This window comes from Thamnophis elegans, chromosome 15, assembly GCF_009769535.1.
Source record: "Thamnophis elegans isolate rThaEle1 chromosome 15, rThaEle1.pri, whole genome shotgun sequence".
In the NCBI taxonomy this organism is placed as follows: domain Eukaryota; kingdom Metazoa; phylum Chordata; class Lepidosauria; order Squamata; family Colubridae; genus Thamnophis; species Thamnophis elegans.
Window position 1 is genome coordinate 46,391,382 of NC_045555.1, and position 144,179 is coordinate 46,535,560.

The window sequence follows — 144,179 nt, forward strand, 5'->3', positions numbered from 1 at the left end:
CTCACCTCCAAATCTTGTAAAGTGTCAAGAAATCACACCGAGGGCCTAAGCTGTTGTTGAGATAACTGGCTTCCATTAGCAAGCATGTGATTGGCAGGACGATAACGTTTTTTTCTCTCTCACAGGTCAGCTACTTTTTAAAAAGAGGGCAATCCTGCTGATCCATCTTTTAGCTATTGCAACGTCCCAATTCTCTTGCCTTTTAGCTTTGATATGGTTCAAGCTTTCCCCTTTGAATCAGCCCCCCTACCTGTCATCAGCCCCTCTGCACCAAACAGCAAATATCGGGAGCGTGACCTCAGGGCAAAATCCGGGTGGGCAGGTAAAACCTGACCACTGGACTTAACTTCCTTATCTTTCATATCCTCCGATTCACGAAACAGTATCAAATTCAAACTGAAGAACAGAAGCCCTGACCCCTTATAAAGGACCCTCTGAAACGCTTCTGTTGCTTTTCTAAGTATTCTTGAAAAGAACTGTCATCTGCCCTATCAGGAGAGAAATGAATCATAAACAGAGGAGACGGGAAGGGTGTTAAAATCCTTCATGTCATCATTAAATATCATCAACACGGGTTGTGAGTTAGGCCGAAAATAAAATAAACGGGCGGGCAATTTAACTCGAATTTTGCATTCAAAAGCAGAAAAAAAGAATGTAGACAATTGACTGCAATAATTGTTGCATAAATACTTGAGATAATAATATACTGTGTATATTTATAGTTATACACACAAACACACACACACATATTTTGTATGTATGTATGTATGTATGTATGTATGTATGTATGTATTGATTTAATTTTGATTTATTGGATTTCTATGCCGCCCTATTCCCAGAGGTAGGTAGGTAGGTAGGTAGGTAGGTAGGTAGGTAGGTAGGTAGGTATGTAAGTATGTATGTATGTATGTATGTATGTATGTATGGTGTCACAACCCCTGGTATGCCCAAATATTATTTATCAGCACAAATGCAACACACACACACACACACACACACACACACGTTGTATTTGTGCTGATAAATAAATAAAGAGAGACTAGTATAGATCTATTTCAAGCTATTTAGCTCTCATCAGCTAGCCATACCCTTACTGGGATTCGAACCTGTGCTAAATAGCTTGAAATAGATCTATACTAGTCTCCCTTTATTTATTTATCAGCACAAATACAACACAAATTGTAACAAAGGCAACAGTAAAAATATTGGGTTTCTGTCTGGATGGTCTCTTGTGACGAGCCGATGGACAGAGAATGGAAGTAGTGAACTTCCTCCCATATTTGGGCATACCGGGGGTTATAACTTTAAATATATATAAAAGATATATATAAAAATAAAATATGGATTTTGTAGTCTACTGCCCAGGAGATGCGTGAAAAAAAAAAAACTAGGCTAGCAAAGAAAGCTTGTAAAGTGACTGATTGATTAGCTGTGTAAAGGGAAAAAAAATTAAAACAATATTTTTCTAATATGCGATAGGATTAACCTATATCCCAGGTCAAAGGAACAAAGATGTTCATATTCCTCCTGTTTCAGTTTTAGAGCTGTAGAATAACCCTATCCTAGAATAAATATTTTTGAATATAATTTCTGTTTGTAAAGATAATATTGTAATAAAATGTTTCCAGTTATGCTGATCTCTAAAATCAAATACATTTTAAAGAAAACACATTAAACTTAATTTACCTTTTTTTAAAAAACTTATAGCCATATAACCCCCTATAGAAATAAGGCAGTCTGCTAGCATATATTTAAAACGTAATTTCATTAAAACGTACAACTGGGTAAATATATTAGAATTCAGCCTTATGTATCGATCATTTAATTTATGATCTTAATATATAACCTTTTGCTAGTTGGACTGTTCTCATCTAAAATGATGAAATTTTCTATAACAAATGAATTGCCAGGAAAATCCTTAATCTCATTTTTGGTAAGAATGACAAAATCTTCCTGTTATGATAACTAATAACATTTGTTGCAAAATTAAAATGGTATTTGATTAATTCATGGAATTGATCATGAACATTTCAGGAACATAAATTTTCATCCATTACTTTGCTGGATCAGAATAAGTTTTCAACCAAAGATAAAGTTAATGGCTATTTCTGCTGTTCAGAGGCCTACCCTTCATCTTGCACTAATGAATCGCAGAAATTAATTAACCAGTATATGAAGAAGAGTTTCCTTCTCCATATTCCTTAATCACCAGGAAATCTCAATTTCTTTTCCTGCTCTCAATATTACAATTGCATGAACCTAAATAATGCCATCTTTTTTTCATCTTTGATTGTGTGTTAACTCTATTTCTTCAAAAATGTGTTACCTTTCATGAAGCACTTATAAACATTACCAAAATACAGTGATAATAACCTTCCTGTTATTGTTATTCAAGAGACCCAAGTTACAAAATGTTACAAAGCTCAGAGAATACAGAATCTGAAATTGGGAAGATAGGAGAAATCATCAATGTAAGAACAAAGAATAGATGAAGTAGCAATAGCAATAGCAATAGCAGTTAGACTTATATACCGCTTCATAGGGCTTTCAGCCCTCTCTAAGCGATGTACAGAGTCAGGATATCTCCCCCAACAATCCGGGTCCTCATTTCACCCACCTCGGAAGGATGGAAGGCTGAGTCAACCTTGAGCCGGTGAGATTAGAACCGCTGAACTGCAGATAACAGTCAGCTGAAGTGGCCTGCACCCTAACCACTGCGTCACCTCGGCTCTAAGCAAACACCTACCCCAGTAACACAACAAACCCACCATCAGGGCTAACATATAGTTTCCAACTCATCTAGTTCCATACTGAATTTTTACTCTAGTTCTAAGACACTTGGTGACCAATATTTTGAGTGAACAAGAGAGCCAAACGCAGAGAACAAATCTGCTGGCAACTCTACTTCATGCTTTAGCCGCGGGATACCAAGTTTCTTACTCAAGTTGCAGATCTACTGTTAAGATTCTGGGCTGCTAAACCTCAAACGTCTTGGTCCTCCCATTCCAAATTAGTACATCCATATTTTAAAACTGAACTTGTAACCTCACACTTGTTAAATTAGTAGAAATTCGTCTGGTGAGTTATTATCTTTTGCTTCAATACGCCAAGTGAATTACAATTAAAGTGAGCGTATACATAAATCTGCTTTCCCTCTAGTCCAGTCAACCCATTATTGTTGCAAGGCATTGATATCTGCCCGAATCCTGACCTTATCATGCGGATTGCACAAGTAGTATATTTAAGCAGAAATAATGAAGTTATGCTTATCCAAAATATTAAAAATAGAACAAATTCAGGAAATTTATGTAATCTTATGTGCTCTTATGCAGTCCATCTTGAGATATCATTAACCAAAACCTGAAATATATTCTTTCTAGTTGTGCAGTACTGTACTCCCTCCCTCTATCTCCCCTTCACACACACACACTCACTCACACACATCTTTGCACTGGTCATCATCCAGTTGATTCATTGGAGTTGCTTTTTAATAGGAAAATGTAAACAATCACCAGTAATTTTTGACAGGTACAAATACTACATCTAAATGTAATGAAACAGAATGGTATGGAAATATGGTGCATTGGCCTAGGACCTGGATATCTATGAGACCGTCTTCTGCCGCATACCTCCCTAAGACCGATAAGATCGCATAGGATGGGCCTTCTCCAGGTGCCATCAGCTGGACAATGCCGGCTGGCGACGCCTCGGAGTAGGGTTTTCTCTGTTGCCGCTCCGGCCCTATGGAATGAGCTACCCCCAGAGATCCGGACCCTACCCACTCTCATGGCCTTCCGTAAAGCTATCAAAACCTGGTTTTTCCAGCAGGCCTGGGGCTGTTGACCTCTTGATTGAGGTCCAGCCCCGCTTAGACTGGGTGTATGTTGTGTTTCTTTAATTTGTTGTGTCTTATTTGTTTTAATCCTTTTTAATATTTCTTATTTCTGTAAGCTACCCGGAGTCCTCCAGGATTGGGCGGCCTATAAATTCAATAAATGGAAATGGAAACATTTCCTAGTAATCCCCAACTCTGCTCTCTGTAATGTCTTGTGTAAAGGAATAAGAGGCTGCCTTTGGGTCTACTTTAGAATTATGGTAGAACACTCAGCAGCTATAGCAATAGCAGTTATACTTATATACCGCTTCATAGGGCTTTCAGCCCTCTCTAAGCGGTTTACAGAGTCAGCATATCGCCCCCAACAACAATCCGGGTCCTCATTTTACCCACCTCGGAAGGATGGAAGGCTGAGTCAACCTTGAGCCGGTGAGATTTGAACCGCCGAACTGCAACTAGCAGTCAGCTGAAGTAGCCTGCAGTGCTGCACTCTAACCACTGCGCTACCTTGGCTCAGCTAGACTGGTTCCTGCCCAAACTCAAAGAGACAACATTATATTTGTATTAAAAACCTTACCCCGGTTGCCAATTTGTTCCTAGAAGAATGACTATGTGCTGTTCGTTAACTTGTACATTTGGATCTAGGCTATCTGAGACAAGACATTCCAATTTGATCCCTCTCTATATCCCCTCACGGCTGCCTACTAAGTCATCCATGGAGGTCTGTTGATGGTTGCCAAGGTTCACCTGCTGGCATCTCAGAATTGATCTTTTTCTATGAGCACCCGGGACAGATGGAATGCATTCCTTATTGGATTAAGAGATCTAATCAATTTGTTAGTTTTTTTTAAAAAAAAGAAAGACAACAATCACATATTTTAAAAATAGTTAAATTTAAGGGTATGAATGGTTGGTTTAATTCTTTTTTTTTATTTAATATTTCAGGATTAATTTCTGTTATCTTTTAAAGTTGGACTACCAAGTATGATAAGCGAACAAATGAAAATTGAAAATTGAAACCCTGATAAAAGTGTCAACAATGATAGCAGTAGTTGACAAAATTAGATTATCTGACGTCACAACATTTCATTTTCACATAACAGCTTTGCTGGGGAAATACAAATAAGCATTATATAGACAATTTCGAACTGAATTGACTTGAAACAACTGGAATTAGTTGGGTGTTCTTAAAAGGAGCCAAATAAAATAAAATAAAATAAAATAAATAGCTTCTTACTTGTCTGAGGTCGATGAATGCTAATTGCAAAGTTTCTCCGTGGAATCCAGGTACAGGCTCAGAACTTGCAAACACTGAAAAGGAACAAGAGTTTGTGAAAGAAATGTCAGGAATAGATTTGATGCATTCTATGATTCTTATTGAGACTGTGTGTGTGAGAGAGAGCAGGCGGGGGCACATAATTGTCTTAATTTCTTAGGAAAACAGAATAAATATGAAATCTTACTTTATTTATATCGGATTTAAGGATGATAAATTATCAATTAATTGATAATTACTTTGCATTCCTCATTAATAGGAAGAATTAGCCAGATTTACACAGAATGGTAAATCAGCATTTGGGGGTGGGGGGTGGGTGGGGGAAATCTTGGTTTACTGGAATTGGGCTACATGAAACAACATTTTCTTCCAGGGAATTACATATTCATGAAGACCGTTTCAAAGAAAGAATATATACTATATAAACATTTTATTGAATGAATGCTTTATTATATTCAATGATGTCTGCTAGCTAAAAAGCCTAGTTTTACTTCAACCATTTCTGGAGCTTTGGGGGGGGGGGATCTATCAAACAGGAAATCAGGTATATAAGGATGCAGAAAAATGATGCAGTAAGAGCAGAGTTACATGAAGGGGCTAATGAGACTGGGAAGGATTCAGATCGTGGCACGACAAAACCGCGGTCCACTAAAGCGCGCCCGATTAAAGCGCGTACCTGACGTCATCAGCAGCGCGACAAATATGACCGCGGAGAAAAAAGGGCGCTTTAAAAAGCGCTTTTAAAGCAAGCCGATTCACGTAAAGGTAAGGGTTAGGTTTAGGGTTAGGGTTAGGGTTAGGATAAGGGTTAGGGTTAGGTTTAGGGTTACGTTAAGCGTTAGGGTTAGGTTTAGGGTTAGGTTTAGGGTTAGGTTAAGGGTTAGCGTTAGGTTTAGGGTTAGGTTAAGGGTTAGGTTTAGGGTTAGGTTTAGGGTTAGGTTTAGGGTTAGGTTTGAGGGGGTTAGGGTAAGGTTTTCGCATTAATTTTAACTTTACCGCTCACAGCGTGATGTTTTCGTCGCGCTGTGATGACGTCAGGTACGCGCTTTCGTCGAGCGCGCTTTAGTCTACCGCGGTTTTGTGGTGGAACCGATTCAGATAAGCAACTAACCCAGAATTCTTGCAAGACAGAATATATTCAGTACCTAACCATCTATAACACATGTTCAGTTCTTAGGTTCGTGTTTCATAAAGGGAATATAAAGAGAATGTCAAAGAAAAAAAAGAAGCTGACAATCAATTATTAAAAGAATTTAAGCAATTATAGGTAATCCTAATTTAGTGACCATGAAGGTGAAGACAAATAACTTCATGGCCATTCCTTGAATTTATGACTTGTGCAGATATGTATCAGCTGACTATCTGAAGAAATTTTGAACGTGAAATTGAATATCAGTCTTCTGCATTCAAAAATATAAAGGAGAAAATGAATCAAGTTCATAAATCCCATTACAGTATATTTAAGAATGTATATATTTATGTTTGGGAAGAATTCTTGCAACCCATCATTGTGATTCAACAAGATGAAAACAATTGAGCAATTTTCTGTCAAGAGTTAATTTCCAAAGGATTTGGCCCTTTTTTTGCAGCACAGAAATATTAAAAAAGATTTTGAGTATTTAAAAGTCCAAAACGTATCAAAATTACAGAATTTAATTTCTTTAAATACACTACTGCACTAATAATTAAAAGCAACATTTTTCTTTTGTTATAATAAATGTTCAGGTTGCCAGCAGAGGGAGACAGAAAGAAAGTTTGGCTCAAATCAATTTAATAAAATATACTCATCTGAAATACGTGACATGTAACAAATATTTGGATATTTGTCTTATTTTTACCAATTAAGAGCTTCCATTTGGCTCATGTACAATTCTGTTCAAAGTTAGAATCATTACTAAGACAAAAGTGTTAATGAGTTCAATTAAATAACAAACATAATGTCACGCTCTTAATTTCTCAGAATCGTCCTTAGAAAGCTCCTCTATCCTAGCAAATAAAATTCTAGGAAAGTCCCAACAATGGTAGCTAATCATCAGAGCCAATAGTCTTTTACAAGATCCGCAGGGAAAAAAAACCCAAAATGCAGCATCACAGATATCGTTTATCGTTCATTTATCGTTTATTTAAACTTGTATGGCGTCCTATTCCCGGAGGGACTCAGGGCGGCTAACAAACCAAAGGAATGGGGAACAATATAAAGAAAAGAAAACAAGACAGAAAACAAAATATGTAGTTAGATATGTAGTTAGTTCAGTGGTGGGTTTCAAAAATTGTTCGAACCTACTCTGTGGGTGTGGCCTCCTTAGTGGGAGTGGCTTGCCGCCCATGTGACTGGAAGGGAGTGGCTTGCCGCCCATGTGACGGGATATGAAGATGCCGACGACACTTGTCAGGACCACCTTAAATTACCTCACACACAGCACTGGCATGCATAAGAATAGGATGTAAACTTGTTTTTTAAAAGGCATCTTTGGTTTGCGTTAAAACAACTTCAACACACGCAATGTTCTGATTGCGCCACAAACGCAGTCGTCATCCTTACCTTTCACAGAGGCACTGAGTTTTATAAATAGGAGCATGATAGTGTAGAATAATCATATCCAAGGACCAGTGGTGGGTTTCAAAAAAGTTTGGAACCTCTTCTGTAGGTGTGGCCTGCTTTCCGGGTCCACTGGTGGAACCTCTTCTAACCGGTTCGGTAGATTTGACGAACCGGTTCTACCGAATAGGTGCGAACTGGTAGGAACCCACTTCTTAGTTAGTTCTTCTCAATCAAACCAGAACATCAAAAAAAGGGAGTCCAGATTCCACAATGTTTCGAATAACCGATTAGCCGGGTCTCGTGGATTTCTGGCTTCCATAGTTTATACATTCAAGGCATGCTTTTTATTCAGAATTTGCATACTTACATTCACACTGTATGACATCTAAATTAAATTGCTGAATAGCTCCCATGCTGATCTGTTTCAAGTCGCCATCCAACAGCATCTGCATCAGGGACGTTGAGAGATGTTGGCATGCCGACATACAGGCGGTCTGTGCTACTTTTCCCTATTAAAGAAAAGGCAATACATTACAGAAATAAACTGGCACCTCTTGTCACAAAGATCTCACCAATTCTCCCCCCCCCCCCAAGCATTAATTCAACTCAAGACAATCAGATAAGGAATGCTTGGCTTTGTTTCACAATAATAGTTTCCCTTGGATGCTTGAGCTGACATCCAAGAATTTCCAAATAGACAAAAATGGCTAAGGTATTATTATTATTTTTAGAAAAAACTTAGGGGACAAAAACGGTCTTGATATTTACAGGATATTACTACAGATGTCCCTGGAAGTTATATTATTTTCTGCCAAAACCCTCAGTTTTGCTTTCCTCCCGATCCAATAATTTTTTGTGTGTGTAAGTGGGAGGATTCTAAATATTTAAAAAAATGACCAACTTGCATGAAGCTCTCCATCGGTTCACGATATTCATAACTGTTCAAAGACATTTCATATTAACAGTTTTAAGTCCCATTGGCCAGTAGCTAATAAAAAAAAGTACAGAAGTGGTTGATGGGAGATAATACAAAAATTTTGGTGGGTGGGTGTGTTTCCAAGAAAGGAAGCTCCATTCATTTTAGTGAATTTATGGTTTTAGTAATTGACCAATTCAGACGTAAGCTAAAGAAACAGCGTGTCAAGTATTAGCAAACATTGCACTTTGCTAAATAACTAAGGTTCCTTCTCATTTCAAGATTTTAAAAAAGTCTTTTCTTTGCAACAACCACCACAATAGGCTTTATCAGTCACCTGGCCATATAACTAATCTATAAATTTAAGTTCTGTAGCCTTCCACAGTGAATTCTTGCGCATGTTTATTTAATACTAAATTGCATCACAATCCTTGACACATAATCCTTGGGAATAAGCACCACAGGATATTTGCATATGGATTTAGGTTGTGTTCTTGGATTGTTTTAGTTCAGAATGAATTCCGTATCAGGTCAATCCATGGAGATGACAGTGGCTGATCTCAAAAAGGTAAGACATATTAGTTGGATGAAAAAACATTGGAAAATCTTCAATTCAATTCAATTTATGAGATTTATAGGCCGCCCAATCCCGGAGGACTCCGGGCGGCTTAGAAAGAAAGAAAGAAAAATTAAAAGTTCCCCAACACGCATACGGTCTGATCGGGGCTGGACCCTACATGATAAGTTCAACAGCCCCAGGCCTGCCGGAACAGCCAGGTCTTAACAGCTTTTCTGAAGGCCATGAGGGTGTGTGAGGTCCGGACCTCTGGGGGTAGCTGGTTCCACAGGGTCGGAGCAGCCACAGAGAAGGCTCTCCTCCGGGGGCCCGCCAGCCGACACTGTCTGGCTGACGGCGTCCTAAGGAGGCCCACCCTGTGGGATCTTATTGGCCGTTGGGAGGTGTGTGGCAGTAGGCGGTCTTGCAAATACGCTGGTCCTGAAAATACCAGGGCGCTACACTAGATTGGGAAGTTGAGAAAATAACTTTGGTATCGGTACTGCTGCAGAGAAAGCTACATGAGTAATTCATGTGATCCCCAGAAATGAACATGACCAGTCTGTTTATTTTATCTTGTGATATGAAGCTTCCAGAGGGGGAAAAAATGGAATAATGTAAACACAAGGGTGTTTCTGGATATAATATTTATACTAGAGTAAGTAGTCCTCGATTTATGATCATAACTGAGCCTGCAATTATGGTCATAAGTCACTGTGGTTGTTAGGTTGGTCCATGCCCTATCTTACAACCTTCCTTGTGGTGGTCATTAAGCAAATACAATTGTCAAGAGAACACCAACTATCGTTAAGCAAAATTGTTTTATCCAATGGGAGGTTTTGCTGGAGACGAGAAGTAAATGCTAGAAACCGGCAAAAAAAAAATGTCAAAATTTGCCGTGTGACCACAGGACTCTCTAAATCAGTGTTTCTCAACGTTGGCGACTTGAAGTCCTGTGGACTTCAACTCCCAGAATCCCCCAGCCAGCACAGCTGTGCTGGCTGGGGGATTCTGGGAGTTGAAGTCCACAGGACTTCAAGTCGCCAACGTTGAGAAAACACTGCTCTAAATGGTTGACAAGAGTCCAGTTGGTTGTCAAGGACTACATGTAAATGCTGTGTCAAAAGACATTTCACAATTGTTCACATTTTTTTTTCAAATAAGTGGTTTTGTGAAAAGAGAATCCTCGAAGGAACCAATTTGAAGCGGAAAAATTCCCTCCAACGAGAAGGGATGATGGCAAAACCACAGCCTCCTTATGAAAACAATATACTAAAACGAATCAATATTTTCAAACCAATTTAGCATTTATATGTTCCCAACTATAACAAAATATTAAAAGTATATCTTTAGGAAATTCTACCTATTTTGCTCCTTGCTATTTATATGTGGGCAATATATATATATATATAGCATCACATAAGCCATAATGGCTATGTCACACTTCAAAAATTACTTGGAAAAACGTGCAGACATTTTGCGACTCTGCTCTTCATTAATATAATCCAGCCTTTTTCAGGCTTCCAGAACATACAGCTGCTTAGAGTTTAATGAGTGTCATCTTGTTATTCAGACTCCTGTCAAAGCTTCAAGAAAGTTGGGTTATTTTAATGAGTACCAGTAGTGTTGTGGGCACGCAAGATCCAAAGTACTCCTTCCGAATCATGTTTGAAGCATGTACCCGCTATAAATCTTCAGCAAGCTGCTTCTAAGGGGTCTTTTTGTTGCTCATTCAAAAATTGAAATTTTTTTTTTCTAAAACTATACAGCGACTGAAACAAGCCAACTACCGAAAGCCAACTATATCAATCAAACACATAAAAAAGTGAATACACAATCCGCATGCTTAAAAAACAGCTGCCAAAGTCACTCATAATTACACTAACAGACATGCAGTGCTATTCCCCCAAATGGAACCGTATCAATATGAATGAAAACCTTGAAGCCTTGAAAGGGAGGGATAGAAGGAAAGATAAGAATCAATAGGCTTAGCTGAATTATGAGATAACACATTTAAGATACAAATTGGAAGTCTTATTTCGATTGAATAAAACAACTGCACCTTTTGATGTAATGCAGGGCCCATGTTTTATGTAACAGATTAGCAATAGCAATAGTTAGACTTATATACCACTTCATAGGGCTTTCAGCCCTCTCTAAGCGGTTTACAGAGTCAGCATATTGCCCCCAACAACAATCCGGGTCCTCATTTTACCCACCTCGGAAGGAGGGAAGGCTGAGTCAACCTTGAGCCTGGTGGGATTTGAACAGCCGAACTGCTGAACTGCAGTCAGCTGAAGTAGCCTGCAGTGCTGCATTTAACCACTGCGCCACCTTAGCTCTAATGGCTTTGATGCCTTTTGTAGTATTTTATTTACTTGTATCCCGCCTTTATTATTTTTAGAAATAGCTCAAGGCAGCAAAACACATCCAAGATGTCTTCCTCCTCCTATTTTTCCCACAACAACAACCCTGTGAGGTGAGTTGGGCTGAGAGAGTGTGGCTGACCCAAAGTCACCCAGCTGGCTTTCATGGTTAAGGCGAGACTTGAACTCACCATCTCCTGCTTTCTAGCCTGTTGCCTTAACCACTAAACCAAACTGGCTTAGATATAAAACATATATCATGTTAACATATATAAAGAGTAAAATATCGCCGATCCCCAAACTAGCAACCAATTAAACCTCATTAAGGCTTGTTTGGAGGTTCTAGCAGGGGAACGCAGTTATGGTATACCCTTGACCGAAGATCGGTACACTCCTTCTATTTGGGATGGTCGTCCTCTTCCACCGAGCGCGTGGCTTCGGGAGGGACGCACATGGAGCGGTGAGGGAGGAAGGGGACACCCGCCTAGCCAGCCAGATCAGCCGAATCAACCCTGGCGATCAATGGGGTGACAGATGTCGCAGCCGGATCGCCCTCGCATCCCAAAAAAAACCTCATTAACATTTTATTGCTATATATTGATGTATTTATATTGGGTTTCCCATTTTGTCTTCCAACCTAGGCATTCAGAGTTTTCAAATCAATGTGTTAATAGTAGTGGAGCACAAAGTAATGGTTACAATGCATGATACAAGAGAAGCTACAAGGCTTTTTTTTTAAAGTCGAGTTTCATAAATGTACATCAAGTGCATGTTTTATGATGATAGACAAATGCTAACACCCTATTCAAAGATGCAACGGAACTGCCTTCAACTATGCACTCCAACTACAGGCTTATTGCTGTTATGGCATTAACAAACACATGCACAAAGGGGAAAAAAAGTTTGCATTATCTCTATTTGAGATAAGTAGGTTTTTATCCTGGCAAAAATGAAAAAAAAGCAAGCCCTAAAATTTAACCATAAGCTAGAAGTCTACATAATATACTCGAATAATTTTGTTGTGGGTCTGTGTACGTTTTATACATGTAAAATTACACTACACGTTGTTGTTTTTTTAAATATAACTCTTCCAAGTTGAAAATATAGCTGTTAAATACATTTATTTACGAAACTACGAATCCAAATTCACGTTGAAGAATTTAGCTCTCCGTACTTTATTGCTCAGGCTTATCACATATACGTTTGAAACGAACTAAAAACAAACTTATTTTATATAATGCAAATATGAATCCATTAATGTAATACTGCTTTTTGAATTTATTGTTAAGTTGCACCCAAATTATTTGTAACAATAAATACTAAATTTATCGGTGATGTTTCCTCAACACCAACTGTACTTTATTGCTCAGGCTTATCACATATATGTTTGAAACGAACTAAAAACAAACTTATTCTATATAATGCAGATATGAATCCATTAATGTAATATTGCTTTTTAAATTTATTGTTAAGTTGCACCCAAATTATTTGTAACAATAAATACTAAATTTATCGGTGATGTTTCCTCAACACCAACTGTACTTTATTGCTCAGGCTTATCACATATATGTTTGAAACGAACTAAAAACAAACTTATTCTATATAATGCAGATATGAATCCATTAATGTAATCTTGCTTTTTGAATTTATTGTTAAGTTGCACCCAAATTATTTGTAGCAATAAATACTAAAAATATCGGTGATGTTTCCTCAACGCTAACTGTGTAATGACTATTATCTCATCACTTCTAACATCTTTGCATTTATTTGTCGGTTTCAACTATCTCTATGTTTTGTTTTACCTTTGCAAAGCACAAGAAATAAGGCTTTCGACACGTTGAAAATAACACCTGCTACAAAATATAACACCTAGAATTCCCCCCTCTTCTTCTTCTTCACATCTGCTAAAGACCGCATTGGGAAAGAGAGGAAAATCCTTGGACAAACGTCTTATATTTCAAAGCTGCTTGTAAAAGAGAATCTGCTGACATGTTAAATCTTTTCTGTGCTGCCCCAAAGCTATTCTCTTAGGAACAATTGCGGTAAAGAAACATTCGGCCCTTAGGAAATTCCCAAAGGGTCAACCATATGCATCCTTCCATGGCACCTCGGCGGTGGGCGCTTCCTCGGCCTACGCTCGACGTCTCAAAAGCAGCTTTCATCCTTCGTTGGGGTGTCAGTCAATATGATTTATGGACTGCCTTCAACAAAGTCAGGGCATATAGAATGAGAAATATGACTACCATCTCCTAATTTGTTTTGTATTGAGCCACTTAGGAGTCAAAGAGCCGATGTCAGACGGAGACCAGCAACACAATTAACCAGCCGGTGACAGATTCATCCATCCTCCCTGCCAGGCTGTGCCAATCAAGGACAGCATGAAACGACATTTGGAAGGATCAGTAAGAAAGTCCTTTCTCTAAGTAGGCGATGTGGGGGCTTCTGATGGACAGTTTTTGACTATAGCTTGCAGAGGACTATCACACTTTACCCAATAGGCCCCCCGCTGCAAGCTGTGAAATAGGGCTTTTACTGCCAATCATAGAAACAATAAAACACAATCGCCAGGCAAAGAGCGAACAACAAGACTTGTCTGTTAGCTCCGGCAATCTAGCTTCATTGTTAATTTAACAATATTACATGACACGTTAAGGGGAAGCTGTCTTAAACACAAAATTCAAATTCAGATATTTAAGTGTGTATCTTAAAATGGATATTCTGGTGATGGGGAGAATTAAAATAGTTTGATCAATGATAACAAAAATGTGATGGGAGGTGGGGTGTTAGGGGGGAGGGTGGGGGGGAGGGGGGACATATACTATGTGTTAGATTTCAATGTAATGCGATTTCACATGTATACTGTTTCTCTTTAATTTCTCCGTAAAAATAGGACAAGCTGAATACATTGACATATAGTAGAAATACACCAAGGGGAGGAGTAGCGGGATAGAAGAAAGAGGGGGAGAGAGGGACGGGAGAGAGGATGGGAGGGAGGGTGAGAAGGAAGGGAGGAGGGGAAGTAGGGTAGAGGGGAATGATGGAGGGAAGAAAGAAAGTTGGAGGGGGCGGAAGAAAGAGGTGTATGGAGAGTGGAAGAGGTATATTGGGTTTCTATTTTGGGGGGTATTGTTGACAAGAGGAATTGCTGTGATTATTGTTTAATGTTGTATGGCCCCGGCTATGCACAGTATATATGTGACTATATGAAAATGAAAAATGGAAAATAAAAACATTTTAACCCAGGGGAAAAAAAATGTAACCTTCACTAATGAAGAATATGTTTGCCACTATGTTGGACAATAACTGATAAACACAGCGTCTGTTCTCTTGTACTAAATGAAGTTTAATAAGCACCTAAAGTTGATTGGCTAGCAAAAAATAATGAGGATGTATTTATATGAACGCATAACAAGGTAATATGTAGGCAGGCCTTTTTTAGATGCCCAGCTGGGATCTTTTGGACAAAGGACAGATTTCACCAAGAACAAGAATGCTTACTATTCAAATAAAGCAATCCTGAAAAAGACTGTTAACACAAACTAAATCTCCTTTATTTCCCCAATTTTTTACCAAACAAATGTTAAAGATTTATTTAAGAGGGAAAAAAATATCCATAATGTGTGAAGTCTTTCAGAATGATTCTAAACCACGAGAGAGGGAGAGAGGATGGGAGGGAGGGTGAGAAGGAAGGGAGGGAGTGGATCGGGAGAGAGGAGTGGTAGAGGGGGAGGGGAAGTAGGGTAGAGAGGGATGATGGAGGGAAGATAGAAAGTTGGAGGGGGTGGTGGAAGAAAGAGGTGTATGGAGAGGGGAAGAGGTATATTGGGTTTGTATTTTTGGGGGTATCGTTGACAAGAGGAATTGCTGCGATGATTGTTTAATGTTGTATGGCGCTGGCTATGCACAGTATATATGTGAGTGTATGAAAAGGAAAAAATGGAAAATTTAAAAAAAAAATGATTCTAAACCACATAAGAACTGATGATAGAATGTGTTTCCATAGCTACAAGCTTGCACATCAAAACATCTGTTGATCTTTATTTCTGAAGATCTACAATGTGAAGATAAATGTACCCTATAAAACACGTCGCAGTACCAACACCGGCCAAATAGACCACAAGCACTGATAACAATTCTGAAATAGAAAACCAATCAGCCCTTGCAAATTATCTTGGTTACAAGGTCTAGTCCAAGGAATATATAAATGAAGAGTTCTGTGGATTTACTTCTCCAACACATGAATGTCTCTTGTAATACTGAACAAATTGTTCAATTTCTTGCTGATTGGATAACAAACAATATTCCCCCATATTATAAGGTGTACATGGGGAACATGTTGCTTTTATAGAAGATCTGACACACAACCAAGAGCAGGAAGAAGTCCCTGCGGATTTTAGCCCGCTAGTCGTTGCTGACTTTAGGAGACAGTGTTCATCTCTATTTCTTTAATAGCAATAGCAATAGCAGTTAGACTTATATACCACTTCATAGGGCTTTCAACCCTCTCTAAGCGGTTTACATAGTCAGCATATCGCCCCCACAGTCTGGGTCCTCATTTCACCCACCTCGGAAGGATGGAAGGCTGAGTCAACCTTGAGCCGGTGAGATTTGAACTGCTGAACTGCAGATAACAGTCAGCTGAAGTGGCCTGCAGTACTAACCACTGCGCCACCTCGGCTCTTAAGCCATTGAGCCATTGATATTTCTGTGATCATGTGTCCAGCGTGACATCATGCCACAACGCAAGGCAACCAAGCCACATAATACATTGGAAACAATATTTCATATAAATATATAAAGCAGAGGTAGATTATATATCAATTGGGTTGAACATACGGATAAGTCAATGAGTGCAAAATGAAGTGACCACATATTAATTTTTTTAAAAAATGGCATCATCATATAACACCATTGTTGCAGAATCTGGGTTATTTATATGTTGGTGATCAGACTTAAAGTTCCAAATGGTTTGGGGCCTGGTCACCTTCAAGACCACTTGATCCAAAGGATGCCTGCAGGAAGTGCTTGGCGATAGTCCATGCCCTGTATGAAACATAATGACTCACAAGGGACCTTCAGATAAGTGTTCCTTGGAGAAGATCCCTCCCGGGGAATGTCCTTCAAACAGGCATAAGATCAACACCCTCACTCCTAGGAAGTTGTTTTTCAAACTGCTTTTTAAATATGCATTTGGGGACTGAAGTGAGAACAGGGGATATACCAAAACTGAGATGAATATGGAGATGAGTTGTAATTTTTTATTATTACAATAGTATTAATAAAATAGATAGATAGATAATGAAAAATTAATTAATTTGGATATATCTATTGGATCCAAAATATTCAATTAACAAAATTAGGGTGACCTAATACAATTTTTAAAACGCCTAAATATATTCTTCATAAAGTTCAAATTCAAATTAGAAATCATCTTTTAGTAAATTAAAGCATAATTCTCATAAATGTTTGCTATCAGAGCAAAATCTCAGGTCCGTAAATTGTCATAACAATCGACACTTATTTTGAATAAGTGTCAACTTTGAATTCGTTTAATGGGAAGCAAGAAACTTTATTCCTAAAGGAAATATATGTGCACTGAGCTAATAAGTATCTTTCTCTCTTGGAATAGATCATTAATCCATAAGTCTTGGTACAGATTTCCATTTATATAGGACAGTATAAAAATAACTGGGAAACGTTGAATCACAGAAACAATTGCAGCTTTAGCATCTGTAAATACAGAATTTACCTAAATACTTTAGTTTCATTATCTATATAAGGGGCATGTCAAAAAACTAAGAGCTATAGAATAAAATGCAGAAACTGATAAAGCTAGAAATAAAACAAAAGAAGTAACTGTTTCAGGTAATAACTTCTTTGATATTTCCAATTTTACAAGTATAATGCAAGCAAGATTTCAATTTAACGCTGGGATATGCCATTTCTCAAATTTAAAAGGCAAATATAAGCAGCTCTGTCTGAAATTCAAGCTGCTTATAAGAGCACATAAGTGCAAAATTTGGAAGTGCCCATGTTAAAACTGCAATGTAAATTAGTTCCTGAAATCGAATATATTTGTTAGAACGATAAAAAAAACTGGAAAAGCAGTCATTTTGCTGCATGGTCAAAATTCACTTATTATTGTGCAAACTTCCTCTACTTGCGCCTTCTAAATGTACTGGTCAAAAACTCTTCAAAACAAGCAGAATGGAATAAATTCCAAAGCATCTGAAAAGCAGCTAATTTAGGAATATGAGTATATAAAAGGATCTGTCAACTAGCACTCTCTGTTTCACATTATCCATTCCTTTATGACTATATATTCCGGTATATCTGCAGTTAATCTCATTACACGTTGCCTCATAATTATTGGCCAGTTCTTGTCTTGAATACATCAGTTTTCAGAATGGAAGAGTGAAAGGGATTATTTAATCTAGATTGGTAAATAGATCAGTTTTTCTGCTCTCCATTGATACCACTAACATTTGGTTCAAACGGTTAATTTTGTGGCTAATTTTCTGCTTATTTTTAAATGCATCAAATTAGATTTATTAAGCATTTACTAAAGATAGCTAAATGTGAAAGGGGTATTACAGTTTTCCCTAACTCTTTCTCCAACTCTTAAAATATTCAGCAGAACATTTTACATAGCTCCCAGCCATTAAATTTGGTTGCTTTTATTTTACGTATCTGAATCATATTTTTTTAAAAAACTTTTTAGTAGTAACTTGTCCTTTTTAAATTACGTTGTGGATGTTGAAAATTATGCAAAAATACTATCAACTGAAACAAATGTAATTTAGATAATGCAACCTAGGCAGACAGGATTCAATTATGCATTAATAACAAATGATTCTGCCTATTTAAAAGTTGCAATGGGTTCATCGAAATGCAAATATTGTGTTGGGCTAAAGTAAAATACTTAAAATAAGCCGATGACCTGAAAATAATGGGGGCACAGATCCTTTAAAGCAATCCATCATCTTTATGAAAATACATTTGGGTACAGACCTTCTCCTCGCTTCAAAAAGTATGTTTTTAAAAGAGGCTAAAACTTTCACCAGCTCTTTATTCTCAGCCACTATCTGGCCATTTTAACCTGATTTCGTATGCACATCCCATCGTTGCATTTTGACACCTGACCTCAAAATCCAAGAGGTCTTAAAAGTTTCCTTTGAATGGGTCTCATTTCAGATGCAACACAGGCTGTATCATGTTTCTATGAGACTTTAAAAAGTTCCTTCTGCCTTCTGTCCAAAAGACCAGGGTGAGTCTCCGACTCGGATTCTGCATGCTGCTATAACAATTTAGCAGTCAGTCAGATCAAACCAAAATAGGGGGCTTTATAATAAGTCACTCAATGCTAAAGCAATAAGCCTGCAGGCAATCCATAGTTGAGTTTTCCAAGGGCATGCTTTTCTCAAGCTTGCAATCTACTTACCGACATGGCTGCATAGTCATTGTTGTTATTCTGAGAACGAAATCAGCAAGGCAATCAAAACAGAAAGTAAATTAAAAATACACTTGTCAACATTAAATCGCATTTGAGTAACAGAGGTGTAGGGGTGTGTGCGTGTGTGATGGGGACCCTCAAGAAAATAAATTAACACCTACTTCTAAGCTTTATTTCCTAAACATCTCAACAAGTTCAAAATATGATTCGAAATGTGAATGGTTTTTAACCTCGTTTTGATAAAATTCAATGAATCCCGCTTGTAATCTGTAAAAGCCTAACAGGTAACGCGTCTAATTAATCTAATTTTATTTCAATAGGTTATCGTTTACCCTAAACTGATATTCAGACGTGTTAAGGAATAATATAAAGCACAGGACATTAAAATACTTTGCATAGAATTGTGTTTCTTCCAAAAGAATGGAAAGATTTATCTGGCGTGCACTTGAATAAAATTGAGCATCTATTCAATTAGTATGAGAACTTTAGAATCTGAATAGATCCAAATTGCTACTCACATACATAATAGGTGGGGGATTTAAATCCCTCTCTTCTAGCAGCCCAGCGCTAACCCTCCATCTCTAAAGCCTCAAGCTCCAAAATTCTCCAGAATAAAATTCCACAACATGCCACCAACCAAAGGATTAATCATCCAGTTATTTTAAGCTTCCTGTGTGCTCACATCTACTTGTGATGCAATCCTTCCTTGTTATCATCGGTTCTATTCAAGGGGGTTTCGCTATTAAAACACACTTAAGGGATTTGTGACAATCTGAAATAACGTTTCATAAAATAAAAAAAATTCTGCCATTACAGTAATTAACAAAGTTTTAAAAGCTGCTTACTTTCATTACAAGTATGGTCTTTTCACTTTATTTTACATCAGTGTTTTTCTATCAAGTGACAACACAGAAAAGGGAAAAGCAAAGAAATTTTGAAGAACAAAGCAAATAAAAATCAAAGAATGATTATACAACAATAGCCATGTATACAATGTCAACCTGAGGTTATCCTTCTTGGATTTGGAGCCTTTCAAACATGTTGGACTACAAGTCTCATCATTTGCCTCTGAATTGGGATAATGTCCAACATATCTCAAGAGTATCAGTTGTGTGAAATCTATCATCGATAATGACGATAATGCCATCAAATTGGTACATTAATTTATCGGTTCCACCACAAAACCGCGTTCGACTAAAGGGCGCTCGACGAAACCGCATAGCTGACGTCATCACAGGGCGACAACAGTGCGGAGAAAAAAGCACGCTGTAAACGCTAAACCTAAAATTAACCCCTAAACCTAACCCCCCTAAACCTAATCCTAAACCTAACCCTTAACCTAACCCTAAAGCTAACCCTTAACCTAACCCTAAACCTAATCCTAACCCTTAACCTAACCCTAACCCTAACCCTTAACCTAACCCTAAAGCTAACCCTAAACCTAACCCTTAACCTAACCCTAAACCTAACCCTAAACCTAACCCTTAACCTAACGCTAAACCTAACCCTAACCCTTAACCTAACCCTAACCCTAAACCTAACCCTAAACCTAACCCTAAACCTAACCCTAAACCTAACCCTAAACCTAACCCTAAACCTAACCCTTACCTTAACTTGAATCGGCTTGCTTTCAAAGCGCTATTTAAAGCGCCCTTCTTTCTCCGCGCTCGCTGTTGATGACGTCAGCGACGCGGTTTAATCGGGCGCGCTTTAGTCGAGCGCGGTTTTGTCGTGCCACGGCTTTATCAACTCTTAACTAGCACATAGGTAAACCTTCTCCAGAAACATCTGTCCTCACCCTAGCATCTGACGTCCTTGGTATGTATTAAAAAAAATCAGAGATTCATACATAATCTGGATTGCTTTCTTTACTGCATTGCTATTTCAAATTTCAATTCTTAAGACAAAAATTGAAAAATTATACTTTCCCTCACGTTTTAAAATGTTTCTATTGAAAGGAGAGAAGAGAATTCCAACTAAAACCTTAATTCAGTATGACCATTATATCAATCATATTATATTCTGAAGATGTCAGTAGGCACAAGTGAAACAAAATTATGGATGAATATGTTATGTTTGAAAAAGCTAAAAATGCCCAGCTACTTAACTACTAGTGAGTTTCTTACTTGTCTTCGGAATTGATAAACCATTATTCCTTATTTTTAGTTGAAGTCAAGTTCCATGATTTTATTTACAGTGTTTGTTGATTTTACTGGCATAGTTTTAAGTTATAATTTTCAACTATCTTAATCGTGGGTATTACCCATGCTTTCTAGAAAAAAAAATCCAGATATAATTTTTCTACATATGGAAACCATTAATAAAAATGCTTCTCTAAGTGAAGCTAGATTGATTTGTGATTGATCTCAGGAGGTTTGGAAATTTATCTGGAATAGGATTTCGGCAGAAATGAGGAGCCACAGAAATCTCACTTCACACAATAGCAAAGCCACTGCTTGATAAAATCTACACCTTTCAAGATCTGTTCTGATGTATATAATATCCTAAAAGTATACTTTTATCAATAAAAATAATGGCCATAAGCCAAGGGAGGGCAGATAGGGTTTTGTTTCAGATTAAGCAGGTGATGTTCCAGTTGTGAGATATACACTGAAAGATCTGCATTTCCGTAATTGCTAAGTGCCTATGAGAAATATTTCAATATTTTAAATTTAACTCGAGTTTTTACTGACTTTTAAGTTAATCAAAGTGTTATCTTAAGTGTGCTATTATTTGTCCTCCTGTCCCAACCAAAATATTTATTTCCATTTAGAAGTTTTAAAAAACCTCCTTATTATGGGAGGTGATGCTGCAGGGAGAATAAAGCAGGAAAGCATTTTATTTAAATATGGAAAGGTCCTTGAAAGCCCAGTATTTACTTGATGAGGAAAGCCAACAATTCAGCATTATGATTTCTGTGAGATCTCAGAAAATCATCAACATGAGATCCTATTCTGAATCAGTTGGGACTTCTTGTATATTCTCACGTACTAAAGTTAGGGCTTTAGAGAAAGGCCTTAACTGAACCCTTGAACATGTATATTGCATGTAGAAAACACTTTTCTCTTCCCAGTTTAAATATTTTTAGGCAGAGTACGCTGGGGAATATATAGAGGAATCTGTAGATTTGTTCAACATCCTGGAATAAAATATAGCCCGAGATGGACAAGTAATTTTATGCACATATCCATTCCTTCTCTGGAGATTAAACTTTTTTTCATTCACAACTACTTGGGATGTTCTCAGCAGAAAATGGAATAGGTTTGTTTATTTATTTATTGATTTATTGATTTATTTATTATTTATTTATTTATTTGACTTCTATACCGCTTAATAGGGCTTTCAGCCTCATTCACAACTACTTGGGATGTTCTCAGCAGAAAATGGAATAGGTTTGTTTGTTTGTTTGTTTGTTTGTTTGTTTGTTTGTTTGTTTGTTTATTTATTTATTTATTTATTTATTTATTTATTTATTTATTTATTTATTTATTTATTTATTTATTTGACTTCTATACCGCTTAATAGGGCTTTCAGCCTTCTCTAAGCGGTTTACAATTTTTTTTAGCAAATTGAGTCAGCAACTTGCCCCCACAGTCCGGGTCCTCATTTCACCCACCTCAGAAGGATGGAAGGCTGAGTCGACCTTGAGCCGGTGAGATTAGAACCACTGAACTGCAGATCACAGTTCAGCTGAAGTGGCCTGCAGTACTGCACCCTAACCACTGCGCCACCTCGGCTCTTCTTGGAGTAGGTTCTCCTACTCCAACTACAAAGAATATGAAGAAATTTAGTCAGAATAAATGTTTCTCACTTATCCAGAAAGAAGTCTCTTCACATCAATTCTAACCTTGTTTTTCGTACAATAAATCATTTTTACACCTGCATTTTCAAGCATGGGAACATGTTTTATATTCTGAGCGTTTTCATCATATATGTATTTAATAACTTCTTGCATAAATGTAATTAATAACAAGAAAATATTTGGAATGAAATTGTTTTTCTTCTGAACTAGTTTATTTCCTCAGACTAGGGATATAAACATATCTCCATACATAACGTAAAATGAGATCTGCACCTTCATCGTCTCTGTGTAAAGATCTGGATAAAATTTCCAAATGCATTCTCAGATAGAAGTGTTTAACTTCATTTTCTGGATAGCTGCCCTGATCTGCCCTATTTCTGCCGTCTTCACAACACGTTGGCATGACCTTTCAAGCCACAGATTCTACAGAAAAATTGCAGAATAGCCCTGGTTGAATATGCATCAGTTCAGATCTTGAAAAGAGTAGTGTGTTAGCCGTAGAAATCTTCATATAGAGGTGTTCTGTGAACTAAACTGTTTAAACATTAGTTCTTTACCTCTCTCCTCCAAAGGGGAAATCGTGGCAATCTATATATATATAATAGCAAGGTTTTTCCTAACTCAAAATTCCAGAACAATATTGATTGATTCATAGGGTATTTTCACATAAGATATGAAAACAATTGTAGGAGACAAAACGACAAGAGTCCAGACTAACAACCAAGACATCACATTGATAATTTCATTTAACTGAAGCACAATATATCTGATCCAATAACACTAACGAAACAATCAAATCATAACTTGAATTTCCGAATAAATGTGAAATAAAAGCTTGTGAGGGAAAAAGTATCAAAAAATGCACAAGATCTAAAGCATTGACCGACAAGGACCAATTTACACCATACCTGTAAATGTGGTTTTAATATACATTCCCCTACAGCAGTGGTTCCCAAACTTGGCAACTTTAAGACTTGTGGACTTCAACTCCCAGTTGAATTCTGGGAGTTGAAGTCCACAAGTCTTAAAGTTGCCAAGTTTGGGAACCACTGCCCTACAGTAAACCAGGTAATGTTAAATAAAAGTATATATATTTTTAATCAAGTTCAACAGTTTCTATTTTTAAAAAACACCTTTTGAAGTTTACAGCTATATAAAAATGGTTCAGAAATCTTATTTTACCCCTCCTAGTCCTCATAGTATATAGAGTAAAACATAGCGCATGTGTTATGTTGCTTTCAATGGTCCAAAAACTGGTCCCATTTGATAGGAGCAGTTGGAAACATTCAACCATTCATAAGAAGCAGAAAATGGGTAGAGAGCTCAAAAGACCTCCACCTCTTCCTATTGCTAAAGGAAGCATAGAATGCCATTAACTAATTCTAAGTTATTGATGAGTAACATTCATTTTTTAAACTAGAGGGTGAATCCTGATAACTCAATACTAATGACACTATTACGGCTAGACTTAATGTGGGCCTTCAAGTGACTATCCAGATCCCCACACAAATTCCCAGACTAATTTGAGCCTATAACTGCAACAGGTTTTCTTTTTTTAAAAAAAATGCTTAAAGCCAAATGCTCATTTTACTTATTTGAATATTTATTGATTTCCTACAATAAGTGATTACTGTTCCCAAATAATGTGCATGACTGTCTAAAAGGTGTAAGTTAGCAAATCCACAGTGTAAAATTATCTACGGTAATTGCCCAGTGCTCACTAAAAATGGAAAAGGGAAGACATTGAACGGGATAGGGATATCCTTGATTTATTGAGCATACTGTTTTTCTGATTGATATTATTACTCTTAAGATTTAGCAATAGCAATAGCAGTTAGACTTATATACCGCTTCATAGGGCTTTCAGCCCTCTCTAAGCGGTTTACAGAGTCAGCATATTGCCCCCAACAACAGTCTGGGTCCTCATTTCACCCACCTCGGAAGGATGGAAGGCTGAGTCAACCTTGAGCCGGTGAGATTAGAACTGCCGAACTGCAGATAGCAGTCAGCTGAAGTGGCCTGCAGTACTGCACCCTAACCACTGCGCCACCTCGGCTCTTTCAGTTTGTATCCTATCCTACTGTCCCAAAGCTGATCACAGACTTGCTTAGAAACAACACTAAACCCTTGGTTTAAATTGTTTTTTAAAAAAAGAACTTCTTCCTTCTTTTGGTTTTGTTGAAAGTCTACAAGACATTTTTATTTCCCCTTGGGATTAATCAAAGTTTACTAAATCATCCAGATAATCGCTGGTTAATCTTAAATATGATTACCTAAAAGAAACCATATGTAGCCATTATTTATAAAGGTGGTTTGTTGACCTAACCTGCACCTCCTTAGGATTGCCGTGCTAACTGGAGTTGAACTAAAACAGGAGCCAATGCTTTCAAACTGCTTTTTCACAGCCAAACAAAAGGAGGGGAGAAGAATAAACCTAATCTACATTTTTCCTATGTAAGTGCTGCATTTCTGCATTCCAGGGATGGGGATTTTCTCCTCCCATCTACCGGTATGTCCTTAGATAACGTAGAAAATTAAAAAGTGAACTGCTATAGATTTGATTTTCTATACTTACAGGCAAATGAGTAAAAACCTGAAAAGTGCTTCTTAAGAAATTAATTAAATCCATTAAATAGCCACTAGCTCTCCCGTCAGGCTCAATCATTGTCCAATCGTAATCAGCAAGCTGGATAAATTCATCAATTTTCTGGTTAAGTTTTGTATAAATCTCCCCTTCAGCAGCATGTCGTGCATCCTGAAAAGAACAAAATAATAATAAAAATGTCAATATAGCATTACTAACTTAAGGATAACTGCTTGAAATAAATTCTGTAAACCAAGCAGTTGTGGGCCAAGAAAAATAAACCGCTTAGAGAGGGCTGAAAGCCCTATGAAGCGGTATATAAGTCTAACTGCTATTGCTATTGCTATTCTTCAGAATAATGAATGCCTTCCGGGTTACTCCAAAGACAGGGGTGTCAAACACAAGGCCTCCGGCGTACACCCGCCCCGTGATGTGGTCAGATCTGGCCTGCAGGGCCCATCCTGGAAAATGTAAGGGGCCGGCCTGCTTCACTTTGGCCCAGTCTACCCAGTGCGAAGAGGAAACATGCCAGCAATTGGGAGAGTGCCGTCAATCTGGCAATGCCCACCAAGTCAGCCACGCTCAGTCAGGGCATCAAGCTGGCCATGCTCACCCAATTGGCCACACCCACCCAGTCAGGCCTGGCCACGCCCACCCCCACAGTCAACCACAGCCCTGATGCGGCCCTCAGCGAAGTTGAGTTTGACACCCCTGATCTAAGATCATCAAGGACCACGAGGAAGAGGAGCGATGATAGAATACAGCCTCGTCTAACTGTGGTAGTAATTTCAAAGATGTCCGTATGGCCATTTTTGGTCTTAATACAGCAGTTTAATCATAGGTATCAGTCCTATTAAAGATAATAATAAAGACCATCGGTACATTGTACAAACATAGGATCTGCCAGAGAGATTCTTGGTGGACACTGTAAAAGGTTTTCTTAAAAATCAATAAAATTAATGGTCAGTGGATGTTAATATTCAAAGCAAAGTTCTATGATATTTCATAAAGTGAAGTTTCGTTTGCAGCAGGACTATTCCACCGAGAGGAGGGTAATGCCAATTGCCCAGCACACCTGAAGAATATTGATTTCGCTCATATAATTAAAAAGGCTCTGATAGGAAAGTTGAAGAAGTTACAATGCAGCTTAAATGAATTAGGTTTTTCCTCATATGATTTATTGCTCGTCATATAATTAGCAATAGCAATAGCAGTTAGACTTCTACACCGCTTCATAGAGCTTTCAGCCCTCTCTAAGCGGTTTACAGAGTCAGCCTATCTCCCCCACAGTCTGGGTCCTCATTTCACCCACCTCGGAAGGATGGAAGGCTGAGTCAACCTTGAACCAGTGAGATTAGAACCGCTGAATTGAACCTATCCTCCGCGAGCTGCACTGGCTACCTATTGGTCTCTGGACGCAATTCAAGGTGTTGGTTATTACCTTTAAAGCCCTACATGGCTTAGGACCAGCGTACCTGCGAGACCGCCTACTGCCACATATCTCCCAGCGGCCGGTAAGATCCCACAGATTGGGTCTCCTTCAGATGCCGTCAGCCAGTCAGTGTCGGCTAGCGGGCTCCCGGAGGAGAGCCTTCTCTGTGGCTGCTCCAACCCTGTGGAATCAGCTACCCCCAGAGATCCGGACCCTACCCACTCTCATGGCCTTCAGGAAAGCCGTTAAAACCTGGCTATTCCGGCAGGCCCGAGGCTGTTGACCTTATTGTTAAGGTCCAGCCCCGACTAGAACGAATGTGTGTTGTGAATTTTAATTTTTTTTTTATTTTTCTTTTCTCTTTTTTCTTTCTCTTTGTAAGGCACCCGGAGTCCTTCGGGATTGGGCGGCCTATAAATTTATTTATTTATTTAATTAATTAATTAATAAACTGAAGGCAAAACAGCTGAGCACCATGAAGAAGAGGGATTTAACAGAGAATACCTGACGAGCTCTTATGAACTTCGCTGTGTTAACAATTCCCATTGGCCCTATTTATAACGTTCACATGGTAATGGTAACTAAATGTTCTCCACGCAGAAAATACAAGAGGCTAATCCCTTGAGCATTTCTTTATCCTTCCCATCTTCCTTTAACCTTGATGACAGAGACTAATGCCGGAATTTGATAGGTATCATTTTAGATTTAGTTACAAAATAAAAGTGCTGAAGACAGAATTACTCTCAGTGGGAATAATCCTCTTTTCAATTGTTGGTCTGTAAAATCCTGCCCTGTTTGGGTATATACACAGTAAGGCAATTACTTGAAACTTAAGATGTAATTGTTAGGGAATTAACCGATGCCTGATTTTGTGCACTTAAAAAAAAAAAAAGTCAGCGAAAGAAAACATTCCAAATTTGTACGAATAGGTTCAGAAATGAGAAACATAGACCCCCCTTATTTGCACTGTTATTCCACAGATCGTTATCTAAAGTAAACACAGGTCATTATCTAAAGTATTAAAATAATACCTTTGTTGGGGTAGGATTTAACAGATCATGCAGCTAGTTCCAGGAGGCCAAAGAATACAAAGTTTGAATCCTCTCAAAACAATCGTACGACAAACTACATTTGAAATGGGTGATTTCAAAATGATCATTCTAGGATAAGGTCACGAGTAAATTTATGAATTGATAAAAGATATGCACACCTGGATACAAACACATTCCTTGCATAAACCTCCTATAGAAACTTATTTGCTGTTTTATACACATGAGTTGGAATAATTTCACTGAACAGAGAGGGACTTACTTCTAAGTCAGTTCAGTTAAACTTAGCTGTTTGAAGTCTTATAAACCTGATTTTATAGTCTCTAAAGTAGATACACGAATCCCTTTTTTATTTTTTATGGTTGATCACACAGCCAGCCAGAATTTTAGGTTGAATTTTGGCATTTTTATCCTTCTATTAATTGGAATTGGAATTGGAATTTATTGCACTTATATGCAGCCCTTTTCCCTGGAGGGGACTCAGGGCGGCTCACAATCCAAGTCAGGGAAGGGGATACAGATAAGGGATAAAAAGACAAACAAAACAATACACAATTTAAAAGCACACAACAACCATACCATTCGAGGGGGGGGGCAAAAGTTTCAGTTTCAGTTTATTATATTTATATGCTGCCCTTTTCCCCCGAAGGGGACTCAGGGCAGCTCACAACTCGAACCGGGGAAGGGGGATACAGACAGAAAATTTAAAAAAAACAGCAAGCATAACAATATATAATTTAAAACTCACAACTGTCATACCATTCGAGACGGGGGCAACAGCTCTTTAGCCCCAGGCCTGTCGGAAGAGCCAGGTTTTAAGGGCTTTGCGGAAGGCCTGGAGGGTGGTGAGGGTTCGAATCTCCACGGGGAGCTCGTTCCAGAGGGTCGGAGCAGCCACAGAGAAGGCCCTCCTCCGGGTAGCCGCCAGTCGGCATTGGCCGGCGGATGGAATTCGGAGGAGGCCTAATCTGTGGGATCTAATCGGTCTATTGGAGGTAATTGGCAGCAGGCGGTCTCTCAAGTACCCAGGTCCAATATTAAGTCCTTCCCAAGGACCTGGGATAGGCAGTTGTTGTTTTTGACGGCGTTAAAGAGTCCTTCGGGATTGGGCGGCATATAAATTTTAATAATAAATAAATAAATCAAAAGATGAGCTGTAGAGATTCTCCGTCATCCAGGTCACGGTTGTCCCAAAGGTGCTTTTTCAGGAGGCAACTGGACTTTCTTTTGAAAACGTTTTGCTTCTCATCCAAGAAACTTCTTCAGCTCTTCCCCACTGTCCTGTCAGAGCTGAAGAAGCTTATTGGATGAGAAGGGAAACGACTTCAAAAGAAAAAAAAAATAAGGAAGTCCAGTTGCGTCCTGAAAAAGCATCTTTGGGATAAAGGTTATTTTGTTCCTGCATAAAATATGAATATGAATATGAATATGAATATATACATATGCATATACATATACATATACATATACATATACATACATACATACATACATACATACATACATACATACATACATACATATATATATATATATATACACATATATATACATATATATACATATATATACATATATATACATATATACATATATGTACATATATATACATATATATACATATATATACATATATATACATATATATACATATATATACATATATATACATATATATACATATATATACATATATATGTAGGTCTCTAGTTGTTCGGGTTTTCTCCCGCGTAGAATTGGAGATGTCTTGGCGACGTTTCGACGAAGTCACATTCGTCATCTTCAGGCTGCTGCTGACTACTTCAGGTTTGGTGTTTCCAGGAGTAGAAACACCAAACCTGAAGTAGTCAGCAGCAGCCTGAAGATGACGAATGTGACTTCGTCGAAACGTCGCCAAGACATCTCCAATTCTACGCGGGAGAAAACCCGAACAACTAGAGACCTACATACTAACACCCGCGAAAACCTCAGAAAACATATATATCTATATATCTATATCTATATCTATATCTATATCTATATCTATATCTATATCTATATCTATATCTATATCTATCTATCTATCTATCTATCTATCTATCTATCTATCTATCTATCTATCTATCTATATATATATATATATATATATATATATATATATATATATATATATATATGGTCTCTAGTTTGTATTTGTATTTATTATACATTTATAGGCCGCCCTTTTCCCTGAGGGGACTCAGGGCGGCTTACAATAAAAGGGGAAAGGGAGTGTAGGACAAATACAAAAAGAAGTGTGAACGAGAATAAATTAAACAGTAAAACACAACATTCACTCAACATTCGGGAGGGACGAAAGTAAAAACTTATCCCCAGGCCTGACGGGCTAGCCAGATCTGGAGGGCTGTGCGGAAGGCCTGGACGGTGGTGAGGGTACGAATCTCCACGGGGAGATTATTCCATAGCGTCGGAGCCGCAACAGAGAAGGCTCTCCTCCGAGTAGTCGCCAGTCGGCACTGACTGGCAGATGGAATACGGAGGAGGCCAGCTCTATGCGATCTGATGGGACGCAGGGAGGTAATTGGCAGAAGGCGGTCTCTCAAATAGCCAGATCCACTACCATGGAGCGCTTTATGGGTGGTGAGTAGGACCTTGAAGTGCACCCGGAGATCGACAGGTAGCCAGCGCAGCTCACGGAGGATCGGTGTTATGTGGGCGAACCGTGGTGCGCCCACGATCACTCGCGCGGCCGCATTCTGGACTAGCTGAAGTCTCCGGGTGCTCTTCAAGGGCAGCCCCATGTAGAGCACGTTGCAGTATTCCAGCCTAGAGATCACAAGGGCTCGAGTGACTGTTGTGAGGGCCTCCCGATTCAGGTAGGGCCGCAACTGGCGCACCAGGCGAACCTGGGCAAATGCCCCCCTGGTCACAGCTGAAAGATGGTGGTCGAAACTCAGCTGTGGGTCCAGGAGGACTCCCAAGTTGCGGGCCCTATCTGAGGGGTATAAATTTTGTCCCCCCAGCCTGAGTGATGGTACGTTGGTCAAATTTTTGGGAGGAAAACACAACAGCCACTCGGTCTTGTCTGGGTTGAGTATCAGCTTGTTTGCTCTCATCCAGTTATTCGGGTTTTCTCCCGCGTAGAATTGGAGATGTCTTGGCGACGTTTCGACGTTTACTCCTGGAAACACCAAGCCTGAAGTAGCCTGAAGATGATGAATGAGACTTCTTCGAAATGTCGCCAAGACATCTCCAATTCTACGCGGGAGAAAACCAGGAATAACTAGAGACCTACATACTAACACCCGCAAAAACCTCAGAAAATAATAGTTCCCAAATTTGTTCATTGGGAAAGTATGTCAGCCCGGTGATGATTTTGATAATTGTTTCCAACATTTTTCTTAGCTCTTCCCCAAAATCATTTTCCTGGTCAGTTCCCACTAGCTTATTTACATTACATTAATGATTTTTGGCTTCCAGTCGTTACTTTAAACTTAGCTGGAGACAGTTCAAGTACCAGAGATCAGACAGCCAGAACTGAATACTGATCTTCTTCCAATACAGGAAGACCTCAACTTACAACCAGTCACTTAGCAACTGTTCAAAGTTATGGTGGACACCAGGGGTGGGTTTCAACCGGTTCGCACCGGTCCCTGCGATCCGGTTGGTCGCCGAACCCGGAAGTAAGTAACTTCCGGGAACGGCGAAGCGCCCCCCCGCGCGCGCCCGCACACCCGCGCCTTACCCGGTTTTTACGAATTCTGCGCTTCCACGCATGCGCAGAACGCATACAGCGCCTGCGCGATCCTCCAGGAGCAGCTGGAGCATCGCGCAGATGCTAGTACGCATGCGCGCGCCACGTGCGTGCGCGAGGACGCCACACGCGTGCGCGAGGACGCCGCCGGCCTCGTTCCAACCGAACCGGTTGGAACGGGGCGAGAAACCCACCCCTGGTGGACACACACACACACACACACACACCCCAGAGCTACTTACGACCCAGTTTTAAAGTTCAGACCTGCTATCACACAACTGCATTTTGGGTACTTGGCAATCGGGCTGCATTTCTAGCATTCCCTGGTCACATGAGCATGATTTTCAGCATTTTTTTTTATTGAAACCAGTGTATCATTCCAGTTTCAGGCAAAAAATAGCAATAGCAATAGCAGTTAGACTTATATACCGCTTCATAGGGCTTTCAGCCTTCTCTAAGCGGTTTACAGAGTCAGCATATTGGCCCCAACAACAATCCGGGTCCTCATTTTACCCACCTCGGAAGGATGGAAGACTGAGTCAACCTTGAGCCGGTGAGATTTGAACCGCTGAACTGCAGATAACCCAATATTTTTACTTTGTTACATTTGTGTTGTATTTGTGCTTTATTTATCCCTTTATTTATTTATCAGCACAAATACAACACACACACACACACACACACACACACACACACACACACACACACACACACACACATATATATATATATATATATATATATATATATATATATATATATATATATTGCACATAAAACATGAAACTAAAGCAATGTATCTAGAAATTAAGAATTTGGCTATTTAGACTTGGAAACTGATCATATCTCCCATACCTTAAACGTCGAAAGACCATACAGTCTTGCTGTGTGGAGAGTTTCTTGGGAAATATTTGTAATGTTAGTTATAAAGTCTTCAAGATATTTACAAGCCTGTTCCAAATGCGTTGTATTTATGATAATTTGCACCAGCTTAAAAAAAATATGTGAAAACAAAGATACAAGAACAAATTGTAATAAAGCGCTTTTTAAAAGTTTCAGATTATATTTAAGCCACTGTTAATTTACAGAGCCCACTCCTAAACCAGAGCACATAGTACAAAATCTAACATATAGCATGTCATGGATCGATTATTTAAAAAAAAAATGTCTATTTTAAAGGCAGATTAATTTGGAATACCAATGTGTGAAAAAAAAAACCTTCATTGTGAACATTATGTGTAATTTTTCTAGCTTCAGGAAAATCTTTTTTACACTTAGATATCCACTAAGAAAACCTTAAGTTGTTCCCTACAGAATATCTATGTGCTGGATAAAACATATTTTCCTATGCCATTTTTTTCACCATTTATTTGGACTGGAATCTACCAACTCTAGGAGTCTGTCAAGCACTACAGATTTAACATATCAGCTCAAATTACCTGAAAATCCCCTCCCCAGGGGAACCACAGGATCAAACACTGAACTAATACCAGGATATATATATATATTTTAAAAAAAACGTATCCACAATTCCTGATTTGTTTTAAAAAGTTCTGGGGAAATTGCATGTTTCCCAAGGAGAAAGTTTGGAAATCCCCAAATGACCGAAAAATGTTTGAAAGCCCCTGACAATGTATTGAATATTAGAATATCAATATATGTCTCAACACTTACCTCTGTCAAACCTATGTGAGGTTTTTTAATGAGGTTTTGCAAACAACTGCTTAAAGTTCTGGTCAGCAATAAATTTGTAGATTTTCTGAGCATGTCATCTATCTCTGTTGAACTGCAGAAAAAAAATGAGATACTCTGAAAACAAATAAACACTGCATATAAAATTACTAAATAAACATGCAGTTTTGTTTCTTTCCCGTTACCTGATTGCGATCCGCTGTCAATATAACTCTTGGCACGCTGATTTTTCTGGGAGTGCTTGGAACAGCTTTCCATTTAACAGATATCCTTCTAGTCTCTAGCGCCATATCCCACCCTAGATAGATGCGTTTTGCCACCAGTGCACCATTTGGCAGAAATTTAAACCTTTTCCATGTGACTGTTGACTTTGCATTCTTCATTTTGAGGATTCTGCACACCACTCACCAACTCTCACTCTCTTTAGCAATAGCAATATCAGTTAGACTTATATGCCGCTTCATATCCCTTTCAGCCCTCTCTAAGCGGTTTACAGAGTCGGCATATTGCCCCCACAATCTGGGTCCTCATTTCACCCACCTCGGAAGGATGGAAGGCTGAGTCAACCCTGAGCCGGTGAGATTTGAACCGCCGAGCTGCAGAACTAGCAGTCAGCTGAAGTGGCTGCAGTACTGCACCCTAACCACTGCGCCACCTCGGCTCTTTCCCATTATGTACTGCCAGCATTCCCCACAGCTAACTAGAGTGGGAGCAAAAATGAAAAATGAAATCACCCATCTCTGCTCCATGTCTTAGCATTTATAGGCCGCCTGGAGTCCTCCGGGATTGGGCGGCCTATAAATCCATTAAATACAATACAATACAATACAATTTCATAATGACGAAGAAGGAAAAGTCAACTATTGTTGGCAAAATAGTCATGCCACTGACAGGAGTCCCCAACTCCCAGTCCATGGACCAGCACCGGTCCGTAGCATGCCAGAAATTGGGTGACGCAAACAAGCGACGCTCCATCCACGAGACGTAGACAGCATGTGAAACCACACCCACTCTGGTCTGTGAAAAAATTCTCCCCATGGAATATTGATTGTCTGCGAGTCCTTGGCATTGGGGTTCTCTGGTCTAGAAAAGGAAGCTTGCTCCACAGCTTCAGTGGAAAGATGACAGCAGTTAGACTTATATACCGCTTCATAGGGCTTTCAGCCCTCTCTAAGCGGTTTACAGAGTCAGCATATCGCCCCCAACAATCCGGGTCCTCATTTCACCCACCTCGGAAGGATGGAAGGCTGAGTTAACCTTGAGCCGGTGAGATTAGAACCCCTGAACTGCAGATAGCAGTCAGCTGAAGTGGCCTGCAGTACTGCACCCTAACCACTGCGCCACCTCGGCTCTTATGATAAATCTGTGGGGCAATGCTCCCTGTGATGCAGAAGCCAAGTTGATTTACCTGGAAAATTAATTAGTTCGGTTTTTCCAAGACTTAAGTGGAACACCAATAGAAACTTACAAGAGGCGTGCAAAAATCAGCACGTCCAAAATACTGCTACACTACCACTACATCATCCCTAAATCATTAAACTGGTTTAATATGGAGCTAACACTAACAACAAGGTGTTAATCTTTTGTCTGCCCACAAAATTTAAGCCCTAGCACATATTATTTTCCAAAAGTACAAGGAAGACAATAAGGGTAACGTTTTGGAAGGCTGTTGTGTATTCATATCAAATAGTATTTACTAAAGTTCTGAAGACATAATTTGATTTTCGTAATTTGTTGCCCCTTCCTTCTGGAGGCATGGTGATACATAAATTATTTTCAAGATGTAGATAACAGTATTTTACACACACACACATTGTTATTTTTATTTGTCCACACATGTAATCAAGTATGTTTGCTTAACTACTACGAAGGACTGAATTTCACTCATGCTAACATTCGTTAATGATTTGACAAAGTTTAGCATGTGTACCTATGTAATTTGAACTCTAGCTGTTAGTATATATTTGTGAAGAGTAATTTGCATAATTGATTAATTCCTGTTTGGAGATGGAGATTAAGAAGCCTTATTAGCTGGGGTATTTGTGAAAGGGGAGTAATTTACCATTGTCAACAGTAGGCACAGCTTGACCACAAACTGAAATACTTTCCAGATTTCAACAAGCAAAGAACTACACATTCCACCCAATTAAAGGCAAATAATGCTTTGAGATTAATGAAAAGGGAAGCCTTTGAAAAGTGGAGTAAATTCTCCTTTGTAGTGCGTTCTACCTATTACAAAGTGAATTTCCCAATATTCCAAGAATGACCTTTTTATTTAAATACAAAGATACAGTATTATTGAATGTGGTGATAAAAGTAAAATTTAAGCTGAAGAGAAATTTATTCAAACAACAACAAAAAATAGATTTATTCCCTTCTACCAATCTGCATTTGTGTGTATGTGTGAGAGAGAGAGAGACAGACAGACAGACAGACAGAGACAGAGAGATAGACAGAGAAGCATTTGAATATCTGTTACTTTCTCTAAATAATCTAAACTAATGAAAAAAAAAAACTTCCTTATAGGCAAAACTTGAAAAACTCATCTAACAAATGTCTCACATAACAACAGAAATTTTAGGGCTCAACTGTGGTTGAATGTTGAAGACTACCTGTACTTATGTCCTTTTATAGTTATCTACCATATTTATAGCATTCATAGGATTCATTATTAATTGTAAAATTGATTGCAAATTTTTTGGGTCTGACACGGATTTTAATTTCTGTACTTTGTAATTTGATATTATAATTTATGTTTACGTTACTCAACCAATATGTTTTAAAAAAAAACAATTCTAGTTTATAATGAATTGTTATTAGTTTTAGAAATAAAACAAAATAAAATAAAAGCAATTTCAAACACAGAGAAAATAGGAAGACAAATCCAGAAATATGAGGAGAAATTGCCTATTTCTGAGACAGATGATTGATCGAGCACATCCCTGGCTATATATACTGGCATTTAAAAGAGGAGCTAAACGCTAGGGATTCAGCACAGGACTTTCCAAAACCAAAAACACGTTTATCAAAGCTTACCTCCGATGAAGTGACTCTGAAAATTTAAGGCTTGCATAAATAAATTCTTTAACCTGGATATAAATCTGAGGCACTGACTGTGACATTGGAAGTTTCTTTGGAAAACGGTGCTGTGGAAGCAAAAGAGATTTTCCATGTGGTACTGTATGTCAAAACAGGTCAAGTAAAAAAAGAATCTGATCTCTAATCTAAATTATATTTGATTGCAACTTAGTTATTTAATTCTATCATTTTGTGAACTGGAAAAAGTGACTTATGATGATTTTTCAAACTTATGACCATTATTTTTTTACACCGTTGAAGCATCCCCATGGTCACTTGATCAAAATTCAGACACTTGGCAACTGACTCATATTTATAACCATCGCAATGCCCCGGGGTAATGTAAATCATCTTCTGTGACCTTCTGACCAGCAAAGTCAATGGGGAACCCAAATTAATATAACCACTGTGTTACTAATTTAACAGCTAAGGTGAAAACCATTAAAGAGATACCTGCCTTTATACACTATTAATCAATTTGGCTATTGCGCACGTGATAGGCCCATTCAATAGCAATAGCAGTCAGACTTATATACCGCTTCATAGGGCTTTCAGCCCTCTCTAAGCGGTTTACAGAGTCAGCGTATCGCCCCCACAGTCTGGGTCCTCATTTCACCCACCTCGGAAGGATGGAAGGCTGAGTCAACCTTGAGCCGGTGAGATTAGAACTGCTGAACTGCAGATAACAGTCAGCTGAAGTGGCCTGCAGTACTGAAGCCTAACCACTGTGCCACCTCGGCTCCTACCTGCCTCCCACCTGTAATTAGCTTTGTTGTTTTTACAACAAGCATGTTGACTGATGCTCCTATTCCTTCCTCCCTATCGATTAACATGCCTGATGTAAAAACAACAAAGCTAATTACAGGTGGGAGGTGGGTGGATGGGCCTATCACGCGCGCAATGGCCAAATTGATTAATAGTGTATAAAGGCAGGCGTCTCTTTAATGGTTTTTACACTCTGATGATGTTAGCAGTGGCTAACAAGAGCTAAGTGAGCAATATATTTTAAACTTCTGGAGATTTCTGTTTCTTCTTTTATAACTACACCAGGAACTTGAATTTTTAGGATAATTCGCATATCACCTGATTATGTATGTAAGTTACGAATTTAACTTGTATATAGTTAGGAAGCTTATTGTTTGCACATTTTGATAATTTCCTCCATTAAAATTTGGAGATATGGCCACGACTAAGGCTTTAGAGGGCCTGAAGTCCCATGTCATAGATTTCTGAACTACTATGAAATCTATTGGTTTAGGACACCACGCAATTCCCACCATTGCAGTTTGTGAAGAGTTTGTGTCCCAAAGGTGCTTTTTCAACCATGGTTGTCTCAAAGGTGCTTTTTCAAGAGGCAATTGGACTTTCTGGTTTTTCTTTGAAGCCATTTCACTTCTCATTCAAGAAACTTCTTCACCTCTGACTGCATGGAAGGGAATGGAAGGATTTATACCTCTTGCAGATAGCTGGTCATTTGCATTCTTTCGATTTGCATTACTCAGGTGACCCTGAGGACACAGATAAACCTCCAGGTGGCCTCAAGGACTCGCTTTAAAAAATACGAATGACCAGCTGTCTGTAAGCACGATAAATCCTTCCATTCCTCATCTTCAAGTCAGAATTTAAGAAGCTTCTTCGCTGAGAAGTGAAATGTCTTCAGAAACCAGAAAAGTCCAGTTGCCTCTTGAAAAAGCATCATTGGGACAACCATGATCTGGATGACTGAGAATCTTCAGAGACATAAAGAGTTTGTGCTTCGTCTACCACTTGAATTCAACTCATTGTGATTTATTCAACCACTACAGTTAAGCAACCATGTGTAAATCAGGTCACTAGAAACAGATCCTGGTTGAGGATGAAGATATGATTCAATCAAACTGCAGTTTGCTGTTTTATTCAGTTACAATGGTAATCTACTTTGCCATCGTGACCTGACAAAAGGGCGAATGACAAAATCACGCCCGACTAAACCGCATTGCTAAAACCGCGACGTCATCAACGCGCCGACAACAGCACGGCGTCAACAGCGCAGAGACAGAAGGGTGCTTTACAACAGCGCGTCGACAGAAAGCCGATTTAACTTAAGGTAAGGGTTAGGTTTAGGGTTAGGTTTAGGGTTAGGTTTAGGTTTAGGGTTAGGGTTAGCGTTATGTTTAGGGTTATGTTTAGGGTTAGGGTTAGTTTTACAGCGCGCTTCTGTTGCCGCGCTGTTGTCGCCGCGATTCAGCACTCATTCGTCAGAGCGCTTTAGAACACACGGTTTTGTCACCGCGGTTTAGTCGGGCGCGGTTTTGTCGTTCGCCCTTTTGTCGGTGAACCGTTTGCCATTATTTCGAAGTAAAAAAAAAATGTAGCCAGTTCTATGCTGTTCTCCGTATTGTTTGAACTTATATTCTCTTCTACAAATTTCCTATTGTTTTTTTTTTTTAATGTAATGATATTCTTGAAATAATAACCTTGTTTTGTGCATGAAAAAAGGGAGGAAGCGCCTCTGAATATAATCTACTTTTCTTTAGTTTTAAAAACTAATATGTGGAGTCCTGGGTAGTCTCTAAACTTGGCTGTTTGCTCACAGATGTTTCATTAACCAGCTAGGTAACATAATTAGTTCTTTGCCTGCTTTCCGAAGTATTGGATACCCATAAATGATTCCAATAGAAGAGAATGTTCATTATTGGAATTAGCCAGACAAAAACTAATATGCCATCAAGTTCTCTTACCTTGTCAAGTTCTGGATCTTGAAAAGGAAATTTACTAATCACAAGTTTGTACTCTTCCTCATTTGATACAGGAATTGGACTATAATTATCTGCTTCAAAAATATCCCTGCAGGGTTTAAGGAATTAAGTTAGAAACATACAGTTCAAGTGCAAAATGCAACAACACAGATGGGCACGCAATCCAGACAGGGTTAGGCTTTACTGCATCGCATTTCTTGCAAAGGAAGAATTATACATTTGTAAATTGTCAAGAATGTTGGTGAGTTAAAAAGTGCTGTAAAATATGGCTAGAAAAGCAGGCAAAGAAGTATCATAGCCACAATTAATTGTTAGTTAACTGTCAATTAATTGTAATTAATTGACAAGAATTCATAATACACTAATCAACATTTGTGAAGCTACAATAAGGAAGCGGCTTCATATGGAAAAGTAAACTTATTATATTGCACCAAGTTGAAATCCCCACAATAGTCTGTGTGTGTGTGTGTGTGAGAGAGAGAGAGAGAGGGAGAGGGAGAGAGAGAGGGGGGGGAGGGAGGGAGGGAAACAGACAAAATAAACGCATAGAATTATCAAATAAATAAAACCTCAAATTTAAATTACATTCATATACACATCCAGCCTGTCATAAATGTTGATATTTCTAAAGCTTTCTAAATTGCTGCCATTTCAGGAAACAAATCATCATTACCAAGATTGGATAATGAAATCTTCAAATATTTAGCCAGTTTCAAAATAAAAACCAAAACTGGCTGTTATTTGGAAAAAACCTTTCTTCTTATCTTGCAATACTCACCTGAACAAGGTAGCCCACTTTTTAAGAAGCGTCTCATTATACTGGTCTCTTATTTCAAGTAAAAGATCGAAGAGTCTGTTGACGTGGAATCCATAACCCTAAAAAAAACAGAATATTTTCAAAGGTGCAAACAGAAGCCAGCATATGATATTTACAAAACTGAGAAGTTTTCAAGGCCTGTATCCTTCCTTGTTTTTGCAAATTAAGGTCAGCATACCACAATCCCTTTTTCCCATTCAATAGTCCACTGGGGACTTTCTTTCCTCCTCATTCCTAAAGTGAGCTTGCTCTAATCTCTTTTCTTTTTCCACAGCTTCCCATTTATCTCTGGCCTGCTTCATATGGTAATGGCTCTCGTGGGGAAGGAATGAATGGATACCACTTTCCTTCACCACGCTCTTTATACAACATAGGGGCCAAGTCCTCTACCATGATTATCTAAATACATAAAGAGAAACAGAGGGAGGAGGAGGAGGAGGGGGGGGAAGGGGTTCCATATGAAAAGTCAACCTTCCCCTTCAATTAATATGCTATTATATATTTCTTGCACTGATCTCCTCTGCCATTCCGGCATAAATGTCAGCTTGTTCTCTTCCTATCAAATGTTGTACAGCAATTCCGTTCAAAGCACAGCTAGCAATTCAGCCGCACAAGGTTGTAAACATTTTTAACATAGTGTGTGTTTATATGCAGTGACTGTGTTATATATTTTATATGCAGCCCAAGACAATGCGCTCTTCACTCTGTGGGGCTCAGGGAAGCCAAAGGGTTTACACAAGCCTAATATGGGCTTATAAGGGACTATTCTACCCGTGGCACGACAAAACCGCGGTCCACTAAAGCGCGCCCGATTAAAGCGCGTCGCTGACGTCATCAGCAGCGCGACAACAGCGACCGCGGAGAAAAAAGGGCGCTTTAAAAAGCGCTTTGAAAGCAAGCCGATTCACGTTGAGGTAAGGGTTAGGATTAGGATTAGGGTTAGGGTTAGGGTTAGGGTTAGGGTTAGGTTAAGGGTTAGGGTTAGGTTTAGGGTTAGGTTAAGGGTTAGGTTTAGCGTTAGTTTAAGGGTTAGGTTTAGGGTTAGGTTTAGGGTTAGGTTTAGGGTTAGGGTTAGGGTTAGGTTTCGGGGGGTTAGATTTAGGTTTAGGGGTTAATTTTAGCTTTAGCGCTCACAGCGTGCTTTTTTCGTCGCACTGTGATGACGTCAGGTACGCGGTTTCGTCGAGCGCGCTTTAGTCGAACGCGGTTTTGTGGTGGAACCATTCTACCTTCACCACATTTGAGCATCTATTTGTTTCTTTCTTATAAATTTGATCTACAAGGCCAATTGCAGACAGACAAACACTAGACCAGAGGGATGGGGGAAAAACGGACTATTACTGGTATCACATACTGTACCCCGGACTGGAAGTGCAGAATATATAAAAAATAAATATTCAGAATGACTGCCAACTCTTTAGTATTTTCCCGGAGCTTTGATTTTGCTGAAGGGGAATCTAAGCACTGCTGCTCGAGAGGTGAGGTTTAGGTTTATTAGATTTATATGCCGCCCTTCTCCCAAGGACTCAGGGCGGCGTACGACATTAAAAGAAACACATAATACAAAAGTTTTTAAAAAATTAAATAGAATATCCCAAACCCAATTAAAATTGACAATGACATTTTTTTAAAAAGAATTCGAATTATAATTAACAGTGATCAATAATTTGTTTTGTTGAGGCCAGGCTGGCTTCCTGGAAAAGCCAACTTTTTAGGGCACGCCGGAAGGACCGGAGGTCGGGGATTACGCGAAGCTCCGGGGGCAGCTCATTTCCAGAGGGAAGGCGCTCCCACAGAGAAGGCTCTCCCCCTGGGGGTCGCTAACCGACACTGTCTGGCCGACGGCACCCTGAGGAGGCCAACTCTGTGGGATCGCGCTGGACGGTGGGAGGCTACTGGTGGCGGTAGGTGGTCTCGCAGGGTAGACAAGTCAAATGTTACTGCAAACACAGATAACTTCTTTGCCATTCTCTTGTCTTTTTTTATTTTTATGTCTTTTCTGTGTTTGAGGACATTTTTAGTGTACGCTTAATTTTAAGGCAGGTATTTCTTGAATCCAGTTGAATAAGAAAAAGAGAGCAAACAGACATTCCATACCTGAAATGCCAGCATGTTACCAACCTGTAAAGTATCCGCGAAGACAACTATCAGGTTCTTCAGCTCCAGAACGAGATCAGGGTCAGTGCAATAGGACTGAAAGTTAAAGTATCAGATTACGCTTAAGAAATTAAAGCAATGCGTTGCGCATTTTCAACAGCTGTAAAGCTGACTAATGGCTGCATTTCCAACAATAGCGTATGGAAGCTTACAAGCAAAGGATATTGAAAATAGGACTTCCTTCTGCTTATCTTCCTCAGAAATATTTACTTGTTGTTGTTTTTTCTCCCTTGGAAATGTTTTGCTTCTCATCCAAGAAGCTTCTTCGGTTCTTCAATGCCAGAACTGAAGAAGCTTCTTGGGTGAGAAGCGAAATGTTTTCCAAGGAAAAAAAAAACCAAGAATATTCATTGCCTTTTGAAAAGCATCTTTGGAGACAACCTTGACCTGAATGATTGAGACTCTCCTTAGACATTCCTCAGAAATAATATTTGAGGAGTGTTTCTCTGAGTTATATATATCTATATATCTATATATCTATATATCTATATATCTATATATCTATATATCTATATATCTATATATCTATATATCTATATATCTATATATCTATATATCTATATATCTATATATCTATATATCTATATATCTATATCTATATCATCTATATCTATATCATCTATATCTATATCTATATCTATATCTATATCTATATCTATATCTATATCATCTATATCTATATCTATCTATATCTATATCTATATCTATATCTATATCTATATCTATATCTATATCTATATCTATATCTATATCTATATCTATCTATATCTATATCTATATCATCTATATCTATATCTATATCTATATCTATATCTATATCTATATCTATATCTATATCTATCTATCTATCTATCTATCTATCTATCTATCTATCTATCTATCTATCTATCTATCTATCTATCCCCCTCATGGCTAGAGACTACCCATAATCTTATCCACTATTAATTTGCCCAATACTCTTCTAATGCCACCCACATTGGCATTTAAATCAATTTATGAGAAAGTGCTCTGCCTCTCATTTTGCTCCCCATCACCTAAATTTCAGACGTAAATGTTGGCTACTCCAATTTCTTCTTTAAGTAGAAGCTATAAAAATATTTAACCGCCGTGTTTCGTTTGCGGTGAGGGCGCCAACACATTCGTGCAGTTTTCTTGGCAATTTACAGATGTGATTTGCCATTCTCTTCTTACAGAGTGCATTTTTTTTTCATTTTCCCCTTCTAGCTTGGAGATGTGGTGGTCCCCTGGTGGTCTCTCTTCCAAGAATTAACCAGATCTAACCCTCCTTAGTTTCTAAGTAAAATTCAGAGAAGATTGGCCGGATTCTAACATCTGCTGAGACCATAAAAGTGTTAATGGTGGTAGAAGACGATTTGAAAAATATCAGACGATCTAGAAGGAGTCATTCATAAATAAAACAAACATATAAACCTCAAAAATGTGGGGTATTTTTCTATCTTAACCTTAAGGCATCTTTGTTTCAGGTACTTAACCTATGCTTTTTTCATCAGCCTTGGGGATCCACGGGGAACCTGCAAGATGGCTGTATAAGGTCAAGTGATTGTTGTTCTCCCACATTTTTGAGGTTTATATGTTTATTTTATTTATCGATGACTCCTTGTAGATCGTTATGTAGTTTTTAATAGCTGTTACATTTGTGCACTGCCCATAGTCACATTTTTTTGTTGGATATAAATGTGGTAAATGAGGTCCTAAGATGTCCGTAAAGGGGGCGTGCATAAGCGCACCAGAGTTCCTTCCGTCCCTGTCCTACACTATATATATAGTGTCACAACCCCTGGTAAGCCCCAATTATGGGAGGAAGCTAACTGCTTCCATCATCTGTCAATCGGCTCGTCACAAGAGTCCATCACGACAGAAACCCAATATTTTTACTGTTGCCTTTGTTATATTTGTGATTTTTTTTTTATTTGTGCTGATAAATAAATAAAGGGAGACTAGATAAGGAGGAGACCTGTGGCATAATGGCTAAGACGTTTGCCTAAGATGCAATACAGCCCAGGTTCGAATCCCAGTAAGGGTATGGCTAGCTGATGAGAGCTAAATAGCTTGAAATAGATCTATACTAGTCTCCCTTTATTTATTTATCAGCACAAATAAAAAATAAAAAAAACCACATATATATATATATATATATTTAAATATATATATATATATATATATATATATATATATATATATATATATATATATATTTATATATATATATATATATATATATATATATATATATATATATATATATATATATATATATATATATATATATATATATATATTTAAAGTCACAACCCCTGGTATGCCCAAATATGGGAGGAAGGTACACTTCCACTCTCTGTCTTCGGCTCGTCACAAGAGACCATTCAGACAGAAACCCAATATTTTTTACTGTTGCCTTTTTGTTACATTTGTTATATTTATGCTGATAAATAAATAAAGGGAGACTAGTATAGATCTATTTCAAGCTATTTAGCTCTCATCAGCTAGCCAACATAGGGTATTTATTTATTTATCAGCATAAATATAACATACATACATATATATATATATATATATATATATATATATATATATATATATATATATATATATATATTGGTACATACGCAAAATAAACGAAAGTTATATTATAAAGAACGTTTATTTGATTCAATGAGAAGGATGGAACTGTTTATGTTGAGATGACAGATCGTCATAATTTGGTTCCCTGGTTGTTAATTTTAATCTGAGATGCGGTTCCACCTCCAATAGTCTGTTCCTTTTTTTCGACTTAATGTCTACAAATGCAGAAAAAGCAACTTTGCATAAATTTCTTATTTCTTTCCTTGTTCTGTGGGCGCAGCTAAGCACGTTGCAATGGATATTCCCACGTGATCCCCACCAAACTCCGGTGCAACGCGTACCCCCACCAAACTCTTCCCGTACCCCTGGGGGGTACGTGTGCCAAACTTTGGGAAACACTGTTGTACATGTTTGACAAACTAAATAAAATAAAAGGAAAAAATAAAATAAACAGCCTGGGTTTGTGTTAGATAACCATTTGCTTCTATTTACAGATAAACTGTCACAATAAAAGTCCATCGGCTATTAGCATTTTTTGCTATTTTATTCCTTTAGACGAAAAAAAAATTGCAAACAAAAAAATTAGGAAAAGATAACTTTATAAGGCTAAATGACACTTGTTTATAATTCCCCAACTGAAGAACAGCTAATAGGATCTAGTTAGTAGCTAGCGTACAACTCTTGTTACAATTGGGAGCTATCATAAGGCTTTTTTGCCAGTGAAGTTTACTTTGGAAAAGGGTTTGGAATTATAATTAGAAACTATTTCCTGGTGCTGTTTTCAATGCTAAACTAATTCAACTCTGATCTCATGAAAAGGTCAGTTGAAAGCTAATTAGGACAGATTGCAACAATAAGAGCAGATTAACTCTGCATATTCTAAACTGTTCAGACTAAGAAGAGTTTGGAAGACCTGGGGGATTGTAACTCAGTGGGGGGATTATGCAGATCGCCCAGGGGCTGGGACTCAAAGCCTGATACTGCAGGGAAAAACAAAGGCTTTGATGGGCTCCCCCTCCCCAAATCTGAGCAATTTTTAATTACCAAGACCCCTCCCCACCCCCCTCCACGTTAGACTTCCATTCTGCACCACCACCAGCCTTCCCCACATTCTCCTTCCCCTAAACCTACTCTACGGGGTCTTAAGTAAATAAATTTAATGGGAAGCTTCCCCCCCCCCCAATCCCCTCCCCAGCTCACTCACCGAATGAGTTCTAAGGACAGCAATAATCTTGGAAAGGGCCATGTTCCAAAGTTCATCCGTGTAAGCTCTCGTGATTAATCCTTGGGTTGCGTGTAAAATGTGATCCTCAACGACAAAAAACCTGAACAAAGGTAACAAATCGTGGGGTTAACGGGACTTTAATGTGAGATATCATTGAAAAAGAGCAATAAAAGCCCAATGCTCTCTCTTTTCCTCTCCCCCTTTCCTCCTCAGCCCCCAAACATGGGGGCTTTCGCTGGCCTTTTGCGCCGTATCGCACCTCTGGCGCTTAATTAAAGGGAATGTGTGAAGAAACCCACGCTCCGCCATTTAATTAGGACGAGTATATCTGAGATGCGGTAATAAATGTGGACGTTTACCCCCTCAAACCGCACCTCAGTGGGAGAGCACATTTTTTGTTCATGCATTCGTAGAAAGAGCCGAGGTGGCGCAGTGGGTAGAGTGCAGTACTGCAGGCCACTTCAACTGGGTTTAGGTTTAGGGTTAGGTTAAGGGTTAGGATTAGGGTTAGGGTTAGGGTTAGGGTTAGGTTAAGGGTTAGGTTAAGGGTTAGGTTTAGGGTTAGGTTTAGGGTTAGGTTTAGGGTTAGGTTAAGGGTTAGGTTAAGGGTTAGGTTTAGGGTTAGGTTTAGGGTTAGGTTAAGGGTTAGGTTAAGGGTTAGGGTTAGGGTTAGGTTTAGGGTTAGGTTAAGGGTTAGGTTAAGGGTTAGGTTTAGGGTTAGGTTAAGGGTTAGGTTAAGGGTTAGGTTAAGGGTTAGGTTAAGGGTTAGGTTTAGGGTTAGGTTTAGGGTTAGGTTTAGGGTTAGGTTTAGGGTTAGGTTAAGGGTTAGGTTTAGGGTTAGGTTAAGGGTTAGGTTAAGGGTTAGGTTAAGGGTTAGGTTAAGGGTTAGGTTAAGGGTTAGGTTAAGGGTTAGGTTTAGGGTTAGGTTAAGGGTTAGGTTAAGGGTTAGGTTTAGGGTTAGGTTAAGGGTTAGGTTAAGGGTTAGGTTTAGGGTTAGGTTTAGGGTTAGGTTAAGGGTTAGGTTAAGGGTTAGGTTTAGGGTTAGGTTTAGGGTTAGGTTAAGGGTTAGGTTAAGGGTTAGGTTTAGGGTTAGGTTAAGGGTTAGGTTTAGGGTTAGGTTTAGGGTTAGGTTTAGGGTTAGGTTAAGGGTTAGGTTAAGGGTTAGGTTTAGGATTAGGTTTAGGGTTAGGTTTAGGGTTAGGTTAAGGGTTAGGTTAAGGGTTAGGTTTAGGGTTAGGTTTAGGGTTAGGTTAAGGGTTAGGTTAAGGGTTAGGTTTAGGGTTAGGTTTAGGGTTAGGTTAAGGGTTAGGTTAAGGGTTAGGTTTAGGGTTAGGTTAAGGGTTAGGTTAAGGGTTAGGTTAAGGGTTAGGTTAAGGGTTAGGTTTAGGGTTAGGTTTAGGGTTAGGTTTAGGGTTAGGTTTAGGGTTAGGTTAAGGGTTAGGTTTAGGGTTAGGTTAAGGGTTAGGTTAAGGGTTAGGTTAAGGGTTAGGTTAAGGGTTAGGTTAAGGGTTAGGTTAAGGGTTAGGTTTAGGGTTAGGTTAAGGGTTAGGTTAAGGGTTAGGTTTAGGGTTAGGTTAAGGGTTAGGTTAAGGGTTAGGTTTAGGGTTAGGTTTAGGGTTAGGTTAAGGGTTAGGTTAAGGGTTAGGTTTAGGGTTAGGTTTAGGGTTAGGTTAAGGGTTAGGTTAAGGGTTAGGTTTAGGGTTAGGTTAAGGGTTAGGTTTAGGGTTAGGTTTAGGGTTAGGTTTAGGGTTAGGGGTTAAATTTAGGTTTAGGGTTTACAGCGTGCTTCTTTCTCCGCGCTGTTGTCGCCCTGTTGATGACGTCAGCGACGCAGTTTAGTCGGGCGCGGTTTTGTCGTTCGCCCTTTTGTCGGTGAACCATATTTAATGTAGTTACCATCAAAAGAGCCAAAGATTTTAACATCTGATAAATCCAGTTCTTTAATACACACAAGATTTACTTTCAAGAAAACTTAATTTATCATACGATGATGGGAGGAGCAAGGGGGGGAGTAACTGTTTCCATCCCTTAAAATATCCATTGCTGGTGTTAATACAGCAAAAATAAGACCAAAAAAAAAAAACACATGCGAACATGTTGAAAAGCTAAAATAAGTACAGATAGCAGCTTTACTCACCCTACAATTTGACTGAAGTATCTTCTGTAATCTTCTACTGTTTCATGCTGTAAGAAAAGGACACAATCATTTAACAGAAAGCAATTTGAGAGGTTGTATAAATCGTTTCTTCTTTCAGGTCAAGTACCATGTTGGACTGTGGCTGCAGAACGAGTCGCGCTTGTTTCCTCCTCTGTTTTCTATAGTAGTTTTCAAATGTTTCTGCGTCACCCTAAACCAAAAAAATATGTACAGTTTTAGAGATCTGTTTGTTCTCCCAAATATTTTCATGACAAACTTTCCCCCCATTTTTCTGACTATGAAAAAAATATTCTATGGGCTGCTCATAATTTCAAATATATACTGTGCATTGTCTGGTTCTGTTTTACTACAGGTATTTTATGTTAAAAAATACTCCTTTCAATCAACGTTTTAATATTTAGAGAGCCGAGGTGGCGCAGTGATTGGGGTGCAGTACTGCAGGCCACTTCAGCTGACTGTTATCTGCAGTTCAGCGGTTCTAATCTCACCGGCTCAAGGTTGACTCAGCCTTCCATCCTTCAGAGGTGGGTGAAATGAGGACCCAGACTGTGGGGGCGATATGCCGGCTCTGTAAACCGCTTAGAGAGGGCTGAAAGCCCTATGAAGCGGTATATAAGTCTAACTGCTATTGCTATTGCTATTGCTATTTATATTACTTTTGGCTTCTAGGATTCTCTGGGGGGGAAAAAACCCCAAATAAATTATTGTTGTCGCCACGCGCGCTCAGATTGCTACCGAATCGGTAGCAATGGTAAGTGGATTTCAGCCCTGCCTCAGGTGCACATTTCTGGCTTTTCTCGCAATCTCCTTTTCCACAGTAATATGTGACCTGCATATTCCCCTGGGATTTTTTAGGTTAGGTCCTACCCAGTGGTGGGATTCAAAAATTGTTCGAACCTTTGTGGCCTTTGTGGGAGTGGCTTGCCGCCTATGTCGCCGGATGGGAGTGGCTTGCCGCCCATGTGACCGGATATGGAGATGCAGACGACACTTGTCAGAACCACCTTAAATTACCCCACACACAGCACTGGCATGCATAAGAATATGATGTAAAACTTGTTTTTCAAAAGGCATCTGTGGTTTGCGTTAAAACAACTTCAATGCACACAATGCTCTGATTGCACCACAAACGCAGTAGTCATCCTTACCTTTCACAGAGGCACTGAGTTTTATAAATAGGAGCATGATAGTGTAGAATAATCATATCCAAGGACCAGTGGTGGGTTTCAAAAATTTTCGGAACCTCTTCTGTAGGTGTGGCCTGCTTTCCGGGTCCACTGGTGGAACCTCTTCTAACCGGTTTGGTAGATTTGACGAACCGGTTCTACCAAATAGGTGCGAACTGGTAGGAACCCTCCTCTGGTCCTACCCAGTGGTGGGATTCAATTTTATTTACTACTGGGCATGGCTTGGTGGGTGTGGAATGGCTTGGTGGGCGTGACAGGGGAAGCATACTGCAAAATCCCGATTCCCTCCCCATCCCATTAACCCGCTTTCCAGCTCCATTCTCCTGTGCAGGGCAACTGAAGAAGACCACAGCCGATCAGCTGGGACTCAGGAGGTAGCAAATAGATCAAGGGTAGGACCAGCCAGAGGTAGTATTTGCCAGTTCTACGAACTACTTAAAATTTCCGCGACCAGTTAGCCAGAACCAGCCAGAATCAGCTGAATATGTCCTACCGGTAACAAGCCTAGTGCTCCTATCTAATCAATTGCAGAAGAGTATTATAGTATATACTGAGACTCTTTGCTTGTTGATACTCGTAAAAATTGAAAATACTGTACATAAATGCTATTTCAAATTTTATTTCCCCCCACAATTGAGGGTAATAGAGAGGAACAAGAGTGCAAGAGAAAGATTACAAACCTAGATCAGAACCAGGGGAGGAACAAAAAAGGTTGAATACCCTCTCCTGTCAGAGGCCAAATGTCATTTAAAATATGCACATCATCCTCAATATGACTTAAATTAAGCTAACATGATGGCAGGCCTGCATTTATATTCCTTTTAGAATTTCGGCCTGCCACACTTTCTCTTATTTCATTATGCTGTTTCTTTAAGTACAGTCAATGGGAGGGGGGAATAGACAGGAGTAGGATTTTGGAATGTATTGTTTTGCATTCTTTACTAGAAGCCAAGGTCATCCTTTGTCTCCGCACTTTCACACCTGACCGGAAGCAGCTGGGCGTAGACGCCAGCGTGGAAGAAGGAGATTGGACCATGTGATGGATTTGTGGGTGTGAGGACAAGATCATGAACTTTTAACTGGGTGGGATTCTGATGTAACTTCCAGAGTTGGAATCCCACAGCACGATGCCAACGTGCCTGCCTTATTAAATTGGAACTTTAAGCATAGTTTTGCCTTCGACTCTGATTTCTCCATGGTATTTGGAACACTGACACATGAATCTCATTATTTTCAGTGAGACTATTCTAAACTTTACTTAGCCTAAAGCAAATTTTGTAGGGTTGCAACCAATAACCGTGGCCACTAATTTCTTCTTTTTACCCAGCCTCCTCCGTCTTTACCAAGTTGTGTTGGAAATAGCAATAGCAATAGCAATAGCAGTAGACTTATATACCGCTTCATAGGCCTTTCAGGCCTCTCTAAGCAGTTTACAGTGAGTCAGCATATTGCCCCCAACAATCTGGGTCCTCATTTTACCCACCTCGGAAGGATGGAAGGCTGAGTCAACCCTGAGCCGGTGAGATTTGAACCGCTGACCTGCTGATCTAGCAGTAGCCTGCAGTGCTGCATTTAACCACTGCGCCACCTTGGCTTGGAAAATTAGGCAACAATACATGAGGTTACAATGGCAATCATGAAGAGAAGGGAAACTAGGGGGAAACTCTTTTTCTGCTTGTAAAACAGAGCCTCTAGTGGCTCAGAGGCCCTTGTCTTTACGGAAGAATGAAAACAACAACGTTACAACTAAGCAGACAAGCATTAGCAGCAGGCAATAACTAGGCACATCTTCATTATTACACTATATATACATTTCTATGGTTCACCGACAAATGCGCAATAGACATATGCGCGCCGACAAAACCGCGACAGACAAATGAGCGCCATCAAAATCGCTAATTGATTTTCGACAAAATCGCGCCGACAAGTGCGCAACGACAAAATCGCGTCATCAACAAACTATAGACAGCCCAGTGAGTGTGCTGGGCCTTTAACATAGCGGGACGTGTATACGTACATTATAACCCTAACGCTAAGGAGTGGGATAGAAGAAAGAGGGGTAGAGAGGGCGGGAGAGAGGATGGGAGGGAGGGTGAGAAGGGAGGGAGGGAGTGGATCGGGAGAGAGGAGTGGTAGAGGGGGAGGGGAAGTAGGGTAGAGGGGGATGATGGAGGGAAGATAGAAAGTTGGAGGGGGGTGGAAGAAAGAGGTGTACGGAGAGTGGAAGAGGTATATTGGGTTTCTATTTTTGAGGGTATTGTTGACAAGAGGAATTGCCGCGATTATTGTTTAATGTTGTATGGCTCCGGCTATGCACAGTATATATGTGAGTGTATGAAAATGAAAAAATGAAAAATAAAAACCTTTTTCACATATAACCCTAACGCTAACCCTAAAAATTTTTTTGATTTTATTGTGCTTGTCATCGCGCTTTTGTCGGCGCGATTTTGACGTCGCGAATTTGTGGGCGCGATTTTGACAAAGCGTTTTAATCGGCACTGTTTTGTCGGCGCACATATGTCTATCGCGCAATTGTCGGGTCACGCATTTCTACGTATATACAAATAAAAGGGTTTTCATATATAACATATACATACCAGAACTGAATAAATATGTAGGCATCTATACACAGGAGAAAAATCTACCAGATCGTGAGCAGTCAAAACCTGTAGAAATGCACCCGCCCCCAAAAAAAGGCAAGAATGTAACGTCCAATCAGATATAACATTACAAAGCAAACTTTTAGCATAAATTAAATGAAAGCCAATATTGTTCATGGGCAAAACTTTGTTATGATTAGTCCCATGGTTGTTATGGTAACTAAAGACGAGAGGTACTTATTCAAAAGCGGGTACTTGAGAGACCGCCTGCTGCCAATTACCTCCAATAGACCGATCAGATCCCACAGATTAGGCCTCCTCCAAATTCCATCCGCCGGCCAGAGTCAACTGGCGACTACCCGGAGGAGAGCCTTCCCTGTGGCTGCTCCGACCCTCTGGAACGAGCTCCCCGTGGAGATTCGAACCCTCACCACCCTCCAGGCCTCCGGGAATAGGGCGGCATATAAATGCAATAAATCCAAATCCAAAATCCAAATTTTCACTGGCAGAGCCACTGCGGGCCAGTCCTTTGCTGTTTCTAGGTCAGCCCCGTGGGCCAGATCTAAGCACCCCGTGGGCCAGATCCAGTTTGACACCCCTGGTCTACCCCGATTGCAGTCACCTAAGCGTAAAAATACAATATAATCCACTGAAATACCTCCTCTTCGTTTTCTTCTTCGTCCTCTAGAGTTTGCTTTGAAACTACTTCGCTCCTTGCTTCTGCAATCCCGTTGCTGCTGACGTATATGTTCTTTCCACAACAGAGACTGCTCTGCTTCTGAAGAGCGGTGTTAAAACTTTTTTGCTGCTGTGCCTGCATTAGCAAAGCAGATACAGTCAAGAAAATAATCCACGAGGTCTCTTTTACAGTCCCAAGAAACAAATTCAAGTCATAACAAGGCCAGAGTCGCGGAAGAGGTGGTCTCCTAATACTTTAGCTGGATCCAGGCCACCACCCCCCCCCCCCCCGGCCAAGGATTGGTCACATATCTAGAAATATGCATGAAGGTTTCCAGAATGATTCCACTGGTTTTGTTTCGGAATGAATCTCATTCATCCAGTTTCATACCATTTAGATGCAAAACTGTATTTTGCAGTTGAAAATGGGCAGGAAAAGGCTATGTTGCTGTGGAGAAGGCTGCCCCATGGTGTTTGCACATATGTATTCATTGTGACCCGACAAATGCGCGCACGACAAAAGCGCGCCGACAAAACCGCGGCGCTAAAACCGCGATATCAACACGCCGACAACAGCACACCGACAGAAGCGCGATTTAAGGTTAGGGTTAGGGTTAGGGTTAGGGTTAGGGTTAGGATTAGGTTTAGGTTTAGGTTTAGGTTTAGGTTTAGGGTTAGGTTTAGGGTTAGGTTTAGGGTTAGGGTTAGGATTAGGGTTAGGTTTAGGGTTAGGATTAGGTTTAGGTTTAGAGAGCACTTCTGTCGGTGCGCTGTTTTTGGCGCGCTTCAGCGCTCATTCGTCGTCGTGGTTTAGAACTCGCGGTTTTGTCACCGCAATTTAATCAGGCGCGCTTTTATCGGGCGCCCTTTTGTCGGGGAACCTGTATTCATAATGTTAGTAAGGAGGTTCTTGGATGCTATCAGAGAAAGCTCCCCTGAGAATAGGAACAAAATCTAAATGTGATTGTTGTAGTCAGGTTTTACTGAATAATATTTTAAAATTGAGCATTTCAGGATGTTTACCTGCTTCATTGCCATTTCACCAATTTTATCTGAATGTTTCCGGATGCTCTCCAGGAAGTCCTTCAGTTCTGACATGGAAATCCCTTTAATTTCCTCGCGAAGCTTTGGAAGGTTCCCTATCATGATTTGGCAAAACCGATATTGACTAACTCTAGGGAAGTATATGTTTTCTAGCTGTTCCATTGTTTTTAGAGCAGAATAATATCTGGGGGGAAAAAAACAAGAAACCATCTTTTTTTTAAGATGGAAAGGGAAAAAAACATAGTATATATTTTAAACAAAAAAAAATTGATAACAGCCTAGATTCCAGATCCTAAATAATCTAGTCTCATATAAGAGTGGAGACGAAAAGGAGAAAGAATTGGATACACTTTGGAGTTGTTGTTTTTAAAATTACTGCTTTTTAAAAATTAAAAACATTTGGGACTTCAAATTTGATTGTGTTTGCTGGGTGAATTCTCCTTCCATCCTTTATAAAAAAAATTATGAGTTTAAAATTTTATAAAGATTTTTTTCAGACTATACAGCAAAAGGGTGAATACAGTGCTGATTTTAGAAAATTTTAATGGATTAACAGTTCAGAAGGATTTGAATTAAAGACTTTGAAATTAATTAAAAGGACTTTTTCCTGTGGGAAATACTTTGGTTTATGTCTAAATAACTAATAAGACAACTCTGCAGGTTGGACACTAGAGGGCACTAGAAGGAAATAAATATATCAATGGCTAAGCTAATGCGTTGTTTTTTTGTTGAATGAGTGAAATACTTAATTATAATGTTATCTGTTACTGAAGAATTGGAATATTTTATTGATGAGAAGCTCCACTGAATAAAATTGAAATTGATCTGAATGTGTATTTAAAAATGATAGCTTATAAAAAAAGAGGGAAATAATTGATTTACAAATGATACTGGATGATGATTTGATAATTACAAAAGACAATCAAATATCTAAAAAGTGATGTGGATAACTTCTCTGCAATGAATTTACAAAATGGACACTGAAATTGTCAAAGATTTCATTAGAAGTGATAGTGAGAATATGAACCACGATACGGATAATTTTTCTTTGCTGAAAGTACAAAAGTAACTTCAGAATTTAGACTTCGGGACACCAACAATTCTGAGAGATATATAAGTTATAAATGTAAAATGAGATATAAATGTAAAAGGATGGATTTAAAGTGGGTTCATTAGGAGCCCTATTGGCACAGTGGTTAGAATGCAGTATTGCAAGTCGACTCTCCTGAGCCCATTAGGAGTTCGATCCTGATGGGCTCAAAGCTGACTTATTCTCCCATCCTTCCAAGGTCAGTAAAATGAGGACTGTTGAGAGCAATATGCTGATATTATAATACACCCAGAGAATTATGTAAATAAGTCTAAACGCTACTGCTATTATTAATGTAATTTTAATATTATTAAGATGGGGTGATAAACCCTTAAAATATTATAGAGAATGGAATGAGACATGGAATGGAATGGTTTTTTTTAAAAGAGATAGTGTTAAGCTTTTTTTAAAAAGAGATGTTGTTATAATAATTACACTTGCTGCGGAACAAGACGAAAATTTATTTATTTTCCTTCACTTTTTTAGTTTCAATTGCTTCCATATATATATAAAATTCTCTGTAGAATGTAGATTTAGATTTAGATTTAGATTTTATTAACATTTGTAGGCCGCCCTTTTCCCTGAGGGGACTCAGGGCGGCTCACATAAAATCAGGGAGGGGAAGTACAAACAGTGACATAGACACATATAATAAAAGTAATAAACAACATACATTCATCATTCGGGAGGGGCGGCTATCCTTGTCCCCAGGCCTGATGGGCTAGCCAGTTCTTGAGGGCTGTGCGGAAGGCCTGGACGGTGGTGAGGGTACGAATCTCCACGGGGAGTTCGTTCCAAAGGGTCGGGGCAACTACTGAGAAGGCCCTCCTCCTTGTAGTTGCCAGCCGGCACTGGCTGGCTGATGGAATACGGAGGAGGCCCAATCTGTGTGATCTAATTGGTCGCAGGGAGGTGATTGGCAGGAGGCGGTCTCTCAAGTATCCAGATCCACTACCATGCAGGGCTTTATGAGTGACTAATAGCACCTTGAAGCGCATCCGGAGATCGACAGGTAGCCAGCGCAGCTCGCGGAGGATAGGTGTTATGTGGGTGAACCGCGGTGCACCCACAATCACTCGCGCGGCCGCGTTCTGTACCAACTGAAGTCGCCGGATGCTCTTCAAGGGCAGCCCCATGTAGAGCACATTGCAGTATTCCAGCCTAGAGGTCACAAGGGCCCGAGTGACTGTTGTGAGTGCCTCCCGATTCAGGTAGGGTCGCAACTGGCGCACCAGGCGAACCTGGGCGAATGCCCCCCTAGTCACAGCCGTCAGGTGGTGGTCAAACGATAGCTGTGGATCTAGGAGGACTCCCAAGTTGCGAACCCTCTCTGAGGGGTATAAAATTTGACCCCCCAGCCTGAGTGATGGAATATTGGTCGAATCTTTGGGAGGGAAACACAACAGCCTCTCGGTCTTTTCTGGGTTGAGCACAAGCTTGTTAACCCTCATCCAGTCCCTAACGGCCTCAAGGCCTCGGTTCATCACGTCTGCCGCTTCATTGAGTCGGCACGGGGCGGACAGATACAACTGGGTATCGTCCGCATATTGATGGTATCTGATCCCGTGCCTGCGGATGATCTCTCCCAGCGGTTTCATGTAGATGTTGAATAGTAGGGGGGATAAGACCGAGCCCTGAGGCACCCCATATGTTAGGGGCCTAGGGAACGATCTCTGCCCCCCCACTAACACCGACTGCGACCTGTCCGAGAGGTAGGAAGAGAACCACCGCAACACGGTGTCTCCCACTCCCACCTCCCGCAGTCGTCGCAGAAGGATACCATGGTCGATGGTATCGAAAGCCGCTGAGAGGTCAAGGAGGACCAGGATGGAGGAATATCCTCCATCTCTGGCTCTCCAGAGATCATCGGTCAATGCGACCAAAGCGGTTTCTGTGCTGTAACCGGGTCTGAAGCCTGACTGGAAGGGGTCGAGATAGTTTGCTTCCTCCAAGGACCGTTGGAGGAAGTATTAATGTATTAATTTTATTTGTCTAACATAATCCTTAATAAGATTATTACCAAAATTATGTTGGCGACATATAAACCCTAATGGAAACAGAGATTGAAAGATAGCAAGATTAAAAAATAAAATTAGAGAAGGATGAAAGCAAAGCATTTGGCTATGCTATACTCTTTTCCTAGCATATCCAAGCAGCTATTCCACATAATTAAAAATCCTGAATTTTAATACAATAAATACCTGTAGACATTAAATTGTTAGATCAAAGAATGTGACTTATAGAGTGTATCTCACCAGGAGTTGTTATATTATATACTACGGTGTATTAAATATATTATCTATAGTTCATTATATACTACATTTTACTATATTATGTAGGAGGTCAAAAAACAAATAGAAATAATTGTTTTTTTATTTATAATGATCCATTATTAATATTTACATATTTATTTAGAACTTGTTTTGAAAGTTGCATGGTATATCAGATGACAAATGTTAACCAGTGAGGGAAATCTCTATTTTGCTATTTTGATAATGTATTAACTATTGGTTTTGAAATAATAAAACCAAATCAAACAATAACTGGAATTATAAGCCAAATTTTAATTATTTCAATTTCATGGATATGACTTAAACATTTAATTTCTAAAGCCAATGACTAATTCTTCCAAATACTTTTATTTTTCCTCATGAGAATTGTTCATTTGTCATGGAAGGCATGGAACAAAGGCAGGAATTGAATACAATTGAATTGAGACCAAATTCATTAAACGTCCTTACTAAAGTAAGCTTTATTACTCCATCAGTAATTGCAATAGACAAGTGGATGAACCAATTCATTAAAACATTTAGTTGAGTTAAAAACGATTAATTCACCTTCTGACATTCATCTGCTCTTTTAATTTGCTGTACATCTCCAATACTGTAAGAAGAAGAAAAAACGTCATAAATTTCACTATAAAATATATAAACCAGAATACAGATGCTTTCCAAACGATCAGTTTTGTACTATATTAATGCATTTTTGAAATTGTGAAAGTTTTACAACCTAAGGATGGAAACTTAAAATGGAAAAGCAGTAAAAAATAGGAATTTTAGAAAGTTAGTTTAGGCTGATCTCAAAGCATTTTAAAACTTTTATTTTAACTCTTTATTGGTCACCCAACGCCGTGAAAATTACAATGGATTTATAGACAAAAATAGATCACTGCTGTTGGCAGGAACATGTGTTACAGGAAGAGCACATCAGGAAACCAAGGTGTTTTACAGACAATGGTAAAAATGTAATGTTTCTCTGTGTAATTAAAACCAAATGTCAGAAAGGGGGATTTGGGAAATATTGCATATAACGATGTTTCAGCTTATCTTTGAAACTCCATGAATGGTTAAATAATATTCAATTACATGACAACATTGCATCTACAAATTAATATCCTCGACAATATTCCGTCTCTGAATATCCTGTCAATATCCTGGATATGAATGAACAATTTTTTAAAAAAAGATAACTGATTTAAATGCATTTAAATATCTCCTTTAAATCTTTAAGCAACATTTGCTCCAGAAAGTACTGTGTATCACAGATCAATTTTGTACTAGTTGTGTTGGAATATATCTAGATTTAAGATATGAAGTGACAGAGTCCTGCGGGATTGAGCGGCCTATAAATTTAATAAATTTAATAAATAATTTTGGTACGCCTATATTTGGCGTTTAAGTATTTGTAACTAACCTGGAAGGCACAACTGAAGTTTTTCGACCACGGTCGTAATATTCCTCTGCTGGAGTCTACTCTGGATGACTTCCTCTGTCTGAGCTAGCACCTTGAGTATTTTCAAACACATTATGGTTAAATTAGGTGCACTCATGTCATATTCCATAAAACATTTGTTGAATGAGTTAGGAAAGCCACTTTCTTACCTCTTTCCCAGCTTCTTGAAGTCTTCTGTTTGTATCAGTAACTTGGACCTTAAAAATGATTTCACCTTTATTAGAAAAATATGCATATAATGCCCTGATGCAGTTGCTCACCCTTGTAATCAGATCATGCTTCATGAGAAACTTAGAACAAAGGAATGTAAATCCAAATTAACTCTACAGCTTGAACTTGAACTTTCGATCACCAAGGGTTTTTGTTAACTTCAATTAGTTATGACAGTTCCTTCCAACAGATTCAGTGGCAAACTTCTCAATTTTACTTGGGATTTTTGAACTTTTGTTTCTATAGGTCTGTCAAACAATTCAAATCACTGACCCAATTGACCACTGGTCCTTCTTTGATAACCTCAATGAGCTCTATGTGTCACTCATTGTCTGCAAGAAATGGTGATTGCATTTTATGGTAATTAAACATTCATACTTTGCTGAATGCAAACACTGGGAGGTTGATTAACATCAAACGTGGATATTGCCAGCCAAGCGACATTTTAATACTGCAGGTGCAGGCAGTGCTCGACCTCAGAGTTTCCCACATATTAAGTGACTCATTAGGTCATCATAATAAGGGAGCACATTCTAGTTTATTAAAAAACTCATTAAATTCTGAACAAAGCTGCTCAATGACCTCATTGAGTCTCTAGTTATATGAATATCCTTTATATAATGCTGTTCTACTCATAACCTCTGGTGAACTATGCTCACTCTGTCTGGGGCACATATTTTTTTTCTTTCTTATAAATGTGCAAAGGGAGCTAAGATTAGTTTAGTTTAGTTTTTAGTTTAGTTTATTTGGTCTTGTATGCCGCCCACTCCCGAAGGACTCCAAGCGGCTTACAATAGACAAGGGAAGGGGATAAATAGACAAAACAACACTTTAAAAAACACAACAGTCACAATTTCCAAGGGGCTGGATATTTCGAAAGCCCCCCGGCCTGCTGGAGCAGCCAGGACTTAACGGCTTTGCGGAAGGCCGGGAGGGTAGTAAGGGTCCGGATCTCCACGGGGAGGTCGTTCCAAAGGGCCGGAGCTGCGACAGAGAAGGCCCTCCCCCGGGGAGTCGCCAGCCGACATTGGCTGGCAGATGGAATCCGGAGGAGACCTAACCTGTGAGATCTAATCGGTCTATTTCCACAATTTACTTCTGAGGAAATCTCACAGTATCTTTAAAAGAAAAAAAAAATCCCAACAATTTTTGGAGAAACATCTGCGGGAAGAGGACATTTCCATGCTGGGTCTGGATACTCAGAAAAAAAGTATCTCGAAAATATTTCCCAGCCCACTCGGTCGAGGGGGCCCCGGCCGTTGGTCTGTGGACCAGCACCGGGCTGCAGCATACCAGAGACTGGGCTGCACAAACAAGGAAAGCTACATCCCCGAGATGTAGACAGCATGCAAAACCATGCGCCCTCTGGTCCGCGGAAAACCCTTTCTCCTCGGAACCGGTCCCTGGTGCCCAAAAGGTTGGGGGCCACTGAATTAAACAATCTATGATTGTATTAGCCCAGTGCCTGGAAGCTGTGGGGATCTGGATGGGAACAACCAGCTTCAGATGAATCCTGGCAAGACTCAAAGGCTCTGGCTTTTGTGGCCTGCCAATTCCAGGACTATGTCATTTTTAGTGCCGGATGTGGTTGCACAGACCCAGTCATATCTGGTGCATGATTTGAGGGCCCTCCTGGAATCACAACACCTGCTCAAACAGCATGTGGCAATCATGATTAGGAAGGCCATTGCACAACTTCGTATTGCAGAGGTCTTCAAACTTGGCAACTTGTGGACTTCAACAGCATAGCTGGCTGGAGAATTCTGGGAGTTGAAGTCCACCGTGACCTGACAAATGCGCGCCCGACAACAGCGCGATGAAACCGCGGCGATAAAACCGCAACGTCAACAGCGCGCCCAAAAAGGCGCGCGACAAAAGAGCTCTGGCAGAAGCGCGATTACAGTTAAGGTAAGGGTTAGGGTAGGGGTAAGGGTAAGGGTTAGGGTTAGGGTTAGGTTTAGGTTTAGGTTTAGGTTTGGGTTAGGGTTAGGGTTAGGGTTAGGGTTAGGTTTGGGTTAGGGTTAGGGTTAGGTTTAGGTTTAGGGTTAGGGTTAGGTTTGGGTTAGGGTTAGGTTTAGGTTTAGGTTTAGGGTTAGGGTTAGGTTTACGTTTAGGGTTACGTTTAGAGCACGCTTCTGTCGGCGCACTGTTGTCGGTGCGCTTCTGCGCTCATTCGTCGACGCGATTTTGAACTCGCAGTTTTCTCCCCGAGGTTTTGCCGGTGCGCTTTTGTCGAGCGCGCATTTGTCGGTGAACCGAAGTCCACGAGTCTTAAAGGTGCCAAGTTTGGGGATCCCTGTCGTATTGTGTGCCAGTTGTGCCCGTTCCTAAATCGGGGAGTATTGCTCATTGTCGTTTGTGCCCGAGTCACCCTTCGATTGGACTATTGTAATGCGCCGTTCATGCGTCTTCTCTTGAAAAATATCTGGAAGCTTCAGCAGCTTCAAAATGCAACAGCAGAGGCAGTTTATGTGTGCCGCTAGAATACAAGCGTTATATCTGTGCTTTGTGAGCTGCACTGGTTGCCAGTTTGCTTCTGGGTCCAATTCAAGATTCTGGTTTTGACCCATAGTCCTCCATAGCATGGGCCAGTTTATCTGAAGAACTGCTCCCTGATTGTGGCCTCCTCCGAATTCCATCCGCCGGCCAGTGTCGACTGGCGACTACCCGGAGGAGAGCCTTCTCTGTGGCTGCTCCGACCCTCTGGAACGAACTCCCTGTGGAGATTCGAACCCTCACCACCCTCCAGGCTTTCCGCAAAGCCCTTAAAACCTGGCTGTTCCGACAGGCCTGGGGCTAAAGAACCGTTGCCCCCGTCTCGAATGGTATGACTGTCGTGTGTTTTAAATTATGCATTGTTTTGTGTCGTTTTTAATTTTGTCTGTATCTCCCCCTTCCCTGGTTTGAGTTGTGAGCCGCCCTGAGTCCCCTTCGGGGGAAAAGGGCAGCATATAAATAAAATAAACATTCAAACATTCAAACATTCATCTGCTGTTCTCTCTTTGCCTTGTGATTTTTACTTTTTTAAAATAATTGTTACATGTTTATTGTTTTAAGCTTGTGTAATTTTATTGGGCGCTGCCCAGATTGGGCCTCCTCCGGGTGCCGTCGGCCGGTCAGTGTCGGTTGGCGGGTCCCCAGGGGAGAGCCTTCTCTGTAGCTGCTCCGGCCCTATGGAACAATCTCCCCGTAGAGATCCGGACCCTCACCACTCTTCCGGCCTTCCGTAAAGCCACGAAGATCCTGGCTGTTCCGGCAGGCCTGGGGCTGTTGATTAGTATCCAGCCTCACTCCAACTGTATGCATGTTGTTGATATTTTTAACACTTCTATTTTATTTTAAATTTTTTTAATATATGTCTGTCTTGCCTGTAAGCCGCCCAGAGTCCCAATGGGAGTGGGCGGCATACAAATGCTAATAAATTGAAATTGAATAGATTCACTTTTTGTGAGACATATGTCTACATACATTTAACACAGAAATAAATCAATACTTGCTAAAACATTTGCAGCTGTTCTACAAAATAATCTTCTACCTAATTATATTTAATGACAAAAAGTAATTTGCAGCATTTTTATGGCATACTGTAAGTCCTCTCGTTGCTATTGTAATATTTTGAGTCATTATTCACAAGCATCTAAAGGCTATTTTTACTATCACTATTTTACTTTGAAAGGGAACACGTGGCCATAAATCCTGCACCCTAGAACTGCACTTATTATTTAATTATCTTAAAAACTGCACCTCCTTACCTTCAGTTTCTCTGCATCAGCCCTTACTTTAAGAAGTTCCGTGATGGCATCCACAAATCCTTGATGGTGAAAATTGCACATTTTTTCAATCTCTTTGTCATGATTACGTATACATGCGTCCAATTTTTCCATAAACTTTTGGTGTGCGTTTGGCTGGTCATCATAGACAGACCTATCAAAAGAAAATGCAAAGAGAAATTAACATTAATTTAAAAGTCTTATATGCGTGACTTTGCTTACATAAGAGCCGAGGTGGCGCAGTGGTTAAATGCAGCACTGCAGGCTACTTCAGCTGACTGCAGTTCTGCAGTTCGGCTGTTCAAATCTCACCGGCTCAAGGTTGACTCAGCCTTCCATCCTTCCGAGGTGGGTAAAATGAGGACCCGGATTGTTGTTGGGGGCAATATGCTGACTCTGTCAACCGCTTAGAGAGGGCTGAAAGCCCTATGAAGCGGTATATAAGTCTAACTGCTATGGCTATCTATCTATCTATCTATCTATCTATCTATCTATCTATCTATCTATCTATCTATCTATCTATCTCTATATCTCTATATCTCTATATCTCTGTCTGTCTGTCTGTCTGTCTGTCTGTCTATCTATCTATCTATCTATCTATCTATCTATCTATCTATCCATCCATCCATCCATCCATCCATCCATCCATCCATCCATCCATATCTCTTATCTATCTATCTATCAGTGGTTACGGTGCAGTATTGTAGGCCACTTCAGCTAACTGCTATCTGCAGTTCGGCGGTTCAAATCTCACCAGCTCAAGGTTGACTCAGCCTTCCATCCTTCCGAGGTGGGTAAAATGAGGACCCAGATTGTTGTTGGGGGGGGGCGATATGCTGACTCTGTAAACTGCTTAGAGAGGGCTGAAAGCCCTATGAAGCGGTATATAAGTCTAACTGCTATTGCTATTGCTATTGATTCAGTGGTGGAACTTATTCACCTGTCCACTCATTGTATGTCCAAAATATGCATTGGGGTGGAGTTGGGGGGGGACCATTACAGGGAAAAATCAATTTTTAAAGTTTTCTTTAAATTACTGGTTTTTTTTCATGCCTCTAACTCAGAAATTAGTCATCCTGTTAGCGTCCCCTAGTGGACAAAACCCAACATTACCCAAATCTGCATTCAAGTTTCGAGTTTCGAGTTTAACAAGATTTGTATGCCGCCCACTCCCATTGGGACTCTGGGCAGCTAATTCATGGATAAATTAAAAAATAATAATCCAAAAGCAAGATACGTAGCTTTTTTAAAGAATGCATTTACTTGTTTCCCCTTTGAATACAGTGATACAAACTTTAACAAGTGTTCATTCCAAACAAACTCAGGATATCTTGATCAAGATTCCCACCCTGGAAGCACCAAATTAAAGATTTCGGAATGATATTTTCAGCTCTTGTTATCCTTCCCAGGGCCATATATTTACAGGTCTGCTACGCTACCTTTCATCAGACAAAAGGAGTTTAGTATTTGTAAGTTCCATTGGTTTTTTGTTTTTTTTTCTGTTTCTACAAGGACACAAAATTTATAAATATCTAAGTTGATAAATGCTATTGGCCCTGATGCAAGGTAATCGAGCCCCCCCTTTTAGACATGCACATTTCAACTACAACTGTTTGAAAGCCTTGGTATGTTCTAAGTTCAGTCTATTCCATCCCGTCATATTTTCCTTCTTCATTTTTAAACGCTTACATCTGAGAGCCATTATAATATTTTGTTTTAAGCAAGGAGACTCCAGTTTAAGTCCCCAGTAGAGTGGAATGGGGCTCATAAAAACTGCCTGACCCAATTTATCTTAAATGGCTGCTATTCTGGGGTTATGGTGCCTTCAGTTCTCAGACAGAAATATCATAAAAACGAAACAAGCATTCATTAAATAAATCACCCTGACATCTGCATGCCTTTTGGAGGATAATATTTTTTGAGGAAAGCATATTTTTAAACCCTTTCAATTTTCCCAAACCATGTATGACTTCCCTCTCCAGCCACCTAAGCTTTTTGGCAGTAACTGTTCCTTCATAGGAATTAATTTCTTATTAAGCCAAGTATGGAATATCTAATTTTATTGGAAAATAGGATGCTATATGCTAGAAAACAAACACATTCTAAACATATTTTGGTGAAAAGCCAGCATTGAGAGTAGTAAAAAGAAAAAAGGTGAGCATTTTTTTGGGGGTCACCAAAATCATGTAGGTCCTTATAAATATCAAAATGTGAAAGTTTAGGTTCGGTCTTAAAAGCTGCAGTGTATAATATACACAGACAGTTTCCAAAGCTATTAGCCGTTCAGCATGAAAACAGAACAAACTTAAAACCAACTAAAATATATATATTTTCTCTATGTTGTATGGAAACAGTGCCACCTTGTGGAAAATAACATTCTCATTCGTTTTGCCTTTATACTTAATTTTATCTTATTGTTTCACAATGCGCCTCGGCTTTTATTACTATATCTTGCAGATCCTTTGTATTTTTGGCTCTCAGAGTAGCTAGTCTCAACTGCATAACACAAATTATAGATGTTTCTTCCAGGGTCCTTTGATATATATATTCAGTATATAAGTTGAATGAATAAGGAGAGAATCTCAGTCCTTTGCCAACTATCTGTTTTGCCATGCTCATGTATGTTTCCTGACATGTATATATGTTTCATGCACGGACAATGAAATGTTTTGGGACTGCCATTTTTGGGCATTGGTGAAGCACATACTGTCTGCTGTATGATTTGATTTTCTTAATTACCCAGCACCTATCAGCAATAAAATGTTTCTCAGTCTCATATAAGATCAGCTTATAAAATATCTGGATCCGAAGCATTATTTTGCTGGCATATAAAAATGTTGTGAGATGTCTCTTGTGAGTCTTTTCGGGATGCAAGATTAACAATGCAGCTAGGGCTCATTAGTGGCGCCTTCTAGTGATAAAAGGACGGATGGCGCCACGCCCTGGTTGCAGGAGTCAACGTTCATTCATTCATTCATTCGTTCATCATTCATCGGTCGTGGTTTGTTTGTGAGAGACACTTGGAGAAGTGATTGGCTTTCTGTAACCCTGATTCAAGGAGACACTTGGAGAAGTGAATTGTTTTGTAGGAGTTTTGTTTTGCATTCTGTTATATTCTTGTCAGAGACTTTGTTTATGTTTATTTTTGGGCTCGCAGCCAGTCTGAGCCGAGGACTGATAAAGTGAGTTCCTTTTAAGTTTGTCTGCCTGTCGTTTATTAACGAGCGGAGAAGGGGGGACAGAACAGAAAACTATGGCTCAGTGGTGGGTTGCTAATTTTTTTACTACCAGCGTGGGTGTGCGCAGTTAAATCTCTCCCTCTCTCTCTCTCTCTCCCTCTCTCTCTCTCCCTCCTCCTCTCCCTCCCTCCCTCTCCCTCTCTTCTCTCTCCCTTACTTAGAACCTTTGCTGATTTCTCTTCTGTTGCTTACCATATTACTGCCATCTTGGAGCTGAGTAGCCTTAACAAATCCAATGACTAATTAAATATTTATTTCTTTTTTGGTGCCAAATCAGCTACGTTCAACAGATCAGGAAATTGACATGAATGGATTTCTATTTCATGTTACCTCTGGAGCTAGAATCCTGAAAAGGCTTTAAGTCAAATCAACCAGAGTAAATGTTCTCTTCCTGGGTCGGTGGCCAGCAACAGAATACAATGAGGCAGCCACACAACTCACACATCAAAATGAGTCAAAAAACAGAAAATCGAATGCAAATTTGCACGCAATTCTCACAACCTGAAATCAAATGATTATAGTGCTGCAATAATTCCATTCATACAACATATTGCATTTTGCCCAATTATTTTAGGTATTTACCAGCACAGGTGGCGCAGTAGTTAGGGTGCAGCCGAGGTGGCGCAGTGGTTAGGGTGCAGTACTGCAGGCCACTTCAGCTGACTGTTATCTGCAGTTCAGCGGTTCTAATCTCACCGGCTCAGGGTTGACTCAGCCTTCCATCCTTCCGAGGTGGGTGAAATGAGGACCCGGATTGTTGGGGGCAATATGCTGACTCTGTAAACCGCTTAGAGAGGACTGAAAGCCCTATGAAGCGGTATATAAATCTAACTGCTATTGCTATTGCTAAAAATCTAAATGTGAAAAGAAGCCCAATATTTATATGTAATCAGGCTTGAATAATCACAGGTAGTCCCCCCACTTTCTCCTCTCTTTGCCTCTATAAAAAAGAAGAGGGCGTCTTAGGCTGAGAAGAACAGTGACTACTTAAAAGAGTGAATAGAGAAAGGGACAGGTTGTGAATGAAGTCTATGTCCTAACTAAACATTCACAAAACTGCAGCGTACTTGCCAGGTGCAAAATGTATTATTTCCTTGAACAGAGATGTGCAGTCATCCGAGCAATTTTATAAGATATGGGACTTGTTCTATGAGTGGCTGGGGGGAAAAACTTGGAAATGAAAAATGTTTTACTCATGCTTTAACTGAAGGAGTTAAATGATAACACGATCATGCTGTGAAATAAATTAACAACGATACAATGAAAAACTGACATATCTATGAATTGAATACTTTAGAATTTTTTGTTTTAAAAAGGATACGGATAACGACGATTTTATGTATACTTGATAGAGGACTGGTGATATAATGTATAACCTTAAGAACATATTACAATGATATCTTGTTGTTGATAAATAATTTTAATAAGGGAATAATTTAAAAAAATGGTATATTTATATGTAGCGACCACTTAGAATACTTTGTTGATAAATGAAGGAATAAGATTTCTGTTTGAAGGTAAGAGGTACAAGGATAACAATGAACATAAGCATACCTGATAGTTGGTTGGTGGAAATATGTATAATGGAAAATAGTGACATATAAATGGTTGGTAAAAAAAATCTTTTCTTTCACATGGGGTTTATATAAAGGTATACTGTTATCAAACAGATAACCAAGAATGTAAGGGAACTATGATTTATTGGGAAAAAAAATAATACTAATCGTAATTGAACATATACTGTATAATTAAAGTGAGGTATTTAGTTATACTAGATGAAAAATCTGAGATGGTAAATGTTATTCGAGAATATGGATGTTAAAACACCTGTAACCAAACGACATGCTGTATGTGATGATGCTTTTTTTATTGTTGTCTGTATGTGTTGTCTGTGTAATAAAAATAAAAAAATATTTTTTTAAAAAGAGATGCTCTGTCATTTATAGAAAATTAGTGTTCCCAACCTTCTTCCTTTGCTGGAAGGGGAAAAAGGGGATTCCAACATTTAAAATTAAGAGTCCTGAACTCTAAAGGGAATTTATGGATCACGACTAGCTTATATAAAGGATAGCTTTATTTTCCACAGTTATTGGCTAAAGTTTCGTGCCTGCAAGAAGTTGAAGTGTTCAGGAAACTTAAGCAAATTAGGTTCTTGCTTCAGAAACGGTGATTTCTCTAAAATTAGGAAATATATAGGAAGGAATTGCATTAGGTTTAATTTCTGTTTTCTGTGTCATGCACCATTGCCTTAACATTCGGCTAGTGAACCAGGAGTAATTTCGACCTTCCATACTTCTAGTAATTCTATACTTCAGGCTGAGCATGAAGATATTACTATTATTATTACTAAACCTGCAGTAATGTATATTCTGCTTCAATCTCATTAGTGTGTTTTTTTAAAAATAGCAGATCACCGCCCTCTTGTGGTCTGCCTGGAATATTGCATTTCCTTTTGATTTTTTTGAACGTTTTTATATACAGCAATCTGAAAAACAAGGTAATTTATTTCCTTTGGAATTCAAAAAGCTTGGTAATAATATTGAAAGTTAAAGATTTAAAAAAAAAATTTGCCTTTTAAAAAATAACCTTTTCATTTTTGTTGGCAGGGGCTATTTATCTATGGCTGTCCAATTTGGACACCTAACATCTATCAGAATCCATGTATGCTAATACACACAAACACACACACCTTAATAAAATATATGCATTTTGTATTTACTCCAATTTATCACTTTCTATAAGAGCTAAAGCTATCTTATCTGATATTTATGAACCAAATCTTTAAAATCTCATCATATAGAACTAGGCCCCAAAAATACGTTCCGTTAATAGCTACAGAAACTACAACACATATTTAACCCAGATTAAATAAATCTACTTTATAGTCCTTCCATTTATTTTTTTGAAGCTTGGCTTTTAATCCTTCCAATAATGACCCAGAAGTTGATTTCTTCTCTTTGTCTTATTTCTTCACTAATTTAGCATGCCTCTTTTGTAAGAAAGCTTTTCCAAGTTATTCGCCTAATTTATCTGAAATGTCCACTTTATTTATTTAGATATCAGCGGATCTCATTTGCTTAAACTATTGTGATATCTTATTCACATTACTCTCCTAGTCGGGTATTTTCAAACGTATTTTCAAATCCACGTACAACTCCGTCTTAGGTTCAAGTTTAACCAATAAAATCTGTTCCTTTTCTGCAGCTCCAATTAAATCCATGTCTATACAGGTATTCCTTTCTGTAGAAGTTAACAAAGTGCAATAGATAGATAGATAGATAGATAGATAGATAGATAGATAGATAGATAGATAGATAGATAGATAGATAGATAGATAGATAGATTAGATAGATAGATAGATTAGATAGATAGATAGATAGATAGATGATAGATAGATAGATAGATGATAGATAGATAGATGATAGATAGATAGATAGATAGATAGATAGATGATAGATAGATAAATAGATTAGATAGATAGATAGATGATAGATAGATAGATAGATAATTAGATAGATAGATAGATGATAGATAGATAGATAGATAGATGATAGATAGATGATAGATAGATAGATAGATAGATAGATAGATAGATAGATGATAGATAGATAGAGATAGAGAGAGAGAGAGAGAGAGATTGCTCCTATAATCAGTGTAATTTTTGACTTCCTGGGAAGGGGGAAAAAACCTTTACCCTCATTTGCGCTATTATTTACAGAAGCAGGACCTGTACTGTAAGAAAATAATTTGGAGATATATCTAATCCAATATACCTAGATAGCACTAGAAATCATATATCAAACTACGCACAAGTCACCTCAAGGCTGGATTACTGCAACGCACTCTACATGGGGCTACCCTTGAAAAGTGTTCGGAGACTGCAACTAGTCCAGAACGCAGCCGCGCGAGCGATATTGGGTGTACTAGGTACACCCACGTCACACCGATCCTCCGCGAGCTGCACCTGGCTACCTATTGGTCTCCGGACGCAATTCAAGGTGTTATTACCTTTAAAGCCCTACATGGCTTAGGGCCAGCATACCTGCGAGACCGCCTACTGCCACATTCCTCCCAACGGCCGGTGAGATCCCACAGGGTGGGCCTCCTTCAGGTGCCGTCAGCCAGACAATGCCGGCTGGCGGCTCCCCGGAGGAGAGCCTTCTCTGTGGCTGCTCCGACAACTTTGGAACGAGCTACCCCCAGAAATCCGGACCTTGCCCACTCTCATGGCCTTCAGAAAAGCTGTGAAAACCTGGCTATTCCGGCAGGCCTGGGGCTGTTGACCTCATTGTTGAAGTCCAGCCCCGATCGTAACGAATGTATGTGTGTTGTTTTTAACATGTTTTTATTGTCATTTTTTATTCTTCTTCTTCTTTCTTCGATGTAAGCCGACCGGAGTCCTCCGGGATTGGGCGGCCTGTAAATCGATTTAATAAATAAATAAATAAATAAATAAATAAATAATAAACTAGACTTAAATGTGAAAATCAATAAAGCTATGTGTCAAATCAATTCAGTTTGGCCTCAGCTGATTAAAAAAACAGCAAATTTGATACAGTGAAGTAGCTGTTTAGATTACATGACTTGAATCCAATGAATAAAAAAAAACAAATCAAAACGCCAATAACTCATTTTTGTGCAGAATTACATGTTGGCTACAACATCTTCTCTATTGGTTTAACGTAATAAAATTCCAGATAGGTAGGTGCAATCCAAAGCTTTTTGACTTGGCAGAGGAAGAGATGAGTTAATTCCGTTTTTATTGTTCAACAGAGCCTACCTACAGATATTATACAGATGTCAAAGAACAGTGGGATGAGCTGTGCACATTTAAAAAAAAATCGCTTTGAAGTCTTCAGATCTTGGAACAAGCAGGCCACCTCTCTGGTGTTCATGTAAGCAACTCTGGAAAAGGTGCTGCTGCTTTAAAAAGTACATTAACTTTGATAACTGCATTTTTTTCCCCCAGGATTTTTTTTTTTGCATAAGCCTGAAAAAGTGCCAGCTGTTTTAAAGCATGACCCGTCAAAAGCGCGAACGTCAGAAGCGCGCCAACAACACCGCGGCGCTAAAGCCGCGATTTCAAAAGCGCGCCGACAGCGCGCCGACAGAAGCGCGATTTCATTTAAGGTAAGATTTACAGTTAGGTTTAGGGTTAGGGTTAGGTTTAGGGTTAGGTTTAGTTTATGAGCCAAGGTGGTGCAGGGGTGGTGCAGTGGTGCAGTGGTTAAATGCAGCACTGCAGGCTGACTGCTAGATCAGCAGTTCAGCGGTTCAAATCTCACCGGCTCAGGGTTGACTCAGCCTTCCATCCTTCCGAGGTGGGTGAAATGAGGACCCGGATTGTTGTTGGGGGCAATATGCTGACTCTGTAAACCGCTTAGAGAGGGCTGAAAGCCCTATGAAGCGGTATATAAGTCTACTGTTATTGCTATTGCTATTTAGGGTTAGGTTTAGGGTTAGGTTGAGGGTTAGGTTTAGGGTTAGGTTGAGGGTTAGATTTAGGGTTAGGTTTAGGGTTAGGTTTAGGGTTAGGTTTAGAGTTAGGTTTAGGGTTAGGTTTAGGGTTAGGTATAGGGTTAGGTTGAGGGTTACGTTACAGCGCGCTTGCCGGCGCGCTTCTGTCGGCGCGCTTTTGTCGGTGCGCTTTAGGGCTAATTAGTCGCTAATTCATCGCGCGGTTTTGTCACCGCGCTTTAGACACCGCGGTTTAGTCAGGCGCGCTTTTGTTGTGCGCGCATTTGTGGTGGAACCGTTTTAAAGAACAGAAGAGACAGCAGCAGAGACTCTCATGAGGTCTACAACTCTTTTTCTGAAAGAGATTTCTGAAAAGCAAACGTGGGGAAGTCCTTTGCAGGCGGCTACAACTGGCCGCCTGCAAAGGACCTCCCCAGACTTGTTTTGAAGAGCACGGCTCTTCAAAGAGGGATTCCTTCCTGAGAGACCCCATCCAGAAAATGCAGGGAGCGGCAGAGGAGACCCGGGGCTGCTTCTGCTGCGTCCGCTGGACTGTGGGGCTGGGAAGGGGGTGGGAAGAGCGGCGGGGCTGGCGGTGGCCGGCGGTGGCAGGCTGGTTCGCCTCCTCCTCCTCCAACAGCACTGCTGAATTTCCGCCCAATGCTGCGGGGGCGCCAGCGGGAGCTACAGAGAAGGCCCTTCCCCCGGGGAACCGCCAGCCGGCATTGTCCGGTCGATGGCACCCGGAGGAGGCCCAACCTGTGAGATCTTATTGGTCATTGGGAGGTATGTGGCAGGAGGCGGTCTCTCAGGTAGCCAGGTCCAATACCATGTAGGGCTTTAAAAGTAACGACTAGCACCTTGAAGCGCGTTGTGCCAAGCGCAATGAAGTCTCACTCTCCCTTGATAAAGCCACAGACTTCCAACACTAATACTGTATTCTCTGTAACTGCGAGCTTTTTTTAAAAAAAATATGATCATTTCAAATACTTCATTAAAATAATGTCCAGGTGTTTCCTGCTATCCATCAGCTTTTTTTTTTAAAGGACATATTCTTAATTCTGTAACAGGTTTTATATGCGCAGCCTTTATCTGCGATCCCCCTCGTCCCATCCCTTCTGTTGTTGTTTTTTTAATCACTTTGTTCTATTTAAAAGATTACCACATGCAGAAAGAATGGCGGTTCGCTTAGATTCTGCAAACGGGGGAAAGAATGTATAAATCTTTAGTTCTTTATACTTGACTTGTCAGTTTTTTCCTGTATGTGCAATTTCTGTGAATTGTTCTCACTAATAGTATCCTGTTTCTCCATGCAGGAAGGGCTGAGCACAGTTTGTTAGTTAACATTGCTTCCTATAACCAGGGTCAATATTCTGTAAAAGTGACATTAGAGCAGTTATTGTTCAGTCTGGATAATCTGTGTATCTCACTGATAGATGTTAATGGACATCCTTTGTAGTCTAACGTCATCTGATAATCAGTAAACCCAGATTTGCAATGGACTTCCTCCTTCCTGTTTTCACAGTGGCGAGCAAGGAGATGCCTCTTCCTGTCAAAGCTTTTGTGCTTCTTACCAATTTATATAATAAGCACTTTCCCCCCCCCCAAAAAAAAAGCAATGAATGTTTTTTAAAGTTTTCATTTTTCTTATGTCACATTAAATGAAGACTTGGTGAATATTCCAATGAAGCTATGCCTTCCAAAAGAGTTCTGATCAGGAATGGTATAAATTGTTTAAAGTTAGGAGGAGTTAAGTTCAATTTAAAGATGTTATCAATTTTCTATTCTTTTTTCCAATATATTTTAGACTGTTTTTGTTAAAGATTTATACCGTGTATGGGTTCTGGGAAGTCAGGGGAGGGAAGGCTGGGGGTTGGGGGAGAGGGTGGGAGGGAGGGATGAATATTAGGCTTGACGAGGGATGTTAGATTTTAAAGTAATATGATTGCACATGTATGCTGTCTTCTCTTATTTTTTCTTTAAAACTAAAATATGTTAAGTATATTGATATGGAAGCATAAATACCAACATAGAATATATCAACATAGAATGGAGTTTGCTCAGAAGCTGAAATGCACCAAATGAATGAGAGGAAGAGTGGGAAGCAGAGGTGAGAAGAAAGATGGGGAAGAGAGGGATAGGAGAGAGGGCAAGGGGAGGAAGATGAGGAGGATAAGGAGGAGTGGAAAGAAGAGAGAGGAGAAGGAGAAAGGAAGGGGAAGAAAAAAAGAGTTGACCTGACAGAATACCACCTCTGAACTAGATGCACAGGATTACCAGCCTGGAATATACAATTTCAAACTACTTTTCCAAGATTCATCATGTATTGCATTGCATGTAATTTAATTTAATTTGATTTGATTCATTAGATTATAGGCCGCCCAATCCCGGAGGATGTAGCATCTTAAGATGTAGCATCTTAAGGCAAGATATTAGAAAAAAACACCACTTTCCAGAGCACACCAGCTTAAATCATCCTTTCAGCTGCCTCACCTGTGAGGGTATCTTGATATCTGTTCACAAAACACATTACAGGTGGAGCAGAGATAGAATTGTTTTTAAATCTACATTTCCTATTTGTCAAATTTCAATGTTCAAATCTGCACAGCAGCTTTCCTTAAACTGATGCTATCCAGCAATGATGGGTTAAATTTGGGGCATTTCGAATAATTCCATCATGGATTGGAAAAGGCTGCTATGAAATATCATTTCCTCTAACCATTTGTTGAGCAAACAGTTTGTGATGGTTTTGGGAAGGTGTGGCAAAAGGAGGACTGTGTTATATTAATGTTGTGTCATCCAGTTGTAATACTAATCTTAACAGGCTATATAAATTAATTAACAAGCACTCCCATCAAGATTTAGCACAACAGATTAAACGAAATGATCTCTTTGGATGTGCACAGGTTTAGGCAAGTCACTCCCAGGTGCTCTGTGGGCAGCGCATGAATCTTGTTTAAACTTGCTATACTTGATCACCAAAACTATGCGGCTCCCATTTTAAAGTAAATGGTTACACCTAAAACTTGGGATAGCATCTATTTGGACCATTTTAATATTTCCAAATATCCCGATGCCACGAAACCTATACTAATAATAGTAGCTGTTTAAAATAATCACTATATGCCCTACAATTAATTATTAAACCAGCATAGTGAAAAATGTGTGCATAATTCACAGCAAAAAAAGAAATCAACCAATAATTGCTGAAGCAGAAGAGATTTGAGATTTGAGACTTAGTTTATTTGTATGCCGCCCTTCTCCGGGAGGGACTCAGGGCGGCAAACAACTCAGAAGGGGAAAGGGGACACAAACACAATACACGTAATTAAATACACAAGAGTCATACAGCCATACAAGTCGAGAGGGGAGGGGAACTCATCAACCCCAGGCCTGCCGGCACAGCCAGGTTTTGACGGCTTTCCGGAAGGCCTGGAGAGGGGTGAGGGTCCGGATCTCCGCGGGGAGTTCATTCCAAAGGGCCGGAGCTGCCACAGAGAAGGCCCTCCCCCCGGGTGGTAGCCAGATGGCATTGGCTGGTGGACGGAACCCGGAGGAGGCCGACCCTGTGCGATCTAACGGGTCTATGGGAAGTAATTGGCAGCAGGCGGTCTCTCAAGTACCCAGGTCCAATACCAGTGGCAGTATCATTGATTGGGGCTGTATACGTAAATTAGATATATTTAGTACGCTCCCGATATGGATATTCTGACATCACGTTTTGCTAACATACTATGGGGAAGGCAGTTTGGAGATACAACTATATAGATATAAATGTTTAAAATAAATAAAACTTTATGTACCCATTCTTGATCTATGGGTTTTTTTTCTGTAGAAGCTTCGAAGTTTTTGAATAGTGCTATTTAAAAAAAAATTACACTAATCTGACAATAACATTTACATTTTCTCCTCTGATGTTCTCCCTAATCTATTTCAAATTTTGCGTTGGTGAAGTAACTGGTGGGTGGTGTGTATATTAATATACACAGAGGTCAAGTGTGAGATTCATTTTCGTACTGAACACTATACACTTTTGAAGAACCATGTTTAATCTATAAAAGCAGCTTTTAGCAGACTGCTGATCTAAGCATACTGAATCTGGAAGATTGACCTTCTTAAAAATGTAAAAAATAGTGTTGCATTAGGCACTACTACCGTAATACTTACTCAATGAGCAGAGGAATAACTGAACATTGGTTCAAATTCATGTTTCCCAAAGAGAACAAAGGGACATGTTTCTTGGTATGCTAATCCATTGTTTCTCAATCCCAACAACTTTCAACTGGCTGGGGAATATAACAAATTAAACTTCTGCAAAAATTTAGACAAGGAGAAAGAAGGGCGATTTCTAGGTAAACGGGATACAACTAAATAGTTAATTCTCCACTTACCTAGAACCAATGGTGGGTTTCCATTTTTTTTACTATCGGTTTGCTTGGGTGTGCGCATGCGCAGAAGCATCCAGGTGGGTGGGCTGAGCCTCCCACCATCGCCACTACTGGTTCGCCCGATCTGGGCCGATCCAGGAGCAACCCACCTCTGCCTAGAGCCGAGGTGGCGCAGTGGTTAGGGTGCAGTACTGCAGGCCACTTCAGCTGACTGCTATCTGCAGTTCGGCGGTTCAAATCTCACCGGCTCAAGGTTGACTTCCATCCTTCCGAGGTGGGTGAAACGAGGACCCAGATTGTGGGGACGATATGCTGACTCTGTAAACCGCATAGAGAGGGCTGAAAGCCCTATGAAGCGGTATATAAGTCTAACTGTTATTGCTATAGGTGGAACTGACAGCTCTTAAAAACAGAGATTGCCTCTACCCCAAGCCATAGATCTTTGAAACTGTAGAAGACTAATTTAATTGAAGTTACAGACAGTAAAACTCCATTATATTCTCATAGTAAAAAAGTTAGGACACAAAGAACCGAAATTTCTATAACAATCATTGTTTAAAATGTAACCTTTAAGCAATCCTTCTCTGAAAAACAGAGCTTAACCCATCCTTTTACAAGTCCACCATTCAAAGTATATGCTAGGATTCCTTTGTAAACTTGCGGGGGGGTGTCTGTGTGTAGGTTTGTATGTGTGGATGGAAAGCAGGAATATGTAAACTGGATCTTAGATCTTTGTTATTTCAGGTCCCTTATAGTTAGCGTACTCCAATGCTTGCATAAAGCAATTCCGATTGTTCCCAACAGAATTTATTTGCATACAATCAGTAGTTTTTTCCCCAGCTTGATGCTCTAAATGCTGGCTATGAATAATGAAAGTTGACAGATTAGCAAAGGTTAAAGTGCAACCTTGGTTTCTAATTTTAGAGAGAAAACAAGAAAACATTCTTGGAATATTGCATGGTTTGCTAAATAAAATAGTCCTTTCCTAATTCTACTACTAGCTGCGTCTGTTTGCTAATTGCTGCACATCCATTCCTACCAAGTTGAAAAAGAGCACTTCATTATATTTTGCAAGAACTACAGGGAAATAACACATTAACAACTTCCCCCAAGGCTGTTACAAATTGCTAGACTTCAAAACAAATTGCCGGGTACGAATCAACTTAACCTAACATTATTCCTCTCACTGTAAAAGCAAAAAAATGTTGACTCAGTTTACACTACTACTACTACTACCACCACTATCCAAAATGTGATTTGATTAATGTTGACTTAGCACCCAACTACTCTGGTTAGTAGACCGTGGTTTATAGCTGAGTGTGATGTGTGAACTGGGTCAATTGTGAGTAATTCAACAAACACGACCAACAAACTATTATATGATAGTTATATGACCAAGGATACTTCAGAAACTCACAGAATACTCAAACTTCACCAACAGGTCTCACATGTCAATGTCATTCCGTATTGTGAAAGAAAGAAAAATTCACAATGTTAAGACATCACCCACATAATTTACATACCACAAGATGTGTTTATAATCAGAAAAAAAACATACCTATTCCAACATCTACACACAGAATAGCAATAGCAATAGCAGTTAGACTTATATACCGCTTCATAGGGCTTTCAGGCCTCCCTAAGCGGTTTACAGAGTCAGCATATCACCCAACAACAATCCGGGTCCTCATTTCACCCACCTCGGAAGGAGGGAAGGCTGAGTCAACCTTGAGCCGGTGAGATTTGAACAGCCGAACTGAAGAACTGCAGTCAGCTGAAGTAGCCTGCAGTGCTGCATTTAACCACTGCGCCACCTCGGAGTTAAGCTTAATTCCTGTTGACTTCATATTTAATCATGTTCTAGGTTTTAAACATGGGTTTCACAGAGTTTGGGATAGCAATTTAAGAGCAATTGTATATTTAAGCATCGTTTGGTAGCCACAGGAGACCAGGAACAACAGGCCCGACGAGCTCAAAATTCCAAATTAGTACATGTGTGAATTGGCTGAACCCAATACAGGAATCAAGCATCATCATTATCATTAGTTCTTTACTAAGGTATGGTACCACACAACACAACAACAACACAATAATTACAAGTAAATGTAATAATATTAGTGCACAACCCAGTAAAGAGTCGGATTGGGTTTAGGGCCATGGTGCTTATATTCAAAATAATTTAAACAAGAAGTAACTTGGAATTGTCAGCTAAATAGGAGGAGGGAAGAACACACAGTGATTCTACACAAACACGGAAATAAAAGTTCTTTTAAAAGGGTTTAAAAACTGTAGAGACAAAGGGAGGAAGGGAATAGATTCAGGAGTCATTGGCCCACGTTCATCAAGACCCAGAAGCTGGAGACCACAACTCCTGGAGCAAGAAAACAGTGGTGTGAAAATGAATAGATCTGCAGGAAGAAATACGAGCAGAGTGATATGACAGGGTGTGGAGGGGCGGGTGACCAAAGCCCCAAACACACACACAGACACACCAGGATTTAAACAAGGCTGTGACCTGAATAGGAACCAGGAAAGAATCCTACGCTGCATTGAGACATAAACCTAATGTGAAAATCCAGAACAGTCCACACAGCAGTAATAGTTTGTAATAGTCTCCTAGCAATTATTCTTTATGTCAACATGAGATAATCATGTACCAATTAATGCTATGGCCTTTTCCATCAGAAACTTGCAATAGCAATAGCAATAGCAGTTAGACTTATATACCGCTTCATAGGGCTTTCAGCCCTCTCTAAGCGGTTTACAGAGTCAGCATATCGCCCCCAACAACAATCCGGGTCCTCATTTCACCCACCTCGGAAGGATGGAAGGCTGAGTCAACCTTGAGCCGGTGAGATTTGAACCGCTGAACTGCAGCTTAGCAGTCAGCTGAAGTGGCCTGCAGTACTGCACTCTAACCACTGCGCCACCTTAGCACCTGAAATGTGCTAAGGATTGTTTCCTGGCTTTATGGTTAACTGGCCAAGTATCTCGGTTGCTATGAGATACTTATTTTGAATATTTTTAATTAGATTTCCGTTGTTTTCATTATTTAAAAGTGTTTTTATTGTATATTTTTTTGAATTGTAAGCCACCCAGACTCATTGATTGAGATGGGCTGATATAGAAACTGAATAAATAAATAAAAATGGTATTGGGACATTAGCTCAGGACAAAAAGTACTAAGACTGATCCTGAGAGACAACTACTACAATTATTACTCATCTGTAGTAAAGAAACACGGTTCTCCACTCCTTCCATTTCCTAAACCAACAATCTTGAAAAACATACCTATATTAAACATTTTTCTGAGTTTCTTTAAAAGTCTGTATACATGAAGAGAATAGCATTTCCTACAGTTGTACTAGATAAATAAAAAAATGAAATAGACTTTAAAAGCAGGGGAAAATATGAAGCTGGCTCTTTAAAGAATCTGATTAACCCAAGTTCTTAACAGCAATAATTAAGTCTCATGTAAAGCAGGGGTTTAATAATTACTTCATGATATGTTGTCAAGAAACACACTTCATAAGTACTGCAAAGATGAGAATCTTAGCTTACGAGGAGGAATATTAAAGAACAGGTTTGGTGGAATATCCTTATCTCACCTTCAGCATCTCCCTAATGCTGCAGTTAAAACATTCCAGTATTAACTTAAGTCATGCATATCTTTCAGTGAACAACAACAATTCAATTTCTGCATACAGTAAATTAATTACACAAAGTGTTTATTACATTAGAAAACTATATTTGTTCAATATGTTTATTGAACAATTAAACCAGGGACGTCCAACTTTGGCAACTTTAAGAGGTGTGGACTTCTACTCCAGATTTTCCCAGGCAGCAAGGCTGGTTGGGGAATTCTGGGAGGTGAAGTCCAGAGAGCTTAAAGTTGCCAAAGTTGGGACACTCCTGTGTTAAACATTATTTGAATTAAATGGGTCTTGAATGCATTAAATATCTCAGCATACACTTTAAATATTTTTATTCATAATAGGAGTAAAAATAGGGGGAGGTTGCATCTATTTTAATGATGTCAGGTAGATTTATAAAAAATGCTCTAGTAAGATTATTTAAAATAGGCGTAACACTGACGTAAGATTACTGTTCAGTTCTTCGGTGTTATTAATTGATGGGTGTTAGACTGCAGCAATTTGATGTTTCTTCAAAATCTAGTATTACAATGGGCAGGGAGGAAACACTAAGTAGCTAAATACATACTGGTAGTCCTTGACGTTAAAACCATTTAGTGACCTGTTGCGACTCAGCAGAAGTTTGCTGTGAGTTGAGTCGGGATGCAGGAATAACAATGCAGCTGGGGCTCGTTAGTGTGGTCTTCTGGAGATAAAAGGACGGATGGTGCCACGCCCTGGTTGCAGAAGTCAACGTTCATCGTTCATCGTTTGTTCATCGTTCATCGTTTGTTTGTGAGAGGCACTTGGATAAGTGATTTGCGTTCTGTAACCCTGATTCGAAGAGACACTTGGAGAAGTGATTTGCTTTCTTTCTGTACACCTGGTTTGGCCGTGAGAGATCTTTGTTTTGGCATTCTGTTATCTTCTTGCCAGAGACCTTATTTATGTTTATTTTTGGGCTCGCAGCCAGTCTGAGCCGAGGACTGATAAAGTTATTTCCTTTTAAGTCTGTCTGCCTGTCGTCTTTGAACGAGCGAAGGAGGGGGGGTCAGAACAGTGACCATTCAAAATTACAATGACACTGAAAAAAGGACTTATGTGTGTTTTCCACATTTGTGATCATTGCGGCATCCCCATGGTCATGTGATCAAAATTCCAGACATTTGATAACTGACTCTTATTTAGGAAAAGTGCAGTATCCCGGGGGTCATGTGATCACCTTTTTCAACCTTCTGACAAGCAAAGTTAGTGGGAAGTCAGATTCACTTAACCACATTGCTAAATTAACAAGCACAGTGATTCATTTAACAACAGCGGCAAGAAAAATCATAAAAAAGGGCAGAACTCATTTAACAACTGTCTTGCTTAGTAACAGAAATTTTGGGCTCAATTGTGGACATACGTTGAGGACTAGCTGTATTTATATCTATGGTAAAAGTCTAAAATGAGTTAAGAGTATATTTGCCATTGACTTCCAGCACCTCACCCAGGCCCGGATTTCCCTATAGGCTAACTAGGCTTCAGCCTAGGGCCTCGAGATCAAGAGGGGCCTCCATTCAAATTGTTAGCAAAATTAAAATTACACTATTCTAAAAACAGTGAACACTAAAACACTGAACCGAAAATAAGGAGAAATTCTACGCAGATGACTAATAAACAAACATAAAAATGTATTGGTTAAGATCGTTACAGCGCCGCGGCAGTTGGGGAGCCCGCCTACGTTCCCGGCACCGGCGGTCGGGTGAGAGGTGCGGGCGCTCCCAGTAGCCGCCCCGTCGACGCGGAGCCCACCAGCGGCCAGGCAGGTGAAGGCGAGGGGGCCGAGCCGGGCAGCTGAGCGCAGCAGGGGAGGCGGCTGGCCTCGCTGCCTTTGCCGCAGAGCAGAGCCACCCTCCGTCGGGAGGCCAGCTATATATATTGATATATATCACAGTAATGATGTATTTTATTGTCTCTCGTGTAATTTACAAACTTAAAAATTGGAGGTGAAAGGGCCTCATAAGTGGAATAACCTAGGGCCTCTTTTCATCTAAATCCGGCACTGACCTCATCCCTCTATTAAAAAATTTTGTGTGTTTTAAAATTATTGTAGGAGACCTTATCCAGAACATCATTATAGACAGAACTCGACTTAGCATCACAATTCAGGCCAAATTTTCTGTTGCTATTTGTTAAGTGAATTTTGTCCCATTTCACGACTTTTCTTACCACCGTTGTTAAGTGAATCACTGAGGTTGTTAAGTCGGTAACATAGTTGTTAAGTTAATATGGCTTCCTTATTGACTTTGCTTGTCAGAAGGCTGCAAAGGATGATCCGATGACCCTTGGACACTGCAACCGTCATAATATGAGTCGATTGCCAAGCCCCTGAATTTTGATCACATGACCAGTAGCCCTAAATGTGAAAAACGGTCATGATTCACTTTTCTCAGAGTTGTCATAACTTTGAATGTTCACTAAACAAACCGTTGTTAGCCAAGGACTACTTGGAATTAGAATGAAAAAATTCAAGGTATTAAAATCAATTTGCCTTATGATTTTAAGTAATTATATTTCTGTATACATAATTATGTCATTTACTAAGTACTGTACATACTTTCACGGGGTAAAGTTTACAATTTATCATGTACCTTCAGCAAGTAAAAATCTCAGTATAGGATCAATAAATGCAACCTGTTTTTACATCTCAGTGCTAAGCTATAAACCATGGTTTACAAATTACAATGATTCAATTTAGGCAATATTCTAACCTAACCCATAATCTGGGGTTTTTTTGTGTGTAGGATGTTATATGAGCCAAATCAACAGAAAGCATCAAAGGCAGGGAACAAAGGTTTCCTATCAGTATATAGCCAGCATACATTCTAGATATCAGATATATACTTATATGACAGCAGTACTATTATCAGTAAACATTCGTCAACAAAAGATGTAATCGCATCATCCTAAAAAAATTATTCCATGGAACAAGACCAATGCAGATGCAGCGGAAGGAGAATCACAGTGCGACCTATTCTGAAGCCTTCCCATTTCCAGACAATAGTCCCGCCCATATCTTTGTAGTAGAAAGTAAATCCATAGTATTACACAGCAATGTGTACTAGTTAGAACAACAGAGCCGCTCCAGTTCTTTTACATAGGATACTACTACTGAGCGTATCAGTAGAAGCAAAATGCTGGTCGTTTCCAAGTAAAACTGTCAAGCACCATTTTCAGAGGAAGCCAATTTAGAACTCGTGACTACAAAAGGAACGTCGCTGGTTTTGACAAATCCCCAAACACCTAGAGTAAGTACATCATGGTTTACAAAGCCAACTTCACCTCCAAGCCTTTTCCTCCCAGATATTGCACTGCACAATTATTCCACCAAAGGAAACAGCCAGAGGCTTGTTATGGGTAACAAGAAACAAGCGTCAAGAAACAAACACCAGGGAAGGAAAAACGAGTGTCTCCATGGCACACTTACACACTCCCGGGGATGGGGAGGGGGGGGGGACAGGTGTGGGAGAACCGAACAAGCTGATCCTGACCGGAGGAGAACTTCAGTGGAGAAAGGAAGGCTCTGCCCGTCTTTCACCGTGTCCCTTTGACAGGTGGTCAGAACAGTCTTTCACCGTGTCCCTTTGACAGGTTGTCAGAACAGTCTTTCACGTGTCCCTTTGACAGGTTGTCAGAACAGTCTTTCACCGAGTCCCTTTGACAGGTGGTCAGAATAGTCTTTCACCGTGTCCCTTTGACAGGTTGTCAGAACAGTCTTTCACCGTGTCCCTTTGACAGGTGGTCAGAAGAGTCTTTCACCGTGTCCCTTTGACAGGTTGTCAGAACAGTCTTTCACCGTGTCCCTTTGACAGGTGGTCAGAACAGTCTTTCACCTTGTACCCTTTGACAGGTTGTCAGAACAGTCTTTCACCTTGTCCCTTTGACAGGTTGTCAGAACAGTCTTTCACCTTGTCCCTTTGACAGGTTGTCAGAACAGTCTTTCACCTTGTCCCTTTGACAGGTGGTCAGAACAGTCTTTCACGTGTCCCTTTGACAGGTGGTCAGAACAGTCTTTCACCGTGTCCCTTTGACAGGTGGTCAGAACAGTCTTTCACCATGTCCCTTTGACAGGTGGTCAGAACAGTCTTTCACGTGTCCCTTTGACAGGTGGTCAGAACAGTCTTTCACCGTGTCCCTTTGACAGGTGGTCAGAACAGTCTTTCACCATGTCCCTTTGACAGGTGGTCAGAACAGTCTTTCACGTGTCCCTTTGACAGGTGGTCAGAACAGTCTTTCACGGTGTCCCTTTGACAGGTTGTCAGAACAGTCTTTCACGTGTCCCTTTGACAGGTTGTCAGAACAGTCTTTCACCGTGTCCCTCTGACAGGTGATCAGGACAGTCTTTCATGTGTCCCTTTGACAGGTGGTCAGAACAGTCTTTCACCGTGTCCCTCTGACAGGTGATCAGGACAGTCTTTCATGTGTCCCTTTGACAGGTGGTCAGAACAGTCTTTCACCGTGTCCCTTTGACGGAGGGAAATGGGCAGCCCAGCTTGGGCTTCCTAGAAGCCGCACTTCCCACCCTGATTCCAGAGCTAGGGAGGCTGCTTAGCCTGGTGATGGGGCTGCTCGGCCGAAGACTCTTCAGGTGAGTCCAGGTGAGCAGCCAGGTGAGCTAAGAAGGCGCCTTTCCTACTAGGAACGAGGGGGACCCAGGGTGAGGTTGGCCCTCTCCTTCACCTGGGGGGCAAGCTGGGGGGAAAGGAGTCCTACCAAGCCGCGGGCTGGGACGTGCATTTATTCAATTTATGCAATTTGTCCCTCATGCACAAGGCAGCAGGGACAAGAATAAACGTGCATAAGAACACGATTTGTCACTCATGCACAAGGGATATGAATAGACGTGAATAAGAACACGGGAAACGGGTGCAAATAAACGGGGGGGGCAGCAGGGCAGGCACGGTGCACTTATGCACGCCCCTATGCACGCCAATGGAAGGACCCACACACGCGCACACGCATGCACACAACCCACGCTGCTGGAAAGGCAGGAGAGCTGCAACCCACCCACCCCCTCGCCTCCTCAATTCCGCCCGGCAGAGTCGACGGGCTCCTCCCGGGGTGCGAGCTGTCATTGCTCCGGCGTTGCAAAAAACCAAGGGGGGAGAGCGGCGGCTTTCCCCGACTTTTTTTGCACCTGCTCCCGGGGCTCCCCCCGCTCCTTCTCCAGCCGGGCGCTCACCTCAAGGTGGGTCCCACGCAGGCCGTCTCGGTGCTCTCGACCTCCTGCAGGATCCGCTCATGCTCCGGCAGGCTCTCCGCCATCTTGGCTAGGAGGGGGGCGGGGGAGGGAGGCGGAGGGGGGGGACAAGCCGAGGGGGGGCGGGGCAAGAGGCGGGGCCACGCCGTTTGCGGAGCCGGAGGGAGCGAATCGGCGAGGAGGGGCGGGCCTGCGGGATGTGTGTGTGTGTCAAACTACAACTCCCGTGCTCCTTTGTAGTCCGGAAGACTTGGAATAGATATGTGTGTGTTTCAGTCGGAGTTCTAAAAGTATGCAGAGAATGTTTTAAATAATAAATTTATTTAAAATTATTTTTTTTAATGATAAATAAACAAATCCCCCCCCCCTTGGAGTGAAAAGGGAGTAGTTCAGTGTTTCTCAACCTTTGGCCACTTGAAGATGTCTGGACTTCAACTCCCAGAATCCCCCAGCCAGCATTCGCTGGCTGGGGGATTCTGGGAGTTGAAGTCCAGACATCTTCAAGTGGCCAAAGGTTGAGAAACACTGGCGTAGAATGTGATCCAAGGATTAGCAAGAGACAGAAAGAGACAAAGGCTCATCCTTACTATCTTAATATTTCATCGCCTTTCTTTCTTTTACATTTCAGAAGTACCAAGGGCGGCATAAACTCCCTGTAGCATTCGCTGGCTGGGGAATTCTGGGAGTTGAAGTCCAGACATCTTCAAGTGGCCAAAGGTTGAGAAACACTGGCCTAGAATCATTCCCATCATCTTCAAGTTGCCAAGGTTGAGAAACACTGGCCTAGAATCATTCCCATCATCTTCAAGTTGCCAAGGTTGAGAAACACTGGCCTAGAATCATTCCCATCATCTTCAAGTTGCCAAGGTTGAGAAACACTGGGAGTTAGTGTATAAGGCGCTGTTTCTCAACCTTGGCAGCTTTTGAGGTGCCTAGACTCCCAATTCCCACAATTCCCCCAGCCAGTTAAAACGTCACGCGTCTTAAAAGCAGCCAAGGTTGAGGAGCCATTGGTGTAAAAGTCTTCAAACTTGGCAACTTTAAGACTTGTGGACTTCAACTCCCAGAGTTCTCCAGCCAGCATAACTTTCTCTCCTGTGATCCCTTCCTTCTTTTGCAAACTCTCCACTTAGAGAAGAGATCTTCAAACTTGGCAACTTTAAGACTTGTGGACTTCAACTCCCAGAGTTCTCTAGCCAGCATAACTTTCTCTCCTGTGATCCCTTCCTTCTTTTGCAAACTCTCCACTTAGATCAGAGATCTTCAAACTTGGGAACTTTAAGACTTGTGGACTTCAACTCCAAGAGTTCTCCAGCCAGCATAACTTTCTCTCCTGTGATCCCTTCCTTCTTTTGCAAACTCTCCACTTAGATCAGAGATCTTCAAACTTGGCAACTTTAAGACTTGTGGACTTCAACTCCAAGAGTTCTCCAGCCAGCATAACTTTCTCTCCTGTGATCCCTTCCTTCTTTTGCAAACTCTCCACTTAGAGAAGAGATCTTCAAACTTGGCAACTTTAAGACTTGTGGACTTCAACTCCCAGAGTTCTCTAGCCAGCATAACTTTCTCTCCTGTGATCCCTTCCTTCTTTTGCAAACTCTCCACTTAGATCAGAGATCTTCAAACTTGGCAACTTTAAGACTTGTGGACTTCAACTCCAAGAGTTCTCCAGCCAGCATAACTTTCTCTCCTGTGATCCCTTCCTTCTTTTGCAAACTCTCCACTTAGAGAAGAGATCTTCAAACTTGGCAACTTTAAGACTTGTGGACTTCAACTCCAAGAGTTCTCCAGCCAGCATAACTTTCTCTCCTGTGATCCCTTCCTTCTTTTGCAAACTCTCCACTTAGATCAGAGATCTTCAAACTTGGCAACTTTAAGACTTGTGGACTTCAACTCCAAGAGTTCTCCAGCCAGCATAACTTTCTCTCCTGTGATCCCTTCCTTCTTTTGCAAACTCTCCACTTAGAGAAGAGATCTTCAAACTTGGCAACTTTAAGACTTGTGGACTTCAACTCCCAGAGTTCTCTAGCCAGCATAACTTTCTCTCCTGTGATCCCTTCCTTCTTTTGCAAACTCTCCACTTAGATCAGAGATCTTCAAACTTGGCAACTTTAAGACTTGTGGACTTCAACTCCCAGAGTTCTCTAGCCAGCATAACTTTCTCTCCTGTGATCCCTTCCTTCTTTTGCAAACTCTCCACTTAGATCAGAGATCTTCAAACTTGGCAACTTTAAGACTTGTGGACTTCAACTCCAAGAGTTCTCCAGCCAGCAGAGCTGGGAGTTGAAGTCCACAAGTCTTTAAAGTTGCCAAGTTTGGGGACCCCCTGCTGTAAATCACCCCCTTCTGTTCCCTTCTGGTGTAAGAGTGGCTTCTGGGGGGAAAAAACCAAAGGCCATCTCAAGGTTTCACAACTACTAAAGGAATCTGCAGCTGACCCAATGTTGCTGAAGCTCCAGAGATATGGAGCATAAATGCAACATCTGGATAGCCAAACATTTTCTAGAACCCAATTTTTTTTTTACTGTTGCCTTTTTGTTACATTTGTTATATTTGTGCTGATAAATAAATAAATAAATAATATATATTGGGTTCTGTCTGGATGGTCTCTTGTGACGAGCCGAAGGACAGAGAATGGAAGTAGTGATCTTCCTCCCATATTTGGGCATACCGGGGGTTGTAAAATATAAAATATATAGTGATAATGAGGCTACATTACTTTTCTCTCAAAAGATGACCAGTCTTCCTATCAAGGAGTTTTTGTTTGAATGACTTCCTGTTCCTTTGGCCAATGGAAAGGGATAGGGATGAACCAGGAGGAGCTGGCATATCTACCTGGCAGGTAAGCTGCAGCTGGACCTCCTATATAAGGGCCAAGCTGGTCTCCTACCTGTAATGATGTCATTCCTAAAACCTTTGTTTTCTGCCAATGGATGAAACAGAATGTGTTTCCTTTCAACTTTCCAGGCTCAAGGCAAACTAGCTATAATGGCTTGTTCATTTTTGTTTTATTTCATATTGGGATTGTACAAAGACGTACGTGTAAACCAACAATACGAAATGCTTATTAGCTATGCATATGATTTCTAATTTTGTAAGTGTTGTGAGATAGAAACCTTGCAATTAATTTTTTGCAACCCAACTATGTTAACTTGGCGTGCATTTAACCTGATTCTGTTCAGATGAGTAAAGTGACAGGGGGGGGGAGGGACAATTAAAATGAAGTAAGTATAAGAAAGTTTCTTCCTTCAAAAATCAAAAGCACAGTCACTGTTCGGTATAGCTGCAACGGTGCTTGGTTTGATCAGAATTAAAATGATTTTACCCCTTTTTCATATTATAAGATGTTATATATTATTACAGGAAGAAAATTCACCAGGACCATGACTTGGAATCAATACAATTTCTCCAGTAAACTGATACTTAAAGTAACACTGTGCTATTTTAAAACAGCCTAGCATATACTAAAAATAAACTTGAGAATCATGTCTTGCAATTTAATATATAAAATGACCATGGAAATACAAATCTTTCCTATTTATTTCAGGCTGTTGTATCTTAACATATAATAAATATTATATTAATATATTATATGGCTATTATGAAGATCAGAGAATTCTGTAATTTATTCCATGAGTTATAATTAGCAGCAGACACAAGTTTTAATAATAATAAACTTACGTGCAGGGAGTGGGTTGATTTAAAATAAGAAAAAGGGACAAAATTGGACTTGCATATACTTCAATCCCACCACTATCTACCATCAGCAAAACTGACTTAAAAGGGAAAGTCAGATAAAGACTCAGAGATGAAAGAACAGCCTTTTAAATTAATTAAACATCAGTGCTGATGTAGCCAAGTGTTACGCTGCAATTTTGAGGTACAATTCTGAATTAGCTACTCTAGAAACAGGTCTAATTCCCACTGAGGTTAGTCGGAATGTTTTGCAATAGCTTTGCATTTTGCAACAAGAATAAATGAATAAACAAATAAAACAAGAACTGAAATCAGCAGAATCAAAGAGCTCTTTACAGCATGGTACTTACCCTAGAGTGATTCCTAAAGGCAGCTCCAGGTATTTAATCTCACCAAGGATAGTTTCATATACATTATCTTTGCTTTCTTCCAGATTGAATCCTTGCAGATTGGTGCTTGTTGCCATAATCAAGTTATTAAATTGTTCCAACCAGCAAGTGAAGATTCTCTTTTTTTTAATATCACGATATTTGTCTTGCCATCAGCAAAGGAAAACAGACGTTTGGTATGACTATAGACTTTCTCTTATTCACCAATATGAGTGGCACAGCTGTCGCGTCTCTTTCCTGACTGGTAACCTTTGGCTTAAGGCCCTGAGCTCAAAAGCACTCTGCAGCCAAATCTGATACTTGTTTTTAAAAGCATGTAGAATGCATCCATTAAAATAGTAGATATTTATAGACATTTATGTAAGAGTAAAACGAAAGAGTTTATGAATTTAAGAGGAAGCAGGTGTTGGTTTAAAAGTAATTACACTTTTAACTTCTGGATAAGTTTTGATTTTTCTTCTGTTCAGTTAGATAATGCCCCTTTTTCAGCTTTATTCACTAGATTCAGAAAAAAAAAGTCCACCCAAATCAAGAAAAGTGATTATTTTAGAAATATGTGGTTCCAGGCAGTCCTACCACCAGTAGGAGGCGCTGGAGATCTCAGGTGCAGCTTCATGCCTTTTAAAAAAGTGGGGGGGGGATAAGAGCCGAGATGGTGCAGTGGTTAGAGTGCAGTACTGCAGGCCACTTCAGCTGACTGCTATCTGCAGTTCGGCGGTTCAAATCTCATCGGTTCAAAGGTTGACTCAGCCTTCCATCCTTCCGAGGTGGGTGAAATGAGGACCCGGATTGTTGTTGGGGGCGATATGCTGACTCCGTAAAGCGCTTAGAGAGGGCTGAAAGCCCTATGAAGCGGTATATAAGTCTAACTGCTATTGCTATTGCTAACTGCTAATTCCATAAGATCATAAAGTAAAAGTTAACGGCTTCCCTGAATTAAGTTCAATCTCTGATGACAACAATAGTGGGCGGGGACTGATTTTTGGATATTTTCCGACTTCCCAGTCTACAGCTCCTTCTGATCTCCTATTCAAGGTCAAATCAGCAGCAGTTCTGCACAACCTTTTTTTTTTTTAAATTCAGTCAAGATTGACAAAGTATTGCTATTTTGTGCTGCATTAAAGGACTCTAAAATTACCCAAGCGTATCACAAACACGAGGTTGTATATTTCTGCTACTCTGCAGCGTTCAAAGCAGACGTGTTTATTTGTTCCCTGATGCCTCAGCCGGGTGGGAAAATATTTAATGCAATAGACAAAGTTTTGCAAAACTCTGCATGGCAGCGCTATATTTACTGAGAATTATTTCTGAAGCAGTGGGAAACTAATGAAGGTTTAGAGCAGGCTTCAGCTGTCTCGGCAGCTTAGAATCCAGATGACCGGACTTTAACCTGGTTGAGGCCACTGAAGGGAGATAAAGTTCAGAAATCTGTTGATTTGTTTGTTGCTTACATCTGCATTAGTTTTGGAACCCAGATATAATAAGCCCTGACTTTTTCAAGAGTGCAGATAGCTCTCAATTTACAACCATTCATTTCAGTTGTAACCTAAATTACAATACCACTGAAAAAAGTGACTTATGACTGTTTTTCACCCTTACCTCTACTGCAGCAACCCCATGGTCATATAATCACAATTCAAATGCCTGGTGGGTGGGTGGAAGGGAGTGAAAAAGAAGAGGAGGAGGGAGGAAGAGAAAGAAAGAGAAGGAGAGAAGGTAGGAAGGAGAAGAAAAAGGGTAGGAGTAGGGAAGAGGTAAGGGAAGGAAGAACGGGATGGAGAGGAGGAAGGAAGGAAGTAGAGAAGGAAGGAAGGGAGAAAAGAAAAGAAAGAGAAAATAAGGTGGTGTCTTAGCAGGTGCGAAGGATGGTAAACAAAGCATTTTAAACTATACCTTATAACCTTTCAAATGGAATAATAATAATATAAGAATGGCAAAGAAAAAGAATAATTATGTGAATGTATATCTATAACTGTATGTAAGAGAATAAATGACAGTAAAAATATAAAGCATAATATAGGTAAATAATATTTGGTCATAAGTAGCTAAGTTTAAATAAATAAAGAAATGTACATAAGAATGGAAAACGAATAAGGGGACCATCAATGCAAGATAGAAATGTATAGTAGGGAAGACACTAACTGCAAAGAAACCGATTCGGAACTGCGGTATGATATATGATGGAACTTATTGTTCCTATGTTGTTTTTAAGTTATGTGTTTGTTTTTGTTGATGTGCTTATGTGTTTAAAATAAAAAAAATTATCATCAAATGCCTGGCAACTGGCTCATATTTATGACAGTTGCAGTGTCCCAAGGTCATGGGATCCCCTTTTGCGACCTCCACACAAGCAAAGACAATGAGGATGCCAGATTCACTTACTACCTAACTTGACAACTGTAGTGATTTACTTAACTGTGGCCAGAGAGGTTCTAAAATGGGGTAAAACACACTTATAAACTGCCTCGTTTAACAACAGAAATGTTGGGCTCAATTGTGATCATAAGTCGAGAACTACCTATACATGCATACGATTCAACCATAAATACTGAACTTATTAACTTACTTGCGGCCCTGTTTGGATCGGGAGGCACTTCAAATGGTTACTCACGCCCTTGTCACCTCAAGGCTGGATTATTGCAACGCGCGCTACATGGGGCTACCCTTGAAAAGCGTTCGGACGCCAGCCCCGTTGCACCGTACCACTGTCTCAGTCGTACCATGCTTCTCTTTAAAGCAATGTGAAATGGGAGTTTTTTCAAATAATCTTCGCAGGAGAGCCTGATGTCTGCGGCTGTGTACTATATACACACAGCCTGCCACCTCCATGCTGCATTAGGAAGTACATGCTACAACCATCCAAGGCATTTGGCTCTTTAAATAATTCACCACTGGATGTCACACAAGGGCAGATGAAAGAATTACATCTTGAGGGTAGCTATTGCAGTTTTGGGACTGTATACAGAAGGCCAGATTAGGCATTAACTAGAAACTTATTTGAAACACCTAACCAAGTTCAATGATGATAAAATCATTAACTATGACCAAGCAATTAATAACGAAGAGCGTGATTCAGGCATTACACAGAAGACTTGAGACATTCAGAAAAGAAAGGTATTCTTTGCTCCTGCAAAAAGGCAGCCTTGCAGGAAAACAGGCATTAAAAAGCATTTGTTTCAAGGGTCAGATTTACCAGGATTGGATCCTGCAGGTTGGACCCACATAGATATTATGCAAGCAATTCTATTTCATTCCCCTTCGACTCCTTGTAAGCCTTTGCTCCGTGTCTACTTATCAGATATTCCCAATCAGGCTACTCCAGATATGTCCAAGTTTACAAAAAATTGTAACACTACCTTAGTCTCAAATGCAGCCATGTTCCAGAGAGTGAAAGGGATGTAAGTTGTTCTTTCTGTCTTTGGCTTGGTTCACACAACTCATTGAGCCGAGATGGCGCAGTGGTTAGAGTGCAGTACTGCAGGCCACTTCAGCTGACTGCTATCTGCAGTTCGACGGTTCAAATCTCACCGGCTCAAGGTTGACTCAGCCTTCCATCCTTCCGAGGTGGGTGAAATGAGGACCCAGACTGTGGGGGCGATATGCTGACTCTGTAAACTGCTTAGTGAGGGCTGAAAGCCCGATGAAGCGGTATATAAGTCTAACTGCTATTGCTATTGCTATTGCTATTGCTATTGCTATTGCTATTAAATGCATGAAGCAGTTTGAGAGTGGGCAAGGCCCGGATTTCTGGGGGTAGTTTGTTCCAAAGGGTCGGGGCAGCCACAGAGAAGGCTCTCCTCCGGGGAGCCGCCAAGAGACATTGTCTGGCTGACGGCATCTGAAGGAGGCCCACCCTGTGGGATCTTACCGGCCGTTGGGAGGAATGTGGCAGTAGGCAGTCTCGCAGGTACGCTGGCCCTAAGCCATGTAGGGCTTTAAAGGTAATAACCAACACCTTGAATTGCGTCCGGAGACCAATAGGTAGCCAGTGCAGCTCACGGAGGACAGGTGTAACATGGATGTACTTCGGCACACCCAATATCGCTCGTGCGGCTGCATTCTGGACTAATTGCAGTCTCCGAATGCTTTTCAAGGGTAGCCTTGAAAAGCCATATTTACGTCTGTTGCAGTGTCCTGGTGTTTCAGGCAGCTTAAAAGTTCTCGAGGGTGAAAAATATTTAGATAGGCTTTTCAAAAGATATTGTGACCAAGATTTTCTAGGCCAATCTTAACGCAGTCCCTATTATAAATTTAAAGCAAGTTTTAGAAATGTACTGCATGCTTTCCAAAACTGTACCAGAGTAGAGTTGGTTTTCAAGCCATTGGTGGCTAGAACAAACACTTCTCCCTAATGAATTATCTGCTCCCCTGTCTTCAAAAAAGTCCCATTAGCAGTATTCCCATGCAGAATGGCTATTGTTGAGTGAGCAAACAGACTTCCTTGAAGTCTTCTCCAGTATCTTCTCTTGTGGTGCCAGCCATCCAGAAACAATTTAAAAAGTCATCTGCATATAATCTGTCCTTGTAATCCAATGGTCAAATAGGGGAGGATGATCACAAAAGAGGCAGATAAGAGGAAATAATGTCAAGGCAATTATATTACTCAATACCTAGTAACAACTTTTATTAGCAGATTGTTGATCTGTTGATCTCTTGATTGTTAAGCTGGCAGGCTCCTAAAGAAGATTTTCTAGAATAACATCAGTCAATACTATTTTTAAAATAAAATATCAAGGCCCTGCATTGGTGATTAGGAAATGCTTCAGAAAGGGTTCCAGATACTGACAAAATGCTGATGTAAGTAGGAATCATTCAATAAAGCCCCCCAAACTTCCTAAAATTACGATCCTATCCTCAATGTCTACTAGAGTAGATGAAAACTAGTGAGCAAAATTATGAAGTTTGCACTGGAAACTTTGTAGATATTTTTTTTCCCAAAAGCATTTCAACTGAATGACAGTTTTTAGTTCCTCTTTCTTACAGTCTAGTTTCCTTCCTTCTCAGTAAATTCATGATTTGTTAATATTACCATGGAATTCATACACACTAAGTATTGTGGTAGGATATAAAAATGTTATTCTTTGGATGAGGTTGGAGCGCTAAGTCACATTATTGAAGGAATATCAAACAAGTTTAACAACATCATGTGTTGTTATGACTTTGTAGGAGATAAATACTTGAAATTTGAAGGGCTTGGAAGCTGAAAAAAATACAAATGAATTCTATTAGTGCTTTCAAGTGTCGAGTTTTTCAAAAGGACTATTTTTCAAAGAGAAAATTAAGGATTTTTAAAAGGGAAATACTGATTGGTTTATGAGGAAGCCATTTCATTATTACTATATTGTTTACTTCTAAAAATTTCACCAAAATGGCACATCCCTAAAATCATAATTGACCCTAAAATAGAATCAGCCTGTACCAAAAATATTCTTCCAAGCCATCACATTCTTCTGGATCTGGCATTCAGCAGGTTCTGACCAGTTCTGGAGAACCGGTAGCGGATATTTTGAGTAGTTTGGAGAACGGGTAAATACCACCTCTGACTGGCCCCGCCCCCATCTATTCTCTGCCTCCCGAGTCCCAGCTGATCCGGAGGGAACGGGGATTTTGCAGTAACCTTCCTCTGGAGTGGGGTGGGAATGGAGATTTTACAGTATCCTTCCCCTGCTACGCCCACCAAGCCACATCACGCCCACCAAGTCACGCCCGTAGAACCAATAGTAAAAAAAAAATTGCATCCCACCACTGATCTGAACCCAAGAAAGCAGATTTCCAACAAGGTCTCAGTAATATGTGTCGAATCTGTGCATTCATCTGCCAGCATTCATGGACTAAGGCGTGACCCGACAAAAGCGCGAACGTCATAAGCGCGCCGACAACACCACGGCGCTAAAACCGCGATGTCAAAAGCGCGCCGACAACAGCGCGCCGACAACAGCGCGCCGACAACAGCGCGCCGACAGAAGCGCGATTTACTTTAAGGTAAGATTTACATTTAGGTTTAGGGTTAGGTTTAGGGTTAGGTTTAGGGTTAGGTTTAGGGTTAGGTTTAGGGTTAGGTTTAGGGTTAGGTTTAGGGTTAGGTTTAGGGTTAGGTTTAGGGTTAGGTTTAGGGTTAGGGTTAGGTTTAGGGTTAGGTTTAGGGTTAGGTTTAGGGTTAGGTTTAGGGTTAGGTTTAGGGTTAGGTTTAGGGTTAGGTTTAGGGTTAGGTTTAGGGTTAGATTTAGGGTTAGGTTTAGGTTTAGGGTTAGGGTTAGGTTTAGGGTTAGGTTTAGGGTTAGGTTTAGGGTTAGGTTTAGGTTTAGGGTTAGGGTTAGGTTTAGGGTTAGGTTTAGGGTTAGGTTTAGGGTTACTTTACAGCGCGCTTCTGTCGGCGCGCTTTTGTCGGCGCGCTTTAGGGCTAATTAGTTGCTCATTCGTCACGCGGTTTTGTCACCGCACTTTAGACATCACGATTTAGTCAGGCGCGCTTTTGTTGTGCGCGCATTTGTGGTGGAACCGGACTAAGGTGGTGTTCTCCCACACAGGTCTAGACTTTGACAGCAGATATGGAATTCATGGCACCTGTCAGCTCGGCCATCTAGGGCCAGAGTTGTGGTGACTGGCTTGGAAGAAGGAAACCTCATCAAAATACACGGTCATTTCCTCCTTTGATAGTCTATCTAGTACCTCTTGCCACATCTTCTTCTGTCCCCCATGGACATTCCTGAATGTAAGCGTTTGTGTTGTATTGCCATCATTTCAATGGACTAGGAATTGTGTGTCATTCAAAAGCGTGTGCATTTTCACTGTGGAAACTGGTTAAATCAAAAGCATTTCATTCCTTTCGGCCAGCTCTTTGTTTCTAGGTGTTTAGATATCAAATGATTTTTTTTTTCCTAAATAGGTACTGAAGTTAAACAGCATGTTAAACATTTGGCTGTGTCCTTAGTGTTTGGAAGAGATTAAGTTCAGGGTTCATTGTGTTGTCTGTCATTTCCAAGATTAGATAGGCTCCCACTGGCAGTGTAAAAGTCTCTGAATTTATTGACTGTCTGGAATTATTATCAAAGCTTCTAAACCTTCATTGACACCTTGTAAACAAGAATCCCATTATTTTAGTAGGCATGATAAGATTTACGTGGGACTTACATTTGTGTTACGATTAATAGAAGTCTTTAAAACTGTTACAAAAAGTAGTGGTGATTATGATAAACGGCTTCAGATTTTAATTAGCAGCTTAAGGTGTTTTCACACACGCAGCTTTAAAACTCATGGTTGCTTAAACTGGTTCAATGTGATAGCCGCAAGCCTTACATTTATCAGGAACAATAATTTCAATAAAGACTGCTATGTTATGTACACAAACATGCTGCGTTTATATCTTAATTTTAAAACAATCATTCTGCTTTTCCCACTCAAACAAATGTATCTGATAAATATCTCCGCCGTTGAAACTGGGAATCCTGTCGTTCTAATACATGGAAAGATCCAATTTTCAGAGAGATTCATTCTACACATTCCATTACACCATGAAAAGACCTGTTCAGCTTAACACATTATGTGAATTCAGTCACTGTAATTTGTAAGCTATAATTAATGGCAGCCTCTGTAAACTGAAGTCAATCAACAAACCAAACCATAATTAAAACACTAACTTTCCCTGCTCTCATTATAACGAAGTGCAGTGAGAAAACACAGCCATGGTCTCAGGAAGACCACAACCTAAAGGTTTAAATTATAATTTACAAGAAACCAAATATTGATTTACGTACATACACATAGACACACACACATACACATACACACACGCTTGAGCAAGGGCTGGACTAGAAGACCTCCAAGGTCCCTTCCATCTCTGTTATTTTGTTATGAAGGTAATCGTATTTGAGAGTGGTAACAGACTGCCCTGGAAGGAGATAGAAATATTTACATTACCCAAAAGGAGGGAAAACCAGTTCTGTAATATTGCTAAGATAGATGCGTGGAATATCAGGAGCTGAATTCAACTGAAAAGTATCTTTATGACTGGAGGAGGAGGAAATGCTGGGCTTTTTAACATCGTGTCATCTGAAAATGAGCTTTATCAGAATCCTTTATATGTGGTTGTTATCACAAACTCCAAATGTTTATCTGGTTTATAAATTGAGCAACTGTCATCTACCAGAGAAACAATATGTACCACAATTCCTGCTTATATTTTTTTCCTGATTCTTAGGTCCAAGTTTATTTGACAGTTCATGAAATGAATAGAAATGTACAGCATAGAAAACCTACAATATTCTATATAGAGTTTGGATCCCAAAACCCTTTATATTTTATAAATATGTGTAGCGTATTCCAGCTAGGTTAATGGGGGGCTTATTTTCAAGAAAATGACTAAACTTTGCTGTTTTGCGATCAAAGATTCCATCTCCTAAAATAATTTCAAATTTTGTTGAAACTATAAATCCCAGAATTTCCAACCAGCAGGGCTAAGAGAATTGTGATCCCAATCCATCACGCTGGAAAAATTGACCTAGCTAAGAGTTGAGTTCATAGAGCCGAGGTGGCGCAGTGGTTAAATGCAGCACTGCAGGCTACTTCAGCTGACTGCAGTTCTGAAGTTCGGCGGTTCAAATCTCACCGGCTCAAGGTTGACTCAGCCTTCCATCCTTCCGAGGTGGGTAAAATGAGGACCCGGATTGTTGTTGGGGGCGATATGCTGACTCTGTAAACCGCTTAGAGAGGGCTGAAAGCCCTATGAAGCGGTATATAAGTCTAACTGCTATTGCTATTGCTATCTGCGTATGTGCACCCCCTTCTGTGCATGCACAGTGCTCACACATTATGTCGGAGCAGATGCGCAGTTCGCTTGAACCAGAGAGAACCAGTTGAATACCACTTCTGGTAGATATCCAGAAGACTTTGGAAAAAAATTGTAGAAACAACTTACAAAAACGCAGTCACACTTGAATGCCTGGGAAACAGAGAAGATGTGAGAAAGAAGCATAGACTGTCCTCACAAGGATCCATGACGATCTATAACTAACCTATTCTTTCAAGGGAAGCAATTAGATAGAGGAAATAATCAGGGTTTCAATAATTACTGATTTTAGCTATATGTTCTTTCTAATATCCTAACAGGGTTTTTCCGGATTGTTGTTGGGGGCGATATGCTGACTCTGTAAACCGCTTAGAGAGGGCTGAAAGCCCTATGAAGCGGTATATAAGTCTAACTGCTATTGCTATTGATGTTTGGGCAATGACTGAAGAGGCCCCATGTCATCGAAATTCCAACCATATCTGCTTAATCCTGTTTTCCCTTGCTTTCAGAAATGGCGTGGGCATATGATGTATGTAATCTTTTTATTGAACCATTGGATTGCTTCTAGACCTAAAGATTGTCATGGTTTGTGGGTCACATGATTTGAAAGATTAACATCTAAGTTCCATCAGCCATAATATTCCTCCTTGCTACAGCTAGGGAAAAGATCTTCTTGGTAGTTGTACCTTAGCTCCAGGACTCCCTTTGAGTTGTCCATGAATGATAGAATGAGTTGGCACTGACATGGGTGATCCATAAACTATCAACTGCAACTGTATATATGAGCCAAGGTGGCGCAGTGGTTAAATGCAGCACTGCAGGCTACTTCAGCTGACTGCAGTTCAGCAGTTCGGCTGTTCAAATCCCACCAGGCTCAAGGTTGACTCAGCCTTCCATCCTTCCGAGGTGGGTAAAATGAGGACCCGGATTGTTGTTGGGGGCGATATGCTGACTCTGTAAACCGCTTAGAGAGGGCTGAAAGCCCTATGAAGCGGTATATAAGTCTAACGATTGCTATTGATTGCTATATAGCACTGATGGCCAGAAAGTCATTCAGCCTAGTTTTACATAATGTGTGATAAGCCCAATTCTGGCTGACCTCCTTGTTTAAAATCTTTTCAGCATTTTCTAGAAGTTGGTCAGTTGGGTTTCTCTACATTCATGCTTCATCCATCCTTTTACTTTTCTTTCTTTTCTTTCTTTTCTTTCTTTTCTTTCTTTTCTTTCTTTTCTTTCTTTTCTTTCTTTTCTTTCTTTTCTTTCTTTTCTTTCTTTTCTTTCTTTTCTTTCTTTTCTTTCTTTTTTCTTTTTTTTTCTTTCTTTCTTTTCTTTCTTTCTTCTTTCTTATTTTTTTTTTTTGCAAATACACACAATAGTCTGTCAGGAAGGTTACAATTTCATTGCTCGTTCTCACCCTCTTAGGTAAACTATGCTAGTAATTGACCCTTGTGATATTGCTTATTGAGTGAAAAAAAGACAATTACTTAAGTAATATAAATGCTAGCACAATGTTCTTGGCTTTTATTACTGGTTGGTCTGAATTTTTCCTAATTAATTGGACTACCAAAGACCAAAGCTGTAGAGATGTAGTTGATTCAAGAATCATGAATAAAGCTAATGTGCTAGATTAGGTTACAATTATATATAAATCCATCCAGGCCAATTTTGTAGTGTAGGATTATACAGTATTTATTGTCATAAGATAACTCATCTTCTTTAGATTTCTTTAAGCTGTTATCTGCAGTTTAGCGGTTCAAATCTCACCGGCTCAAGGTTGACTCAGCCTTCCATCCTCCAACCTTCCAGCCTTCCAAGGTGGGTTAATCTTTTTTTTTCACATAGAAAGTTTTATTTTCCATTTTCATATAATCACATGTATACTATTGCATAGTCAATATCATGTTGTATTATTAAGTAATTACATCAATTCATCTTACCATCAACTACCAAAGGGGAAAAAAACAGTTATTGGCTCTTCTGCTCTCCATACACCATATTTATACCTTATCCGACACTTTCTTCCCCCTCTCTCCTCCCCCTTTCTACATCCTGTCTTCCCTCCATCATTTTCTACTCTACTTCCCCTTCGTTTCTCCTTCTCTCTCCCCTTACCACTCCTCCTTATGCACCTCATCTTCCCCCTTCACCCTCTCTCCTGTCCCTCTCTTCCTATCTTTCTTCTCTCCTCTGCTTCCCACTCTTCTACATCCTGTCTTCCCTCCATCATTTTCTACTCTACTTCCCCTTCCTTTCTCCTTCTCCTCTCTCCCCTTACCACTCCTCCTTATACACCTCATCTTCCCCCTTCACCCTCTCTCCTATCCCTCTCTTCCTATCTTTCTTCTCTCCTCTGCTTCCCACTCTTCTACATCCTGTCTTCCCTCCATCATTTTCTACTCTACTTCCCCTTCCTTTCTCCTTCTCCTCTCTCCCCTTACCACTCCTCCTTGTACACCTCATCTTCCCCCTTCACCCTCTCTCCTATCCCTCTCTTCCTATCTTTCTTCTCTCCTCTGCTTCCCACTCTTCTACATCCTGTCTTCCCTCCATCATTTTCTACTCTACTTCCCCTTCCTTTCTCCTTCTCCTCTCTCCCCTTACCACTCCTCCTTGTACACCTCATCTTCCCCCTTCACCCTCTCTCCTGTCCCTCTCTTCCTATCTTTCTTCTCTCCTCTGCTTCCCACTCTTCTACATCCTGTCTTCCCTCCATCATTTTCTACTCTACTTCCCCTTCCTTTCTCCTTCTCCTCTCTCCCCTTACCACTCCTCCTTATACACCTCATCTTCCCCCTTCACCCTCTCTCCTATCCCTCTCTTCCTATCTTTCTTCTCTCCTCTGCTTCCCACTCTTCTACATCCTGTCTTCCCTCCATCATTTTCTACTCTACTTCCCCTTCCTTTCTCCTTCTCCTCTCTCCCCTTACCACTCCTCCTTGTACACCTCATCTTCCCCCTTCACCCTCTCTCCTATCCCTCTCTTCCTATCTTTCTTCTCTCCTCTGCTTCCCACTCTTCTACATCCTGTCTTCCCTCCATCATTTTCTACTCTACTTCCCCTTCCTTTCTCCTTCTCCTCTCTCCCCTTACCACTCCTCCTTGTACACCTCATCTTCCCCCTTCCTCCTCTCTCCTATCCCTCTCTTCCTATCTTTCTTCTCTCCTCTGCTTCCCACTCTTCCTCTCATTCACTTGGTGTATTTCAGCTTCTGCGCAAACTCCCTTTTGTGTTGATGGTATTTATAATTCCATTTCAATATACATAAAAAAGAAAAAAATAGCAGTATACACGTGCAATCATAATACCTTAAAATCCAGCTGTTCTTCAGTTAATCTTAATTAAGAAAAAAATTAAGAAGAAATTTAAAAGTAGCACACTGAAAAATTGGACTAGTTTTGAGACGTTGCTATACGCTTCCTTTCATTTAATCCCATTAAAGAACTATGACCTTTTATTTGTCTGTTCATTACATTTTTATTATGTATTTATTATTTTTATAAATAAGGCAGTGAACATACTAATACTCGTCTTTCCTCTTCCTATTTTCCCCACCATAACAAAACTGTAAGGTGAGTTGGAATGAAAGAGGATGGCTGGCCCAAAGTCATCCAGTTAGCTTTCATGCCTAAGGCGGGTCACCTGGTTTCTAGATTGGCAGCTTATTATTATTTTATTTCTATCCTGCCTTTATTAATAAAATAACCCAAGGTACAGGACACACTTTCCTCTTCCTATTTTCCAAGAACAACAACCTTGTGAGATAAATTGAGCTGAAAGACTGAGTTACTGGCCCAAGGTAACCCAGCCAGCTTTCATGCCTAAGGTGGGACTAGAACTCACAGTTTCCTAGTTTCTAGCTGGCACCTTAGCCGCTGTACCAAACCTCTATTGGCCTAAATGTCTAGATCTATTCAGATAGCTTACCTGGTGGGGCAGTTAACATCCGAGGTAGCGCAGTGGTTAGGGTGCAGTACTGCCGACAGCCGCGGTGGCGCAGTGGTTAGGGTGCAGTACTGCAGGCCACTTCAGCTGACTGTTATCTGCAGTTCAGCGGTTCAAATCTCACCGGCTTGGAGTCTTCTACGTGCAAATAAAGATATTCTTAAAACTACCTTTAAAATAACTGTTGGGTTTCTTTTTTCCTACAAGCATTCCGAAATGGAAAGAAGCACACAGGTAACACTTGGGGAAATTGAAATGGCAGATCACAGGAATTGCCCATTAAATACTTCAGTGACAAGTCACATACTGATTGAGATCTGTTGTACTATGCTTTTCAACAGAAACCACATGCTCCTAAAATCTATCCACAAAGTGCTTCCTTTCGCAGTTTGGTAAATGTGGCCTATCTGCAAAAGCTGTGAAGTGTTTCGTATGTGGCTCTCCCCCCTTAGGTAATTTAATTCAGTTTCTACTCTTGTGGCACATCAAGTTACAGAATCACTTCTTTTAATGTAGGTTTCAAATCCCCATCCCTGCAGCTATTGTGCTGAGATAGCTCCTTTCCAAATTCTTTGAACTTCTGTCTTCTGTTTGTACAGGCTGACGTCATTTCTTTTAAATAGCAGAACGTTTCTATTTTGCCTCGGTAGCTTTTGAGTCCCACTCCCACCTAATAATGTATGCATGTACATGTCAGGAAACATTCTGAGCCATTAAAAATCATTTGTAGAATGACTGTAGACATCACTGGAATCTGATTAAGTTCTTATTGTTGTCCTTTTACATCACAACTCTGTCTCTCTGTAGTTTTATATGTGGCAATGGGGAAGTTGAAGATGTCTCACATATCGATCTCCGGATACGCTTCAAGGTGCTACTTGCCACCTATAAAGCCCTTCATGGTAGTGGATCTGGGTACTTGAGAGACCGCCTACTGCCGATCACCTCCACACGACCCATTAGATCTCACCGTTTAGGCCTCCTCCGAGTTCCATCCGCTGGCCAATGCCGACTGGCCACCACGCAGAGGAGAGCCTTCTCAGTGGTAGCCCCGACCCAATGGAACGATCTCCCCGTGGAGCTTCGTACCCTCACCACCCTCCAGACCTTCCGCACAGCCTTTAGAATCTGGCTATCCCGTCAGGCCTGGGGCTAAAGATTGTAACCCGCCCGAATGGTATGAATGTTGCGTTTTAATCATGTACTGTCTTATATGTAAAAGTCTGTCCCCCCCCCTTCCTTTTGATTGTGAGCCGCCCTGAGTCCCCCCAGGGAAAAGGGCGGCATACAAATAAACACAAATTCAAATTCAAATATCCAATTGCGCTGCAAGTTCTACAGGAACATCACATCAACATACGTTCTCTCTTTATTCGATTTTTTAGGGAGATCTATGTGAACCATCTTCTTCAGGATTCAAATCCAGCCACCACTCCTGCTTTAGTAACATTTTGTTCTGTTGCAATAATAATAGGAGTAACCAGTTAAAGAAATGAAGATCCTTATTCCTTATGCATTAATACTTTGCTTAGTTATCTACTAACTGTTACGTACGTACGGACGTTGTTAAATTTACATCTTGTAGAGAGCTTAAGCTTGCAATAAATCTTTACGTGCATTTGAATTCTCTGGATCTCCTGATTTCCCTGGCCTCCCCATGGACTTTACTTGTCAGAAGGCTGCAAAAGGTGATCACATTACCCTGGAACACTCCAACCATCATAAATATGATTCGGTTGTTAAGAGTCTGAATTTTGATCATGTGATCATGGGGATGCAACAACAATTGCAAGGGTGAAAAACAGGGGTGGGTTTCTACCGGTTCGCGGCGGTTCCCGCAAACCGGTTGGTCGGCAAACCCGGAAGTAAGTAACTTCCAGGAACGGCGAAGGGCCCACCCGCCCGCCCGCGCTCCTTACCCGTTTTTGACAAGTTCTGCGCTTCCACGCATGCGCAGGACTCATACAGCGCCTGCGCGATCCTCCAGGAGCATCTGGACAGATGCTAGTACGCATGCGTGCACTGCACGCGTGCACGAGGATGCCGCCGGCCCCGTTCCAACTGGTGGGCCCTTCGCCGTTCCTGGAAGTTACTTATTTCCGGGTTCGCCGACCAACCGGTTCGCGGGGAACGCCGCAAACCGGTTGAAACCCACCCACCCCCCCCGGTGAAAAATGGTCATAAGTCACTTTTTTCAGTGCTTTTGCAATTTTGAATGATCATTCACTGAACTATTGTAAGTTGAGGGCTACCTGTATAAAATAATTATTTCATTTATTTATAATATGTGTGTTATTGTAATATGTAATGTGTAATATGTATATTCTTGTCATTGGCCAACTCAAATACCACTGATCATGGCACAACAGATTAGAAATTAAGCTAATAAATAATAAGTATAAGTATAAGATCTTTATTACGGTCAAAGACCAGCCATATACATTTGTTTTTACACTATATTAAAAATACTAACATTCAAATATAATTAAAAAGTATTGACATTAAAAGTGGATAATAACATTATGATCCAAAGATTGTTAAAGGAATGTCCAGATTATTGGTACAAGATGGTACTATACTTCTGTAGCCAATTTTTTTCTTATGGACATTGCAGCAGCACAGAACTTTGCCACTGCAGACGGGGTAACCGGGTTAGTGTCCTGGAGGAGGAAGCCTAGATAAACATGGTCTGCCCTCCCTGGCAATCTCTCTAATAAGGGGAGAATATGTGCAGACCTACAAGCTCTGTATAGCTCACAGTGTAATAGAACATGTGAATTATCTTCCACTTCTCCTTTTACCACATATACAAATGCGTTCGGCTATAGGTCTTCTCTTATACCTGCCCTGGAGGAGTGCTGAAGGAAGGATGTTAAATCTGGCTCTGAAGAAAGCTATTCTTTGTTTTGGAGAGATTTAGATTTTAGATTTAGATTTAGAAGTTTATTTATATGCCGCCCTTTTCCCTGAGGGGACTCAGGGCGGCTTACAACTCAAAAAGGGGGGGGGGAAAACAAACATTTAACATGTAGGACAGTACATCATTAAAAACACAACATTCATACCATTCGGGTGGGTTACAGTCTTTAGCCCCAGGCCTGACGGGATAGCCAGATTTTGAGGGCTGTGCAGAAGGTCTGCAGGGTGGTGAGGGTATGAATCTCCACGGGGAGATCGTTCCAGAGGGTCGGAGCTGCCACCGAGAAGGCCCTCCTCCGCGTAGTTGCCAGTCGACATTGACCGGCAGATGGAACTCGGAGGAGGCCTAATCGATGGGATCTAATAGATCAAGTGGAGGTGATTGGCAGTAGGCGGTCTCTCAAGTACCCAGACCCACTACCATGAAGGGCTTTATGGGTGACAAGTAGCACCTTGAACCAGGTCCTGATTACCCGCGCCATCTGGCCTTGGAGTGGGACTCATAGGGCCGGAAGGAGGGATCTCTGTAACGTAGCGAGCCCTCCTTCCCCGGTAATGGCCAGCCCTAAAGTCCCCACCATATCTGCCCCTCCCTGTTACGACCGTAGAGATCAGGTCATTTAGATATCTTACTGATTCCCACACACCCTGTTTGATTCTGTCCCTACTGTGGAGAGGCAACCTATTTAGTTCTTCTTGGAACTCCATGTCCCTCATTCTATTGATTACTACTTTGATTATTGCTTTGCTTGCTCAAAGCCTAGGGACATTAAGAATAATGGTGAAAGCCCATAAGAGCCCAGCTTGTGATCAATTGCTTGTTTCCAGGGGGGGAATAATAAATAATAGCCAACTGGAAGGAATGCAGAAATATTAAGGACAGCAAAACCTCACGGCTTCTCAATAGAATGGCAGGCACCCTACTGAGGACCTGGCCTCTTACTTTAACCTGTAGTAAACAAGGGGCTTTTGCAAGTGAGCAATGAAGTAGATTCAACCAGAGCTAAATAGAGGGATAGAATCAAGATCACGTGAAGTGTTAATACCACTTTATAATGCCTTGGTAAGGCCACACTTGGAATACCGCATCCAGTTTTGTTCGTCATGATATAAAAAAGATGTGGGGACTCTAGAAAGAGTGCAGAGAAGAGCCAACAAAGATGATTAGGGGACTGGAGGCTAAAACATATGAAGAACGGTTGCAGGAACTGGGTATGTCTAGTTTAATGAAAAGAAGGACTAGGGGAGACATGATAGCAGTGTTCCAATATCTCAGGGGCTGCCACAAAGAAGAGGGAGTCAAGCTATTCTCCAAAGCCCCTGAGGGCAGGACAAGAAGCGATGGGTGGAAACTAATGAAGGAGAGAAGCAACTTAGAACTGAGGAGAAATTTCCTGACAGTTAGAACAATTAATCAGTGGAACAGAAGTTGCCTCCAGAAATTGTGAATGCCCCAAACACTGGAAGTCTTTAAGAAGATGTTGGATAGCCATTTGTCTGAAATGGTGTAGGGTTTTCTGCCTAGGCAGGGGGTTGGACTTGAAGACCTCCAAAGTCCCTTCCAACTTTGTTATTCTATCCTATCCTATCTTCTCCTATCCTAGTCTAGTCCAGTCCACAGTGCTGGGCCGACTCCAGACCGACATTTTATTTTATTGGAGTTTATGTCCAATATGTCTGGAGGATATGAGGTAGGCGAAATTTGAGCTAGGCAAATGTGCTTGCGTACTTAAGATGCTTCTATGTGCCGGGCACTTAACTGTATTATTTGCCACTGCATTAACAGCCAGCTTTTTGTCCATTGTGGGGAAAAATTGGTTAATTCCATTTAAGCTTTTCAGTATCTGTTCCACCACATCTGCTCTTGACAAATAGGTGTTTTATTTGAGGAGCAATATCAAATACCATGAGCGTGCTGTCATTACAGCTATTATGTGACTGATTCTATTATGTAAGTGGCATCCTGTGTGAGAATTAATCAGCCAGCGATAGGAAAGTGCTTGATGTTTACCCACCATTTTAACTAACGGTTAAAATAGTTTAATCAGTGCTTTGCCATTAAATACTTATATAATTAAACAGCCAATTTAGATTTCTCTCAACTTCTGCAAAAAAAAAAAAGCCCCCTCCCCCAAAGTAAAATATAAATTTAAGCTACTAAGACGAAGCTAGCTTCTCATCAGAAAGTTTGTTCAACTAGTGATTCATTGGTGTTTGTAAAAATAGCTAACTTGACTCGAAACCACTATCCGTATACAAAGGAAAAGCCTTCCATTACCGTAACTCATGTAAAGTGAAGATTAAACATTTTAACATAGACGGTGTCTTAATCCCATGAACCTTATTTATTTCCAAATGTAGTGCTATTGGCAATAAACAGCAATTTGAGGACTCATAACCCAAGAAAATCATTGTCAAGGAGCATTAGAGATGCCTATAAATTTCCCCCTGATGACTTGAGTCCCGGTGTACAACTTCAGAATCAAATATTTGTATTAGAGGTTCCTGCCTTTCACAGACTAATGAAAAAAGATGGAATTCTTTGATTCTATCTCAAATCATTCTGGGCCTAATCTCTCACCAAAAAAAAACCCCTATAAACTGAAGTCAAGGTATTTTTTCCCCCCTTCTCATTCAACCAAGACTTTTACTGTCTTGCAATAAATCCTGGCCCTAAAAAGTAAATGTTAAGCGAAGTGCTCTTAATGATGTGTCTACAAGACTTCCCATGGAAAATTACAAACTGTCTCACAGAATATCAAGTAGAAAATAATGCTATTGAGAAAAAAATATTTTGTTTAAAGAATGCTATTGGGGAAAAAAGGTATTGTGTTTAAAGAAAACACAGAGTTTTTGGCAAAAAGGTCTATGTATTTTATATTCAATCAATGCAGATTCTTGGAGACTGCCTAGACAAGTCCCGGCAGTTTACTTGGAAAGGTTTTTTCAGAAGTATTTAGTATTTAATAAATTTATAGGCCGCCCAATCCCGAAGGACTCCGTGGTTTGCCCTTGCCTCTTTCTTAGGGTTGAGAGATTGTGACTGGCCCAAAAGACACCCAGCTGGCTTTGTACCTAAGTTGGGACAAGAATCTGTTTTTTTAGAACTACGCTTATGGAACGAGGTTCCCGCAGAGATCCGGACCCTTCCCACTCTCCCGGCCTTCTGTAAAGCTGTCAAGACCTAGCTGTTCCAGCAGGCCTGGGGCTGTTGATTAAAATCCAGCCCCACTTAGATTGAATGGATGATATCTTATTTTAAGTAATTGTATTTTTTAATATTTTTATGTTTTTGCTTTGGTTGTGAGCCGCCCAGAGCCCCTAGGGAGTGGGCGGCATACAAGTCTTATTAAAGTTAAAGTTAAAGTACGCTGACTACGGTCTTACCTAAGTGTAGTACACAAAATTATCTGCTACAACGTCCTACATTTCAATGTCTACTTCAGCTTCAACTGCAATAATACGCGGGTAAACAATAGATACAAACTCAAGGTAAACCGTTCCAAACTTGATTACAGAAAATACGACTTCAGCAAGAGAGTGGTCAACGCCCGGAATGCACTACCCGACTCTGTTGTTACATCCTCAAACCCCCATAACTTTAACCTTAATCTCTCTATCGTGGAACCTCATCCCTTTCCTAAGAGGTCTGTGAAAGGGAGCGCATAAGCACACCAGCGTGCCTACCATCCCTGTCCTACTGTCCCTATTTATTCGTACCCATTTCCTGTGTTCATGTCCATCTTTATACTTACACCTGTTGCCTCATACTTGTTTGACAAACTAGATAAATAATAAATAAATAAATATACCGAACCGACTCTCTTATTACAGTAACAGAATCTTGCCCATCTAAAAACACCCCTCCCTTTCTTTTGCTCTCCCAAAAAACTAAATAGAGTCCCTTCTGAATGTTTCTCCATCTCCATCACTTCTTTGGACATATGTGTAGAATTTCTCCTTATTTTCGGTTCAGTGTTTTAGTGTTCACTGTTTTTAGAATAGTGTAATTTTAATGTTGCTAACAATTTGAATGGAGGCCCGTCTTGATCTTGAGGCCCTAGGCTGAAGCCTAGTTAGCCTATAGGAAAATCCGGCCCTGATGCTTGCAGATTTGTGTGCTTTTGGAAATGTATTCATTTACTGTTTGCATATTAATGTGCTGTTGGAGATTGAGAAGAAAAAACTAGACAGCACGCTCACAAACAGAAGATATGTTTTTTTTTGGAGGGAGCAATATATACTACTTCATAGTGCTTTACAGCCCTCTCTAAGCAGTTTACAGAATCAGCACATTGCCCCCCAACAATCTGGATCCTCATTTTACCCACCTTGGAAGGATGGAAGGCTGACTCAACCTTGAGTCGGTCAGGATTGAACTCCTGGCAGTGAACAGTGAATTACCCTGCTATACTGCATCCTAACAACTGCGCCACCACGGGTAAGTAAAGTTTGGCCATCATTTTGTAAGAAATCTGGCCAATTGTCTTACATTTCCAAATGTGATCACTAGTCAAAAATTTCATATTTAGCTAGAATATACGTATATATACTGTATATGATGTATTGTTTACCTACTGAAATTACTGTTTTTATATATTCTTGCCTACTAACACATCCTTCTTCATTTGTCCAAATAGTAAAAGTAGAGTAACCAAAGGTTTATGAAATAGAAATAAAATTAGCAATAGCAGTAGCAATAGCAGTAGCAATAGCAGTTAGACTTATATACCGCTTCATAGGGCTTTCAGCCCCTCTCTAAGCGGTTTACAGAGTCAGCATATCGCCCCCAACAACAATCCGGGTCCTCATTTTACCCACCTCGGAAGGATGGAAGGCTGAGTCAACCTTGAGCCGGTGAGATTTGAACCGCCGAACTGCAGAACTGCAGTAAGCTGAAGTAGCCTGCAGTGCTGCACTCTAACCACTGCGCCACCTCGGCTCTTATAAGCTAGAATAAGAGATAAAAATAAAGGGAATATTAATGTATTGCACTTTTAAGTTGATAAAATGAAAATAATAATGAGAAATATGTCGAATAGTTGAATAATGATCGATTGTAAATTAATATAGATGTGTATTGTAATGGGGATTTCATAAATTGATTGAATGTAACAATAATTCTTAATTTGATCAGTTTTACTTGTGGCACCCAGAGGCCACAGCGTTCACGCATTGATTTGACATTTTTATTTTTAATTTTTTTTAAAAAAAAAACTTAAAAAAAAAAGAATTTACTCTTTTAAATTAGCACCTCCCAAAACAAAGGTTTGGACAATGTGTCGTATACGGAGTCTTCTTCAAATGGGTGTGAGTACAATGTCCATGTTAGCTAAGAACAACTCAAGTTTGTAACCCTAGGATCTGGAGAAAGTACCAGATTAGGGAAAACTGGTTTACAGGATTCTTTTGAGAGTGGAAAACAACTTAAAAACAATTGTGCTGTTCTTTCTGATTAGAAGGCTAAGAGTACAGTAATAATAGGAAAAATAACAAAATCAGCGGGGCATAATAAACCAGGCCCCTGACTTGAAGCAGAAGTATTGCTCCACTACACAATTGAATGGGTTTCCTGTGGCTGGCAATATAAGCTAGCATCTGGCAATGCAAGGCTGCGATAGGAAGAGAGAACTTCTCTGATAGAAGGGGGCAAAAAATAGAAATAACCACAAAGAAGGAAGAACAGCTTTCTAAATCTTCTCTATGGCCTCTCCTAGAGGCCATCGTCTCTTCCTCGTGTCTTCCTCCCCCCCCCCTCCCAAGAGCTGAGGCTTCATCGAAACCTATTTGAATAAAAAATAATTTAATTGGAATTTCTCCAAAGCCATCAGACTCAAACAGAAACAAATTCTTTCTTTAATAGGAAAAGAAGGGGGTAGTGAGGCTACTCAAAGTGAAAGTCGAATTTCTTTTTAAACCCCGTAGATTGAACACTTTGGTGCAAATCGACCAACCGTATTGCTTTTCTAGAGGGTGATAAATATGAAAACAAGAAGTGAAACAGGCATAGATACCTCCCATCCTTACCAACTAAGAGAGCCCACTCTCTGGGGTGAACTTCACTGCCCAACCAACAGAAATCACCCTCCGTTCTTAAGATAGACGTGTTTTTTTACATGGCTGGGTGTGCAGCCCCATGATTCTCTGGCGAGAATCTCCTCGTTTGATGTTTTAAGCACACAAAGGTCCACATTTCACTGCAATCTGATCTAATATTTAAGTCCCAGGCAAACTGCAACTGGGAGGAAGTGATAAAGAGAACTTCCTGCACAAAAACTGCCTGAGATAACACTTTCCATCGGCTGTGAAAAAAAAAAGAGAAAGAAAGAAAAAGACCCACAAATTGCCACAGAACTTAAAAAGGAACTCTGCAATACAGATGACCTCTTGTGCTTCACGTGGTTGTTGCAAAAGCTCGAGAGAGTACATGTTATTTTCATTGGAAAAAGGAAGCACCATTCTCTCCTTTGACATATTGTAAACCCACAAGCGAAGGGCTGAAAAAAACCGCCCTTCTCAAACATATGGATGCAAAAAAAATGGGAGGGAAGTTGTTCGACCCATGGATTCAGCTAGCATTAAACAAGTTCTAACCTCCTGGACTGAAAAGAAAATGGGGAGGGGGGGGCGAGAATTCCCCCTCTAATAATGTCACCCTTGCTCCACAGAAGAGCATTTTGACAGTGCTAGTCAAGAAGCTGGAGTTTAACGCTCGCTTAAGATCGGAATCGATCGAAGAAAAATTAATAATTCATGCCCTCCTTACCTACAGATTCCAACGATGTGGAACAGGGAACAAATGGTCCATATTACTTCTGGACTGTTTTTTTAAAAAATGTTCATAGAAAAGAGGCGCGAGCTGGAGCCAATCAATAGCAATAGCAATAACAGTTAGACTTATATACCGCTTCATAGGGCTTTCAGCCCTCTCTAAGCGGTTTATAGCAATAGCAATAGCAGTTAGACTTATATACCGCTTCATAGGGCTTTCAGCCCTCTCTAAGCGGTTTATAGCAATAGCAATAGCAGTTAGACTTATATACCGCTTCATAGGGCTTTCAGCCCTCTCTAAGCGGTTTATAGCAATAGCAATAGCAGTTAGACTTATATACCGCTTCATAGGGCTTTCAGCCCTCTCTAAGCGGTTTATAGCAATAGCAATAGCAGTTAGACTTATATACCGCTTCATAGGGCTTTCAGCCCTCTCTAAGCGGTTTATAGCAATAGCAATAGCAGTTAGACTTATGTACCGCTTCATAGGGCTTTCAGCCCTCTCTAAGCGGTTTATAGCAATAGCAATAGCAGTTAGACTTATGTACCACTTCATAGGGCTTTCAGCCCTCTCTAAGCGGTTTACAGAGTCAGCATATCGCCCCCAACAACAATCCGGGTCCTCATTTCACCCATCTCGGAAGGATGGAAGGCTGAGTCAACCTTGAGCCGGTGAGATTAGAACCGCTGAACTGCAGATAACAGTCAGCTGAAGTGGCCTGCACCCTAACCACTGCACCACCTCGGCTCAGACCCAGAGGGGGTCGAAATATCAAAATGGTGGGCACCACCATGCAGTCAACGTCACAACCGTTGTTTTAACGTGCATAATGATACGTAAGATTTGAACCGCGTGGCTGTGGTTGCCATTTTGACTTTTTTTTTTTTTACGTACACCTCCTGGAGATCCCTGTGATCAGTTAATTCAGTAGAGGTGTTGTTTTTTTCCCCCTTTCTCTGCTACACCTGATGAAAAATCCGTTGCTAAAGGAAAACTGGAAAAGGGGAAAAAACAAACAAATCGTCAGCCTCTGCTTTGCTGCTGCTTCGGCTGCCATTGTAACGGGGAGGGGGGGCATGGTATTTGGGAGGGGAATCATGATGTGCTGGAGGAAGATTCTAGACGCTGACCTGACCATCTTACTGCGCATGTGGAGGAAGGGAGTTTCCCGCCAAGGTTAAATGGACTAGGGTGCCAAGGGGAGGGGATTGAATTATACATGATATTCTTTGCTTCCGCGCCTAATTAACCAGATTCAGCTTAGCTTTGCTACTGTTCATTTATAATTAGTAAAAGTACACTTGATTTCAAACAAACGGAGTTGAGTGGTTTCTTTCCTGATTATTGAATGAAGTCGCAGCTGACACAAACGTTGATTTGATCTCAGCCAGATCAATAAATTGAAGCCCAAATGATCTAAAAGCTGCACCTTTTGAGAATTGTGTGTTGCAGTTTGATAACCAGATTGCTTCTCGGTGGTTTTTTTGCTTTTGAAAGCTAAAAGCCTGTAAGAACTTTTAATAATGTCATATCTGGATAATAGAGTAGTTTTTTACAAAGGGGGTGCCAGGCCCTGTAACCACTAATTTCTACATACAGAATGAAAACTATTGTTCCAACTAACTTCTTAGGATTATTTGCTGATTGAAAAGTTTGCTTGAAACAGCTGTCATCTGTTATTTTTTTATGTTTCATAGTTTATACATTGTTTAGATCATCCCTCAATCGAATTTATAGGATTGTATTACCATACAATATTATCATCTTCATTAAAAAAAAATTAACACACTAAAAAATAGTAATATCCCAATAACTGAGCGGTAACATTTTACAAGCTGCGTGCCCCAAATCCAGTTATTATACAGTGACTTCCCCAGCTGGCCTCAATTACAGTGGTGCAATAGCTAAACTTCCTTAAATAAATACTGTAATCAAATAGGTGGCTTAGGCTTTTCAAAAACTTAACATCCCTATCGTGGAAAAAATAAAACTAAATTCAAACAGTAAAGAATTAGGTGATCTACGGCGCAGGTGTCCAAATTCGATTGCATCATGTGACGTATCGGGATGTTTTTTTGCTATTGCGAAGCTGGGGTGGGTGTGGCCTGTGCGTGATTCATCCGGCCCGCGGGCCACCAATTTGACAGGCCTGATTCTAAAGTGAATTGTTGGATGAATGTAACAAGGAATGCCATCCTCCATTCAGTATTGTCATTGGTTACTGAGAAGGCCCATTAGTTGGCCATTCCAACGGAGAGGAGGCTCCCGTGCCTATCCTTCTCCTTGTTTATTTATTATTTATCCAGATAATTCAGACATTCTGATTGAAAGAATGCAATCTATCCATTTATCCTTTCCCCTTACTTAAGGGGAGTTTGGCCTGCGGTGAAATCATCACCATCAGGTTTGCTATTACTCAGAGAAAATTCCAAGCTTGTTTTTGCAGGAAATGTTGATGAGTTAATTCACAGGCCTTCCCAGCCCATAATACAATAGCACTTACTCACTTGGATTGAAATTAAAAGCGCTTACACTAAGGGCAGTGGGAGTGAGAGCAACTGCAAAGGAAAGCTCTGTTTGCTTTACTATCTGTTGAACTAAGTCCAACTACCTGCATGAAGCTCGTAGTAGCTTTCCGTTGCCTGTAAAAACTCAAACCTACCAAGGATAAGGATTTGGTTTATGGGCGCGGGGAATCAAGGAATAAACCCATGTAGTATTCTTAGTATGGATACAATTGGAAGGCCATGTAATCCTATAATGGCTTTTGAGTGCTGTGTCTTGACTGAATTGCGCACAATGCTTTCTTTGACTGAAAAACAACAATGCTGGTTAGGAGGCAATATTAAGAGCAAGACTCCTCTCTTCTAGAGGTTTGGGAGCAGAAAGTGCCCTTATGCATCAGAAACATCTACTTAACCAAACAAATCCAGTTGAAGTCCCACTAGAACTTCAAAAACAGCTCCACAAGCTTTTTTTACAATAGAGAAGAAGAGCATTGTGGTTTTAAATTAAGGAAGTGCATAAAAGGGCCTCGCTTGGCCTTTCCTCATGCTCCTTTGTTACGTTAGTTATGTCACCTACAGGCCTGTGGTAAACCACATGCTTTGCATGCCTTAGGCCCCCAGTTACTATCTGTGGCATCTTCTGTTTAAAGGATGTCAGGTAAGAACAAGAAAGATCTTCAAAGATTAAGAAGCAGAGTGCATTAGATGCAAAAGTATCATTTTTAGAAGGCAGGTGCCTTCAAGGGTGCTACAGGGAAAGGTTCAAGAGTTACTATGGTTGTTGTTGTTGTTTTAGTGCAGTGTTTTTACAATTTTTTTAAAAAGGAGGCACGCTTGTTCTTTCTTCCTTCCAATTCAGAGGTGGGTCCCTACCAGTTCGCACCTATTCGGTAGAACCGGTTCGTCAAATCTACCGAACCGGTTAGAAGAGGTTCCACCAGTGGACCCGGAAAGCAGGCCACACCTACAGAAGAGGTTCCAAAGATTTTTTGAAACCCACCACTGGTCCTTGGATATGATTATTCTACACTATCATGCTCCTATTTATAAAACTCAGGGCCTCTGTGAAAGGTAAGGATGACTACTGCGTTTGTGGTGCAATCAGAACATTGCGTGCGTTGAAGTTGTTTTAACGCAAACCAAAGATGCCTTTTGAAAAACAAGTTTAGATCCTATTCTTATGCAGGCCAGTGCTGTGTTTGAAGTAATTTAAGGTGGTTCTGACAAGTGCCGTCGGCATCTTCATATCCGGTCACATGGGCGGCAAGCCACTCCCATCCGGTCACATGGACGGCGAGCCACTCCCACAAAGGAGGCCACACCCACAGAGTAGGTTCGAACAATTTTTGAAAACCGCCACTGTTCCAATTCCATCCTCACAAGGATCTTGGGAAGCATCCTTGGCTGAGAGATAGCAGCTGGGTTCACACAAGCATGAGCCCAGAATCTGACTTCCTTGAACGCAAACAAACCAGGGTCTAGCATCTTGCAAAAACAGATAAATTGCGATTTATTCACTAACCCATTGCTAAACCCAACTTAATATCCTACATGAACCAGACTGGTGATTGAGTCAAAACCATCTAGAGAGTTTCCTGGCTGAGAAAGAATTTGAACTTAGCTCTACTCATTACTTATGCAACATCTTAACCACTACATCAGGCGACATTTTCGATGTATGTGCTTCGAAGGATGTCAACATAATAGCATATTTCATAAACAGCGGCGCACAGAAACCTGAAACATCGAAAAGGAGAAAGAAAACTTTGTATACCTAGGTGATTGTAATTGTGTAGTCCGGTCTTGAGACTTTTATAATAGCTTCCTTTCCACTCCTCTCTCTTTTGAATGCTCAAAACAGTCAGCCATGCATGCCCAAAACCCTCCAGCCTGTGAAACTGAATAAAACTAATAACAGAGCCCACAATTGACTTGCACATCCTTTAAAAAGCAGAACCACCTCCAGTGCTCAGGCACCCAGAACGCCAGAAAGTCGTTCTGCTTGTAATTTGAGAAGGTCTTCTTGACTGAACCCCCTTTGAGGGTTTCTGCATATGAAACTTCAAAAGTACTATTTAGAAATCGCTGAGATGATCAGGTGCTTTATGAAGGATTGTCTGTCATTTGCCTTGTATTATTCTTAACTTCCCCCACCTAAATAAATCTCCTTCAACACTGCATTAGTATGAGCATGATAGTTCCTCAACAATGCAATTGGCCTCTTTAATGGCCGCTCACAGATATACTAATGGACTCCTTAAGGCTTTTTTTGCTTTTCTTTTTAAAAAAAAAATCTTATCTCCACTCTGGATTTGTTTTGCAAATCCAGTTTCTGGAGTCATTTTTAAAGGTGTAGCTAAATGACATTACAAAGAAACAAACGCGGGACATCTATATAAGAGAATTTCAGGTATAATTCTTTTCTGAATATATGTTGGGCAAGCTACCAATAGCAATAGCAATAGCAGTTAGACTTGTATACCGCTTCATAGGGCTTTCAGCCCTCTCTAAGCGGTTTACAGAGTCAGCATATCGCCCCCAACAATCCGGGTCCTCATTTTTACCCACCTCGGAAGGATGGAAGGCTGAGTCAACCCTGAGCCGGTGAGATTTGAACCGCCGAACTGCAGCTAACAGTCAGCTGAAGTGGCCTGCAGTGCTGCACTCTAACCACTGCGCCACTTCGGCTCATCTTGATACCAATATCAAGTTCTGCTGAGAACAATTGAAAAAATCCATCAATTTCCCCCCATTCTTAAACTGATTTCGATTTTACTTCTCTATAGATGCTAATTGAATGAGGAATAGCATTGTTATTAATAGCTTTTCCATCAAGATTCCAAAGTCACCATGATATTCAAACTTTAAACAGCTGCTGTCTTAAATCCCCCAAGGCCGATATTTTAGCCATAAACCTCACCGCCCGGCCCGCTAAACACCTACCTCTTCTCCAAACCATTAGAAATGAGATTTTTTTTTCTCTCATCATCTTGTGCCAGGAGAAACAATCAGCATGTTCCTGAATTTTGTTTTGAGTTTACGGAAGCTGGCTCCCTTCTGTTCTGGAAAGTAGTTGGCAATTTGTTGCGGTATGGAAGAAATCCACAACTCTGATGGGAATAGGTTTATTATTTATTTATTTCAATCGACCTATATGCCTGCCCATCTTGCAAACATGACTCTGGGCAGATAACAAAATTTTTAAAATGGTACAACTGGTGGAATAAGTGAAACTTAAAAGATAAGGACGACAACACTCTACGGCAAACCAAAGTAATCAGCACCCATCTCACCTGCGTTCGACTAACTTCCTGTCAATCTAGGAGGGGCTGGGGGGAAAAAACACAGGTCTCAACAGCTTTCGGAAACTGGGTTGGCACACAACTAATTTGAGGTGATAAGGTGACAGAAAATGCCCACTTCTTGGGTCCTATAAGTAGACACTCCCTAATTGATAGGCCTGAAGCATGCTCCTTCTAGCAGATGTCATGGGATGGGGAGAGGCAACCATAGACCATCAAGTCATAGACCAGGAGCCGAGGTGGCGCAGTGGTTAGGGTGCAGTACTGCAGGCCACTTCAGCTGACTGCTATCTGCAGTTCGGCGGTTCTAATCTCACCGGCTCAAGGTTGACTCAGCCTTCCATCCTTCCGAGGTGGGTGAAATGAGGACCCAGACTGTGGGGGGCGATCTGCTGACTCTGTAAACCGCTTAGAGAGGGCTGAAAGCCCTATGAAGCGGTATATAAGTCTAACTGCTACTGCTATTGCTAAGTCAACCAACGCTATGCCATGAAAAGTTTTATAGGTAACAATTAGCACCTTGAAATGCACCTAGGGTAGAAGCCGATGGAGAATCAGTTGCGGCTCTGTCTAAGAGAGCCAGTGTAGTGTTTAAGGTAGCTGGGTAGAAATGGTAGACCAAGAGTTTTAGTCCTACCTTAAGCCACAAAGCCAGTTGGGTCACCTTGTGCCACTTACTCTCCCTCAACCCAAGAAAGCACAAAATGGCAAACCAGTTTTTGAAACCTTTCCAAGAAAACTGCAGGCAGACACCAGGAGTCAACACTTACTTGAAGGTGTGTCGTGCGTGTACACTCACATGCACACATGCACACACACACAACATTCCAACTGGATTGCGGCAGTTTGTAGCGGGTCAACATGACCAGGAGAACCATCAGCTGGTTAGTTGGTCTTCATTCATACATACTTTGATTTAATCATATGTCCCCCTATCGGTCTCCGAGCGCAATTCAAGGTGCTGGTCATTACTTTTAAAGCCCTACATGGCCTAGGACCCGGATATCTGCGGGATCGTCTTCTGCCGCATATCTCCCAACGGCCGATAAGATCGCACAGGGTGGGCCTTCTCCGGGTGCCGTCAGCCAGACAATATCGGCTGGCGGCTCCCCGGGGGAGGGCCTTCTCTGTAGTCGCTCCGACTCTATGGAATGAACTACCCCCAGAGATCCGGACCCTACCCACTCTCATGGCCTTCCGAATAGCCAAAACCTGGCTATTCCGGCAGGCCTGGGGCTGTTGACCTCATGACCGAGGTCCAGCCCCGATTAGACTGGGTGCATGATGTGGGTTTTTTTAATCTGTTCTTCCTCCGTTTTTAACTCTTTACTTTTTAAAATTTATTTTCTGTAAGCCGCCCGGAGTCCTTCGGGATTGGGCGGCCTATAAATTCATTAAATCAAATCAAATCTAACCTTGATTAGTCATTATTTTCCATTAGATGTAATCCACAGACTCATCTATCTCATATTGAAAACATTCAATATATTTCCAACTAATTCTCTCATTCTGCATGTTTCCCTCAATCTCAAATCTTGCCTCTTATCCAGAGGTGGTATTCAGCCGGTTCGGACCGGTTCAGTTGGCCCTACCCCCCCCCCCATCCTGTCCTTTATTTCCTGCTTTCTAGCTCATCTCAATCGTGCAACACATCTGATTTCTCCCTCCTCTCTGTTCTCCTTACCGTTGCTGACTTGGAAGGTAAGCAGCTGAGCTTCTAAATGCTCCCTTTTCAGTACTGTGCGCAAAGCGCTTTCTCACCGAACCAGTTTTTAAACCAGCAGCATCTCACCACTGCTGTTATCCTGTTATCATAATCACTATTATTATTACAATTGTGGGCAGAAACGTCTGTTTTTGTAAACTGTATCAGTTTGAAAGACTCATTAGAAGGCTACTTCTAGCTCATTAGAAGGCTACTTCAGCTGACTGCAGTTCTGCAGTTCGGCGGTTCAAATCTCACCGGCTCAAGGTTGACTCAGCCTTCCATCCTTCCGAGGTGGGTAAAAATGAGGACCCGGATTGTTGTTGGGGGCGATATGCTGACTCTGTAAACCGCTTAGCTGAAAGCCCTATGAAGCGGTATATAAGTCTAACTGCTATTGCTATCAGTGGGAAACAAAAATACGAAACATCAATCCACTTTTCAGATTGTGCATGAAAAGATCAGCAAGCACACTTTATAGAAGTGAATGAATGATTTACTGTAAAATTCTTCTTAACCTGTTCTGGATAATCAATGAGTCAGTTGCGTGATATTAGAGAAAACAATCCTGGGTAGAAGCTTGGCTAGAAATAGCAAATATGTGTACATTGGGACAGTCTAGGACATTTTTACAGTTATCTAATCAGAATGAATTGCAATCATTCAAGTCAAACCTGAACTTTAGCCTCTGTGAAAATGCAAGGACAATCCACCTCTTCTCTTTTACATAGTTATTTCTCCTAAAATCAATCGCATTCCTTTTAAATGTGTAAAGGATTCCCCCCCCCCCTTACTTTTCCCCCAAGTACTGTTTAACATACAGTGCTGGATAAACTGTAAAATACTATCCACAAATTGATTAAATGGAGGTATTTTGTCTAGAGGTTTAGAGGTTTTATTTGCATTTGTAGGCTGCCCTTTTCCCTGAGGGGACTCAGGGCGGCTCACAGAAAACCAGGGAAGGGGGAAATACAACATTGAGACAACAACACATAATAAAATAATGAGCAACATGCATACAATATTCGGGCGGGGTAGGAATCCTTATCCCCAGGCCTGACGGGCGAGCCAGTTCTTCAAGGCAGTGCGGAAGGCCTGGACGGTGGAGAGGGTACGAATCTCCACGGGGAGCTCGTTCCAAAGGGCCGGGGCTACTGCTGAGAAGGCCCTCCTCCTTGTGGTTGCCAGCCGACACTGGCTGGCCGATGGAATGCGGAGGAGGCCTAATCTATGAGATCTTATAGGTCGTAGGGAGGTAATTGGCAGAAGGCGGTCTCTCAAGTATCCAGATCCACTGCCATGTAGGGCTTTATGGGTGATCAATAGCACCTTGAAGCGCATCCGGAGATCGACAGGTAGCCAGCGCAGCTCGCGGAGGATAGGTGTAATGCGGGTGAATCGGGGTGCACCCGCAATCACTCGCGCGGCTGCGTTCTGTACTAGCTGAAGTCGCCGGATGCTCCTCAAGGGCAGCCCCATGTAGAGCACGTTGCAGTATTCCAGCCTAGAGGTCACAAGGGCCCGAGTGACTGTTGTGAGGGCCTCCCGATTCAGGTAGGGTCGCAACTGGCGCACCAGGCGTACCTGGGCGAATGCCCCCCTGGTCACAGCCGCTATATGATGGTCGAATGACAGCTGTGGATCCAGGAGGACTCCCAAGTTGCGGACCCTCTCTGAGGGGTGTAAAATTTGGCCCCCCAGCCTGAGTGTTGGATTATTGGCCAAATCTTTGGGAGGAAAACACAACAGCCACTCGGTCTTTTCTGGGTTGAGCACAAGCTTGTTAATCCTCATCCAGTCCATGACGGCTTCAAGCCCCCGGTCCATCACGTCAACCGCTTCATTGATTTGGCACGGGGCGGACAGATACAATTGAGTATCGTCCGCATATTGATGGTATCTGATCCCGTGCCTACGGATGATCTCTCCCAGCGGTTTCATGTAGATGTTAAATAGTAGGGGGGATAAGACCGAACCCTGCGGCACCCCATATTTTAGGGGCCTTGGGGACGATCTCTGCCCTCCCACTAACACCGACTGCGACCTGTCCGAGAGGTAGGAGGAGAACCACCGTAACACGGTGCCCCCCACTCCCACCTCCCGCAGTCGTCGCAGAAGGATACCATGGTCGATGGTATCGAAAGCCGCTGAGAGGTCAAGGAGGACCAGGATGGAGGGATGTCCTTCATCTCTGGCTCTCCAAAGATCATCCATCAATGCGACCAAAGCGGTTTCCGTGCTGTAACCGGGTCTGAAGCCTGACTGGAAGGGGTCTAGATAGTCTGCTTCCTCCAAGGACCGTTGGAGCTGGAAGGCCACCACCTTCTCAACAACCTTCCCCAGAAAGGGGAGGTTGGAGACCGGGCGAAAGTTGTTAAGGACAGCTGGATCCAAGGATGGTTTCTTCAGGAGGGGTCTCACCACCGCCGCTTTCAGTGCGGCGGGGAAGTTCCCCTCCCGAAGGGAGGCGGTTACAACCGCCTGGATCCAGCCTCGTGTCACCTCACTGCAGTTAGAAACCAGCCATGAGGGACACGGATCCAGGACACAGGTGGAGGAACTCACAGCTCTCATGGCCTTGTCCACATCCCCGGGGGTAACCTCCTGAAACTCAACCCAGAGCTGTTCTACTTGGTCCCCTTGTGCCTCGGCTGGAACTGCAGGTGTGGAGTCCAAGTCCGTCCGAAACCGAGCAATTTTGTCCGCTAAGAATTGGGCATATTCTTCAGCTCTGCCCTGCAAGGGTTCCCCCGTCTCCCTTTTGTTCAATAGGGAGCGGGTTATCCTAAACAGGGCGGCTGGACGGGACTCAGCGGATGCGACCAGGGAGGCTATGTGTGATCTTTTAGCTGCCCTAAGTGCCCTAGTATATTCCCTGGTGCAGGTGGTTACCATTGCTCGGTTCGGTGCGGACTTATCGGACCTCCAACGGTGCTCTAGGCATCTCCTCCGGCGCTTCATCTCCCGGAGTTCCTCGGTGAACCAAGGGGGTCTCCGGGATCCGCCGCCTCGGAGGGGCCGCAGTGGCGCAATCCGGTCGAGGGCCTCTGACGCTGCCAAGTGCCACGCAGCAGCCAGAGTCTCTGCCGGACTGTGGGCGAAAGTGTCAGGAATAACCCCAAGCTCTGTCTGGAACCTTGCTGGCTCCATAAGACGCCTGGGGCGGAACCACCTGGTCGGTTCCTCCTCCCTACAGTGGGGGTTTGGCCTCCGGAAGTCGAGCCTCAGTAGGCAATGGTCTGACCACGACAGGGGTATGATGTCACTCCCCCTCAGACCAAGATCACACATCCACTGCTCCGAGAGAAATACGAGGTCAAGCATGTGTCCCGCTGAATGGGTTGGGCCTCGGATTACTTGAGCCAAGCCCATGGCTGTCATGGAAGCCATGAACTCCTGCGCCCTATCAGAGTTTTCACCGAGCGATGGCAAATTAAAGTCCCCCAGGACCATCAACCTAGGGAACTCAATTGCCAGCTCGGCTACCGACTCGAGGAGCGAGGGGAGGGCTGCTGCAACGCTGTTGGGAGGCAGGTACGTTAGCAGCAAACCCACTTGACCCTTGAGGTCCAACTTTAACAGCAAAGACTCACACCCGACAATCTCCGGAGCAGGGACCCTACGAGGAACTAACGACTCCCGGATAACAACGGCCACACCCCCACCCCTTCCCTGGGCTCTCGGCTGATGTAGCACCTGAAATGCAACTTATAGAGAATTTTGGCCTGGGGAGGGGGGGGGTCACCCCTAAAATGTAATCTGTTGATATTTGCTAATTTATTTTTGGACTTTATGGATTTTAATCGGATTTTTTTAAAATATTGGTGAAACAACCTTTCACTAATTTAACTTAAATATGCCTTTTCATGTGCAGCTGCAAAGCCAGCTCCACTAAATTAAATACCAAGTAAAAATCAGATTTGCAGCCTTCGTTGATGTTCTGTTAAGGACAATATAGCTACATAACTAGAACAGTTTGTCCTGTTATCAAAAGATTATACTTTAATATTCTCAGTTATAGATAGCGGGCTAAGATATAGAACTGTGTCATGGAAGGAAGATTTCACACTGCTGACGGTACATCATAAAGCATTAAATAATTTCCATTTAAAGGTTGTCCTTCACTTACAACAAATAGTAATTTAGTGATCATTCAAAGTTACAACGCCACTGAAAAAAGGGACTTATGACCATTTTTCACACTGATTATTGCAACAGCCATGGTTACATGATCAACTGACTTATAATTATGACATATTATGTGTCCTTGGATCATACGTCGGCCAGACAATGTCGGCTGGCGGCTCCCCGGGGGAGGTCCTTCTCTGTAGCGGCTCCGAACCTATGGAACGAACTACCCCCAGAGATCCGGACCCTCCCCACTCTCATGGCCTTCCGAAAGGCTATTAAAACCTGGCTATTCCGGCAGGCCTGGGGCTGTTGACCTCTTGACCGAGGTCCAGCCCCAATTAGACTGGGTGCATGATGTGCTTTCTTTTAATCTGTTTTTCTCCGTTTGTTTTTAACTTTTCACTTTTAAAATTCATTTTCTGTAAGCCGCCCGGAGTCCTTCGGGATTGGGCGGCCTGTAAATTCATTAAATCAAATCAAATCAAATATGATCACCTTTTGCAACTGTCTGACAAGCAAAGTCAAAGGCGAAGCCAGATTCGCATTTAACAACCATTATTATTAACTTAACAACTGCAGTGATTCACTTAACGTAGGTTGAAGAAAGGTTGTAAATGCGGGGGAAATCGCTTAAATAACTCTCTTGCTAAGCAATCTAAATTTTGGGGTCAACTGTTGTCGTAACTTGAGGACTACCTGTATACTCATAAATAAAATACCTGAGACGTTCCCTTTGGAACCGAACTGTTGATTTTAAAAGTGTATTATGATATGCAATCAATGTTTTAATAATCAATTATAAAATTGATTATTTTACTTGCTTTCACTTTCTTTTTGGAGAATTCTTTACTTATTGCTTCTTCGTTCTTTGTTGTTTCGTTGTTAGTTGCATTTTAGATCATCCGTTGATAATTCAAAAAAGATGGAATAAAATATTATTGCGCATCAATTGTCTGAAGAGGAAGTTAGCCAGTATTAGGAATGACTGTTTTTAGTCAGAGCTAGGTGGAAAAAGTTACTACAGTATATCAGTAAAACTTGGTGATGAAAGTTGTTATTACTATTTCAATATTTGTTATTTCTGAAGGCCTCATCCTGGCCAGTCACGCTGCCCCCTATTATATCTGGTTGATATTTATCTAGCCCAATTCTAGTTATTTTGCCACTGGATTATACATTACAGGAAATTCCTGTTAAAATAGCAGCATTACTTGAAGTGCTTATGAAAATGTGTTTCCAATGACAACTCAAACACCCATTATATCACGATCTAAATTGAAGAACGAACAACATTTATATTTTTGAAAGCAACAGTCCTTGTGGTGTCTTGTTTATTTCGAAAATGAATCTCACTAGGAGCTCTCAGGATTAACATATAAATAAATATTCTAAATCAAAAAATCAAGGTAGAACTTACAAAGCAACATATATTATGCACAGAGATACTGCTGTTTAAAGAAGGGTGACCATGATTGCAAAAGTGATGAGAAATAATATTAGGACAGTTTATTAAGTGCCTTTATTTATTAAAGATTTTTTTTTAACACAATAGATTTCTTTTTATCAATGGAGCATCTTGCAAGCAGGGTAATATTCCTAATAACTGGAGAATCTTAAACTCTAGATCCGTGGTGGCAGACACTCCATGCATTCACAGGGGGGAGCTTGCAATGCATTTTGGGGCCTCCCGCAGTGCCCCCGCACCCCGTTTTGGCTTCCAGGTTGGTGAAAGAGGCCTTCCAGATCCAAAACAGGGCGTGTGGGGGGGCTATGCCCCCCGTACCCTGTTTTGGGCCTGGAAATCAAGGGGCGGGGTGGGGGAGCATGGGGCATCACGCACCTCATGCTGGGGTCACATGTGCATGCATGGGGCGGGGCACACATGGAGGGGGTCACACGTCCATGCACGGGGCATGTAGGGGGGGGGGGTCGCACGCGTACTGCATTATGGGTGTCAGTGCACACACACAAACTTTTGGCACGTTGGCAAGGTTGCTTTAGATTATTCAGAATGAACAGGGAAAAGATTTGACTCCCACTTGGTTCAAAATTAAATTATCTCCCCTTCCCCCCTTTTAAATTGTGTGCTGGAATAAAGTTTGAGATGGTGTTTTTTGTTTTTTTAAAGAAGTTTCTTCAGGTTTTTGTACCTAGCTCAAGGAGAAACCAGAACAAATTTAGGAACATGAAATCCACCCTCCCCTACAGGGGAACGATGCCAAAAACAGTATTGGAAAGACTGCTTGTATCGATAAAAACGAATCAAATCGAAACCCAGTGAGTCAGTGCATTTTCACAGGTATGCCTAAAATAAATGAAAATAGGGTACGCGCGTGTCAAGAAAAGGCACAGCAACCACATAATTGAAGCTCACTTCTTTTAGTATATGTTGACATGTTAAAAAGAGGTAGGGATTTGATGACACAGTTACAGTCATCAACTTGACTTGTGTGTGTGTGTGTGTGTGTGTGGGTGTGTGTGTGTCAGGAAGTTTTCCTTCTGAAAAATGCATGTGAAGGTGTTAAATAGATTTAAAATACAGTGACAAAATATCTGAAGATGGACACCTTTCTCTCCCTGATCAAAAGTGAGAGGGAGGAGACATACCGGTAGTTTCCACTTTCCACTGTGAAAAAATAGGTCCTACATGATGTATAACGTTATCAACTTTTAACCGTCCATTAAGCATGGCATAGATAAGATGGACATATTTTATTGCTTTCTTTAAAATCAAACCCTAGAAAGTTACACCCCCTGTTATAGAGCAGCTGGATGTTCAATTTTGGTGGTAAGATCATGAGGTTTTTTAAGGACTCCATCAAGGATAATGCCTCTATGAGGTTAAAAACCGGTTCCACCACAAAATCGTGGAGGACAAAATCGCGCTCGACGAAAGCGCGCATTTGACGTCATCACAGCGCGACGAAAACATCGCGCTGTGATCGAAAAATGTAAAAATAAAGCGAAAACCTTACCCTAACCCCCCCAAACCTAACCCTAAACCTAACCCTAAACCTAACCCTTAACCTAACCCTAAATCTAACCCTAAACCTAACCCTAAACCTAACCCTTAACCTAACCCTAAATCTAACCCTAAACCTAACCGTTAACGTAACGCTAAACCTAACGCTAACCCTTAACCTAACCCTAACCCTAACCCTAAACCTAACCCTTACCTTTATGTGAATCGGCTTGCTTTAATTTTAATTTTATTTCAATTTTTGATTTTTTTCGTCGCGCTGTGATGACGTCACATGCGTGCTTTCGTCGAGCGCGATTTTGTCCTCCGCGGTTTTGACGGGTCACGTAAAAACCTTCCTGAGTATGTCTATGGAGATTCTCAGTCATCCTGGTCACAGGATGTCCCGAAGATGCTTTTTCAAAAGGCAACTGGACTTTGTTTTTCTTTGAAAACATTTCGCTTCTCATCCAAGAAGCTTCTTCAGTTCTGACTAAATGGTGGAGGATAGAAGGATTTTATATATCTTCCTGAGTAATTCTTCCAGGTAGAGAGCAAGTTTAGTCTACTGAAGGGGTATCCATCCTTCACAATTTTAAGACCTGTGGACTTTGAATTCCACAGGTCTGAAAGTCGCACACCTCTGGGTCTAGTGGTTAAGGCACAGACTAGAAAGCAGAAGACCATGAGTTCTAGTCCCGACTTAGCCATGAAGGCCAGCTGGGTGACTTTGGATCAGTCACTCTCTCAGCCCAACTCATCTCACAGGATTGTGGTTGTTAGCAATAGCAATAGCAATAGCAGTTAGACTTATATACCGCTTCATAGGGCTTTCAGCCCTCTCTAAGCGGTTTACAGAGTCAGCATATCGCCCCCAACAACAATCCGGGTCCTCATTTTACTCACCTCGGAAGGATGGAAGGCTGAGTCAACCTTGAGCCGGTGAGATTAGAACCGCCAAACTGCAGATAACAGTCAGTTGAAGTGGCCTGCAGTACTGCACTCTAACCACTGCGCCACCTCGTTGGGGAAAATAGGACAAGGACTATGTGTTGGATATGTTTTTCTGCCTTGAATTATTTGTAAAAATAATAGAGGTGGGATCAAGGGTGAAATCCAGCAGGTTCTGACAGGTTCTGGAGAACTGGTAGCGGAGATTTTGAGTAAAATTCGAGACCGCCTACTGCCACATACCTCCCAGCAGCCAGTAAGATCCCACAGATTGGGCCTCCTTCAGATGCCGTCAGCCGGACAGTGTCGGCTGGCGGGCCCCCGGAGGAGAGCCTTCTCTGTGGCTGCTCCGACTCTCTGGAACCAGCTACCCCCAGAGATCCGGACCTTACCCACTCTCATGGCCTTCAGAAAAGCTGTAAAAACCTGGCTGTTTCGGCAGGCCTGGGGCTGTTGACCTCACTGTTGAGGTCCATCCCTGATTAGAATGAATGCATGTGGCGTTGTGTTTTTAAACTGTCTTTTTTCTTATTTTTTTTCTTTCTCTCTTTTTTGTAAGCTGCTCGGAGTCCTTCGGAATTTGGCGACATATAAATTTTGATAATAAATAATAATAAATAAATAATAATAATAATAATATATAAGTAATGCCACCTCTGGCTGACCCCAGAGTCACGTGGGAATGGAGATTTTGCAGTATCCTTTCCCTGCCACCCGCACCAAGCCACGCCCACAGAACCAGTAGTAAAAAAAAATTTGAATTTCACCCCTGGGCGGGATACAAATAAATAAATATAACTATGGGCTTTGTAAAGCAGACATGGTGTATATACCAAAAGGACGAAAAATATAAGGCGGGTGATAAAAATGGTTGTGATCCTTCCCTCCCCTAATGCAGGGAGACCAAAGTTACCTAAAACGCAAATGCAGGCCATTACTCACCCCGGTGCCCGAGAGACATATTCAGTGAAGCATTAAGCTCTACATCTTCCACACTCTGACAAACATTGGTTAATTGACTAGCAGAAGCTGTGTTGAGTCAAATATTTAGTTTTGCATTAAATGTGTTTCCAACATTAAGACGCTTCCTCTTGATTAAAACAGCTAAATGTGGCTTTTCTGCTCCATTTCTCACATCTCATTAATGCTCACCATCGACTCATTTTCTAACAACATTACAAATGTATCAGCAAACAGGCATAAAGAGGAACTAACCCAGCCCCCGCGTGATTAATTCATATTTCTCCATTTGCAAAGAGTGTGCTAATATGGTATAAGTGAGGCTATTTGCAGACCCTTGCCTGAGCTGTAAACAGTTAAGCCCTCTGATTGCTTAAATAAACAGACATCTAGCTTGGTAGATAAGTACTACCAAAGGACGCACTGCAGGTAATTTAATTTCAAGCTCATTAGAAGTTAAAAGGCGATCTGCTGCTTCATTTAAAGGCAATATTGGCAAAGCAATTATATCAACATCATCCAATAAGAGTTCTGAATAACCTTTACTAGTACATAAAGTTTGTTAAAGATGAAAGACGTTAGAGAGATGTTACAGTATGTATTAAAAAAAAGGAAACGGGGTGTAATAATACTTGGCCAAATATGTTTACAACTACAAAACAACTGTATTCTCTACTAGTTTCTGCATACTATATAAAACATTCTGATTATGGCAGAAAAAAACTTCAAGTAGTCCTCGGTTAATAACCACTTGTTCTCAGTAACAACCGATCCTTGGAGTTCCCATTGTCCCAGCACCTCCATGGTCACGCAATCACAATTTGGGGACTTGGAATCCAATTCACTCATATGATGGCGCTCCCACGATGGTTTGTGACCTTCCCTCGGGCTTCCTACAACAAAATCAATGGGGAAGCCAGCAAAGAAGGTTGTGTGGGAAGTTATCCTCCAGCCCTCTCCCAGAAACAAATGAAATATCCTAGGAAATATTGAAAAGGCAGAATGTTTCTCTGGATGTGAAAAGAAGCAGGTTTTAAAAGACAATAGTTGACTGTAGCTTCCTGCCCATCCCCACTTTGTCAACAGGCCCATTAAGACTAGCCAGGCTAGCCCACTTTACATAATAAAGACTTCAGCAGCAGTTACAGAAAGACATGATAATAATCGGCCTTTTACTCAACTCTCCACATGGCATCTGAGAACTCATACCTGGGTTCAAAACAGCCTATAGAGTAGCCCCCTGCATGGCACCATGGGAGTCTGACAACCAATCAGAATACATTTCTTACACAGGAACAGGAAACAGAGAGATGGGACTAAACAGGGTATAAAAAGCCTAGCAAGCCCCTCCCTCGGCCCTTCTCTTCTTCTCCACCAACATTGAAGCCTGTGATCACCTTTTCTGTTCAGGGCTCAAGCCGCGTGGCCCTGTCCATCAATAAACCATCTTTCCAAGCAGCCTCCATGTCTCCAGTGTCTTTTCCCCCACTTGGAGCTGAACCCAGAAGGACATTTCTTTCAACAGTTGCAAGTCAGTTTCCCACATCCGACAGCAGCTACCCTAAGCTCTGCTGCATTTGCACCATGTGGTGCCCCCTCTCATGTGATCCTACACCCTACAGCTGCCACACCCAATCCCTGCCATGCTTATGCTGTGCCTGCCAGCCGTGCACGCTCAGCAGTATTTGCTTGCCTGCCTGCCTGCCTGCCTGCCTGCCTGCCTGCCTGCCTGCCTGCCTGCCTGCCTGCCAGACTAATTGCAAGCCATCTGTGATTTGCACCTTCCTGTTAGCTTCCCCACTGAGTTTCATTGTTGGAAGCTGGTTGGAAGTTACAATGAAGAGCCATCAACTTCTTGCAAACTTCGCTTAATGATGGCAATCAAGACTGCAGGGATTGCATTGGCTAAGCAGATGCAATCAATAGCAATAGCAGTTAGACTTATCTACCGCTTCATAGGGCTTTCAGCCCTCTCTAAGCGGTTTATAGAATCAGCATATTGCCCCCAACAACAATCCGGGTCCTCATTTTACCCACCTCGGAAGGATGGAAGGCTGAGTCAACCTTGAGCCGGTGAGATTTGAACCGCCAAACTGCAGATAACGGTCAGCTGAAGGGGCCTGCAGTACTGCACCCTAACCACTGCGCCACCACAGAGTGATATGCAGCAATAAACCTCTTTCATGTTATTGGCAGGAAAACTACACGGATCCATTAATATTGTCTCAAGCAGTCAAATTAGACTGAAGTGTACTAAGTCCTCAATTTATAACCATAATTGAGCCCAACATTTCTATCATTAAGCAAAGCCGTTAAGTGAGTTTGGCTCCATTTTGCAACTATTTTTGCCACAGTTGTTAAGCAAATCGCTGCAGTTGTTCAGTGAATCCTGTGGTCATTAAGAGCCGAGGTGGCGCAGTGGTTAAATGCAGCACTGCAGGCTACTGCTAGATCAGCAGTTCAGCGGTTCAAATCTCACCGGCTCAGGGTTGACTCAGCCTTCCATCCTTCCGAGGTGGGTAAAATGAGGACCCAGATTGTTGGGGGCAATATGCTGACTCTCTGTAAACCGCTTAGAGAGGGCTGAAAGCCCTATGAAGCGGTATATAAGTCTACTGCTATTGCTATATTGCTATTGCTATTGCTATCTGCAGCTCAGCGGTTCAAATCTCACCGGCTCAAGGTTGACTCAGCCTTCCATCCTTCCGAGGTGGGTGAAATGAGGACCCAGATTGTGGGGGCGATATGCTGACTCTGTAAACCGCTTAGAGAGGGCTGAAAGCCCTATGAAGCGGTATATAAGTCTAACTGCCATTGCTATTGCTATTAAGCAAATCTGGCTTCCCCCATTGCCTTTCTTGGGGGAGGGCCCTTGTGATTATCATAAACACATGCCAATTGCCCCATACACAAATTTTGATGGCAGGATGGTCGTAAGTAGGAAAAAGTTTCACGAGTCACTTTTTTTTTTTAGTGCCGTCGTAATTTCAAACAGTTACTAAAAGGTTGTAAGTTGAGGAGTGCCTTTCTTTTTTTTACTATCATAGATTAAAGGGGAATATAACATAACAATTCAATTCGCTTCCTTTTTGGCTGGCAAAATGTGATCATTAGGAATATCCTACATGCTTAATGAACAAAGCTGTTCTACTTGCAATGTAGCATTAATCAAATATTTTTTTTCAATGTGCTAAAAGACGTAACAACAAACCACAGCTTTTTCAGCCAGAACAGTGTTTTAGCCAACGTTAAAGACTTAATGAGAACGGTTTATTGAATAGCAAAGCTTTAAATAAAGCCCCAGCCTTCAGTTTAACAATCAACAGTTCTGTAATTAATGTAAACCACCTTACCCCTTTCCAGGTATCTGCTATCAACCCTCTTTGTGGGAAACAGTTGTCTAAGAAACCACTTCCTCTATGCTTTTAAAACCAACACTTTGGGTTCATTTTGAAAGCATTTTGTTCAATTAATCTGGTGTAATTTGCAATTAATGGAATGTAGATTCCACAAACAACTAAGGAAAAAAAATAAGGCTTCAATCCACAAGGTGGTTTAACATTTCTATCTAACTGTTCGTTACATTGCTCCCTGGTGCAATTGACAAATAATTTCTCATCCTTTAGGGCAAAGTGTTCTCAGATAAAGGCTGCAATATTGCCTAAACGTTGCACAAAGACAAAGGTGCACTACTTTAACTACAAAAGTGACCAGGCTGTCTAACTCGAGAGTATAATCTTAAATTGCCAAAATCATTTGTTGTGACTCACTGCCCTGTTAATATTTATTTATTTATTTATTTGACTTATATACCGCTTCCTAGGGCTTTCAGCCCTCTCTAAGTGGTTTACAAATTTTTTTTAGCAAATCGAGTCAGCAACTTGCCCCCCCACAATCCGGGTCCTCATTTCACCCACCTCGGAAGGATGGAAGGCTGAGTCGACCTTGAGCCGGTGAGATTTGAACTGCCGAACTGCAGATCACAGTCAGCTGAAGTGGCCTATAGTACTGCACCCTAACCACTGCGCCACCTAATCAATCAGTGGTTAATGGTTTAATCAATCAGATAGACTTACATTATTTTGTTCTTTTTCCCCCTGCTGATTAGGAATTAAGAAATATCAGTTCTTGCCGATAATGTTATCTGTGCTGAACCTGACAAGTCTCAACTCTATAAAATCAAAGTAAAGAACACAGGTCTGCAAATTATTGACTATAGAAGTCAATGAAACAGTTATTAATAATGACATCACTTTATTCCATATTTACCTTTCTTCTAACCTCAGAACAAGGCAGATAGACACAAAGTTGTATCTCCATTGTAAGCATCATGGAGTTCCTAACTATAAAGATTGCACAGTGAAGAAAACAGAGGGCTGTAGGATCCCACCGGATGCCTCTCCAAATTCTCAGAGAAAACATCCAGCGTGAGCTGAATTGGTAATGATTAAAATCAAACCCACCTGATTCTTCCTCACAGCCACCTTAAGGTAGATTCCTCCAATTCCTGAGTCAGCAGGAAAGTATTCCAGGTTGATGAATTCTTTTAGAAATAGCAGTTAGGCTTATATCCCGCTTCATAGGGCTCTCAGCCCCCTCTAAGCGGTTTACAGAGTCGGCATATTGCCCCCAACAACAATCCGGGTCCTCATTTTACCCACCTCGGAAGGATGGAAGGCTGAGTCAACCCTGAGCCGGTGAGATTTGAACCGCTGACCTGCTGATCTAGCAGTAGCCTGCAGTGCTGCATTTAACCACTGCGCCACCTCGGCTCAGGCCAAGGAGTAGCACTGTCTTAAAAGCTGAAAATGGAACAAATTAAAAACAGTGACTGGTGAATTCCCATGGCTGCTTTCTCCCTCCCCTAGATAGCATCCCTATCTATGGGGGAAACATCCATTGATCACTGTCCTTAATATGTCTGGAGATGACTTGAGGCAACGGCAGGGGGATGACTGGGGAAAGATGCTGATATTGTATATTTCAAATTTCTCACGTGACAGGACAGCAGCATAAATATGACATTCAGATTATAGGTCTGTCAGTCTTTAGGATGATTGGTATTTCTGTACCCCGATGTATCCCAATTGAGAGGTCTGTGAGACATAGAAGAGAAGAGTAAGGTCAGCATGATGTCCTATGACATATCCAGAGAGCTCCATTCCATACCTATTACACAGGATAGCTTTACTGGCTTCAGAAGACTAGTGTACCTATGCTCCAGAGGTGGGTTCCTACCACTTCGCACCTATTCGGTAGAACCGGTTCGTCAAATCTACCGAACCGGTTAGAAGAGGTTCCACCAGTGGACCCGGAAAGCAGGCCACACCTACAGAAGAGCTTCCAAAGATTTTTTGAAACCCACTACTGGTCCTTGGATATGATTATTCTACGCTATCATGCTCCTATTTATAAAACTCAGTGCCTCTGCGAAAGGTAAGGATGACTACTGCGTTTGTGGCACAATCAGAACATTGCGTGTGTTGAAGTTGTTTTAACGCAAACCAAAGATGCCTTTTGAAAAACAAGTTTTACATCCTATTCTCATGCATTCCAGTGCTGTGTGTGGGGTAATTTAAGGTGGTTCTGACAAGTGTCGTCGGCATCTTCATATCTGGTCACATGGGCGGCAAGCCACTCCCATCGGGTCACATGGGCGGCAAGCCACTCCCATCGGGTCACATGGGCGGCAAGCCATTCCCATCTGGTCACATGGGGTGGCAAGCCACTCCCACAAATGAGGCCACACGCACAGAGTAGGTCCGAAAACAACTTCAACACACGCCATGTTCTGATTGCGCCACAAACGCAGGAGTCATCCTTACCTTCCACAGAGGCCCTGAGTTTTATAAATAGGAGCATGATAGTGTAGAATAATCACATCCAAGGACCAGTGGTGGGTTTCAAAAAATTTTGGAACCTCTTCTGTAGGTGTAGCCTGCTTTCCGGGTCCACTGGTGGAACCTCTTCTAAGCGGTTCGGTAGACTTGACAAACCGGTTCTACCGAATAGGTGCGAACTGGTAGGAACCCACCTCTGCCAGCAGTAGAGGGGAAGTGTGACTACAGCAACCAAAAATGGTCAAAGGAAGCTGGACAGATCCCAGCCCTTGACTATGTCATTGCCAATATTGACAATGAGTTGTCAGTGTTTCTATAGCAATATTTGTGTTAGAAGAGGAAAAACAGTACTTTAAAATCAGAAGAGTTGAAGATATGTGTAAACTGCCTCCATGATAATGGGAGATACGACATGCGCCCTAAGAATGCTCCTTCCAAAAATGATTAGTGGGTTGTCTTCGCGCCACAATTAGTAATTTGTGAGAATGAGACATTAGAATGGTTGCTGATGATGATGATTGACTTTGAGTTGAGTCTTTTTTGTTTGGTATGATAGAGGAATGAAATGGGAGAAAGAGGCTAATAAACTTCACAAGTCCTGAATTCCTTGGAGTTGCTCCCTATCATCTCCCCCCATGAGGCTCTTTTCCACCCCAATTTATCTTGCCTTTTTGAGGGGCATGTGGGCAAACCTCTTAACAAATCATTGGATTACAGCAAGCATCCAACAATGTCCCATTTTAAAGAATCTTTCGTAAGCCTATGTGAAGTTTAAGGGGACTTCTGGAAATACAATTTTTGCTGGGGTGGGAAGCTACTGCCTTACTCTGCCAAATGCCTTTTTCCATTAAAAATAAACAAAAATTGGCAAGGCAGGAAGCTTGAAAGTGCTCACATGTACCACGGTGAAGATACCTGCAACAATAGATATCAAGAGGCACCATGGTGAAGACTCCCGCTAGTAAACCCGCCTGGTCGAATCTTGTCGCCATATTTTAAACTAACTGCAGTTCTAAATTGTCATCAGGTGTTTCAAGAGCCGAGGTGGCGCAGTGGTTAGGGTGCAGCACTGCAGGCCACTTCAGCTGACTGCTATCTGCAGTTCAGCGGTTCTAATCTCACCGGCTCAAGGTTGACTCAGCCTTCCATCCTTCCGAGGTGGGTGAAATGAGGACCCAGACTGTTGGGGCGATATGCTGACTCTGTAAACCGCTTAGAGAGGGCTGAAAGCCCTATGAAGCGGTATATAAGTCTAACTGCTATTGCTATTGCTATTCAGCATAATATATTGGACAACAGCTTTGTCTAAGTTGGACCTAAAAACTGCTATTGCCTATGACTTTCCAATATCAAAGCAAGTTTTACTAGTCTTAGGCCAGATGCATGGATGATAACTAAAACATGGATTCCAACTCCCAATTTAGGATTAAAACAACACAATAGATTAATTAGTACTTCACTGGTTTGCTTGATCTAAAAGCTTAGAACAGAAGTGGACTTGCTTTTTGGAGCCGAGGTGGCGCAGTGGTTAGAGTGCAGTACTGCAGGCTACTTCAGCTGACTGCTAGTTGCAGTTCGGCGGTTCAAATCTCACCAGCTCAAGGTTGACTCAGCCTTCCATCCTTCCGAGGTGGGTAAAGTGAGGACCCAGATTGTGGGGGCGATATGCTGACTCTGTAAACCGCTTAGAGAGGGCTGAAAGCGCTATGAAGCGGTATATAAGTCTAACTGCTATTGCTATTGCTATTTTTATAAGCTACAATCAAACCATTGTAGTATTGATGTAGATACTGAATTGCAGTAAAAAATGATGAACCCTCAATCTGTTTTGACCTAAAATGTCCATATATAGTTTACTTACTATATATGTGCCTATTCAGAAATGGAACCTTTCACATGTTAAAAACGGCCTGGATGGAATTCGTTTTAATTTTTCCATTGACCTTCAAATTCCATGCCTGGCATTTGGGTCTGGCTGAATTGTTCGACACTGTTTACAGTTTTCAAAAGTGAGTGTTGTTTAAGGAGTCAAAGTACATTATCCAAAAAAAAATCAATATCCTATTAGGCTAGAAAGAGTTCTGACTATCAAAGGACAATGAACCTAATGGCTAAAAATATAAGTACCTGACCCAGAAGATTAATCACACACTGTCAAAGAGAAATTGGTGCAATTCTTCCAATCATTAACATTTCGCTTGCAAAAAATGTCCTTTCGTGTTTGTTTTTCTGCCAAACGATAATCGTTTTCAAGTTGAATCTCCTGATTAATATGTTTCACAACAAGATGGCAGGTATAACCCTAAGGATATAATTGTCAATGACAATTATATCAAAATGCAACAGCATGCACCCCTAAGAAAGAAAAATCAGAGCATTAAGAAAAATAGATGATGATTAGATGCAGAACTGGAATTCTAGATCTCCTAGTTTGAATGGCTGCAGAAGACTGACATTAAAATCAATAGATTCAGTAAGAAGAAATATCTTTCATACATTTTGTTAGAAACAGTAGAGTCGGGCTAGAAGCTACATGTGATTTGTTATACAATAGAAATGAACAAAGAAATAAACCAGAGATGGGATATTGCTAAACTAGACTTCCCAACTTCAATACTATTAGTCTTAGGCTGAGATTACTAAGAATTACTTTACTTTACTTTAATAAAAATTTGTATGCCGCCCACTCCCATTGGGACTCTGGGCGGCTCACAGCAAAATAAAAGCATTTAAAAGTTTAAGAAAAGATACAATATTTAAAATTAATACATCATCCATTCAGTCAAGTGGGGCTGGATATTAATCAACAGCCCCAGGCCTGCCAGAACAGCCAGGTCTTGGTTGCTTTACGGAAGGCCGGGAGAGTGGGTAGGGTCCGGATCTCTGCGGGTAGGTCGTTCCACAGGGCCGGTGCAGCCACAGAGAAGGCCCTCCCTCGGGGAGTCGCCAGCCAGCATTGACCGGTTGACGGCACCCAGAGGAGGCCCAGCCTGTGGGATCTTATTGGTCGTTGGGAGGTGAATGGCAGGAGGCGGGCTCTCAGGTAGCCAGGTCCAATACCATGTAGGGCTTTAAAAGTAACGACTAGCACCTTGAAGTGCATTCGGAGACTGATGGGAAGCCAGTGCAGCTCGCGGAGGATAGGTGTAACATGGGTGTACCTAGGTACACCCGATATCGCTCGCGCGGCCGCATTCTGGACCAATTGCAGTCTCCGAACACTCTTCAGGGGCAGCCCCAAGTAAAGTGCATTACAGTAATCAAGCCTAGAGGTGACGGGAGCATGAGTGACCATTTGAAGTGCCTAGAAATGAACAAAGAAATAAACCAGAGATGGGATATTGCTAAACTAGAATTCCCAACTTCAATACTATTAGTCTTAGGCTGAGATTACTAAGAATTGTCATTCATTTGTGATAAGGGGCCAGATATGCACCCCAGCCTCATATTATAAATACAGGGAGTCCGTGATTTACAACCTCAACTCAACCCAAAATTTCCATTGTTAAGTGAGACATTTGTTAAGTAAGTTTTGCCCCGTTTTACCTTTCTTGCCATGGTTGTTAAAGTGAATCACTGGAGTTGATAAGTTAGTAACACAGTTGTTAAGTGAATCTGGCTTCCCCCAAGAGCCGAGGTGGCGCAGTGGTTAGGGTGCAGTACTGCAGGCCACTTCAGCTGACCTCTTATCTGCAGTTCAGCGGTTCTAATCTCACCGGCTCAAGGTTGACTCAGCCTTCCATCCTTCCGAGGTGGGTGAAATGAGGACCCAGACTGTGGGGGCGATAGGCTGACTCTGTAAACCGCTTAGAGAGGGGCTGAAAGCCCTATGAAGCGGTATATAAGTCTAACTGCTATTGCTATTGCTATAGTTCAGCAGTTCTAATCTCCCCGGCTCAGGGTTGACTCAGCCTTCCATCCTTCCAAGGTGGGTGAAATGAGGACCCGGATTGTTGTTGGGGGCAAATATGCTGACTCTGTAAACCGCTTAGAGAGGGCTGAAAGCCCTATGAAGCGGTATATAAGTCTCCTATTGCTATTGACTTTGCTTGTCAGAAGACTGCAAAAGGTGATCACATGACCTTGGGACCCAGCAATGGTCATAAGTATGAACCAGTTGCCAAACATCTGAATTTTGATCACATGATCAAGGGGGGATCGCATGATACAATGGTTGTAAGTGTGAAAAACGGTCATAAGTCACTTTTTTTGAATGACCATTCAAATAACCAATGGCTGTTGTGAGTCATGGATTACCTATATATTGGAACTAGATCTTTCATACTTATTTATATGACCAATATTTATCATATTTATTATTTTCATACTAAAATGCTTGTTTTAAAAAAACATTTCCAGGCGCTTGGGAAGCAAGAAACATTGACTTATAAAGAAAGATCGCCCAAAGCATGGAATATTATGACAATGTGACAGCTCAACTCAAAAAAGAGGAGGGAAGTCCTTTATTTTTGAAAACACACATTTCATCATTCTTGTATACAATGAGAAGTAGGTTAGGTATCTTTATAGAGATGGTTAGGGGGGGGTAGGTAGAGCTATAAAAAATAGTTTATTGGGAAGGTAGAGCTACAATGGGGGACAGTAGCTAAGAAGCTGAGCTTGTCAATCAGAAATGGCTCAGTAGCTAAGAAGCTGAGCTTGTCGATCAGAAATCGAATCCCTAGCGCCGCGTAATGGAGTGAGCTCCTGTTGCTTGTCCCAGCTTCTGCCAACCTAGCATGTAAAAATGCAAGTAGAAAAATAGGAACCACCTTGGGTGGGAAGAGTAACAGCGTTCCGTGCGCCTTCGGCATTGAGTCATGCCAGCCACATGACCACGGAGACGTCTTCGGACAGCGCTGGCTCTTCGGTTTTGAAATGGAGATGAGCACCGCCCCCTAGAGTCGGGAACGACAAGCACATATGTGCGAGGGGAACCTTTACCTTTTCCTTAGAGCTATAATAGAGGTCTTTTCATGAAAGTACAGATTCTGGATCACATAGCAACTGAATGCTTCCCTCCTAGCAGGAATTCATGTTGTAGGCATGGATGCTTAACGAAGAGGCTAAATCATAAATCATTAGAGCCGAGGTGGCGCAGTGGTTAGGGTGCAGTACTGCAGGCCACTTCAGCTGACTGTTATCTGCAGTTCAGCGGTTCTAATCTCACCGGCTCAAGGTTGACTCAGCCTTCCATCCTTCCAAGGTGGGTGAAATGAGGACCCAGACTATGTGGGAAATATGCTGACTCTGTAAACCGCTTAGAGAGGGCTGAAAGCCCTATGAAGCGGTATATAAGTCTAACTGCTACTGCTATTGCTATGATGTTGGAGGCAGCACGAACTTATTTCTAGTTTGTGGGTTGATGCCTTCTAAACTGTGAGTCGAATAGAAGTTGTGAAAGTCAACTGTACTTCCTTGCCAATTGCTTTCCACATCTGTATCCCACTCAGTTCATTGCTCCTTTTTAGTCACTTGAATATGCTTGCAAGTTCAATTCAAGGATATCTATTTTCTTCTCAGGATCGTCACATATCAATTAAAAGAATTATCTCTAAAACTAGAGCTTTGTGTAACTCCAAAAATTAGAGTACGGATTCTGATAGTTGCAAGGCCATCACTTCTTATTTGCAGAAATCAATCCATCAATGAAATAGCTTCCTCCTGGAGTTGTGCATGCTTTCATCATCGGAGGTTTTCAAAAATAGAGAGTGGACAATCATTTGGATGGGATGATACAAGCCTCCTTCCTTGACCAGGGAATTGGACTGGAAGACCTCCCAGCAGGGCCGGATTTAGATGAAAAGAGGCCCTCGGCTATTCCACTTATGAGGCCCTTTCACCTCCCATTTTTAAGTTTGTAAATTACATGAGAGACAATAAAATACATCATTATTGTGATATATCAATATATATCAATATATATAGCTGGCCTCCCGACGGAGGGCGGCTCTGCTCTGCGGCAAAGGCAGCGAGGCCAGCCGCCTCCCCTGCTGCGCTCAGCTGCCCGGCTCGGCCCCCTCGCCCTCACCTGCCTGGTCGCTGGTGGGCTCCACGTCGACGGGGCGGCTACTGGGAGCGGCCGCACCTCTCGACCAACCGCCGGTGCCGGGAACGTGGGCGGGCTCCCCAACTGCCGCGGCGCTGGAACGATCTTAACCAATACATTTTTATGTTTGTTTATTAGTCATATGCGTAGAATTTCTCCTTATTTTCTGTTCAGGGTTTTAGTGTTCGCTGTTTTTAGAATAGTGTAATTTTAATTTTGCTAACAATTTGCATGTAGGCCCCTCTTGATCTTGAGGCCCTAGGCTGAAGCCTAGTTAGCCTATAGGAAAATCCGTTCCAGTTCCATGATTCTGTCCTTAAAGGGCCCTTCAGTTTCCAACCTTACTCAAAGCAAAAACGTAACACTTTCCAGAAGATAAGTTTATTTCTTCTCTACAAAACTTTCTCTGAGGAAGGTAGGAGGAAATGCCAATAAATGCTAATATTACTTACTCTGCTTGGAAATGTTACATCACTATTACCAAGAATTACAAAAATACTCATTAGAAAGGAAGGAGGAGGAGAATGTTTCCATCCAAGTTTTCTATTGTGCAAACGCATTGCCATATTCAAGGAATTTGGCTTGGAAATTGAATGCCAGTTTCTTATATTAGTGATTTCCCCGTATTTCCTACCACCCTAAATAAAAATGAAGAAAACATGGAATAGCCTTGTTATGTCTCTGGACACTCCCACGTGTGGCTTTGCCAGTTCCTGGGAAGTAAATCGTTTGAACAGACTGTTGATCTTTTAACTCTTTTCAATTTAAAACATGGATTCAATTTGCTTTGACTCTTTCTATACCTATAGAGCATCATAATAATATAAACATGGCTGTGTATTTATGTTACGAGTCCGGAGCAAGGGTCTCAAACTCCCAGGCTGGGGCTGGGTGTGTCACGTGCTGGCCACGCCCACAACCAGTTTAGCGAAGGGGGGAAAGTTGTGATACATCACGTGACGATGCCGTGACGGACGCAAGTTTGAAACTCCTAGTCTAGAGCTTGCAGAGAACTTTCAGCTAATTAGTACTTGCTGCTTTTTGGCTAATATTTGAGCACATAAAACTCTCAGCCAATGGAGGATAGCAATAGCAATAGCAGTTAGACTTATATACCGCTTCATAGGGCTTTCAGCCCTCTCTAAGCGGTTTACAGAGTCAGCATATCGCCCCCAACAACAATCCGGGTCCTCATTTCACCCACCTCGGAAGGATGGAAGGCTGAGTCAACCTTGAGCTGGTGAGATTAGAACCGCTGAACTGCAGATAACAGTCAGCTGAAGTGGCCTGCAGCACTGCACCCTAACCACTGCGCCACCTCGGCCCCAGCATATTTTCCTACAAACCCAACCCCCCCCCCCACTAAAAGTCCTTTCCTTTTCCACAAACAGAATATAAAACACAGTCTCTATCATCCTACACTTTGGCTAGGGTCATGTAACTAAATTTCTGCAGCAAGTTAAGAGACTAAATGCATTGTAATATTACTCCCTATTTCAAGTGGTCCTTTAAGATGAAAGCACAGATGATCAGAAGTCTTGAGGTCATGGATTGCACATCTTTGAGCAAATGATGTGAAGCATGTCTTCTGCATCATTTGTCTGATAAGACTGTGATGCACACAAAGTCCCTTGCCACCTACAAGTGACCACAGTTGCAAGATTTCATCTTTCATTAATCAACAGATTCTTGGTTTGCAGAAATTAGAATCTGAAACTTTATTTCCAATTCCAGTTCTTGCAGACCAATAATGAAGTTGTTTTAACGCAAACCAAAGATGCCTTTTAAAAAACAAGTTTACACCATATTCTTATGCATGCCGGTGCTGTGTGTGAGGTAATTTAAGGTGGTTCTGACAGGTGTCGTCGGCATCTTCATATCCGGTCACATGGGCAGCAAGCCACTCCCATCCGGTCACATGGGGTGGCAAGCCACTCCCACAAAGGAGGCCACACCCACAGAGTAGGTCCGAAAACAACTTCAACACACGCAATGTTCTGATTGCACCACAAACGCAGGAGTCATCCTTACCTTTCACAGAGGCCCTGAGTTTTATAAATAGGAGCATGATAGTGTAGAATAATCATATCCAAGGACCAGTGGTGGGTTTCAAAAATTCTTTGGAACCTCTTCTGTAGGAGTGGCCTGCTTTCCGGGTCCACTGGTGGAACCTCTTCTAACCGGTTCGGTAGATTTGACGAACCGGTTCTACCGAATAGGTGCGAACTGGTAGGGACCCTCCTCTGCTTCATGGGTGCAGTTAGCAAGATAAATTGAAGATGCCTTCTTTTTTGGAGTCAGGCTCTTTAAAATGCAGAGCAAATAGATGCAAGCAAAAGAAAGGCAATAGACTTATCACATTTAGAAAAACAATCTCATTAAAGTTTTTATGTAGGCATTTCTTAACCTGATAAATACACGGTTTCTCTGGACTCTCAGAATATGTGTAAGGAAGCTTTCGTTAAACACAACAGAATTCTTAAGATAAAAGTAGTAAGCAGAACATAAAGGGCAAGTAACCCAATCCATTAGTTTTGTTTTAGTCGCCATCTTTAAGAGCATACATATAAACATATATACTCATACATATAACATTTTTTAAAATGTATTAAAATAAATGAAATATATACTGAATATTTTTAAAAATAGCCTTCGATTTTATATACATCAGGGGCATAGGTCCCACTGGATTAATGGGGCTTATGTTTAAGTAGACATGTAATAGTGTTTTAGCTGTAAAGACGAAGATTTGCTGGAGGCGCAGAGTAATATTTCCATTGTGCTGTCGTCTGCAGCCCTCATTAATATGGTGCCCCATCAGATGTATTGGGCTGTAGAAGTGGTTTGGGAACAGATAAAGCTGTAGCCCAACACATGTGGAGGGTAACAGTTTGAAAACAAGCAAAGTTAGTGTATATTGGTCGTGGCACGACAAAACCGCGCTCGACTAAAGCGCGCCCGATTAAACTGCGTCGCTGACGTCATCAACAGGGTGACAACAGCGAGCGCGGAGAAAGAAGGGCGCTTTAAATAGCACTTTGAAAGCAAGCCAATTCAAGTTAAGGTAAGGGTAAGGTTTAGGGTTAGGTTTAGGGTTAGGTTTAGGGTTAGGTTTAGGGTTAGGTTAAGGGTTAGGATTAGGTTTAGGGTTAGGTTAAGGGTTAAGTTTAGGGTTAGGTTTAGGGTTAGGTTTAGGGTTAGGTTAAGGGTTAGGATTAGGTTTAGGGTTAGGTTAAGGGTTAAGTTTAGGGTTAGGTTTAGGGTTAGGTTTAGGGTTAGGTTTAGGGTTAGGTTTAGGGTTAGGTTAAGGGTTAGGTTTAGGGTTAGGATAAGGGTTAGGGTTAGGGTTAGGGTTAGGGTTAGGTTAAGGGTTAGGATTAGGTTTAGGGTTAGGTTTAGGGTTAGGTTTAGGGTTAGGTTAAGGGTTAGGTTTAGGGTTAGGGTTAGGGTTAGGTTTAGGGTTAGGTTTAGGGGGGTTAGGTTTAGGTTTAGGGGTTAATTTTAGATTTAGCGTTTACAGCGTGCTTCTGTCTCCGTGCTGTTGTCGCCCTGTGATGACGTCAGGTACGCGGTTCCGTCGAGCGCCCTTTAGTCGAACGCAGTTTTGTGGTGGAACCTATATTGGTATCTGGTAAATATCTATGGAGATTCTCAATCCTCCAAGTGACGGTTGCCCCAAAGGTGCTTTTTCAAAAGGCAACTGGACATTGTTTTTCCTTTTAAATGTCTCGTTCCTCATTCAAGAAGCTTCTTCGTTCTGATCTGTTGGTCTCTGGTATTCTTTAGCCACTGTTTACTAAAATCCTACAAGTAAACCCTGCTATATAAACCACTCTGGCTGTGTCAGTGTAAGATTCTAAGCCGCAAAGAATGGGAACCCAGCCAGGATTCTTGAATATGCTCTAATGATCTACCTCATACACCACATTATAGTATGACTTATAGATCACGCTAAGCTAAAAGAAAACAAACTACATAACATCTTAGTGAGTAAGGCCTTCTTGGGATTCTTCCTTGTTCTAGGATACTGTACACACAATCTAGATTCATAATTCATTCAAAGGCATGGTTTTAGGGATGGGTCCTTGAATAAGCTACAGTAGTTGGATTAAAAAAAACAGACCACAAACTAGGATCTGCAAACCAAAAATCTATATTACGACTAAACATGATAAGTGAACATTCAACCATAGAGTTTCTCCCTTCCGACCATGGATTAGTGAGCATGGCTAGTGTAAGCCAATATCAAATTCCTTAGACCAGTGTTTCTCAACCTTGGCAACTTGAAGATGTCCGGACTTCAATTCCCAGAATTCCCCAGCCAGCATTCGCTGGCTGGGGAATTCTGGGAGTTGAAGTCCAGACATCTTCAAGTTGCCAAGGTTGAGAAACACTGTGTCAGCCTCTGCTTTGCTGTTGCTTCGGCTGCCATGAAACGGGGAGGGAGGGCATGGTATTTGGGAGGGGTTACTAATTGTGCTGGTGGAAGTTTCTGGAGCTCAGCTGCCTGTCGGACTACGCATGCGTAGGAGATTCCCGCAAGGACTAACGGCACCGACATTCCATCTCCGTGATGCCTTTTGAAGTTATCTCACACCTGACACTTGGGAGAATTATGATTGGACTGTAACTGTGATGCCAAGGGGTGGGGAATGGGCTATTCTATATATCAATCGCTTTCGCGCCTAAATAATCAGACTTCGCTTCGCTATGCCTTTAATCATTTATAATTAGTAAAAGTACACTTGATTTCTATTCATGGAGTCTCGTGATCTTCTTTCCTAATTACCTAATGGAGAGGTTCTGACACACTGCCTTAGACCATTCATATCTCAAATCAACAATAAAGTTCCTTTTCATTCTCCTACTATCATTTATATTATGTAAGACCTTGCTGCACACCTAATAAATGTCCTGTACATTATTTTCCATACCTCAGGGCAGGTTATTTCAATGGAATATGTACTTTCATGAAGGATACTCTCGTGACCCATGCAAAACTCCAATTTC

At 41.1% G+C, this 144,179-nt stretch overlaps 2 protein-coding genes across 2 annotated transcripts in view; both read right to left on the reverse strand.

Annotated features, from left to right (window-relative positions):
• Nucleotides 1-4,949: 4,949 nt before the first annotated feature.
• On the reverse strand, nt 4,950-84,347 carry EXOC6 (exocyst complex component 6). The gene is made up of 20 exons (XM_032231973.1): nt 84,244-84,347; nt 62,286-62,457; nt 58,473-58,520; nt 58,285-58,375; nt 57,429-57,474; nt 53,481-53,685; nt 52,438-52,593; nt 51,777-51,845; nt 48,099-48,182; nt 47,972-48,018; nt 45,814-45,934; nt 41,991-42,062; nt 39,831-39,928; nt 39,035-39,140; nt 36,273-36,382; nt 33,219-33,330; nt 32,400-32,534; nt 25,322-25,501; nt 8,021-8,162; nt 4,950-5,146 (listed from the first exon to the last, which is right to left on the reverse strand). Exons 1-20 carry the CDS (start codon nt 84,324-84,326, stop codon nt 4,965-4,967), a joined length of 2,259 nt encoding a protein of 752 aa, XP_032087864.1. The 5' UTR covers nt 84,327-84,347; the 3' UTR covers nt 4,950-4,964.
• Nucleotides 84,348-144,125: 59,778 nt separating this feature from the next.
• The window catches only part of HHEX (hematopoietically expressed homeobox), a 23,121-nt gene continuing 23,067 nt past the window's right edge, over nt 144,126-144,179 (reverse strand). Inside the window, exon 4 of the mRNA XM_032231989.1 lies at nt 144,126-144,179. This exon is cut by the window's right edge and continues 705 nt beyond it. The gene's annotated coding sequence lies outside the window, so the exon portion shown is untranslated.

What these genes read in the sequence shown, in the direction of transcription:
- EXOC6 (XM_032231973.1), bottom strand. Translation starts at nt 84,326, where the DNA reads ATGGCGGAGAGCCTGCCGGAGCATGAGCGGATCCTGCAGGAGGTCGAG. An exon ending in TTCAAGAAGCTGGGAAAGAG is followed by an intron (nt 58,376 to 58,472) that starts GTAAGAAAGTGG and finishes AAAATACTCAAG; the next exon opens with GTGCTAGCTCAGACAGAGGA. An exon ending in AGGTTTTTACTCATTTGCCT is followed by an intron (nt 8,163 to 25,321) that starts GTAAGTATAGAA and finishes TTTCTTTAATAG; the next exon opens with GGAAAAGTAGCACAGACCGC.